Source organism: Physella acuta, unplaced genomic scaffold (genome assembly GCF_028476545.2).
Source record: "Physella acuta isolate Inbredline_101_S28 unplaced genomic scaffold, ASM2847654v3 ptg000604l, whole genome shotgun sequence".
Taxonomy (NCBI): domain Eukaryota; kingdom Metazoa; phylum Mollusca; class Gastropoda; family Physidae; genus Physella; species Physella acuta.
Window position 1 is genome coordinate 177,451 of NW_026732123.1, and position 112,199 is coordinate 289,649.

A 112,199-nucleotide genomic window follows, 5' to 3' on the forward strand; every position below is an offset into this window, starting at 1 on the left:
GGAAACGGTGTTATATAGTGGGTGGGTCTGATTTTTTAGCTGTCTGTAAAAAGCTGGAATAATTTTGACTGGCGCTTAAATCTTGGTATTTGTTTCACCCTTTTTACTTTCTCGTATATACGAAGTATAGAGAAAGTATTGTAATCGTGCACAAAAATCACATGAAATTTTGAGTTTTCACTGCTTTACACCTCAGTCCTTCATCACATCCGGAGTATAGAGAACTTTTTTTAATCGGGCAAAAATTATAAATCCAGATATATCAAAATTTTGGCGTTTTATGCGTAATCGAGTCTGAAAAACTGGGCTTTGTAATTCTGTCTGTATGTCTGTGTGTATGTGTGTGTGTGTGTGTGTGTGTGTGTGTGTGTGTGTGTGTGTGTGTGTGTGTGTGTGTGTGTGTGTGTGTGTGTAAACATGATAACTTGAGTACCGTACAGCTAGGTTGATAAAATTTCACATATAAGTATTTTTTCAAAATCGTAGATCTGTATCAACTTTTGAGCGATTTCCGATAACCGGAAGTGGAACTTTTTCTACTTTGAATTTTTCAAAAGCCTATAACTTGAGTACTATTTCAGATAGATAAATGAAATGTCACATGTGAGTAAAAGATCTAATTCTCTACCTTCTACCAAAATTTGAGTAATTTCCGTTGACCGGAAGTACTAATAATATTGCGCACTATTATGCATATTTTGTTTTGGCGTTCGCTTGGTGCGCAATTCTTTTTTCTACGAGATTCTATTCTATTTTTAAAAGTTTAAGTAATTAAAAATCATGTCTATATTCCGAGTTGCCATCTCACGTAGTGTTATATAAGAATATTCGAGAAAGTTTAGGGTAGATCACTCCCGGTTTATTTATAACGTCGAGGGAAGTTGTCATGAGCTTTACTTAGAGATCCGCCTTGTGATAATGGTGGCCAGTGATATACTCATAGAGAATACAGCACCGAAGTGGCTTTAAAAAAATAGATTCATTGCCCCTTAGAATATGGTATAAAGCATATATTCAAGATTATAAAAAATAGTTTAAAACATGTTATTATTTACATCAATTTTACTGCTTTTTGTTTCAAGTATAATCAGTTTTCCATTTATGACTTAACCGTTTAAAAAAAAAAGCAATGAAACGAAGGCACAGATTGAGCCAATAAAATAACAACAGCGATTTATGTTGTACAGACACTAAGAGTTATATCCCCTAATACATTGTGCTTTTTATTGTGGGTGACGTCATGTACCAGTTTTATCCCTACTAAACAAATAAATCACGGAGCATAAATTAATGATGAACAGGAGTTTATGTAGCACGCATATGTGCGGCGCTCGCAAAACATTGACTAACACAGCAGCAGCTCATTGGGTCTAGTTTAACGGTGCGTAGTCTAATGATGAGGGGGTGGGGGAGGGGGGTTCAGGAGTGGATGGTGTAATGATAAAAGGGCTTCAAGGGTGGATAGTAGTAATGAATGAATGGGGTGTGGGTTCAAGGGTGGATAGTCTAATTACAGGGGGGGTGTATGGGTGATATTCCAGTAAATGAAAGGGTGTTAAAGGGAAAATAATAAGTACGTAAAATACACCGAAATGCTAATAACTAATATTTGATTTCAACTAATTTTATTTATACCCCCCACCTCCACCTCCCCTTACCCAATTTTTTTTACACGTGTAGCCCTAACAGCTTAAGGGTGTCAGAATGTTTACTTAGCTAAACAAAACGAAAATATAATAGCAGATCTGAACATTTTCTAGTTCATATTACCTACCCAGGTTTTTTTTATGTACGTATCCATTATCTATCTTGTGTTTAAATTCATGTTTTAGCCTTGTAAATAGCCCATGCCCAATTTTTCTGTAAATGGGCTGTTGCTTACAGTTTAAAAATTTTCTCATATATATATATATATATATATATATATATATATATATATATATATATATATATATATATATATATATATATATATATATTACGGCCAAATTCCAATGCACGACATCACAGAAAGCAAATAAACTTCTGGTTCAGCAATGTAGGGCAAACATAAAAATTGTAGTCGCTAACTGTATTTCAAGTTTCTTTGAGCGTTAAAGTTATGTAAATTATTTCTTTATTATAAGACATATTTTTTAATAATATTTTTATTTCTAAATCAGGTACATGTGAAAAAATTCAAAGCTTCTGAATGGCTAACAGAAAGAAATGACTGCTTTTGTGAATTTAGGATCCTGTTTTCGTATGCAACAAAATTAATGTATAAAATCCTCGATATTGTACATGTGATTTAGCCTTATATTGCATGTTGTGTTATATTCTAATTAAGGTGAATGTTTACCTGCGTATCATATAGTATGCTGTGTTGTGGTCTAAGACCACTGCGGATTATAGTGCATGTTGTGTTGTTAATATTTATGTGGGTGTGACGAAGAAATAGATACTGTGTGTATATGTGTGTATGTGTGTGTGAGTGGGGGGTGTGTGGATGTATGATCATATACCTGGCTAGGGTCGCCTATTTAGGTTTGTGTGGTCTCATAGGGGTCGGCGTAGCTGGATCGTGGTTTAGGAGGGGTGTGCCTGCCTGGTGCGCGGACCTTTGACCACAGGTGCTTTGACCATAGGGGGTTTGACCATAGGGGGTTTGACCACAGCGGAGCTTTGACCATAGGGGCTTTGACCATAGGGGGTTTGACCACAGCGGGGCTTTGACCATAGCGGTGCTTTGACCATAGGGGGTTTGATCATAGGGGGTTTGACCATAGGGGGTTTGACCACCTGCCTCTACCGTCACGTTATACAAACGTATTTACTCTCTCACTCTCTCTCTCTCTCTCTCTCTTTCTCTTTATATATATATATATATATATATATATATATATATATATATATATATATATATATATATATATATATATATATATATCAGTTGTTCAATATTTACCATAACACAAGTGTGTTCACTCATGCCTCTAGCAAGTTGCAACAAAGTTTTTGCGTGCAATTTTCTTAGGTTTGTAGTTGGTAACCGTGTGTACACACTGTAAAGTGTTAACATGAGATGTTTTTTTTTTTTACTAATTTTTGGTTTCGAATACATTTTTTTATTTGAACGGCTGATACTATTTTAAGCTGAAATTTAGTTTGGGGGGTTATTCACCGTGTTCTTTGCCATTACTACATAAACACTATGGGAGGAAATACATCCATGCTTTAAAATTTAAAAAAAAAAAATTAAATTTAAGTTTTGGTAAACATTCAGGGCATGGGACTTCAGGCAGGTCGTATTTTCCAACAGCCGTTACCCAATATATAGGGTTAACACGGGCTTTTGGTTACTTGAGGACGGGGAACAATAACTGTTTTAAAGGCGTATTTCTTTTATAAGCAAACCCTTTAAACGACAATCTTCAGTTAAAATGTAATGACGTTGTTGAAACCGTTTCTTAAGCCTTCGTTTTATGGGATTTTTTTTCCATTTAATAATTAAAACGGCTTACCTATTAGAGTTGATGAAAACTGTATTTTGTAGGGGTAAGGGAGAGTTGTAGCATAGTAAGAAAGTGCAGGTTGAATGATTCGGGATAATTTTATTGATGGGTTCGAGAGTTTAGTGTTTGTTTTTCTCAAATTATGTAAGTAATGATAAAGCAGTAGGCTCTATAAATATATGTAGAGATAGTAAGTGTAGTGGAAATTGATGACTTTGTAGTGAGCCAATGTCCAGTGGTAAAGTATAGGCTTTAAACCACAGACATGCTCTACCCCACCCCTTCCAACCCTAACCCTTACTTTTCTGTGTTGTGTACTGTATTGTGTACTGTGTTGTGTACTGTGTTGTTTACTGTGTTGTGTAATGTGTTGTGTAATGTGTTGTGTACTGTATTGTGAACTGTATTGTGTACTGTGTTGTGTACTGTATTGCGTACTGTGTTATGCACTTTTTAAAATCGTTTTCCAACACACACAAAACGTGTAAGCAGAGGCGGGGGGTGCGGAACGCACCGGGTGACACCATTTAGGGGGGTGACACCAAGGCAAAAAATAGCAAAATATATAGAGAAAAACTTGAGGGGGGTGCAAATCGAAAGTTTGAGGGGGGTGGGGTGCAAATCGAAAATTTGAAAGTTTGTCCCAGGGAAGGGTCGCTATGCCTTTGGGGGGTGACACCATTAAGTGCCGCACCGGGTGATACCCGACCTCGCTACGCCACTGCGTGTAAGTGTTGTTATGCTATAAGATGACCTGATATTTAGTACTAAAAAACGATGTCGTAACATGCAATAAGATAAGTTCGAATACAGTAAAGCATCTAAGGGAGGGATTGAGCAACATTCGACTGCTCATAACTACAATCAGCTCTAAGTGTCCTGTTGTTAGTTCTACAATACAATCTGAACTACTAGTAAGGAATGGTTTTGTTCGTCACTTTTTGGGACATCTCAAGACGAAAGTAAACACTACACGATTTAACAGTAAACGTGCTAAAGGCATGCTAGCAGTAAGGTTCAAAAGTGTACACTAGGTTTTGTTATTAGTGATGAGCTGACGGAAGTAATATAGTACCATCTATTATTTAGTTTTGTTTATATTTGTCTTGAAGATAAATTATATCAGTTTTTGGTCGACGAATAAAGAGTTCAAATTTCTAATCACGATGGTTGTTGATATTACCCTGTTTAAAATATCCTCAGCTATAGTGCTGCTAAAGTATTTCTGTTCTGTATAGGTTTCCATGTGATTATAAAATAGAATGTGTTAGAGTGAGTGAGTGTGTTTATCTTGTATACATCTAACTTAAAAGCACTTAAAACTTCCAAATTCCATTTTTTTTGTCAATCGAGATAACCCCTGAGATGACCTATTAACACGTTGATTAGAACTCTTACGCTAATTAGTTACAGCGTGAACCTGCATAATTAAATATTATTTACTCGCCCCGCCCGTGACCGTGATCCGGGCATTGGTGTATCCATCTTTAGACTGAGTGGAAGGGGGTGGGGGAGGGGGAGAGTTGTGGCGTTTGTCTCATGGGGACCCTGTTGTTTTATTTTCACTTAAAAAAAACAACTTAATATGGTTGGTGGATTGAAAACTCGAGTCCATGATTTGAAGTACTTATTCGGAGTTGTCCGTAAAAAATCTCTCACAAAAATACAAAATTTTAAGAAAAAGGGCTTTTAACATATTCACAAATCACAAAAAATATCGCAAGATGAAAAATGCACAAAAAAGTAAAAAAGTAGATTTAATTTGGGGTTAAGAAATGTAACGTAGAAAACAGTTGAAAAAAAAAAGAATTATCGTTATGATATTAGGGTGATAGATGGATTTATGACCCGGGTGTGTGTGTGTGGGGGGGGGGGGGTGTTTTGCGTTGTGGGATGTCTGATAGCTGAGAAACAGCTGGTTGTGTGATATCACCTACGTGATCCTTAGATTTGTGACAGTCCCACTTGTCTTAAGGTCATAAGTTGTTTGACGAGAGAAACAGCTGGTTGTGTGAAATCACCTACGTGATCCAAGATGTGACAGTCACACTTGTCATAAGTTGTTTGACGAGAGAAACAGCTGGCTGTGTGTGATATCACCTACGTGATCCTTAGATTTGTGACAGTCACACTTGTCATAAGTTGTTTGACGAGAGAAACAGCTGGCTGTGTGTGCTATCACCTACGTGATCCTAGGATTTGTGACAGTCACACTTGTCTTAAGGTCATAAGTTGTTTGATGAGAGAAACAGCTGGTTGTGTGTGATATCACGTACGTGATCCCAGATGTGACAGTCACAGTTAAGGTCATAAGTTGTTTGACGAGAGAAACAACTGGATGTGTGTGATATCACCTACGTGATCCTTAGATTTGTGACAGTCACACTTAAGGTCATAAGTTGTTTGATGAGAGAAACAGCTGGATGTGTGTGATATCACGTACGTGATCCCAGATGTGACAGTCACACTTAAGGTCATAAGTTGTTTGACGAGAGAAACAGCTGGATGTGTGTGATATCACGTACGTGATCCCAGATGTGACAGTCACAGTTAAGGTCATAAGTTGTTTGACGAGAGAAACAACTGGATGTGTGTGATATCACCTACGTGATCCTTAGATTTGTGACAGTCACACTTAAGGTCATAAGTTGTTTGACGAGAGAAACAGCTGGTTGTGTGTGATATCACGTACGTGATCCCAGATGTGACAGTCACAGTTAAGGTCATAAGTTGTTTGACGAGAGAAACAGCTGGCTGTGTGTGATATCACCTACGTGATCCCAGATGTGACAGTCACACTTGTCATAAGTTGTTTGACGAGAGAAACAGCTGGCTGTGTGTGATATCACCTACGTGATCCTTAGTTTTGTGACAGTCACACTTGTCATAAGTTGTTTGACGAGAGAAACAGCTGGTTGTGTGTGCCCGTCACAGTCGTCTAATAATTAATTAAAACCGACTTGCTGTCTCTCACCGACATGCGCTATAGGTTCATTTGGGATGGAGGGAGTGGGGGTGGGGGTGGGAATAATGTGATGGACGGGGGAGCAGGGGATGATCGTTAAACTGCTAGTAACTTGCTTGCCCATGCAATTGATTTAGTTTCTTATCGGCGTGGATTACCTCGAGTTCACACCTCCAAGGTCTTGTGTTTGTGTTTAGTTTTGTAATGTAAGAAATAAAGTTACCTTCATTTTCTCGTGGTATATTTAAGGTTATTTTAGCGTTAGTAGTTCCACCTCCCACATCCCTGCCATCTCATTTAGGCTAACATGTTTAAATTTCTTGTGAGATCAAATCCTGTGGTGCCCTCGATTTGATCGTGTAGCAGCTAAACTGTTCTTGACTATAGAAAATAATATGCTAAAACATGATAAGAGTGAAACATAATCATTAGAGCTTATTAAAAATAACAAATTTTAATTAAGTTAAGCATCTTGGTTTTTTTTAAAAATAAAATAGGCGTAATGATAGTTCAAACTACTAATGGATTAAAAAATTAAGTGGGTATTATTAAATTAAAGATAATTGCTCAACAAGTTAGATAAGACTAAAGGAATATATATTTGAAGAGAGCAAAAAAAAATTATAAAAAAGAGAAATGTTAAAAAAAATGAAAAGAGATTTCCTTAAAGTAGGTAAAATAATGAAAGTAAAATGTAAGTAAAAAAAAATCTTGAGAGAAAACTTTAACCTATTAAACAAGATATACAACTCCCAGCTGATTTGAACACAATGGAGTATACACAGCAATTACTTGGTTAACTGCTGGTGATAAATCTTACAATACATCCTCAACAGTCGCTCAATAGACCTTATATCAATTATTCCACCCTAGCTGTCATTGAGCTTATCATCACAGGTATAGCAGCCTTTAACAGTTCGTGGTTTACTGGGTTTTTGGACTTTATTCTAGAGATGTATGTACTGTCTTATAACATAGTTATATAATAGTTATGAGACACGTTAAGTGTATAAACTGTCTTAGGTATAGCAGTTATGGATCCACGTAAAGTCATGAGCCGCCTGATGTATAGCAGTTATGGAGCACGTAAGACTTCAGACAATTGATGCTTCAAGATCTGTCTTGAAGGGAACTCTAAAATGCTTTTACTTTTATGACAATTCTGTGAGAATTTCGTTTAAGAATTGTACGTTGGGGGTGGAGTAGGGTGGTGGAGTAGATTTAAACTTGGGACTACACTACCACTTATGGTTACTGTGATCATTGACAGGGCGGGTTGGTTACGCCTCAAACAAAGCTAGCACGATAAGGTACTACTTAGGTATGAGCAGTGTTTCTTCCAGACTTTTTTCTCCGGGGGGTGGGGGGGGGGGGGCACTTGAAATATTTGGGGGGGGGGGGCGGTAGACCTTCTTCGGGGGGGGGGGGGCTCGAAGAGATGCCGTGAATAAACTCTGGGTATGAGCAATACGTTATGGAAGGTTTGCCGAGCTTTCTTACTATAGTAGCTCATGTAGTTAGTTTTGTTTAATGCAACCGTGTGTGTTAGATACTTTAGAAGAGTCACTGCTGTAGTAAATCTGTTTTATTTTTTGTCTTATAATGCAACCTGTCTATCAAGATGAAGAAAAAATATTTTGTCTGATTTTGGGCCCCTAAACAGCCTGGTGTGCCCCCCCCCCCCCCCCCGCCGTATTGTAAAGTAGTTCCGCCCCTGCTGGAAGGGCAGGGTGCACGGGTTACTAGAGCGCTGGGTGGCGTCGCTTTATACACAGATGGGCTAACAGCTATTTTTTGTTGGTTTTCTACGTGTCTGTTTATGTAAATACTTCTTTCTTTATTCATTTTACACCTCTTTCGTTATATATATATATATATATATATATATATATATATATATATATATATATATATATATATATATATATATATATATATATATATATAAAGTATGTGTCTGTGTGCACAATATAACAGATTAAACTTTAACAGTTTACAACGATGCGTTTTTTTCCAGCACGAATGATGTGTCGACTAGAAATTATTGATGAATTAAGCTTTTTCAATCACTTACATATTACATGGGAATTATTCTTTTTATCAGCTGTTAAATTGTTCAGTATGTGCTTAAAACTATCGACGCTTTAGGTAAGTATGTGCGTGTAGAATAGAGGCTAAAGTTTGGGTGAATAAATTTTTGGATGCCAACATTTTACTACCCCATCACGAAATATATTGGGGTATCTTTACGACCTCTTCAACTCATTTCAGTCGCTAAGTTGTGCATAACAATAGACCTGTCGAGTATAGGCAGTAACCGCATTTCATGGTGGTTGGTTGCGTTATTACAGTACTGGTTCTTGTGGTATTTCTTTTGGCTTTGTAGCTTAACTTCTGTGAAACAAAGTAAATAGGTAAGTAACCTATACACCAACCTTCACACCACTTCCATAACGTATTGCTCATCTCTATGGACCAATATTAGAGAAGTGTGAAAATTGCCATCTAGTCGACGATGGGCCAGTGGCGTAGCCAGGATTTTTGGGCCCCTATTTTGGGCCTCAGAGGCGTAGCGACCCTTCCCGGCGACCGGGGACCAACTTTCGATTTGCACCCCCCCCCCCCCAGACTTTCGATTTGCACCCCCCTCAAACTTTCGAAAAAGAGTCCCTATTTGCCCTGGGCCTCTATGCCTTGAGTACGCTAGCTTTACGGTAGCTACGCCACTGTGATGGGCGAGGGTGTTCTAACCCTTACTTAAACATTGGGGGTACGATATATATACATATATATATATATATATATATATATATATATATATATATATATATATATATATAATATGTGTTTGTGTAAAGCGTTCTTGCAATCTAAATATAATACTGTCCAAATTAGCTATGACCAAGAGTTGGATTATTCGTAATCTTTACTTTCATCGTCAACACAAAATCGACTGAGTATTTTTCATTTTTTTTTTCATTTTTTTTTTCACCCCGCAAAATGTATTTTTTTTTTTAATAACATTTTTATTTTACAGGGAATGAAACCACTTGAGCAGATTTTGTTTTTGGTCTGAACATCTACCACGGTTAACATGGCACGTCTATCCTCGCCGCAGGAAGCGTTAGAACTAAAGAAAATTTAAACTTTTGTTGTTGAACTGTTGACAAATCTATTGGAACCCCCGTGTACACACAAACCCCAGTCCCATGAAGAAGAGTAAGTACGAGCTTGGTAGCCCCGAGCAGAAGGTAGAAAATGGCGTCCTGGACCACGTGGAGAAGCCGCCTGAAGATGAACCGGAAATCGAAGAAGGGAAGATGGAGCTCCGCAGAGAGCTAGGACTGTTTGGTGGTATCTCCTTCATCGTCGGCTGTATCGTAGGTACGTGTTAGCAATGAGCAAAACACATGTTTCAATGCTATACTAAAAATACTTACATGTGTTTTTGTCCCTCTTGGCTTATTTTTTTTGAATCCACATCTCAGTAGTGGATGTTTCAACCCTAGGTCTACTCATGAGACAAATGTGTGATTAGAGACTTAACAAATGTACAACCAGTCAGTTTAGCCTTCTTCTCCTTAACCTCACAGCAGTCACCATTACCTAAAGGCTTCTGAAAACTATTTTACAATAGATGGTGCCATAGAACACGGGTAGAAAGCTCGAAATGCCGTGAAAAATAATTCCATATAGATCTATTAGTAATATAATTATTTTCCTTAAATTTCTTCTCTCTCCACAGGCAGGTATAAAAGTAATAAAATCAAAGTTTAGGGTAGAAGCATTGTTTTATATTTGCTTAGCCACAATACCAGTAAACCTATAATTTCAACGGTGTTATGACGATCCACGTTTATTTGAAGCTGTGTTTCGGATATTACACCAACTTTTCTTTCAGCATAAGCCCGTGCCTTCAATCATGGTCTGAATGGTACGATTGATTGTGTTTGGGTTACTGATCACTGTGTTTTTCACCATACTGATCGATGACTTGATGACTAAAAGAGTGCCCTAACTATTCTCAATATTTCTAAACCAATGTTAGGAGAGCTACTGTAATTTTTTATTTTCTGAATTTTAATTTTTGTTTTGTTTCACAGGTTCCGGCATCTTCGTGTCACCTAAAGGAGTTCTGGACGGCACGGGTTCCGTTGGTCTTAGCTTGATCGTCTGGGCGGGCAGTGGTCTCATATCGCTATGTGGTAAGTTCAAGGTCAGTTAGCCTGTGTGGGCAGTGGTCTCATATCGTTATGTGGTAAGCTCAAGGTCAGTTAGCCTGTGTGGGCAGTGGTCTCATATCGTTATGTGGTAAGTTCAAGGTCAGTTAGCCTGTATGGGCAGTGGTCTCATATCGTTATGTGGTTAGTTCAAGGTCAGTTAGCCTGTGTGGGCAGTGGTCTCATATCGTTATGTGGTAGGTTTAAGGTCAGTAAGTCTCGAACAGTGCATAGCACGATTACCAGCCTAAAAGTCTTGAAGAATTCGATTCACGTACTCTTGTTTATTCGTCTGCCCAACTTAAACGGGTACCCAACATAACTTTATTGGTTGAAGGTAAATGCGGTGGTTAAGTAAAGTAAATGTTATGAAGGAGATACAGATAAACTCTATTTATTCTGTCTTTTTAATGAAATGAATTTTACTTTATTAAGTTCTTTATTAGTTAAACCTTACCAATGTTTAATCATCCCCCCTCCCCCACCCCCTCCCGCCAGGCTCGTTGTGTTACTGTGAGCTGGGTACAATGATCCCCAAATCAGGGGCAGAGTACTCTTACCTACGCAGCGCCTTCGGGGACTACGTGGGTTACCTCAACATCTGGGTCGCCACGATACTCACCAGGCCGGCCTCGTTGGCGATCATGTCCTTGACCTTTGGAGCCTACTTCTCCACGCTGTTTGAGAACTGTGGTCAGCCGGAAATACCCACCAAGATTGCTGCAATCGTCTGTCTGGGTCAGTTGTTTGTCTGGGTCAGTTGTTTGTCTGGGTCAGTGGTTTGTCAGGGTCAGTGGTTTGTCAGGGTCAGTGGTTTGTCTGGATCTGGGTCAGTGGTCTGTGTGGGTCAGTGGTTTGTCTGGGTCAGTGGTCTGTGTCAGTGGTCTGTGTCAGTGGTTTGTCTGTCTGATATTTTTCCTTCCTGCGGAGCATATACCACACTTCATAAACGACTTCGGTTTATTGTCGATCCCTAATCCTAGCACCGACACCAACAAGATCAAACCCGTAACGGTATCCCTGACTTTAATTCTCACCCTAACCCAAGCTCTTGTCCTGACTCTAGTCTTGACCTCTGACCCTATCACTGACCCGTTCTGACCCTGTTTTTGTGTGTTTATTAGCCGTTTCAAAATTCTGTGAACATATTATAAATCGCATATTCTCTAGTGTAATGATTAAAAAATTGTAAATAGAAACATCAAAGCTGTCCAAAATCTGGGGCGAATGAATGTTTTCTTAGAAGCTTATTCTTAAACAAGGGGAATGGGGTGGGGGTGGACGTTAAACGTACACAATTATCAACACCATATATTTATTCATGTTAAACATAAGTATGATTTGCATTCGAATTGAAGCTTACTTCTTTTTTAAAATACAAGTTGTTTATCAAAATCCTTTTGAAACGGTGGCGTTGACAGGATTTGTCATGGAGAGTTTTTTAACAATTCGCTACACATTTTATACATTCTGAGAGAAACACAGATGTCCAATGTCGTGGATATTTAGTTTCAGCAGCTGTCCCCCCCCCCCCCCCGTCTTCTCATCTAGATACATTGGTTTTTTAATCTATTACAGTGACCATCATGTTGCTCAACTGCTACAGCACAAAGCTAGCGGCAAGGCTACAGATCATTACAACTGTGGCTAAAGTTGCCGCCCTTTTCGTCATCATCATTGGCGGAATATACAAAATGGCTCTTGGTACGGAGGCAGTCACAATAGGCTTAACTATCTATCTTACCTACTATCTAACCGGGCATGCCTGTATCACTGGGCTTGTTGGTCTAATGGGCTTGTTAATCTCACTGGGCTTGTTGGTCTAATGGGCTTGTTAATCTCACTGGGCTTGTTGGTCTAATGGGCTTGTTAATCTCACTGGGCTTGTTGGTCTAATGGGCTTGTTAATCTCACTGGGCTTGTTGGTCTAATGGGCTTGTTAATTTCACTGGGCTTGTTAATTTCACTTGGCTTGTTGGTTTAATGGGCTTGTTAATTTCACTGGGCTTGTTAATCTCACTGGGCTTGTTGGTCTAATGGGCTTGTTAATCTCACTGGGCTTGTTGGTCTAATGGGCTTGTTAATCTCACTGGGCTTGTTGGTCTAATGGGCTTGTTAATCTCACTGGGCTTATTGTTCTAATGGGCTTGTTAATCTCACTAGGCTTGTTGGTCTAATGGGCTTGTTAATCTCACTGGGCTTATTAATCTTATTGGGCTTGTTAATCTCACTGGGCTTATTGTTCTAATGGGCTTTTTAATCTCACTGGGCTTGTTGGTCTAATGGGCTTGTTAATCTCACTGGGCTTATTAATCTTATTGGGCTTGTTAATCTCATTGGCTTGTTAGTCTAATGGGCTTGTAAAAGCCCACTGGGCTTTCTAGTGAGCTGACAGCTTAATGAGCTTAACTTGACCACTTATAGCTTGCCTCTATCTAGACCGCCTGATGTTTTAACTTTACCAACTGGAGTAGCCGCCGCTGCCATACTTAAACTTTTCTTAACAGATTAAGGTTATGTTTGTCAAATTCACGTGATCATCCATTTTAATTTTGTTATGACCTTTGACCCACAAGCAGAGCTTCTAGTGTGTAAACATTATATTATTTGGTTTGTTCCCAGTGTGGGTCGTATACTTTTTACTTACATAGACTTTAAAAGAGAGACGAAGGTCATGTTTTCTATTTGCTGTCGAATGTGAACGGGTAGAAACTAGAGCGTCTGTCGCTCGTGTGAATCAAGGTGGGGAGGGTGCACGTCTTACCTGAGCATCTCTGTATTGGAGTGGCGTAGCTAGGGTATTTGTTGAGTAGTGGTAACTTATCAGTGGCGTAGCTAGGGTATTTGTTGAGTAGTGGTAACTTATCAGTGGCGTAGCTAGGGTATTTGTTGAGTAGTGGTAACTTATCAGTGGCGTAGCTAGGGTATTTGTTGAGTAGTGGTAACTTATCAGTGGCGTAGCTAGGGTATTTGTTGAGTAGTGGTAACTTATCAGTAGCGTAGCTAGGATATTTGTTGAGTAGTGGTAACTTATCAGCGGCGTAGCTAGGGTATTTGTTGAGTAGTGGTAACTTATCAGTGGCGTAGCTAGGGTATTTGTTGATTCTTAATTGACTGGAGGTAACACATCGGTGGCGTAGCTAGGGTATTTGTTGAATGGCGGTTACATATCAGTGGCGTAGCTAGGGTATTTGTTGAATGGCGGTTACATATCAGTGTCGTAGCTAAGGTATTTGTTAACTGGTGGTAACTCATTTGAAAGAGCCTTAAAAGCACTAACAGCCCAATTTAAAACCAGTATCGAAAACCTGCCCATACGTTTACCATACAACTTATGTAGCCTAATACCCGCACATTAGACTATATAAGTTTACCTTATAACCTTTTGTTGACAGGTAACACAGACGTGCTGGCAACAGGGTTCGACGAGTCCACGACGGAGCCGTCCACTATAGCGCTCTCCTTCTACGACGCTCTCTGGGCTTACGACGGATGGTGGGTCTTGTTTAGCCCAACTTTAGCGTTCAGCGCCGTAGCAATGCTGATTCTTAATTTGGTCGCGTCATCACATTTAAATAACCGGGTAGATGATGCTCAATAGCTGGGGACAGCAACCCATCTAGGAGAGAAAACTCCAAAATCTAACAACTGCTGGTTGGACTAAGGCTACAGAAGCAAATTTAAAAAAAAAAATAGTTTGACACGTAATACTTAATAGTGTTGGATGAAATCCCGCCCTACATTAAGATAAAGAATGAAGAAGAAAAGAACATATAAATAATAATTTATAATTAATTTGAAATAAAATAACTAAGTCCAAAGTCTGATAAACGATTGGATGACTGTGCTTTGGACAGCAGATGGAGACGTTTTAAAAGTTTCCCATTTATCAGGCTGATGAGTTACATATACTTCTGGGCATCAGCAGTGTCGCAGGGGCTGCCGAACGTCTATTGGACTGGTAATGCTATCGTCTAATGAGTCCCACTTCTGTTTGATATTGGAGTTGTCTCTCTTAGATGGGTTGGGTGACCAGCTAACCAGCATCAACGGCACGGGGGTTCGAACTCGGGTTAAGAAGTATAATTTTGTCTCTGTCATATGTTTTAAATACAAAAGTAAAAGGTGGTAATCAGTGAAACTCTCACACCAATCAATTCTAAACAATCCACCGTTTGTATAAATATCGCTTAGATTTGTTTTTAATATGCCAGGACGTTAGCGCACATTATGATGCACTCGACAGAATCTAGTAGAAGTCAGGCACTTTAATGTACACAAATGTCGTTCTGTACATTTTTCTTGATAAAAAAAATAAATTGTGTGGACATATAAAAAAAATAATTTCAGCCCTTTTTGCCTTCTGCTTGGGGCTGCTTGTACCAAAAGAACAACTATATCCACGCTAAGTAAATAAAACGTGCTAGATGAAAATGGATAGAGTTGTCTAAAACGTTTGGGTTTATACATATTTATGTTTCATGATTTGAGCCTAACAAAGACTGTCTAATACCTGTGTTTACCATTTTAATTTTTTTTTTTTTGTTTTTGTTTTAGGAACAATTTAAACTTTGTGACAGAGGAACTAAAGAACCCTGCGGTGTAGGTTGTCTCAAGTTTTTAGTGTACATTTTTTTAGCCTTTCTAACGTAGGCCTAGATCTCTCTATATTAATTCAAACAATTTTTTATTTATAATATGTATAAACGCAGTTGCACATGCACATGTTATTTTCTTACATACTGTTATTTATCAACGGGGCCAATGTTTTTTACCAACTATTTGTAAAGCATATTTTCTTTGATAACTTGCATTTTATTTTAGAGGGGAAACCTTGTTCGAATATATGCTGCCATTGTTATTTATAATGACGCTATTTATAGAAATGTCTTACGATACAATAAGACTGTATTAGACTATGCTATTATATATATATATATATATATATATATATATATATATATATATATATATATATATATATATATATATATATATATATATATATGGGTGTATGTGTGTCGCAGGAACCTGCCCCGTGCCAACATACTCAGCATCATCATCGTCATCATCATCTACTGTATGACCAACGTTTGCTATCTAACGGCCATGACGAAGGCGGAGCTTCTTGCGTCTGATGCCGTTGCTATGGTGAGACGCAACTATTATTTTTAGGGAGATTTCGATGATTTACCTTCTATATGGGAAGTCGTGGTCAAACAGTAGAGCGCCCGAATGATTTCTTGAGTCTCGAGTCCTTAAGACGTTCCTGAGTCCACCCAGCTCTGATGGTACTTGAATCACGTTAGTGAAAGTATAGGCGGCTGGGCATAATGTTGACCACACTGTCCCTTGGTCAGAGAAATAGAAAAATTCTACTTCACCAGCTCTATGGACCACCCGACTATATAGGGCGACGATACTTAATTATTTATTACTGATATTAAAAAACAAATTCAGTACGAACCTGAAGGTTGAGTGTTCAAATTATTTGTAAAATTTAGCATGTAGTGCTTTTCATTTATCTGGGAAATTAAAGAGACTACAGTTATAATGATGTTTGATCTACTTGAATCGCCAGATCATTTTTTTAAACGCTTACCTGAGCGAACAAATAAAGTTTGCTACAGTTTCAATTTAATTTTTTTTGTGTTTAGGAAACCACAAAAACAAACTAAAATATTTAGCAGCGTCAGTAAACTAGAACAAAATAGAGTTATAGATCTAGATCTATGTCCTTTTAAAAAATTCTGCAGTATTTTAAAAACATATTGAAACGAGAGCTCGCTAGACCACTCGAGTTGTGAATTCAGAATATTCACTTTGGTTATCTAAACAGTGTCTCACATTTCTTCCATTTTGTTTAGGATACATTAAAATTATAGGCCTAAAAGAATCTTAGTGTTGAGTGTAGCATTTGAAAAACGTAGTCCTGTATTTGTTTATAGATCTTCAGGCCTTATTGTGTGTTGATATATTATGTATGGCAATCTGTAAATAGTATTGCCTATGTTTATGTATTTTAACTTGTGGATAACGTAGGCCAATGGTTTTGTATTGTATCATATCATGTAAATCACGTAGGCCTACGGTTCTGTATTATAGCCTTGAATAACATAGGTCAAGGGTTATGTATTATGGTTATATATTGTATTATGTGTGTACCGTCGGCCCATGGTTCTGTATATTATCATGTAAGTAATGTCGGCCTCTGGCTATATATTGTATCATGTAAGTAAGGTAGGCTTCTGGTTGTGTATATTATCTTGTAAGTAACGTAGCCTCAGGTTGTGTAATTTATCATGTAAGTAAGGTAGGCCTCTGGTTATATATTATATCATGTAAGTAAGGTAGGCCTCTGGTTGTGTAATGTATCATGTGTGTGTTGTATAATATCATGTAAATCTGGTTGTGTAATATTCCAGCTGTGGGGTGACCGGGTCCTTATGTCCGCCGCCATTATAATGCCGCTCTCGGTCATGATATCAACTCTTGGGTCAACAAACGCCTCGGCTTTCTCTGGAGGAAGGTGAGTAGCCTGGGTAGTCAGGGTAGCCTGGGTAGTCTTGGTAGCCTGAGTAGCCTTAGTAGTCAGGGTAGCCTGGGTAGTCAGGGTAGCCTGGGTAGTCTTGGTAGCCTGAGTAGCCTTAGTAGTCAGGGTAGCCTGGGTAGTCAGGGTAGCCTGGGTAGTCAGGGTAGCCTGGGTAGTCAGGGTAGCCTGGGTAGTCAGGGTAGCCTGGGTAGTCAGGGTAGCCTGGGTAGTCATGGGTAGCCGGGGTAGTCAGGGTAGCCTGGGTAGTCTTGGTAGCCTGAGTAGCCTTAGTAGTCAGGGTAGCCTGGGTAACCAGAGTTGCCTGGGTGACGTAACTAGCCTGAGTAGACTTGGTAGCCATGGTAGCCTGAGTAGCCTGGACAACTAACTAGCCTGTGTAGCCTGGGAAATTAATTAGCCTGAGTAACCTGGGTAGCCAGAGTATCATCGTTAGACTGGGTAGCCTGGGTAACATTGGTAGCCATGGTAGCCTGAGTAGCCTGGACAACTAACTAGCCTGTGTAGCCTGGGAAATTAATTAGCCTGAGTAACCCGGGTAGCCAGAGTATCATCGTTAGACTGGGTAGCCTGGGTAGCATTGGTAGCCAGGGTAGCCTGAGTAGCCTGGACAACTAACTAGCCTGTGTAGCCTGGGAAATTAATTAGCCTGAGTAGCCAGAGTATCATCGTTAGCCTGGGTAGCCTGGGTAGCATTGGTAGCCTGGGTAGCCTGGGTAGCATTGGTAGCCTGGGTAGCCTGAGTATCATCGTTAGCCTGGGTAGCCTGGGTAGCATTGGTAGCCAGGGTAGCCTGAGTATCATCGTTAGCCTGGGTAGCATTGGTAGCCTGGGTAGCCTGGGTAGCATTGGTAGCCTGGGTAGCATTGGTAGCCTGGGTAGCCTGAGTACCCTGTGTAGCCTGGGTAACCTAACTAGCCTGAGTAGCATTGGTAGCCCGAAAAGCCCGTGTAACCGGTGTGTATGCCAGTTCTGAGTAGTTTTTAATAGGATTCTGTCAGTGTCAGTTAATAGCCCATTGCGACGCTAGGGGCCAAATCTAGACGTGCTTGAGAACCACTAGCTCTAACCTAGTTCCTACACCCCACTTACCCTTTCACTTACACCTCTTGTTTATCAATTTAAAATCAAAGCTACAAAGATTGTTAGACACATTGTAAAAATGTTTCAACTTTTTGATATTCTTTGCTGTTAAATATTTAAAATTGAAATTTATTTTTAAATTTTAGTCAAATGAATTTTAACGGTTTTGTCAATTTTACACGAATATTATAATGAACTTCATTTTTTAATAAAATAATTGTTAATAACAACTTTAAAATATTTCCTCCCAAGGTCCACTTTTGCAGCAGCCAGGGACGAGAACTTGCCTGAAGTTTTGTGCTTTATCCACGTCAGACAGTTAACTCCCCTTACTTCTATGGTTTTCACGGTAAGCATGTCTTATTATTTACGGCTTATACAAACAGAATAATTACGCTTTATTTTTTTAAAATAAATTTTTCATCAGTGTACTTTAAATGTACGATCAACGCTGTATTGTTGTATGCATGTAATACTGTACACATGTCTCCTGTATGAATGTTCTATTGCATACATTTGTCATACATGCAATTATTTTATATTCGATTACCTAACTCTTAGGTCTCAAAGATACTGACCTCAGATATGTTCAAAGCTGGTAGTGACTGCATTATGTTCTTAAATGTAATAACGTCACCCTATGAACGTGGACGTAGTGACGCCACTATCCAATAGTGACACTACTCCTAATGACGTCACCATCCAGTAATGACATCACCATCCAGAGGCGTAGCGACCCTTCCCGGCGCCCGGGGACATACTTTCAATTTGGCGCCCCCCTCGCGAGCAAATATTGAATTTTCGGACCCCCCCCCTCCTCAAACTTTCGATTTGCATGCACCCTCCTCAATTTTTCGATTTGCACCCCCCTCAAACTTTCAATCTCCACCCCCGCACCCCCCCCCCCCTCTCAAACTGCAAAATTGCAGCTAAAATGACATTTTAATTTGTTTTACAACCCATTTTGGCGCCCCTAAGGTCGGCGCCCTGGGACATATGTCCCCCCTGCCCCACCATCGCTACGCCTCTGTCACCATCCAATAGTGACACTACTCCTCTCGTCATCAGCTGCTCATCGCCATCATCTTCGTCCTGGTGGGCGACATCTCCAGTCTCATCGACTTCTTCAGCTTCTCGGCCTGGGTCTTCTACGGTCTCACCTTCTCCACAGTCCTCTACTTCCGCTGGAAAAAACCAAACGACCCCAGGCCGTATAGGGTGAGTCAACTCTAAAAGCAATTTTAGCCTATTATTTCAAAGTAGCATTTGGATCCTCAGGCTAAAACTTTAATTATTTATGTCGATTTATTTTCTAAAGCTAATTAATTAATTCGGTATAACATTATATTTAAAAATATATAGGGACTATATATAACAATAAATGACCTATTTTGGCCGCTACAGGTACTTACACTGTGGTATTAAACACAGTGTTCTCTTACATTCAGTATAAAAATGTGGTTTTGATTGGCCTAAGTGCCTCATAACTTATACAGATCCAGTTTCAAATTTTTCTTATTTTCCTATAACTCAGTACAGTTGTTTTTTTTTTTTTTGCTATACCCGAAGCTGCTGAAGTATTTAATACTTTATTGTCAGACTCAACATTTAACTGGAACAACTTGCTCTTGTTTGAAATCTATCCACGTCTGTATGTTCGATAACTCCCCAGGTGCCTCTCGTCATACCCATCGTCATGATTCTCATCTCCATTTACCTGGTTATCGCCCCTATCGTGCAAGACCCGAGGATAGAGTTCCTCTACGCTACCATTTTCATCTTCGGTGGCACAATATTCTACATTCCATTCGTGCATTTTAAGAAGAAGGCGCCATTTTTCGGTAAGTGATTGCCAGGTTTCATGAATTCAGTGAAGTAGGCAGGGTTTTAATAAAGAGGGTGGGTTTTAAATTTTGTGTGAACATCTATACATGTATATATATATATATATATATATATATATATATATATATATATATATATATATATATATATATATATATATAATGTAATATATTCTCCGTGGTTTTTAATTACAGATCATGTGACCACATTACTCCAGCTTATTTTTGAAGTTGTTCCACCCAGTAAATACGTTGATTGAGTCTCATCACTTACTTGCTCCATTGGGATTTGAACCCTAAGCTACCGGAAATTAGGCTGTATTTACAGTCCAGGCTACTAGCTGACTGTTCTTTTATATTCCCTAAAAGATATAGAGCTGCGACCCACAACTTATGGAATGCTGGCTCGATATGGGCCATAGATCTGTGTTTTGGAAAGTGATCCATGCTGCTAGAGTCTACATTAATTATTTTATTCATCAATTTGACATACTACCATATAATTCTAGAACAACTAAAAATACTGTATCAAAATAAAGCCTGGTTTTTATTTTATAATAAATGTTTTTTATAGATCACATGACCATAAGACCTCCCAAAATCCCATTAAAGTCACAGCTTTGGTTTAAATCTGGCTAAATTTTACTTTTGCTCAATTGTAATAGTGTAAGAATTGTCTATTAAATCTCATGTCACATTGCAATGTCGCTTAAATGTCAGTGACAAGTGTCTATACATATGTCACCATCATACAACTATGTCACCATCATACAAATATGTCACCATCATACAAATATGTCACCATCATACAAATATGTCACCATCATACAAATATATCACAATCTTATATTCAGGTAGATTCACAACAATATATAATTTTCAAAGTATAATCAAATTTATTTTAATATCACAATGAACAATGCAAAATTAAATAATATATATAGACCAATTTCAAAATAATTACTTTTTTTTAATTACAATTATTTCTATAAATAATGTTTGAATTAATTGTTTTTATCTTTGTCTGAATGTATCTTTATAAAAAAAATAAAACCCTTGAATTTGAATACATAAATGTAACCATGTTTAGCTTTAATATTCTAAGCAGTACTGAGCGTCAGAGATGAAGGGTATCTCTGCAATTGTGTAGAGTTATCATTTTAAAATCTTGTTTTAACAAACAATAATGTTCTTACCATGGAAGTATAAATATCATCTTGTTTTTTTTAAGAAAAAATACCAAGTAACAATATTAAATCTTTCCAAAAACTAACAGTGTTCATAACTTAGAATAAATGTTTTGTATATATGTAAAAATATGTGTGCAAGTACTGCCTATAGTAATACAATAGTTATATCATGGACAACAAAATACAAGACATTTTCAGCTTAAAAACTTTCAGTTAATCTCCATTAAAGGTTGGTACATACAATCTAAATTATAACAAAAGCATTAAAATTGGATGATACAATTATTTAAAAAAAATATATAAACTAGTATTTACATTTTAGAAAAAATGCCAAATGGAAATACATGCGCCAGATTGGTTGTTGGTTTTTCTGGTAATTGGTTTCAGAAGTAATTACATAAATTATTTGTTATAAACACATTTATATTCATTTTAGTGTCCGATTTTTATACTTAAAAAATATGAAATAACTTTCTTTGGTATTTTTTAAAAAATTTTTTAACAAAATTAATAAATGTTTTGAGTCAAAACATTTAAAATAAAATGATTAAAATACAGTGTTATTTCTTCCCAACTCTCAAGATGTTCCCATTCTGTAAGCGTTCAAAGATGGCCGCCTGGTCCAGTGGGTTGACATCTTTCAGGCCATCTTTTGTTGTATTAAATGCCCAGGCCAGGTAGTCCAGAACTTTCTCATTGGTTATCTCAGGGTCAGTGATGGAGATGGCTCGCCTTAAGTCATCTAGCGACACGGGGCTGGAGAAATAAAGTCAAGTTGGGAGTAAAGTCATATGAGACAGCTGAATTTAATGATCTTATGGTGATCTTAGCTAAGTGATGTAGAGTTTATGAGACCACTACATTAGGTCATTGATTGTCTCCATTATCAGACTTTCAAATATTTTAATTTTGTAGGAGCTTGTATATATCAAAGCAGTAAGTGTGTTTTTGGTGCTTGAATGTTTGTATTTTTTCTGTTAATGATATGGTAAACAAACTCTGTTTTTTTTGTTTTGTGTGTGCTTAGGTCAACTAATTGGTGGTATTTTAAAATAATTATTTATCAAAGCAATATGTCTGCTGTGTTGTGTGTTTATGGGTTACATGGCAAGTATGTTTGGTAATTATCAACTTGTCAATGCATGTATGTTAATGTTGGATATGGTCAAAACGAAAAGTTTGATTACTCTGTGTTCCCCAGCTGTTCCTTGATATCATTGAGATACTCATCTTTCCTAGCCTGCTGGAACTTCTTCACTTCCTCTAAAAATGGACCTGTCTTTCCTTCATCATCCTGTAATTACACAACAAATTGGTAGGAGCTCAGCTTGGCAACAACAACAAGTAGTAAAACATAGCAGAATGCCAGTCTATGCTTGACCAGTTGAATTTGAATACATAATAGTAAAATGGATTGCCTTTTTTTTATTCTAAGAAGCACTGATGCCACAAAAGAAAGGCTTTTAAACTTTATGTTGATTCAATAATGATTTGCTAGCAGTTTCCCCAACACAAAACAGACACTTTAAATTTTTTTAAAACTTTTTATAGAAGAAATTGCTTGATGGTTTCTTTATGGTATTGACAAATGCTATCCTAGTTAGATCTAATACTACAAGGATAGTGCAGATGCTTGGCCTGCATGAACAAGTTCTTGTACTTTAAAGGAATCTCATCACTGATACCACTAACATCAAAAGCCTTAATTTCACTGATCTCAAGGCTTTTAATGTTAGTAATATCAAACAAGTCAAAGTCAAGTACCCTTTCCAACCTGATGGTCCATGAGGTAGGTGAGGTAGAATTCTCATGTTTCAGTGACCCCGACATATGAAGAGATAGTGTGGTCAGCACTATGTCCAGCCACCTTTACTTTCCCTAATATGAACCAGGTATCCACTTATGGACATTCTATGAACAAGCAGCCTTATGCTTTACCATCCAAGCACATACTAAAATATCTGTGTGAATCCTTGGCCTACCTCCATGAACAAACTCTTGTACTCTATAGGAACTTCATCACTAATCTCCAGCTCAATTGTCGCTGCCTTAAACATGTCAGTCAAGCTCTGCTCGTCCCCAGACAGCTGGAAGAATTCTGCCAGACATTTCTTAAAGTCGTCTGGACTCAGCGTGCCCACATTCCCCTGGGACACGTCAAACTTGAGCATGTGGGTCTGTAGCCCGTACAGGGAGGACACCTGACTGTGGTAGATCTCTTCATCTGCCTGCAAATTAAAGTTCAATTTAGGTAAAAACTTTTGCTGTGACAGCTGGTTCTCTGAAAGACAGGTGCAGCAGAGTTAATCTATAAAAATAAAGTTTAAATTTTTTTTAAAGTACAAACTGATATCTAACATCATTGACATAAATAGATCTTGGGGTGATAAAATGTGTCTAAAACTGATGAAAGTTTTATAAGTTCTTTCTTATTTTAAGTTAATAGACTTCATTTTATTGATATGTATATATACTGGGAGATTTGGCCCCACCCATCCTCTCCCGTCACTAGTAGCTTGAGCCACCTGTGGCTTGGATATTGAGTAGCCAACATTGGTTTGATGTCACCATAGTTTTAATAGTGGGAGATATACTAAAGACAACATTGTACAGATAAACTCAACATGAGCAGTTTATACAAGATGTGGAAGAGATAATTTACAAACTGCAAATATGTAAAATAGTAAGATTATAAATACAGCCTTTAGATTGTAAATAGGTACATCTCATCACAAAAAATATAGATACAATAATATAACATAGGAAAATGATCAAAAGAATAAAAACAGTTATAAAAATACCACAATAGCTAATGATTAGGGAAAGGTAGCTTGCACCAATAAATATCTATTGTGAATTAAGAAGCTAATTTTATACTCAATACTTTAAAATTTAACTGTGAATTTGTTATCTAATCATATCCACTACACCAATATATTAAGAAGTAAAGTATGTACCATAATTTCTATCACCAACCTTTTCAGTGAGGATCCTCCCAAACAAACCAATGACATCATCATGAGCGTACCTCAGGCAAGCGTCGTCCATGTTGTAACCCCACTCAATGACCAGCTGCTCTATAGGGAAGCGAGCTTTCAGGTACTCATAGAAAAACTCTCCCATGTTTTGTCTCTTGCCATCTGTTCTCTGTAAAATTCAACAAAATGTGCAAGTTAAAAAACATTAACAGGAAAGCATGTTGAGCATACGTTTTTTTAAATTAAAGATCTTATATAATAATTTTAAGTTGAACATAAGGTTCAACTTAAATTGATAAAAAATAATTTGAATAAAATTTCAGGGAAAGTATAACAAATTTTTCCTCATTTCTATGATACTATCATTTCATAAGGCCATTTTCTAAGTTATTTTAATTTTTTTTTTACTGATCGAGTATTTTTAGAAGTGACACTGTTATTGACATAGCATAGCTCAGGCTAATTGACCTGGCATTCCTCATTGACCTTGCATACATAATAGACCTAACACACCTCAGCCTAATTGATCTGACGAATTAATCTGGCACACCTCGGCCAAACTGACCTGCCATACACCATTAATCTGGCATACCTCAGCATCCTTAGCAGATTTAGACTTCCAGACATCCCTGATGAGCAGGACGGCATCCCTCTTGCTGAGCCTCCTGTTCCTAACTGGTTCAGTCGTCCTCAGGTAAATGGGGACCTCTGGCCCTGTACCCTGTGGGGCAACACAACAGTTTAAAAACTGAACTGCATTATAAACCCTAATCTTAACCCAAGTGGACAAAGAGTTTTTGTTATCATTACATACATAAATCTTATCTTCAAGTAAAACCATAACCCTAAGCCAAGAAGTCATTTCTGTCCCATAACCCTGTTAACAAACAAGTCCACTAAGTACTGATAAAAGCAATGATGGATTTAAGAAAACCACTTCAAATAAAGTATTTAAAAAGTTGATAAAAAATTGAATGAGAAAGTACCAGCGGATCAAAGTAATCCGTGCCCACTGTATCCCCTGTGCCACCAGACTGGATCTCCTGCAGTAGAACATCCACAAGCTCGTTGCTTCTCTTGCCCTCAGACAGCTGCTGCCATCTAGTGGCTCCACCCTGAACGTAGTCGGAACATTTCTCCCAGTTGGGTCTGTCAAACACAGGAAGGTCATCATACGAAACCATAGCTGCTTTAAGAGACAGCTAATGCAAAAACTTCTACATCAATTTAAACTATACAAACAATACAGATTTATATTATTCTGGGAAATTGTAAGAAAAGTATATACTTATATACAAACTGACCACAACCTTTACTTTCTGTGTAAATATCACTGATTACTAGTTACCTTGGCGTGGAACTTCTCTTGAGAGTCTCCAGCTCAATGTAAAACTCATCCCTCTTCTGTACCACTTGTTTCTGTATGTCCAGGAGTGCACTGGGGGGGGGGGGGGAGATATGGTGTTGGCATCAGAGGAGATTTGATGGTAAAGTTAGGGGAGATATGATGCTAATGATGGGGGAAATATGATGGTAGTGTTAGGGGAGATTTTATGCTAATGTTAAGGAAAACATTGTGATGTTTAAAAATTTGGGAATATATAATGATAATGCTAGAAGAGATCTCATTATGATGTCCATTTAAGGGAAGGTATGTAATTAATATAAGAGGAGATTTGTCTGTTGCTGAGAAGTTAATGCAATAAAAACATTTTTACTTGTGTTCAGCCTGGAGTTTGCGGAAATCTTGCAGTGATGTTTCATATTTGTCTTCAAGCTCCTGTAAATTAGTACGTAGAAATTTATGTATTAATAGATTTAGAGGCCTTTTTAGTAATTGATGTTTATAAAAACTGTATATGAGAAGAAAATATAAGAGTGTCATTGGCTAAATGATTTATAGACATGGCAAGAGAATGTGGCATTCAATTAGGTATAATGTATAAAATATTGCACACAGATGAAACTTTTACAAGCATTAAATGCCACATTGAAATTAAAATACAAAACATTACAAAACATCACTAAGAGCTTAAAACCATTTGACATGTGTAAAGTATACATTAAATAACACATTGAGCTTACCTTAAACTTCCCTTGCAGCTGCTCAAAGTCCCTCCTGGGTATGACATCACCATAGTTTGCCACCATCTCATTTAACCTCTGGGTGGCTGACTTCTCAGCTTCTCGAGACTTTCTACACAGGTAACAAAAAAGTTATTAGCTGAGTTTGAGCAATTGTAATTGAAACAATAATAGTAAAATATCCTGAGAAACTGTTTCAGTGGGAGGGGGGGGGGGGTGAATGTATCAAGACACTTAAGGGCCATGTGATGTGACTTGTAATTAAAGTACGGAATACATCAGAGGTAAAACAAATTGAATAGAATGAGATTGAATAGACTGGTACCAATAGGAAGTATTACATTGTTCTACTCAGAGTGTAGTGGTAATATAATAATAAACTGGAGCCAATAGGATGAAATACAAGTTAAAATAGTTCAGAATGTAGTGGTAGACCTACAACAAGAAACCATATAATAAAGATGTTTAGTTGTTATCTCTGGTGGAATATCTTCAAGGCTAGAGTTTGTTATAGCTGCTGGGGACTAGAGGTCACTAGTTTTGGTCATTACTGTAGGTCATCCTATAAACAAAGTGTCATCGTCCCCCATTCCCCCCCCCCACCTCCCAATTTCTAAACCTGATGATTCTTAGTTCTCTCCCTTTCTTTGTGATAGCTGGCAACATATATATTTCTTTACAAAACATACTTTACAAGTGTCCAAACTATTCCATGTTTGTAAAGAGAAAAAGTGAAGTACTTTCCAGATGCTAAGTACTTTCCCCAACTTAAATGAAGTACCAATTAGTGCTGGCTAGACTCAATGATGTTATACTGACTCAAGCCCTGGGATCAAACTCAATACTTTTAGCTAACCAGTTCCCTGCTGTACCCCTCAACCATGTTATCCCATTCATCATTAGTGTCTTGTGTCAACTCCACAAACACTACTGATCCAACCAACAATAGTCTGTATAGCTGAGTTCTACATTTGTATTCAACTCCTCGAGTTACAGGAAGTTGAACCCACCAGACAGCAGTACACCCAGTACAAAAACTGGCCCTAAACTTACTGTAGGGCTATTTTTAGAATCACAGGATCCTCCTCCGTGTCCTGGTTCAAGATGGCGGCGTTCTTGGAGGCAAGGTAGTCTTCCTGTTGGTACCTGAGGTCGTTGATGTCTGCCACGAGCAGCTTTCTGGCATCGCACTCCTCCCTGTACTTGTGGTACTCCTCTTCTAGCTTGGTCTAAACACGGGGGGGGGGGGAATGGGATTCAAAACTATGTCACAGAGTCATAATGGTAGCCTATATAGTATATACATCTGTATCTACATAATTATACACAGACACCACACAGACATAGACAGTCACACACATGTATAATTCATTTATATAATAAGTATTTTTCTTTCTTTCTTTTTTTTTATTTAATATTCACCTAAAAATTAATTATACTGAGTGTCATGCATGGTACCATTAAATAAATAGTTTCATATTAATTAACACTCTTTTATACGTTATTGTTCTCATTCCATAATGTATTTTATTACAAAATACGGACAAAACGCCCTACTTGGTGCGTTGGGATCTGTTACTATAAACCTCTAACACGTAGGCCTATACAGGTGAAGGAAATGGTTATAAAGGGGTTGATCTAACGAATCGCGTATTTGCTTAAGAGCAAATAGAGTGCAATTCACAACAACATTAGTCAGCTTCTCTCCCTTCTATTGACAGTAAGCGGTTATTTCCCTTTAATGTCGGCGAACGAGGTAATGACAGCGAATGCTTGGGCATGTTTATTATTATTATATACGGTATTTTTATATCAGTTTTAATGTGATCACAGAAGACGTTAATAAATTGGCTGTGGCGAAGGACAAAATAAAAAATAATAACATCCATAATTAATTTCTCTCCCAGGTCGCAATAGTCGTTTTAAAAAAAAAACCAGTCGTGGTGTCATATGCCGAGCCTGGTGTACCCTAGCGCACAGGTTGAGAAGTGGGGCAGACACCTTTAGTCGTGCCCAGGTACCAGGAGGCAGTGTAAGTTAGCCTAACCCAGATCATACTCGAGGCTGCTCATGTTGAGATATGTTAATTTAAAACACCGCCGGGCCAATCGCTGAATGAATCGTGGGAAGTGGAAGTTGGTACCGGAACTCTGACCTACAACTTGGACTCCACTGGTCTGCAACCTTAACCTCAGTGAACTTTGACATGGAGACTAATGACCTGCAACCTTAACCCCACTGAACTGTGACATGGAGACTAACGACCTGCAACATCGACACCACTGATATGTAATCTTGACTCACACTGATCACATAGGCTTCAACCTTGACCCCATTGACCTGTAAAACTGACCCCATTGACCTGTGATACCGGACCCCCCCCCCCATGACCTGTGACACTGACCCCCATCGGCTTTCAACCTTGACCTCATTGACCTATAACATCGACCACACTGGCCTGTAACTTTGACCTCCCTGACTTACAGCCTTGACCCCACTGGTCTGCAGCCTTGACCCCACTGGCATGCAACCTTGACCCCACTGACCTGTAACCTTGACACTTGCTCCTTCAGGTCCTCCTGTTGATTGAGCAGGCCGGAGATCCTCGAGTGTAGCTCTCTGTTGACCTTCTTCAGACTGGTCATCTCTGAGAGAGTAAGTCATGGTTCAACTGGTCAGTTCACGTTGGCCACCAAAAAACAAACGGTACCAAGTGTGTCTGTCTGTACGTGTACTGCGTGTGTGCTATGTTGGAGTCTAGGCTAATGCGACTTTTGTTAAGTTAAGCTTGGCTAATTTAATAATCAATCGTGGGTAATTTAAAAACGTGAAAAATCAACAAGAACAAGACCATTGGGATCAGATATATCATGTTGTTGAATGTAGTTTGATGATGGGGCAGACTGTATGCTGGGATGGGAGTGGAGAGACTTGCCTAGTGTTCTACTGTAAGGAAGGAAAAGTTCTTTTTATGCCGCTTAAGGCCAGGTTGGGACAAGCAGTAACCCTGAGTCCTGGAGGAAAACAACATCTCTCATGTATTCATAAGACTCGTCTTTCCACCGTAATGTGACAGACATAGCAAACACTGGCGACTATCCTAAACTGACATTCAGGAACTACCACCTCGATGAATACAAGAACCTCCCTGTGATAATGTATACCCCCAGACTTAAATAATAAACCTAACAGTTTCTTTTCCAACCAGTTGAGGTGGCAATCTAATTTATAGAGGAGTGGTCTATGTAAATGTTAGCTTGTGCAATATCATACAAAACCTATTCAAACTTTGTGGTTAAAACATTGATGCATATCCTTGTTTGTTTTGTACGGGGCATTCCCGTCAAAGTAAGTCTATAATTTCAAGCTTTAAATTAAAAACTGTGAACAATTATAACAATCATATAACATCCGGGTAAGAATGAAGCGCAAAGATTGTTGGGCGGTGTTTTTTCTAGATTACACAGCTAACCTTACACAGACGGATATGTAAGACTTCATTATATTAAGCCAACAATTAGATGTTATTACTAATTCTTTTCTTCAGACTGGATTATTGAGTGGTTGTCGCCATGTCGTTCATACACCGGGTGGGGTTGGGGCTTGACTTGTGGGTTGGGGGGGGGGGGGGGTTGCCTTTCATGACTATGATGTATATGGTTCCGAAAATCTTGAGTTCGAATCCGGATTCAGGTCATTAGAACGCATTTGAATCCACACTGCCAACACTATCCTTTCACACTTGATCTGCTTCATGTGTCTTGTGCATGAACGGAAAAAGATGATCAGAGAAGTTAATCTTACATGGAGAAGTTCTACTTAGTGACAATATGCTACTTTAGTCTAACATTTATGGGGACGAAATTTATTGTGCTACTTTCAAGATTTTAATAAGTTAATTTCCGTAACGATAGTGGGTTTTTTTTTTCATGAGAAAAGGGGTAAGGCTATCTTTTTGTCATCATATTTAGGTGATGTGTCAAAATTTTGTGACTTCTAAGAACAGCAGCATCCACGTCGGCTAACATTACATGCAGCCAGTCACTCGCGGACAACTCCTTCATAAAATCAGCCAACTTTCAAGTCTTAAACTTCCATATCCTTCTACAGGATAGTTTCAAAATTTAGATATCTTTGACAAGGAACAAATTGTTGACAGGCTATATGCGACTAGTACACCATAACGGATTAACGGAAATGTACCCCCCCCCCGGGATATACAGGCTATCTAACACTGAGACTTACCTTCCCTTTCCTCCTCTCTCAGTGCCATGATCTTGTGCTCACACTGTTCTGAGACCGTCACAAGCATTTGCTGGGGAGAAGGGAGACCATTATAGTTGAATTTCAGTGTCTATTGGATGGTGGTTTATCTGTAGTTGGGTGTTAGATCATAGGCGTAGCAAAAAGAAGGGTGGGTACATAATTCCCTGGGCGCCGAACCTAGGGGCGCCAAAATGGGTTGGACAAAAAAAAAATTAAAAGCTCATTTTAGCTGCAGTTTTTAATCATACACATTAAAATTATATGGGGGGGAGGGGGCAAATTGAAAGTCCCCGGGCACCGGGAGGGGTCGCTACGCTTCTGTGTTAGATCAATAACGATATTATGCATGTTGAGTAATAGTTTGGTGTTAGTGACATTTAGATGTCAGTAAAATGGGGTGTTAGGGCAATGACAGTTGTTAGCAGTTAAATGACAGCTGGTGTGTTATTTAAATAACAGATGTCATGTCCATGTTCATTGGATGCCAGACTAATGTTGTTTAATAAATGTTGTACTGTTTTCATGCGACTACCCCGGAACTAGACTGTTTTAACTCCATATTTTAAAATGTTCACAACTAGCTTTGATGTAGTTTTTTAAAATCATGTCTATATTAAGCAATTAATGAAATGTTGCATGGGTTTTGTTCTAACCATAATGCCTAAGTAGAACTGTCAGCAAATAGTACGTCAGCTCCTACACCAATACGACGGCCGCAACTTTACTTTCTGCCGCAAATACTCCCAGAATAATCACATGATGGGATTTACAATCAGTCATTGATTTGACCAACTCTGGACAAAGTTCACAGCGTCGTTGGCCATGATCACTACAAGTGACTTGTGTTATGATAATTTCTTTTAAAAAGATAAAAAAAATATTTTGGGAACATGTGCATGATGGGATGAGTGAACTACGTAATAGTCTACATTTAAAACAAGCTTCGATCAGTCAATGGAAAGTTCAATTCTAAATAAGAACGTCAACATTTCTAAACATTTTCTGAATTGGTCTGTGCCGACAAGGCAAAGAACGCTGATAGGTTGAGATAGTAAACATATCAAATAAGTCACGTGACTGTAGTTAGGAAACCCCGGCACATAAGACCCTGAGAACCACGTATGTTGGTAAGACTTGTATGATTGTTATACCAAGATCTACTGACCACGCTTCTCTTAATTATACCAAATGTCAGAGACATTTTATTTCCTTGTCGAAATGGGACAAATCTTTTTATACTACATTTTTTTTAAATCAAAATCGTATATACTTTTTGTATTTTTTTTTTCATATGTGTGTTTAATTTATCATTTCTACATTTTAAAAAAATGAAACTTTAGATGCGAACTGAGGAAATGACATATTTGTACTAGAAAAAAAATGCTGTTCTCAAAACAAAATTTATATATTAGATTTAGAGTTGTACTAAAAAATTGCTATTCTTCAAACAAAGTTCACGTATTAGAGTTGTACCCAGAAAAAAATGCTATTCTTAAAACCAAGTTCACGTATTTGAGTTCTGACCAAACTAACCGATTGACTCCCATTAGCTTTGTGATTCATAAGTATCATCTAACAGAGAAACCTGTGTGTTCAGGATTTCAAAAGAAAATAACCTTTGGTCTTCCCTTCTATGTTCTAAAAAAACGAAACCCCGTTATAAATTAGGTCAATACCAACGCCTTTCAGTTCCAAATTTAATTTTATTAACCTTTGACAGCCATCATACGGTAGTAAAACGGGTGAATTTAAAAAAGTGTTACACGTTATTGTATATTTCGGTGATTTCGTTATTTGTTTAGTACTTAGTGTGTCCTTTTTCTAGCGTAGAAAAAAAAACCGACTTGAGTGCGCAGTTGCCATGAATGAAGAGGAGCGGTGTAGGTATAGGGGCGGGGTGCGAGGGAGGGGGGTGTATACGTTCGCACAGAAATTAATCCCCATATAAAAGATGAAAAAATGTAACAAGCAAGCTCTAACTGAGCGGGGGCTATAAGAAGGCGTGTGGTATTCTCAGGCCGCAACCACCTAGATCCCGACCACACAGACAAAATGGTAAGTCCCAGTTTAATCACTAATTAGAAGGCTTCACGTGTATTAATTAATTTATAATATAAAAGCTAATAGGTTTTTTTTGTTTTTTATTTATGGCCGTATGGCAAACCTGTCGGTTTCACTCAAAGCCCTCGACGAGGGCTAAAAAGTGACCGCGAGTGAAATTCTCTTTATATGAGCTCTATTACAAAAACAAATTTCCTCCGACGACCCCCCTTGATATTTTGTGAGGTGGTAGGAGAACGCCTTGGGGTGTCACAAAAAACTCGCCGTGTCCGGGAAAAATCGGGAAATGGGTCAAAACTGACCAGTCGTATTTCCCTATATAATCTTTGTATTTTATGGGAAAAACAGGGAAATTTCAACACAATTTTTAGGTTACTTAACGTCTGTACATCATGCTAAGTTTTTGCATACACTACTATAGATGACTAGGCTGTATGGAAAAACTGTTGGTCAGACTCAAAGCCCTCGACGAGGGCTAATAGATGACCGTGAGTGAAATTCTCCTTATATGATATGATATATATATATATATATATATATATATATATATATATATATATATATATATATATATATATATATATATATATATAAATTGACGAACGATCCCCTTAATTTTATGTGACGTCGTAGACCGACCCTGGAGGGTAACAAACAACTTTATTGCCGTCGGAAACAGCCATTATAGTCGTTAAATATGTTCATATACCGTAATTTCTTATATAAGCATAGCAACTGTTTGTTAAAAAAAGTAAACAAAGACATACGTTCATTTTTCAAGGGACTAACGTTTTTAAAATTATTATTTTTCAAATAATTGTATGCTATTTGAAACAGAAAATGACGAAGTATAGCATTTGTTTTAATAAAAAATTAAGTTGTTAAAAGGCAATGTAATATAAATTATGAGATATACTGTTCATGGAACCTGTGTAGTTCTAATTCCATTTTAGTTATACATTGCGTACTTTCCGATATTTCTTTGAGAACGGAATTTAAACAACAAACAACAACATTTTCCCTAAAGTTAGCATTACTGTTTAAATTTAAGCACTTCACACCTCATCCATCGCTAAATATTTAAATATTCAAATTCTCAAATGTTTTTGAAAACCTAAGCGAAGCTAGGCAGTATGCCTAGTAAGATTATATAGTATACATCACATATATACTCATAGAGTGTACAACAAACATATGTTATAGAATGAACATCACACACATGGTTGTACAGTGTATATTACACATAAGTTTATAGAGTGTACATCACACATAAGGTTATAGAGTGTCGTTATACCATGGTTATGGAATGTATACACATACGTTTAAAGTGTGTACATTACACAAATGTTTATAGAGTGTTCATAACACACATTATTAAAGAGTGCACATTAAACCGAAGTTTAAAGAGTGTACATTACACAAGTTTATAGAGTGTACATAACACACGTGTTTATAGATTATACATGAAACACATGGTTATACATTGTACATTACACGTACATTTAAAGAGTGTACATTACACATATATTTATAGAGTGTACATAACACATATGGTTATAGAGTGTACATCACTCAAGGTAATAGAGTGTATACCACGCATAATGGTATAGAGTGTACATTCTTTATGCTTTGATTTGGATTCAGTTAAGGTTCGTGTCAGGTGCCATTCATTTCACGGGTTGTAAACACTGATCCTTTTGTCGCCACTTATTAAAGGTAACTATTGTTTTATATTCTATTGCGCCAGACGTATGCTGCATACCTCACTGATTCATTATAAGCCAATTAGATCTGTTTTACACATGGATAACTAGCACTGATAAAGACTTCCCTTGATGTTGTATAGAGTGTAAGTTACACATACCTTTAATGAGTGTACATTACACATAAGTTTATAGAGTGTACATAACACACATATTTATAGAGTGTATATCAAACACATGGTTATACATTGTACATTACACCTACGTTTAAAGAGTGTACATTACACATGTTTATAGAGTGTACATAACACATATGGATAAAGAGTGTACATCACTCATGGTTATAGAGTGTACATCAAACATGGTTATAGAGTGTATATTACACATATGGTTATAGAGTTTATATCACACATGGATATACAGTGTACATCACACTAGCTTGAGTAGTTACGACTATCTGAGTCCACTCAGCTCTAATGGGTGCCTGACTCTAGTCAGAGAAAGTAAAAAACGGCTAGAGATATTATAGTGCTGACCACACCATTCGTCTGTATTACAACGTCAGAGAACAGTTCATCTAGTCTGATCGGGAATTTAATTAATTATTTTTTACAAAAGCCGCGCTAATTAAAAGCATAAAGTCTACAGTTGCGTCTTCAAGCATGTACATGTGACTCGGTTTGTCAATCTTCTGTGGCCAGTTAACCGTTACACACCTGTATGTGTGGGGGTGTGAAGTGTGGGGAAGACACTTGAGAGCATGATCCTTGTTGAAGGAAAAAAATGAGAAGAAAACACAGAGAGAGACTGGATGGGAGAGTTGAAGTGATCATTAAGTCACTCGCATTCAGCTATATGGGGCATATGTCTGTGTAATATGTAAATCTGATTTTTTGGTTGTCTGGCACATTATATATATATATATATATATATATATATATATATATATATATATATATATATATATATATATATATATACACATATATATCTCAAGCAAGTCATAAACATATCGCAGTATAAACACATTCTTTGTCATCACAAAATCAAGCCTGGGCAATAGAAAACAACAGCCTTTTTTGTGAAAAAGCAGAAAGTTATGAGATTTTTTTGTAGAAAGGTTATTGGCCTTATACAGCGAAATGATTATAGCTCTTTTTTAGTGGATTAGGTTATGGGCCTTTTAAGATTTGCTTAGTTTTGCAGTTTAAAAAAAATGGCCTTATTGGACTCTTTATCTCATATATTTTCAAATAATGGATACCGTTTATTTTCCTGGTACTAAACACACAGAATCGTGTTTCCAGAGAAAAAGAAAATCTATTTTTATCCATGACGTCTTCACCGTTTACATTCTCCCAGAAATTCCCAACCACGCCATGGAATCTGTCAGCATTCAGGAACAAGTGTATACTATTGTATGACACGTACTGTAAACATGATCTGTTCGTTAACCCGAGCTGTGCCTACAGATCCAATAACTAAATACGTGGGGTTTTTAAATCCTGTATATCAAGTTTAGCTTCATGCAGAGGCGTAGCGATCCTTCCCGGCGCCCGGGGACAAACTTTCGATTTGCACCCCATCCCCCTCAAACTTTCAATTTGCACCCCCCCCCCCCTTAAATTTTCGATTTGCAACCCCCCTCAAACTTTCGATTACTTTTTCCAACCCATTTTGGCGCCTGCCCCCCCAATCGCTACGCCTCTGGCTTCATGGGTCACCACTGTACGTGTTATTCGATTCCCAGACAGCTATTTTTAGAATCAGAGCGTGCTGCTCAAATCTGACTATATCAAGACATGTTTTTGGTTTTTAATTTTTTTTTTTTTACATCTGAGGGCTCTTACAAAACAATGCGCTGAAAGTTAGATCTAGTTATCAAGCAACATGCTGACAGCTGGTGACAGTCATAGAACGTAACATTTTGATATATTATGATTGTTACAAACTATACTGACATAGTCACAGAACGGACAACAACATTTGTAAAAACAACAACAAAACCCACCTCTAAATACACTTAAGCTAATGTGGGCAATTTATTATGATTCAATAAGCTTTACTAATTACGTCATTTAGGAGGGATGTGTATTATTTAAGAAAGTGTCTTCACTTATCCCATACACCCCCCCCCCCTCTTGAGACACTTTTCAAATGACAAGGGAGGTAAATGAGACAACAGTGATAAAACAAAATGTTTAATTAGCAGTTGTCAATGAAAAGTGCATCGCCCACGCTGCCGATATAAGTCCCATCAAACTGTTGACTATTGTATAAGCCGCTATGCTATGAATTATCCCGCTTCTTCTATATCTCGTACGGACATTTATTGACTTAATCCTTTCAGATATCAGAACTCCATTTATCTACATATTGACATACACTCGGCCCACTAGTCGTGGACCTTACTGGTCTCTGACACTGTCACAAGCTGCGTTACGTTTTCTTTCATAACATTTGTTGATTCTATATTTTAAACACCTTGCTATACTAAAGACCCGAATAGCAAGAAACGAACTTTAGTTTTGTATTTATCCAGCAGTTTTTTTTTTCACAACATTTGTTGATTCTATATTTTAAACACCTTGCTATACTAAAGACCCGTATATCGAGAAACGCACTTTTGTTAAATATTTATCCATCATTTTTTTTTCTTTCACAACATTTGTTGATTCTATATTTTAAACACCTCGCTATACTAAAGACCCGTACAGCGAAAAACGCACTTTAGTTTCGAATTAATCCAGCTGTTTTTGCTCTCTATTTCCAGACAGCTCGCCAAGCAGCACTGCCGGTTTTGTTTGCCATCCTCGGTCTCGCCCACGGCTACGACACCACTTTCTGTGCGGACAAAGCCACGGGGCTGTACGCTGACCCTAAGGACTGCACCAAGTACTACAACTGCTACAGCGGCGTCACCTACTCCATCCCCTGCCCGCCCACGCTCAGGTTCAACCCGATCTACTCCGTCTGCGACTGGCCCGCTAACGTCTTGTGTGAGGAGGTCGTCACTCCCGCTCCGGAAACTCCCGAACAGCAATCGACACTGCGCACAACGCAATCGCCAGCTGTCGGTACTTCCGGATCCGGTTATGTCTCGCCAACTTCCCCACAAGCTGCCAAGACGACTGCCAAAGACGTCGGCGTGGTCCGACCGTCGCCGATCTTCTGCCGCGAGAGGGCGGACGGTCTGTACGCGGACCCAGCCGACTGTAATGGGTTTTACCAGTGCCACCGCGGCTACACGTATCGCCTGTCGTGTGGCAGCGGCCTCCAGTTCAACCAAGACCGCCAGTACTGCGACTGGGAGTATAACGTCAAGTGCGTCTCTGTCAAAAACGCCGACCCCGTTAGAGGGCAAGGAACCACCACATCGTCAAATCTACCGCAGACAAATCCCACGGCGTCAAACCTACCAACCACATCAAGGGTACCTCAGTCCACACAGAGAAATCCCAATTCATCCGAGCCGAGCACCGGACAAGGGTGTGGCCGAGTCGTCTGTTATTTCCCCAACTGGGCTAGTTATAGATTTGGTGGCGCCAGTTTCAACGTCCGCGACATTGACCCCTTTTTGTGCACCCACATCATCTACGCCTTCGCCACTCTGAGAGGAAACAGGTTAGTCGCCCTTGAGAGTCGAGACGAGCCGTACGGCGATGACATCGGAAATTACGCAAGGGTCACGAACCTGAAGAACATCAACCCGCGCCTGAAGGTTTTGCTAGCAGTGGGAGGCTGGTCCATGGGAACAGCGGCTTTTACCCTAATGGCGTCGACAGAACAGTCTAGACAGGAATTCTTAAACTCGACGATTGAGTTCTTAAGAAAGAGAAACTTTGATGGTTTAGACTTCGACTGGGAGTACCCGGCGATAGGGAGCAGCCCCCCACAAGACCGGGGACTCCATGCCTTGTTATGCCAACAGCTCCGCGCGGCGTTCGACGCCGAGGCAGTAGGTGAGAAAAGACTGTTGCTCACCGCAGCCGTGGCTGCCGGCAAAGGCATCATCGACGTGGCCTACGACGTGCCTCGTTTGTCCGCCGCGGTGGATTTCTTCAACGTGATGGCGTACGACCTCCACGGGGCCTGGGATCGCAGGACGGGCCACCACAGCCCCTTGAGCCGCGGGTCGTGGGAGACAGGGGCGGAGGAGTACCTAAACGTCGAGTGGGTGGCCAACTACTGGGTCAGCCTAGGCGCACCCAAATCTAAACTCGTCATTGGCATGCCGTTGTACGGGCGATCGTTTACGCTCGAAAAAGATACACCATTCATAGGAGTCGGCGCCCCGATCTTGGGGGCCGGCCAACCCGGGCCGTACACCTCGGAGGCTGGAATCCTGGCCTACTACGAGGTGTGTGTTTTGCGAGCGGGCGCTGATCAAGTATACATAGAGAGCCAGAATGTGCCGTACTTAGTGAAGAACGACCAGTGGGTGGGGTATGAGGACCAGGTCAGCTTGAGGGCAAAGGTCACGTTTACAAAACAGAACGGCTTTGGGGGTGTCATGGTGTGGGACATGTCACACGACGACTTTAACGGAGAATTCTGCGGTGAAGGGAACTATCCTTTGGTCAAGGCCATCAATAATGCATGTGCAGTGTAAAGTTGAGCTGTCAAAAATCAAACGGTACTTTTATAATGATAGACACAAGCCACCAGGAACCATTACTCTTAGCTGATCTTAACTAAAATATTATCTCCCTTCGTTTTGACCAATATTTTGGTTCATATCTTTAAAATCAACACCCGTTTTTAGTTATTAGAAAATGAATAAAACTACTTGACAATTTTAAGAATTAAAATTAAATTTAACGGATATTTGAAGCATAAAAGATTGATATATAACAACAGTAAAATTAAAAGCAATTTAAAAGTACAAAGTTTTATAACATTGTTTCTGTACATAGATTTAGTAGGTTTAAATAAATGAATGCTACATTGTGTTTAATGCCACCCCCCCCCCCCACTACCCGGTGATAGAGTATTTGATTATTTTAATACAAGAAGGACTAGTGAAGTTTATTTTTATTTATACAAAGATTGTGTAGGGAAAGAACAACACATTAAGTGTGGTTTACACCTATAAGTTTGCTGATAAAATAATCAGAAAAATATTTCTGTATGTAAATAATTTGATTGATAGGAGTAGTTTTCATTAAAAAATATTTACCCTTTTTTTCAACTATGACGTATTATTTCATTGCTTTTTTCCCTTTAAAATGAATGTTTGAGAAATAATTTACAGATAACTATCACATTCAGGATTTTAATATAATAAATGTAGCAATTATGTTTTTAAAAATCTACATATGAAACAAAAGTTAACAATTTAACACACAAATATTTACATTAAATTAAAGAAGATACAAATTTAATATAAACATCATAATAAGCTTTGTTTGATCATGATCGTATGATGAGTGTTTAGATCATGAGGTAAGATATCCATAGCTAGAAGATTAAAGCACTAACATCCTGCAGAAACTATGCAGCAGTGTTGAATAAAGAGACAGTAAACCACATACACTGGCCTTAAAGTCCACAGCAAGACAAATTTACAAAGGCAGCCGTATTTAATAAAACTTATATTTGTACAAATTCGGACATTATAACAAAATGTTTTGAGAGTTTAAAACAGAAGCCAATACAAAGTTTATAGCACATGTTTACCTTTAGAGGCTCCAGTTGTCGAATCTGCTGTCTTTGGTATCCTAACATCATCTCATATTCATTTTTTATTGCAGACAACAAAGGCTTGTAGGTCTTAAAATCTTCTATCAAATATTCAAATACTTCTCTATGTGCCTGCACAAAGTAAATTGGAAAAACCATCAAAGAAAGGAAATGAAATAATAGTATAAAAGTAATACTGGAACATTAGCCAATTATTGCTTGTATTTTTAAAGTTTTTTTTAATAATTTGAAAATTTAAAAAAAAATTAATAAGAAATGCTACAACAGCTTTCTAAAGAGCAGTGTTGTTACTAGCTTGAAGATCCCAAGTTAAATGCATGTTCTCAAGTATGCAGGGTGCCCCTGAATCCACCATACTCTGATGAGTAGCTTACATAAGTCATGGGAAAAAGAGGCATCTGCGCATAGTGCTGAAAACACTATCCCTTCATATACCAGATTCAGATCAAAGAGATGAACTCTACTTTATCTATCCCATTTATCCGAAAGGTTCCTTTAATTTTAAAGAGTTGCCATAAAACTTATGTAATACACTTTATATTTCTTCAAATAAGCTATTAAAGTATGTTAAATAGAGCTTGCTTTATCAGTGATAAAAATCATTGAAGAATCTGACCTAAAGTCCCTAATTAGTAATTAGTTTAAGGTAACTGTTTAAAATATGATTCTGTACAATTTTGAAATATTAAATTGGTATCTTTGTACCGACAATTAGGTTTTGCTACTTTAAAAAAAATTGAAATCTTTTAAGCTAGCTTTTTAAAAACTTCTACCACAAGTAAGTGCACATGTGTAAACTGTAAAATTAAGTTTTATAAACTTAAGAAATAAATAAATTTTCAAAATTTATATTCTGGACCCCTCCTAATATTTCTTATTCTAGCTCAGAATTGGAGCCCAAAACCTTGTTTCATCATGTTGGGTAATATTTATGTTTATATTTATATACAACACACTACACTCACTGTTATTTTTTAAAACAAAACAGAAAATGACCAATTACCTGAAGTCTAAGGTCACTGGGCTGGACATCAACAACGCCTAAAGCTCGCAGTTCCTTTTTAAGGAAATTTTCCAGCTGCTCCAAAAATCTTGGCTTGGGCACAATCTGAGCCTTCCCCATGTCTTCGTCTTTAACGAGGACCAAACTTTTATTTTTGGTCAGGACAGCAGATGCTGCTGTCACAGACTGGCTGCTTGCATGAGCTGGCCAGGTGTCCAGCTCGCCAGCTTTTATGTCAACATAAGGCTGAAAAAAAAAACACAACGAAAATTTGGTATGTTTCATATTATTCTAAAAGGAGGTCACCCACACCGTGTTAGTCACCCAAAAATTGAAAAAAATAAAAGGATTTAACTAACATTGTAGAAAAGACTAAAAATATGATGGCATTAAAGTTGACGGTGATAAAAAACTAAATGCCATTAAGTTAATTTTGTTGTAGCCAGTGATAATTTAGATTGGAAATATCATTTTTAAAAAGTAATAATTAATAGAGACCTAATTTCATTATGATAAAGGTATACAAACAATCATAATCAGCTCATAATCTTCTAATTAAATGCCATTAAGTTAATTTTGTTGTAGCCAGTGATATATTAGATTGGAAATATCATTTTTAAAAAGTAATAATTAATAGAGACCTAATTTCATTATGATAAAGGTATACAAACAATCATAATCAGCTCATAATCTTCTAATTCACACTTTATCAAAGTCTTAAATCAAGAAATATTTCAGAATTAGGCAGTAACATTAATTTATAATATCAATATAATTTGAACAGGAGGGAGATATATGTAAATGTAATGGTGTTCCTTTGTTTCATAATATTTAGCAAAAAGCTATAAATATAATATAGTGAGTCAACCTGTGGGATCTGGACAAACACCGAATTTAATGTACGTTTTTTAGAAGCAGCTTCAATGTAATTAAGTCCTTTAAGGCAACACATTTTGAGTACACCGATAACATATTAAATGCTTTTAAAAGAAATATTTTTTATTGTTGTTATAACTTACTTTCAAAGCATTTGGTGGTGGAAGAGGATGTTCCTTGCCATTAAGTCTATATGATGGTCCATCAAAGCTATTAAATCTGTTACCACTGTGAGTAAAATAGTAATAATTTTACAACTTAAAAATGTTAAACTTGTCTTTTTAATAATAAAACTTATCAAGATCTGGATGCCATGGCTTCTGCACTTTTTTGGGGAATACCCCTTTATCACTGTAGTAATTCTAGCATGATAAGGCCTGTTCTAACTATTAACCAAACCCTGATAATTCCCAACAGCTTAACACAGTACCGGGTGACCAGAAAAATGTGCTATGGAAAATTGTGCAACTGAAAACTGGAGAAAAAATATGCCCAAGCAAATTTTCATTTTAAATTAATCATATATATATATATATATATATATATATATATATATATATATATATATATATATATATATATATATATATATATATATATATATATATATATTAGCAAAGAATGACCAAATATAGTCTACATACTAGCAAAATAAAACATTTTTCCATGAAATATATAACAACATGAAAGTGTATTAATTATAATTATAATTTGATTGTATCTGTGTTTTTTCTGTTTTTGCAGATTTTTGTAGAGCATTATTCCAATTTGCAAATTTTTCTAGGAACCACTCTTCTGTCCAACAGTAAACATTAAATTTAAAGCGTTAAAAGCATATTTTTAAATTTCTTTTTAAGCTAAGTCTGCACTTAGAATCAGAGCAGTTGACTTATTTTACGTATTTTTGTAATTTGAAAGATAGTGCTAGGCACTGCTAGTGTAAGAGTTGAAGGTTCACAGTAAGATTACGACTAACTCATTACTCAACTAATGACAACTAAATATTAGATCTTTACTAAATTTGTAAGGCTAGTTCTACCAAGTATAAAAAAAAGAGTACTTTAGTAGTTATGATAGTCATTAATACTACACTATATTACATTACATTAGTAAAATAGTCATTTAAGTGCTTTGCAAATTAAATCAATTTAATTTTAAATATTTAGCTTCATTTTAATCAATTTTAATGTAAATTCAGATTGTAAAATGTAAACGTTGAGAAAACCAAGCTCACCCTGAAAGTGGTGGAAGCTTTGCAAGAGCCATAACCAGAGTAACTCTTTATTTTTAAATTGTTGCAAAGCGATAAAATTAATTTTTATGAATTAGAAATTCATCTTGTTGAATATTAAGATCTATATCTAAAATCTATATAGCCTAGTATAAATTTTTAATCAAGAGTTGTGAGTTGAACTTAATTCTTGTGCGCCATGTTGTGTTTACTATGGCAACATTATTAGAAAAAGCTTTCGCAAAATTAAATTGTATGATTATTATTAATCCATATTGAATACCACAATCAAAATAATGAACAAAACTAAAATAAAAGGAAACAAAAACTGTAGGTGAGTGTACGTGTATTACATTAGCGATGCTAATAGTATTAATTGATTTAGTATGCGTCGATTTGAATTTGATAGGGATAGGACTCGTTTCGAATCGTAAGTCTGTTGGGGTATGAGTGTTGCAGTTTAATTATTTTTTTAAACATCGATTTCCTTCTAAAATATTGATGAACTAGATGAACAGAGTATAATAATCAATTTCAATAAAATGTTTTCTAAAACGCAAAATAATGGCTAAAATTCAGTTTCTAACATTACTTTTTAAATGCAAAATTGGTACATGACACAAAACAAGAGTGGTAAAGGTCAACTGTCAGGGAAGCAGAAGCGGCCGAAATGTTGCGGTTGCGTCTCCATACTTCTATGCTCAACAAGAGGTCCACGTTAATGATAATGATGACGTCACAATATATGAACATCCCCACCCTCCGTTCTTCAAACATCATCATAAAATTAATCAGTGTTTCTTTCAGACTTTTTTCTCCGGGGGCACTTCAAATTGTCGGGGGGGGGGGGGGGGGGGGGGCGGACACTGTTAAATGTATATATTTTCTATATAAATTCCATTTCGTTTGGGGAGCGGTAGACTTTCTTCCCCCCCCCCCCCCCCCCCCCCCCGAAGAGATGCCTGGAAGAAACTCTGACTATCTCTTTTAAAAGGGAATAGATGAATTTTTAGTGAGTGAAGTGTGATTTGGGCGATTTTACTTTTTTTAGTCATTTTAGGTGGGTGGGAAGGTTTGACAGTTAGTGACTGTTTGACGTTGTGATTGGGAGGGGCGTTTAAAATCATCCAAAACATGATTATGGACGCACCCAACCGCAGTCGTAAAGTTACTACACTGATTTAATTAAGAATAAAAGATGAGGCTAAAATATTTTTGAATCGCTGCCATGGTCATCAATCATAAAAGATATTAAAAGAGCTAAAATAATTGCGTTAGAGAATAATTTTAAAACAGTGTTTAAATCTAAATTCAAGTGCACTTGATTTTCTTTCATAATCGTAATTTTTTTAATTTATTAAATATTAGGTCTATATCTAGATCTAGATCTAGATTAATGAAATAAAAATGAGATTTAGGCCTAAAAAAAAAGACGCAATTTTTTACTAATACCGGAAGCATATTCGTTTAAAACGAAACAAACAAACGCTAGGAGCCACGCTACGAGTAGGCATACTGTTGTTGTTTAGAAAAAAAAATAGAATTAGATTTGGCACTATAGATCTAGAATCTAGAGGTCTAGGACAGGTGGACCCATCGAGATTTATGTTCAAGAACATAGATCTAGATTCCTTTTTTTTTCTAGATTCTTATACATTATTATACTCTATTAGAAATTTCGGGGTAATCTATCGTTTTGGGTACGTAAAATCGCCCGCGGCTATTTAGATCTATGTACGAAAACGTTGCCTCATTGTCAAGGCTTTAATAGAAGTATATTGTCATACTTTTGTGTCAAATATTATAGATAAATGAATAATAAACCTAAATCAATGGCTATATATATCGATATAGGCCAGAAATTAACTTTAAACAGCATTGTCTGAGAGCAAGATTTGCTATATAGTATATAAACAGCAGCCATTTGTAAAATAGAGTGGCTTCCCCCTGAATCTGGCGCTAAAAGCTTATAAAAATAAAACTTAGACAAGAAGGCTGCTATAGTAAATGAGCATGGTTGCATCTGTTGGAAACATCGCTAGTCTTCATTTATTACGGAAAAGTTTTAATTCAATTGTTTAAAAACAGGTACATAAATGAATCAAGGAAACATTTTTGAATTTTTTAAAACATTAATCCTCCTCAAAATGTGAAATATTTATTAAAATTTAAGGAGTCACCTGTTTTTCACATTACAAATCGCGGGCGATTTTACGTACCCAAAACGATAGATTACCAATTTCGGTAATCTATCGTTTTAGGTACGTAAAATCGCGGTGAACGGAAAAAAAGTCACAGGAAAAAAAAACACAGAAAAAAAGTCACAGTTTTTGCTAGGAAAAAAAATCACAGAAAAAAAGTCACAGTGGAGAAATTTTATCGGAAAAAAAGTCACAGAAAAAAAGTCACACAAATCTTTTTAGAAATAGGGCCTATTTTTTTAATAATTTGTTAAGAATTGTAAAATTTTGTATGTTTATTGACTTATTGTTGTTGGTTGTAGACTCTATTTTTTGATAGCATAAATTATTTATAGACGTTAAAAGCATTATGATTTATAACAATTTTAAGTAAAAATACTCTAAGATAATTAACACAACAATGTCAACTTTTGTTACGTATTTAGTTAAATACGCGGTAGAAAAGTTAATTATAAAAGAAATTTAGGCACATTTTGCCATAGGCTATTTTCTGGTCGGCCTCTCCTCAGTAGGCATTGTCCGAACATATTTTGTGTTGTTGACGTTATGCGTCAATGACAGCCTTTGAACCTTGTCGGCTTACTGTTTTGATCCTAAGTTTTGTTATGTAATGAGCGTGATAAATGTGGGCAGTAAAGGAGGTTGAACTAAACATAACTATTGTTGCCATGAGTTGAGGGCAGCAAGTCAGATGAACTTACCATTTCACGGTAATTTAATTTTGGTATTTAAAAAAAAAAAAACTATGAAAAATGTAGACTTTGGAGCATTCTATTAAATGCTATTAATCTTAAGTTTAAAATAATTACAATCTACATTATTGTACATACTTTATAATAAATATTTTTAGATGAATTATAAAAATTCCTATGTGTATACAGTCTACACACATTACATTACATTTAATAAATCCTAAGTTAATTTGCACTCTCTAAATATTTAATACATAAAAGTATTAACAAATATCATGCAAATATATATTTGTGACTTTTTTTCCTGTGACTTTTTTTCCTGTGACTTTTTTTCTGTTTTTTTTTCCTGTGACTTTTTTTCCTACAATCAAAATCGCCCGCGAGTTGTAATGTGAAAACAGGTGACTCCTTAAATTTTAATAATTATTTTACATTTTGAGGAGGATTTGTTTTTTAAAATACAAACGTTTCCTTGTTTCATTTATGTACCTATTTTTAAACAATTGAATTAAAACTTTTCCGTAATAAATGAAGAGTAGACTAGCGATGTTTCCAACAGATGCAACCATGCTCATTTACTATAGCAGCCATCTTGTTTAAGTTTTATTTTTATAAGCTTATAGAGCGAGATTCAGGGGGAAGCCACTCTATTTTACAAATGGCTGCTGTGATAGATTACCGAAATTTCAAATTACTGAATTAGTTAAAAATTTGTAAAAATTAGTTTTAAATTAGAGCCTAATACTAATAATTATAATAGCGATTGCGGTTTTTTGTGTGTATTCAATTTAACATTCATTCACCCCTAAGTTTTGAGTAGGCCTAATAATTTCATATTAGGCCCCTAAAGGAAAAAATTGTGAAATATTTATTAGTGCCTAATTAAAATTCTATGAAGAATGACATGACGAAGTAATTAGGCCTAATGTCAGTAGGCGAGATAGCAAGAATTAGAATATTCTAAATCATAAAATTAGGCCTAGATCTAAATCTTATTTTCTTTTTTATTTAGTTAGGAGGCCCTATTGATTTTTATTGCCTGGTCCAAAAATAACAGCTGAGGCTATATAGTATATATATAGTATATACTATATAGTATACTAGGCCTATAAGGATCCGGGTCCTAATATATATTTTATTAATATATTATATAGCTGCCGTGGTTATTTGGACCCCCTTTAAGCTACTTACCTTTAACAATGTTTTTTAATGAAAATATTAGGCCTAAATATCTAGGCCTTAACTGAAAAAAAAACAGCGGAAAATTACATTCTAATATAAAATTTATAAAATTATATTTAGTTGATTTAGGCTTATGAACATTTGAAGAGAAAAATATTAGGCCTATTGGTCGTTTTTACATTTAGTAAGAACTGATAGTATTTCAATGTTCAACACAAGTCTTAGTCTACTGTCTAGCATCGGAAAGAATTTTGGATGTGGATTTTTGGAAGGGTTTTAAACAAGGTAGTGTTAAAAGTTGATAACATAATCACATAGGAATAAGCTGTTAAATCGCAGCCACATTTTTTGTGTACTAACTAAAATGTGCGGAACAACATATTCATTGAACCTATCATTTGCTGTAATGCTGCTACTTAGTACTTATAACTATACAAACTGGAATGTGTTTTTACATCAAAATTCTTTGGCACATTGAATTGGAACTTGGGTACAGTATAATTTTTGGAGAAATCATCACATTTTACCTCACACCAATCTACCAAAAATATAAGATGATGGTATACATTTTCAACCGTCCCTAGAGGATTTCATAGTGTCAGTGGCCAACCCATCAAACACCACTTTTACAGCATTTTAGATTGCAAATGTCACTTGAAAGAAGGTTTTCACACCTTTCTTGTATTTTACAGCCTTGCTGTTTCACTTCTCGCTTTTTACCACTCTAATAACTGTAGAATCTAGATTCTAGATAGATAAATTATAAATAAAATTTCCCATTCATAAGCCTATTAAGAGTATTTTAGTATGCTTAGATTTTGGTAATCCTATTGGTACTACGATCAATTACTGCTATTTGAAATAATGCTAAAACTTTCTGTTTTGTATAGTGTTTGCAAGATGGCAACAAAAACAAAAATCCTACTAGTTGTAGTCTTTATCTCAAACTGACTCAGACAAATTGATTTTTCTAGATTCTTAAATCACAAAAAAACATGGGGAAAAAGTGGAAAAAAAGAAATGCTATCAAAAACCAGGGAGGTAAGGAAAAGGTAAGCAAACATTTTGTATCCATTCTCTATTTTATCTTGTCAAAGTTTTATTATAAAGAAGTTCTTGTAATTATTTTACTTAACTTTGTATACACTTTTGCTACATGCGTCTCTATAACACAAGCGGCTCATCTGTGTCTATTCATGGTCTTGTTCACAGTGAGACCTAGCTTGTGACCATGCAAGCTCAGTCGTTCAGGATGTCTCAATTCAACTTAAATGATTTTTTACAGTTATTTTTATTTAATTAAAAAAAACCTTCCTTGTCTTAGGTTTGACACATTTAGAAGCATGTTTAACAACATGAAACAGAGTTTTTTAATGATTAGTGTAGTGCAAGATTAACAAAATCATGAGACTGCAATTTATCGGGGCTGATTAGTTTTAAATTTTCTTTTCATTAATTCTAGGAGTATGTGGGAAAAATCTTCTTTTTCTTATACCATTTCATCTTATTTTTATTTTTATTCAGAATTTCAACAGAGGAGGCAAAGTGGGTGAAGCTTATGACTTAGGCAAGAGGGACAATGAGCTGTTTGTCAAATATTATAAGGTATGCTTTCAAGGTTGATTAAGATTGTAGTGTGTATTAGTATTTTGTAATTATTGATATTTACTTTCTATGTTTATTATTTAAAGGGTCAAGGCATTGTACCTGAGGAGGAGTGGGATGAATTTTATTCCATTTTAAAAACAACACTGCCAGTCACATTTCGAATTACTGGATACAAAAGGTTGTGCTTTATTGTGAATTTTTATTGCAAAAACTTTAATTATTTATATGATAAGTCAGCCATTGTTGATTTGACTTTTATCTTTGTAGTGTTTCTGGTTTTTTTAGTTTTGAAATAGGAAAGTATGTAGCTGGTGTTTCTTTAAAATAATATATTTCATTATGAGAACTGAATTTGTATTTTACAGCCAATGTGAGGAGATGTTAAAGAACATAAAAGGGAAATTTTTCAGCAGCCTTCTGAATGTCAAAGTAGATGGGGAAGACATTCAACCTCCTAAACAGTTAGTGTGGTAAGCAAATAGCTGTTTAATTTACAAGATTTTATGAATATCTGTAGCATGTTTTAACTCAAGCCACTGATAGATTTTGCTTTTATAATGAGTAAAATGATAGTTCTAAAATTTAATTTAGCTTTCAAATCTTCAAAGTGAAATAAATTCTCACTTTATGGTATCATTCGTTACAAAAAAGAATTATAATGAAAATAAATAGTGATGATGAAAATGTTAAAATATATTTCTCTTGGATAGTTATGAAAATGTTAGTGAGTTCATAGAGACTTCATTGGTTGAAAATTTATAATTTACATAATTTTAAAATTGATTTATTTAAACATCTAGGTCTTCATGATTATTTTCTTGGGATTTATGTTCTAATTTTAGTAATCAACAGCTTGAATCTTCTTCTTATACTTTCCTTACTAAGTCTTGATGCAATATTTACATGTTGTTTTTCTCTCAGGTACCCCAATGAGCTTGGCTGGCAGCTTGACCTTTCCCGTAAGGCAGTCAGAAGTAGTGAACACTTTTCACGTCTGCATGATTTTCTAGTGGCAGAAACAGAATGTGTAAGAAGCCAAAGTTATATTTTTATTATTGCTATTCATTATTTTGCTCAAATTTAATATCAAAAGTGTTGAGTGTGTTTTGCCTTTTCCATGCTAGTTTTAGCTTGAGATTTTATTCTCTCTACTTTCATCAGGGCTCCATCAGTAGACAAGAAGCAGTCAGCATGATTCCACCACTAGTTCTAGATATCCAGTCACACCATAAGGTTAGTGGATCAATAAATTTCATCTATTTATGGATATCTAGTTCATATAACTGGGCTTGATACATATGATTTGACTGGAGTATGAGTTGATTCCTTTTAAGCATTGTTTCATGGTGACAATTTCAGATTTTGGATATGTGTGCTGCACCTGGATCAAAAACAGCCCAGTTAATAGAATACCTGCACAGTACAAGTCCTCCAGGTGTGTGTTACTGTAGCTGGATTGTCTTTAAAAAACTGGATCTGATACATCTAGTTCTTTTTTTAAACTGTAAATGTAAAAAGAGTATACATTTTTGATACTGTGATATTGTGGATATACTTTATTATAGTTGTAATTTTGTCTTGTTTAAAAAGCCCCTGGTTATTATCTGTAAATCAACAATTTTATTAACATAGCATTGGTATGCCAAGATTTTTAAAAATGATATACCATATTTGCTCTAAAGTACTTTTCTGTGTCAAAAAATTTGTCTTAACCATGTGGTGTGAACTATGTGCCTGAGTGATAAGGGGCGAGGAGTAATCCTGTAGACAATTGTTTATTGTATTTTATGCTATATTTTTTTGTTTATTAAAATCTGCTGTGGAATAGGTGAGCTACCAACCGGCTATGTGATAGCCAACGACACAGACAACAAGCGTTGCTACCTGATGGTTCACCAGGTGAAACGTCTACAGAGCCCCTGTTGTATCATTGTTAATCATGATGGGACTTTTTTTCCCAAGATAAGGACCAACACAGATGTAGGTATTGCTCTCAAGAGCAGGAAATTATTTGTAGCTTATTAAAATCAGTAGCATAGGTTACGTAAGGAGTACACACTCAACATTTTGGATCAGGCAACCCTCTAAATTGTATCCTGATAACTGATTGAGGAGAATGACACACATTAGCTCTACTGCCTAAAATAAAGGTCATTGAACTATAAGTTAAACGGAGTACAGATTTTTGCATTCTTTTTATCGTCTCTGAAACATTAAAATCTATTGTGTCAAGTTTATTTACTTATATTTGGAAAATATCAGAAATTTTACTTTTAAATTGTTTCAAAGGTTGGTTTTTAAATTCAACATTTATTTTATTTTTTTTAAAGGATGCCAAACCTGAATTTCAGCTGTTTGATCGCATATTATGTGATGTTCCTTGCAGGTAATCATCGTGGCTAACTTTACCTCTGTTATATTAAGTTTTTATATGGTTATAACTTCCTAGAAAGGGTTGTACCAGCCTTTTTTTATCATAGGTATCAAAAAGTATATTTGAAAAATTAATATTTATTGATTAAAGTGCAAGACAATTATTAGAATTATTGAGTGTGAGTTTTGGAATTTAATTCACTGAAGTAAATTTTTTTAATACTATACTTTTTGTTTTGTTTTAGTGGTGATGGAACAATGCGCAAGAATTTTGATGTGTGGAACAAATGGCACCCACTACAAGGTGCAAACCTGCATGGGTAAGACTGCGTGCTGCTTGAGCCTAGGCTGGCATGGTCTGCAGTCCAATAATGACTGAAGGTCCTCAACATTGTGTACTGAGGCACCTTTATGGCCATGTCGTCAAGCTGAGAAGCTGGCTCAGGATGTTAGAATTATTCATGTGTCCATGTGCTGTGGTTTTATTTACATTTTAAGTTATAAACTTACTCTCTGTAGCTTATCAGGTGTTCATATCTCTATTTGACCCCAGGTCTCTATACAGTCTTACCACACTACTGTCAGATGCTGCTTTGTTAAAATTTGACCAGATTTAATGAATACTTATCTCAAAGAATTTATAAATCATATAGTAGAAATTTTTTTTTTTTTGCTAAGCCACTTCCTTTAAATGAACCACACACCTCTTATTTATAAGTACTATTCTGTATTCTGACAATGATCCTTGGTTGTGTTCAGACTCCAGTGTAAGATACTGAAGCGTGGCTGTCAGCTTCTAGCAGTGGGTGGCAGGCTAGTCTACTCCACCTGCTCCCTGAACCCACAGGAGGACGAGGCAGTTATTGCAGACCTGCTGAGGACATCTGAGGGCGCCATGGAGCTTGTTGACATACACAACCTGCTGCCAGGGTTAAAGTACTCCAAAGGCTTGTCAACATGGAAGGTAGGCTAGTTGGTTGCTTCTTACTTCTAGTCAGCTAGTATTAAGTAGAAAGGTCATGAACGCTACACGATGGTTCAGGCTAGTTAGATGTTTGTTATCTGCCTTGTTCTAGATCTTAGGTTCTTATAAGTAACAGTAGGCTAGGTAGGATGGTTTTTTCTTTTGCCATTCTCAAAACCTGCAATTTTTAAAGACATGACTTGTGAGTTGAAAGTATTGTTTTGGTTGTGATTTAACAATCTCAAATAGTGTTCAAAATGAGTATTTCATTATTTAGCCATCTGTTGTCATTTGATATTGCTGCCTTTGTTTTGTCAGTTTAAATTAAAGAAATAAACATATAGAGTAGCCTACATATTTAATAATCGGATATTAACTCCTACATTTACAGGTAATGACCAAAACGGGTGAATGGATTTCCTCCCCTGCTGAGATCCCAGCACCAATGCAGACCCAGTTCAAGCACACCATCTTCCCTCCCACACCAGAGGAGGCAGAGAAATTTCATCTAGACAGATGGTAAGATTTTTCTCTTTAATGTGTTCAATCATCTCTCCTTTTACTTCTGGCAGAGTAGGCAGGTTTTCTGTGTCATAAGTCATGTATAATATTAATTTGTTATATTGTGCAGATTATTTAGTTAATAGTAGTAGCAGTTACTGTTTCTGACCTGGAGGTCAATAGGGTAGATGAAGTAGAGTTCACCTGTTTCTATAACCTCAACATATTAAGGGATATTGTAGCCCAGCAGCCTAGAGTTGTGTGGCCTCAAAAGCGCAGGGTTCAAACCTTGTGACTCTCAGGTTATCAGTGCTGCACTTTACCATCTGACTTAACCATCCCATGTTCTTTTTTTCAGTATGCGTATCCTCCCCCATCATCAAGACACTGGTGGATTTTTTGTTGCCGCTCTCCAGAAAGTGAGCCATTTACCTGGCTCCAGGGAGATCAGACTAGCTCAAGCAGAAAGTCAGTTTCCTTTGTTCATTTGTATGATGGCTTTATTATTTTAAGATACCTCTAAGTTGCATTACTTTTATATTCATTTTGTGACTGAAACGTTCAGGTGCTCAAGCAGGAAATGGTGCCAGTAATGAGACAGCTCCACCTGCTGAAACAGTGACACCTGCTGAAACAGTGACACCTGCTGGTGATTCAACTGACAAAGTGTTGGAAGAGGCTGGAGCTCCTGAGGCTGTCAAGCCACCTGTTGGTGACAAGAGGAAGGGGCCTGCAAGTGGAGAGGAGTGAGACTTCATTTTTTTTTCCTACCCCCACATCACTACTTTTTAATATAACTTCGTCATGGATTCTACTTAAAACAATGCTTATTCCTAATATTTGATTTGTAGCTACTAAAAATACATTTCCTGATACATTACTTCATAAGAAATGTTTTTTAACAGGCCCAGAGCAAAGAAAAAGAAATTACATGGTTACAAGGAAGATCCTTTTCTGTTTATGGAGGAGACAGATCCAGCATGGAAGCCAATTAGGTAAGTGGCTCTTTTATCTTTTTTAGCGCAATTTCCATTCTGGAGAATTGCGTTTATTAACCCGTCATTTCTGGATGGATGGATGAATGAATTAATGGATGTGTGTCCGCAGCTTTAAGTCGTATCTCCTCCTCAACGAAGCAATATCGAGGACTAGTTCCAAAAGCAATTATGTTAAGCAAGTTACGAGGATGAACATAGGCCATAAAAATTCCGGGTTTCTTTCATGGATTTCCCGGAAAAGCCAAAAAACCTCAAAAAAATGCAGTTTTTGGCCCATATCTCGGCAACCATACCACTTAGCGACTTGAAACATTTGCCAATCGATTCCTGCCATAATTTAGAACAATATTGCCGAAGAAAGTTTTCAAAAATATCCTTTCGTTCGGTCACAAAAAATTTTTTGAATTAAAATTTGGACCGAATTAGTAGGCATGTTTATCCAACCACACCACACGCGTCATCACGTTCAATAGCTGCGCCATCACGTTCAATGGCTGCGCCATCACGTTCGGTAGCTAGGCGCGCAATGGTTTTTAGTCATGTAACTCTATTGTAAATAAAACATGTAAAATACTGAAAAAAAATTAATAAAAAACGTTTTAATAACTAACCAATGGTTTTACTAACCCTGCTCTTGATTTACGCTACGACAGAGCTATTTTTAGATAACATAAGGAAATTGCGCTAAAATTGTCACTAGACTTTTTAATTACCTTGTTTCCTTAGTGTGATCTGGTCGCTCATGGTTCTTGTAAGGTATTTTTCTTTGGTATAGTTCTTTTTGTCATAGAAATAAAGGTTTGAGCCTGTTTGTAGCTATGTCTGATTTTTAATTTGTCAGTCTAAAAACAATTTTTTATCTCTGGTTTGCAATTCGTGAAAATCCAAGAAGTTTCAATGTTAGCTCTATCTGAATTGTGACTGAGAAATTTTGAACTAAATATCTAGCATCTTTATTATAATAGGTTGGTATAAATACTTTAAAGAAAGCTTTTTAAAATCTTCTATCAGTAATGGGAGCACAGAAATAAATAATCAGAAACAGCTAAAATCCCAAAATCACCATAGACCCTTTCTCATACTTTTGCTTGTAGGTCAAACAAGTTGGGTATGTGCAAAGTGTGTAAGTTCGATGTTGAAGGTCACATGTTAATTTTGAAGTACTTTACTTAATATTATTTTATTCCACCAGTATAAAAATTTCATTTGTCTTTTACTTTAGTTACGGCTGAGCTGTGATGAAATTAAGATACAACCATAATGGCTGTTTTTAGTGTGGGTAAATTGAAATGTAAATTTGCCATGTTGGGTTTGTTGTTACCAAGGATTAAATTCTCTACATTAGACTACCTTTGGCATTGAAATAACATTTGTGTCATTATATATGTTTTATATAATCCATATTCTACTTAAATTTTTTTTTAGTACTTTAGAGTGTAACTTTGGTTAAAACCTTTTGTTGTTTAGAGATTTCTTTGGGTTGGGCAAAGACTGTCCTGTGGACCAAATTTTGTTCAGATCTCAACAAGGAAAGAGAACTCTATATTTTGTTTCCAAGGCTGTAAGGGAAATAACAAGATGTAATGAGGACAAAATCAGGGTATGTTTATTTATTGCATTGTAACTAGGTTTTAAATTTAATGAGAGCACATTTAAAAATTTTTTTTTTAAATTCTAAATCCTGTTTATAATTGTATATTCTATTGCAGTTCATTAACATGGGAGTCAAAGCATTCAGTCGCAGTCCATCACCCATTGTCCCGCAATGTGACTTCAGAATTACTCAAGAGGTAAACAAATTGATCTTCCTTCTTGACTATTCTACTGCAACTAATTTTTTGATTGAATCATACTTATAATTGTTAGTCTGAAGTTCCTTTAATTTTATTTTGTTTTTAATATTTACTTTACATGAATTTGACTTGTATAAGCCTTGATTCTTTGTGGATGTAAAAAGGAAAACATTTGAAACTGTTTTTCAGTGTCTTGGCACTTTGTTGTCAAACATCAGCCACAGGAAAGTAACAGTCACCAAAGAGGATGCCATCATCACCATCAGCCAGGAGAATCCATTCATCAGTAAACTTAGTGAAGGCACACAGGCCCAGTTACATGCTCTTTGTAAGTCACTTCTACACACCCGTGTTTCTTAAAACAACTAATTTTGTAAAGTGAGACCAGTTTTAATTATTCTGAAACTAACATTTTAAAATCTTTTTCAGCACCTGGAAGTACTGTGTTTATATTTAGTCCAAGTGAAAAGTAAGTGACAATTTTATTGAATTTAAACAATTTTTTTTTTAAAGAAATCATTCTGATGAATTGGATATTTGTAATGTTACAGAGAGCCATCTAGTGATCTAATCAAAATTTAATATTAATCGTAATCTTACAGAGAGCCATCTATTTAATATTTATTGTAATGTTGCAGAGAGCCATCTAATATTAATATTAATTGTAATGTCACAGAGAGCCATCTATTTAATATTTATTGTAATGTTGCAGAGAGCCATCTAATATTAATATTAATTGTAATGTCACAGAGAGCCATCTATTTAATATTTATTGTAATGTCACAGAGAGCCATCTATTTAATATTTATTGTAATGTTGCAGAGAGCCATCTAATATTAATATTAATTGTAATGTCACAGAGAGCCATCTATTTAATATTTATTGTAATGTCACAGAGAGCCATATATTTAATATTAATTGTAATGTCACAGAGAGCCATATATTTAATATTTATTGTAATGTTGCAGAGAGCCATCCCCTAGCTGTGATGTAGTTTTCTGTGGCTGGAGAGGAAAAAATTCTGTCCGCTGCTTTGGTGCTCGTAGTGACCGAGCTCATGCTCTCATGTTGTTGGGAGAAGACTTGAAGGAGATCAGTGAGTCAATTCATTACATGTTTCAAATTGAATGAGTTAATTCATTACATGTTTCAAATTGAATGAGTTAATTCTTTCAAATTGAATAGTTTGACTATTTCACTCAAGTAGCCTCATGAGGCATTGCATGTGGCACATAATGTGGAGTTCATGTTCTAAATAAAAAAGAAATGTAGTCACTACAATGCTCAACTCTTAACTTGGGATTGTGTAGTCGTTACAAAAGCAGGCTGTGTAAGATCTGCCTTTTTTAAAAAAAATAAATTTGTTTTCTTAACAAATTACAAGTCACTCATTTTAATTGTATTCTAAATTCATTTTATGTTATATGACTGCTCTTAACTCACTGTACAATAACTGTTTTAGACAAAAGAGTTGAAGCAGAGAAAAAAGCCAAACAAAAAGCAAAAGATGAGATAAAAGAAACACCAGATGATGATGATGCTCCAAAAGAAGAGGTTGATGATGAGTTACCAGTTGCTGAAGAGGAGGAAAAAGATAACACAGACGACATAAGTGATGATGTAGAGACAAAAGAATTGACAGAGGACACAAAACAGTGACAGAAGATCAAATTCAAATTTATAGTTCAACAATAAATATAATTAAAAGTTTAGACTGGCTTATTTCTTACATTTATTTCTACATTTTAATAAAATTAACTTTTAAATTATAAAATAACAGTGGTGGAAGTCTGTCGCTGCCCATTATAAATGAATGTGTTGTTAATTGGTAGAAACTGCCCAGTCACCACCTTGATAACTTCTTGTGCAGCAACACCACCCATGAATGCAGATATTGTGTGTAACTCTGAAGCTCCATATCTACATCTGTCAGAGAAAAAAATGGATGATCAATCTCTAGGAGAAACACTGTTAAGATTACACAAATAGGCTACAATAAATAAAAAGTGCTTACATTTCATGGACATAATCATCCTTAATAGTTGAATTCAGTCCCCAGTCATGAATAAGCTTGTTTAAACATGTCTGCAAAAAGTTAATACTTGTAAAGAAAAATTAAATTTGAAAGTTTAAAAAAAAAACATTTTTTAAATTATTAGTTTGAAAAATGTGTTGGACCTTAAGCTTGGGAATATCAGCGTCAACTGTGTTGTCAAAATAGCCTGGGTATCTGTTGTACTCTGCAAAGAATTTATCAGCTGCTCGCAGTAAAATATAGAGCACAGTATCATCTCCTTCATCACTAGGATCTTCCTCTTCTGCCATCATGTGACGTCCTAAAAAATTAACATAAGTATCAGTATAGGGTAACCAAAATGTGTAGGCCTAGTATTTTTCTTCTTAATATTGCATCTAGAATTTATACTATCATAGGAGAAATGTTGAGATAAAGAGACACCCACCTCACACAATAAACAAAAATTTAAACAGTAGACTGATTTTTAATTTAATTATTCGATCTTTAATTTTTTCTAGAAAAGTTGCATGATTTCCACAAATATGAATATAATCACCAAGCTGAATTGATGTATGAGTGTAAGAAAACAATTACCCAGCTCCTCAATGTTAGCAGTAGCAATCTCATATTCATTCTGTAGACTGCGACATCTGAGAATCCTCAGAAATGCAGCATTGCGACCTAAAACACACCAGCAGACCTTCATTGTTTTCACAGTACAAAACTAGGCAACTCACAATATTTGTCGTATGAGTAGTTGAACTTTATAATTTTAAGAGATATTGTAAAAAAAGTAGGCCTATAAACTGACAAAAATTCTTTAAATAATCAACTTAATAAAAAAATATTTATTTTTTAATACACAGTGCTACTTACAAAATGTCTTTATTTCAGAATCTGTTATAGTTCCAGGCTGTTCAGAAAGAAATCATGAAAGTAAGAAATAGATGCAGACATTCTTACTAGCCAACTAAATTGTATTATGCTGTGTGTCAGACCCTAGTTTCTTGTTAGGTTTATGGTTATGCAAAAAAAATCACCTCAACATTTTACTAGTAATTATTTAATATGTTTACTTAAGAAAATTAGTGCAAAACTCAATTTTGCCAGTAAAAATGTATTATAATTTGAAGTCAGTACAAAAATAAATGACAGGTCATGAAAAGGTTAAACAAAAGGATAGGAAACACTAACACCCCCACGAGGAAATAAATAAAATATAAACATGCATAATTAGCATATCTCCTGAAACATTGTTATGACACTAGAAATTCTAGTAGGAGATGTGTTTTACATTTTATGCAGCAAGAGTTTTAGGAAAAACAAACATTGAAGCAAATGTTTGTTTTTTAATAAAAATCTGTTAGTTTTTAAAGAGTGTTATGCCTGTTTCATTAATGTCTATTATTCTCCATTTAAAATAATATTTACAGATGATAAACCACGGTGAAGCATGCAAGGAGGAGTAAGACAAAGCATTTTTTTTTAAATTATAAATCTTTCAATTTTTAAGCAAATAGTTATCAGGACCTCTTAATTAAACACTTGATAAAATCTGAAATCCTCCTAACCATTGCAGTAAAGATGATTACACCATCCTTCATAACAGATGGTTTCCAAACATTTGGCTAAAACACTTTTCAGCTTTTTAAAATCAAAATTATTTTCATCAAACAAAAATATATCGCTACTTATGGCGCAAACAATGAATCCTGTTAAGGTACCGGTACCAGCTAAGATGATGCATTATTTTGTGTCAATATTTAATATGGTGTTAAGAAACATGTCTGATGAATAATAATGTGCTAATGAGTTATTCTACACATTCAGTACTTAAAACAAGCAAAATTGCAAACAGTTCAAAAGATAGGTCGTATCAGAAAATCAGAGCTTAAATCAGAATTCAGCACCACAAGAGTATCAATTATTTTCAAAGATTTTTTTTCCTGGTGATATACAAAGCAATTCTTACTTTTACAGGTAAATTTCCAAACACAACACAAAATATTCACTGTTCCAATGTTAATTAAAAAACAATTACTTGTTTTATAAGTAGGCTATTTTATGCTAATTTTTATCTGCAATAAAATGACTTTTAGAAAAATCTTATAAAATATTGCACAACTGCAGTTTTTAAAAATTACATTTAAAAAGTCCATAGATTTCTATTCCTTTTATTATAATGATATATTCACCTTTAAATTATCTAATTCCATTGCATTTCAATTATCTTTTTTTTTAAATTTGAGATGTGTATATATTTTTAATCAGTTGCAATTTGGTAATTTTTTTTATCCATTCAATTTAAAAGTAAAGGAAACTTGGATTCCGTAACTTGACAAAGTAATTACCTCTTTATCAACTTTATGTATTGTTATTTATAAGCAGTACACACAATAAAATAAAACAAATATTAATCAACAGAATGTGCTAAAGCAACAACAAGTCCCCTTACAGTGGGATGATTAATTAGGGAAAGAGTAATGAACCATAATGCAACGGGGTTAAACAGTGCTGTACCTTTCGAGTTGGATCAGGGTCCAGAGGTTCCTCCTACAAGAGAAATGTAATCCAGTTGTAACCAGTTGTTTAATTTTACTTTCATCAAAAGAAAAACCAAAACTGGTCAACAACACAGTTTAGTTGTTTTATTAAAATTTAAAATGAACTTTAGTTTAACTTTATGGAATACATTATTGTAATGTCTTAAAACTTTTAATTTAAAAAATTAGATAGAGTATTAATGCAAAATGCATGATCATGAAATTGGTTTTTTTTTAAAAAATGAAATACAACTCATTCTGATGATAACAAATTAAAAATAACATTATATAAAACTCAATCCGATCTGAAAAAACATACAAGATGATTTAGAAGCTACTTGTATAAATGTTTAAATGATCATATTTATTAAAGTGCTATAAATTGCCATGTCAAAAAATTCCCTTTTTACACTTTAACTTTAAAAAATTTGGTGTAACTTCTAAGGAACCTTTAGACCTGCATCCTCTTCCTGAAACATCTGTTATTTTAAGACATGAAGTTGAAACAAAATAAAATGACTTATATGTAGATTTCTGGTAGCCGAAAAAAAAAATGTGAATGAATTGTTTATACATGCTGGCCTCAATCAAAATACTGGACACACCCGACAGGTGAAAACAGGTCAAGCTTGGGGAAAAAGGTAAATTGGGACAAGTCAAGCCATAACCTTTTGTGGGAATAAATTATGCAGAACTACTTTTTAAAGGTTAGCTGAATTGTTCATCCAAAACACAAAACAATGAGAAAAGACATATATTGTGACAAGTAACTATCTGAATATAAACAAAAATAAAATTAAAATTATGCAAAATGTTAAAAGCTTTTTAACACTCCAGGAGCCTCTCTTTACTAATCCAGACTTAATTGTGATTGCATGTTTGAAAGTCATTTTCTAATACAGTAACCAACAGGAGAGAAACATTAACACATAACAAAGCCACTAAAGTCACAGGAAAGGGAATGACTAGAAAGTTCTAGTACCAAATTTATTATTGCAGAAATCTGGAAGAAGTACTGTCACTACAAATTTCTTAAATAACATCAAAAAGATACAATACAGAAATGACAAGGTTCATGCATTCTGAAACAGCAACAATAATATGCTACTAAAAAATCAAGCTGTTTATTTTTTGTTACTGCCAACTGTATAAGATTTTTAAAAAAAACCTCCTAGATTAAAAAAATAGAAAAGAAAATATTTTGCCCAAAAGCTGTTTGTCAAATGACCTCAGTTTCTTTTGTATTTAGCTGATGGGGTTATAATTCTGCTTACAAATCAGATTTGAAGCCATTCCTTTTTACGAAACCCAGAAATGAGAACAAAGGCAAGTTCAATACAAGGATGTAATTTAATTTGCATTAAACATGCATGACAGATTACTTTCCCATTGAATAAAATAAATATTTAAAAAAAAAACAGTTTACTGATTCTAGCAGGGCAGAAAACTAGCAAATCTGTCAGCAATTAACAAATCATTTTCATTGTTAACTTAATTTAGTATATACAAATGTTTACTCCATAACAAACATTAAGCATATGGGAGTGAATAATATTTCTAGCCCTCACTTCCTTGAGCGGAAATTTGATTATATTAGCAGAGATCAGCGATTACCAATTAAAAATTAATTAATGAGTTGCAGAAGCTGGATAAAACAAACAAACAAAGAATAAGCATTTTATAAAAAAATTAGGCTTTACAGCTAGAACTGGCTAATTAATACTGACACACAGCATATTGTTGTTCTAAATTATTGTAAGCAGCGAGGGATTAAAGCTACCTCTCTTACCCGACCGATGCTGTGTAGCAGGGAGTGAACATGCCTGGTGACAGCTGCAGCATCAACTTCTGCTTGGTCCCTGTACGCAGTCTGTAGCTGAATATAGCGCTCAGAGTCAGAAGTCATGTCAGGGATGGAACCACGCAGGGGCAGGGAACCTACAAGTAAAATATTGTATTAGATGAAGAATGACAGGTTACCAATAAGTAAAAAAAAAACTGTATTAGATGAAGAATGACAGAATAATTTAACCAAAGATTAAGGTGTAAACTGATAGAGCCAAAATAATTAAATTAAAAAAATATAAAGTGTTATCAGTTAGCCTGAAGTTACTATATGAAGGTGTAAACTTCAAGAGTTAAAATATCTGTTAGACAGAAAAAAATAATCATATATGTGAAATTAAAAATATATTTCCCATTGTGTTATTTTCACACAAAAGTCCAATACCTTAAAGATAGAATATTGTACTTAATATTATTTTTGTTCTTATTGAATACTATAAATAATAAACTAGCGATGAACTAAAATTTGTAAAATATATTTACCATTCCCTTCATTCTCTGTGAATTCTTTTAATGCGCGAACCAAAATCCAGAAATTTTTACTCTGAAACAGTTTTAAAAATATAAAAGAATTAATAGTGCGGGGGGAGGAAAATAATTTAAGACTAAACAAGACAATATTCAGAAGGGAAAAAATAAATCATTACCCTAGTAAGGATAGAAAACAACTATAACCAATAGATAAATCTGCTTTAAAATTTAATGTAGATACTTCCAATTTGTCCTATCAATTAATTACTAAAATTAATTAATTACTAAAATCAATTAATTACTACAAACCTCTGAATTGAGATTGAGACAAGCAGGATCATTAAATAGAGCTTGAATCTCAGAAGGTATCTGAATTTTAAAAAAAAAACAATTTTAAATCAGGCAATAAAAAAAAAAAATCTGGCAACACTAATCATTGAAAAAATGTAACAACTTCATTGTTCATGGAAAGAAAATATACATATATCAGGTAGGGGATGGCGTGGTCTCATGGTAAAGCTATCAACTTCTAACCCATAAGTCTCAAATTTGGACCCTGGACTTGAGTCTGTAGGACGTTCCTGAGTCCATCCAGCTCTGATGGGTACCTGACTCATGTTAGGGAAACTAAGTCAGCTAGGCAGAATGCTGACCACACTTTGCCCCTGTATGCCAAGGTCTCTGAAACAGATGAACTCTACTTCATTTGCACCATGTGTCTTGGGCACAAATGGGAAAAGATGATAATGAATTATATACGGTAAAACTGATTGAGCTGCAGGTAATGTTAGTATTTTCTACCAGCATATTTTATAACACTCACTGAAGTTGCATGGAGACTTGAATTGACACTCTTTATTGCTTCATCAAAATTTTCTTCATCTTCCGGGATACCCTCCTCATTGCATCTCATGCCTAGAAAAACAAAATAGCAATAAGCTAAGAATACCTACAACCTAAAAAAATCAGTTAATATTTGCAATATTCCTTTTTCTACTACACAAAGAAAATATTTTTTTACCTCCTTTTAAAAGTTCTTTTAATGAATTTTTCTCGGAATAGTTGCAGGGTAGTTTTCCATTATTCTAGAAATTAAAAAAAAAAACATTAACACCAAATGATTTCAAATAAAAAAAAAACATTTATTTTTGCAATGAGTATTTAATACAGATAATACATTAACGGTCAAACTTTGAAACATCAATTTAAGGTGTTAAATACTACAGATGACTAAAAATTTAAGTGCTTACCTTTTCTTTCCAGATTTCTAGAAATTTGTACAACAAAACCAGCCATGGTGTATGACTGTGCTCCTGAAAAATACAGAAACAGAAGTTCTGTTATGAAGTTCATGTCAGTAGCCGACTATAAATATAGAACATCACAATATATAAAATAACCTCTGGCATCTTACAATATCCATATTTCAAAATGCTAGACAATGGATTGAAACAAAAGTTTGTATTTCATGAAAGTACAGGTTCTGGATACATATATAAAATACAATTCAGACCTTTTTAGTCATAGCTGTGAGGTCTAGAGAGTCACAATAATTCTTCAGTCCTGCAAAAGGCCTGTCTAGTCTAAGATCTTCATGGGTGTTATCAGGATGCGACTCTATCACTGGGTAAAATAATTTTATACTGCTAATAAAACGTTTTTTAATAAAGTTATATTAGTATAAGGTAAGTTCTCCATTTAAAACTGGTATGATAAAAATATTTCAAATTAACTTTTCAAAATATTTGAAATAAAGTTTAATTATTTGAAAATGAACTTTGAATGAAGAACATGGACGGTATAACATTATTTTATAACAATGTTAAGCTTGTATGAAACAATAAATATGTAGCTGTAATTTAGATTGTATTATTCCTTACCAGTGTGCTCTTTGATGACAATTCTTAAGTACCCAATAAAACCATAGCAGCGACAGATAATTAGAGGTATGTTTCTTTCCCACAAAACTCTACCAAGCTCTAGCAAAGTTCTGAAAGAAAAAGTTTTATCAGCCTTAGATTTATTAGTTTAGATAGACAAAATGTAATTTGACAAAGCTTAGGCATGAAACATTCAGATGTATATTTTTTATTTGTTTGTTTTAGGAAAAAGTCTAGTGTGCAAAATGATAAGGAAGAAATCTTGAGAAGCAAACATTTAGACGTTTTTTTACAACTCAATAAGCATGGACATCTTAAAATGGGATTTTTGTTAGTTAACTATCAATTTTTTCTGTGGAGTTTTCCCTAAGTTTATAAATCTTACTTTTCAGAAAGCTGGGTTGCAATCACAGCAGTGAATGATGAAAAAAATGAGGGATTTTTCTCAATGAGGTCATCCACATTCTGTAAAAAAAAAATTATATACGCCATAAATAACTTTTTACAAAAACAGTGTATTTCAGTCTGAGCTGATAAATACTATAAGCTGTAAGATAATTTATACTAGCATATGAGAGCTTTAGTCACCAGGGTATTAAAAAGAAGCACACAAACTTTGGGAATCAGCTTATTTCACCCATTAATATTTTACTGTAATTCTTAAACTCAATGTGTGTGCTTTTGGGTTCAAGTTTCACTATCATCCAACTACATCTACAAGATTCTAATAGATAAATAATGACCTTACTTCTTCCAAGACACTACATCTACTAGAGCCTTATATATAAATAATGATATTACTTCTGCCTGGACAAGATCCTAATAATGACCTTTCTTCTTCTAAGACACTACAACTAAAATTCCTAATGAATAAATAATGACCTGCATTCTTCCAAGAACTACATCTCCTACTACTTATTATATAAATAATGACCTTACTTCTTCTAAGAAATCTCCTGAAACATCCTCATTGAGTTCACTGAGTAACTCTGTGGCAGTCTGAGCCCGTGACTGCATGGATACAAGTTTTAAAAAATCTAAATTTTAATCAAACTTTATGACATCAAGTTATAATCAAGTTAAAAAAAATAGTATTTCATAAGAGAAACAGTGTTTAATGTAAAATATAAAATGCAAAGGTATATACAAATTTAGTATTTCTTTTGTATCATGTAAATACCCGGGCACTTGGTATATGGTTTAGTACTAAGGAGAGATTTAGTAAAAGTGTAGGATTTGATTTCTAGATATGTATATTAAATATCACCTATGTGTAATTGTGGTGTAACAAAAACATTTATAATTTTTACTCACTTTACCAATTGAATCAACAGTTAAGAAGAAACTGAAAATTTAAAAATAAATAATTAAATTTTATGAGTATTCAATAGCAATATAAACATTATGAATAAATGTTTTTAAAAAATATGGCTAAAATATTTCTTTAATGAAATAAGAGAATAACAGAAATAAAGTATATGAGAAGTTTGGCTAACCATTTTATTAAAGAATTGTCATTTTGTTTTTAAGTTAAAATCAAATACAACTCACTTGTTTCCAACATCTTCCCCTTGAACTTTGTTTCCATCAACTATTGTGAAAGAGCCAATACCTAAAAAATAAAAAAAGCTTTTTAAATTAATTACTGTGAGGCCAAACAGAGTATTTCATATTGTGTCCAGCTTATTCTAAAAAATTATATCAGCCTACCTGGCAGAACCAGATTTTTCATAATTTCTGTGCCAGTTGCAGATGCATTAATTAGGCAGACTCTAGATGTCTCCAAAGATGCTTGTCCATGGTCTCCCCAGAGTCTGAAACAATTGTTCTAATCTCTGTTACAATATTAATTACAACAATAAAATAAAAAATTAGAGCAAGCATTTAAAAAACAAAAAAATGCACTCAAGGCTTTCATATAATATGCCCCATGTCGTGCTGGATGATAGTGTAGGTAAACCAGTGACCCAATAAATATGATCCAAGCCCAGGCATTGTTTACATTTAAAAAACTCAGTTTTTGAAAGTGAGGTCAGGAGTCTGAGACAATATAATAGATAAAACACTGATGAAACCCTCCTAATATATTTTGTCAGACTTCAATTGTCTATTTCATCCCATCACCATGGAGCTTTGGGAAGTTGTTGAGAATACACCTGGGGAGATTTCTGTGAAAGAAAAATTTCAATTTTGCAAGGGCGTGCCCCAGCAGGGTGCAATTTTGCACCCCATACCCATGAGCGCTATGGCGCCTAGTTTTAAACAGTGCGATAGACTTTGAATAATAAGCTGAATTAAGCGCATTCGCCGACTCCCCTGGGCTATCCATTGAGCTATGGATAAGAAGTAGTATTATAGTGACAGTCGTTCATGTGAGTTAGGTACCCATCAGATTTGGGTGGACTCAAGGACGGTCTATTGACTAGAACCCGGATTCAAACTCGAGACTTACAGGTTAGCAGTCAAGCTCTCTACCGCTAGGTAGAGACATTTACGATCCCACAGACATTTACAATCAAGTATCATTTTGATTTTACTCTAGAATCTAGAATTTTAGAATCTTGATCTTTATTGATCTAGAACAGGGGTCTCCAAACTTTTTAATCCGAGGGTCGCATTAACTATTAAATTTCAGTTTGGGTGCAAGTTTCTTCCAGGCATGTCTTTGATTTTATTGGGCAAAGTTCCTCAGCCATCACCATCAAACGGTTTTTCCGTGGACAAAAAGATCTCTGCAGGCCGAATGAGATGACATCGCGGGCCGCCTTCGGCCCTAGTTTGGAGACCCCTGATCTAGACCGTCTTCTAGGCTGATCTAATAAATAAATTCTAAAATCTCATCGCTATATTATAGGGAGGCTCACTAACTTAAAAGCGTCCTTGGTTGCTAACCAGAACATGGCGTAAGGATCGGACCATGACTTCCGGCGAGTTTTTCGACTTAGTTCCAGAGACCTTCTTAGAATTACTTTTAAAAATGTTTATCACGAGTAAAATGGCGGGTTTTCACGTTATAAAAACATGCTATAGGTGGCAAGGCTAAATATGCCAGAAAAGCATTTTCAGAAATTGCTTTGGGGAATGTAGGCTAAATTTAAAGTCGGTGTCATTCAAAATAATATAACTTTTTAAATATAGATCTCCCTATCCCTAGTAAAGCATTATTAGTTTTATCATTCTATGAAAAAATAAATCAAATATCTTCAACCCTTTTTTTAATAAGAGTGGCCAAAAAATGACAACCAAATTTTTTTTATTTTTTTGACCACGTGACCGCTATTTGATGATCACTAGTGGGGAACTCTGGGTACATGGCCACTTAAAAAGTCTAACCGCATTTGTGGTTCTCTTTAGCTTCAAGTGCCTTCAGGGGTAAGAAGAGTTGTCATGGAGAGATGTGTTGTCCATGGCAGTGAGTGTCAATAAATATTAAATTAAGTAATTTAGTTTAAAACGAACTAAAAACTTCAAAATTAGTCCCTAATGGATTAAATATGGATGTCTATCATTCAGTAGTCATGTTTAATTTGAAATTTGGGTAAATTCTAGATTTAGTAAGAAAAGCTACTATATTATTCTAGATCTAAATCTATTAACTAAATTGTAAAATCAAAGTCTAGAATTAGATTATTAGAATCATTCAGTTTTTAGACCTAGGATTCTAGTTTTTAGATCTCAGATCTAGATTTAATATTTATTTAATTTAGGAATTTTAGGCCTAAGATTACTGCCGAGAAAACTTCAAAACTAGTTTAGAATAACTAGAATCTATAGGCCTATAGGGTAAAACTCCATTTCAGCGTATTTTATTCACCGTTGCTTGTTTACCTCCAGTTGAGCGTATTTTATTATAACAACCGAAACACACCAAAACATTAGGAAAACACGATTTATTTTTTGTATTGTATTTTTGTTTTAGCAAATGAATAAAAATGAATATTTAAAAAGCACGACTTGTTTATTTGTATTGTATTTAAAAAAAAGGCATTTGTCTCATGGTGAAACCGATACACTGTTAATCATTCTGTTTTATATTTTTGTATTTATGCAATAAATGTACAAACTCTGTGTTTTTTAATTTGACAGTTTTGCTAAAACTGAAAAAAATATTTTACTATAGAGTTGTATGTTATTTAAATTCATAGTAAATCTACCATCCATCCCTTTTTTGTATGAGTAAATTTCTGACTTTTAAAAAAAATTGATGTGGGGTCGTCCATAAATGACGTCACACTCGTAAGGGAGAGGGGGGTCAGCAATTTTGTGACGGTGTGTAATGAGGGGGAGGGGGTGGGGTTTCAGATGGTGTGACGTCCCTTTTTTGCATTATAAAAAAGCAATGTTAGAAAAACAAGTTTTAGCCGTTATTTCACGTTTTAGAAAACGGTTTTTAATAAATTGTAATATGAATTGATCAAAATACTCAAAGTTTACAGAGTTCTGACAAGATTTTGGAAAAATTATCGATGTTTTAGGAAAATTCAACAGAAATTTTGAGGGGGGGGGGGGGTTGTAGGCTGAGGTGTGACGTCATTTTAGGGGGGGGGGTCTGACTTTTTGTGACGACGTGTAACGGAGGGGAGGGGGGAGGTAAAAATCGTAAAAAAAGCGTGTCGTCACAAAAAGCAAGACCCCCCCAAAATGACGTAGCACCATCTGAACCCCCCCCCCCCCCCCCCCCTCATCACACACCGTCACAAAATTACCCCCCCCCCCTCCCCCTACGAGTGTGACGTCATTTATGGACGACCTCTAACATTATTTTTGTTTTAAATGACAACGTGAGTTGTCACACTTTCTCTAACACTCCAAGCCATCCCTCACCAAATTCCACCCCCCCCCCCCCTTCGGCAGCATCATTGTGCCTTTTAATACTTTATTCAGTTTAGTTGAAATTGGAACACTTAATTGTACAAAGTGTGCATCTCTATTTTTGTAACCAACAAACAAAGCACTTCAGTCAGTCTCTTTGTTGTTTTTTATTCATTTGTTAAAACAAAAATACAATACAAATAAATAAGTCGTGTTTTTTAAACATTCATTTTATTCATTTGTGAAAAAAGAAATACAATACAAAAAATAAATCGTGTTTTTCTAATGTTTTGGTGTGTTTCGGTTATTATAATAAAATACGCTCAACTGGAGGTAAACAAGCAACGGAGAATAAAATACGCTGAAATGGAGTTTTACCGGCCTATAGGCCCTACTTACTAGAAGAGTAAGTAGGAGTAGTCTAGCTCTAGATTAAGAATCTAGATCTATAATTTAGCCTAGATTTCTACTTGAATTTAGATCTCTAGATTCTAGATCTACTTCAGCTTCTATTCTAAAAAAAAATGCTTCTTTCTGTTCTTTCTTAGGTCTTAGACTTTAGACTTAGTGAAACTTTGTCACAGTCTTAGTGGGGGGGGGGGGGGGGGCTAGATTTTTTTAATCAAGAATTTGAAATTGATAGGACATTTTTTAAAGGGTAGAATCTAATTATTCATGAATTATTGATGGGGACAAATATAATCTATTTGAATAACTATGTAGCTCTAGATCTAGGCTTGTTTTAATATACCTCAACTGTCGGTCATATTTATTGTTTTTGTCTAGCCCGGTAAGTTTCGTCGCCATTTTCTTTGGGGATTCTATTATTAGAATCGGAATTTCGCTGTTTGTTTAAACAGAGTAGCTTCCCTGCAAAAATAAAAAAAAAATGCAATAAAATTAATAAACCGGGAGTGATCTCCCCTAAACTTTCTCGAATATTCTAATATAACACTACGGGGGATGGCAACTAGGGATATAGACTTCTAGACATGATTTTTAATCCATTTTAAATACTCAAACTTTTAAAAATAGAATATAATCTCGTAGAAAAAAGAAATGCACACCAAGTGAACGCTATATAAAGATGTGCATAATAGTGCGCAATATTATTAGTACTTTATAAATTTACATGCGTTTTTTTGAGAAATCAGAAATAGCGTAAATAAGTACTTCCGGTAAACGGAAATTACTCAAAATTTGACAGAAGGTAGAGAATTAGATCTTTTACTTACATATCAAATTTCATTTATCTATCTGAAATAGTACCCAAGTTATAGGCTTTTGAAAAATTCAAAGTATAAAAAGTACCACTTCCGGTTATCGGAAATCGCTCAAAAGTTGATACGGATTTACGATTTTGATAAAATACTTATATATGAAATTTCATCAACCTAGCTGTAACGGTACTCAAGTTATCGTGTTTACACACGGACACACACACACACACACACAGACATACGGACAAGATTGCAAAATTATGTTTTTCCGTATCAGTGAGATGTAAAACGTCGAGATGTGCAAAAATCTCGATTTTTTTTTGCACGATTACAAGACTTTCTCTATACTTCGTATATACGAGAAAGTAAAAATCTTAAAATGCAGTAAAATATTAATAAACATTATTTTTAGATACATATACTAGATCATGGTCTACACCAATTTGGTTAAATTTAAGCATTGATCGCGCCAGTAATCCTTAAAATACATTTTGCTTCTAACGCTTGGTATAAAGATCGTTACATTAATTAAAAAAAATAAATCTCATAGGCCTACATGTAGACCTTCATATAGACATTTTAAGGCATTACGGCATTAAAAGATATATATATATATATATATATATATATATATATATATATATATATATATATATATATATATATATATATATATATATATATATATATATATATATATATATAGCCGTCCCGGTCAGGCCCTGCTCTGGCTTCTGTGAAAAACCTTTCTGTTAAAGACCATCCATTACCTGTGTGTTTAGTAATCATCATAAACCCGGCATTGCCCACCCAAACCACAACCAACCAAAACCAAAACAACAAAACGCAAACATAACGCTAACACAATTACAAATACAAACGAAAACAAAAACCTAACAAACACCAATACCAACACAAAGAAAAAACAAACAAAAAAGCAAACGAAAACAAACCAAATCCAAACGCAAAACCAACCAAAAACACAAATACAAACCCAAAGAAAAAAAAACACAAACAAAAACGAAAAAAGAAAGAACAAAAACGAACCAAATCAAAACGCAACCACTAACGCAAACCCACCTAAACACAAAGAAAACACTAAAGCGAACATAAACGCCCGGGGCGGAATCACCTGTTTTAGCTTAATGAACGACTATTGTACCCCAACTTATTCATAGTCTTTTGCACTCACTTAAACGAACGCGCCTGTTTCAATTTAATGAACAATTATAATACTCCAAGCTTATCCGTAAAATACCTACAACATTTGCACTTGATCAATCCCCGCTAATTATGTAATTATTTTTTTTCCCAACACCAAAACAAAGTAATAAAAAGTAAATTCTTTTCCACTAATGCAATTTCATATTCTATGTTTGTTACAACCTCCTGAAAATGAAAATTAATACGTTTTGATCTAATATCGATTCGAATTTGCTGTTTTAAAATTAATTATTAATTATATGGCGATAACGATTATTTTAGGTTAATTAAGCCAATCTGTAGCTATTAAAGTAGCTATTATACATTTTTAAGGGAAAAAAACTCTACGTACATTCAACAGCATCAACCTAGATTGGTTATATCCCCTTTAAGAAAGAGGAAATATAATGTTCCTAACTTATAGAGGTGCACCGTAAAAATGTCCGTTGACAAAACGGCCCCCGACAAAATGAACCAATCAAAATAGCCCCGACAAAAGAGCCCAGACATATTGGCTCACGATATTTATTAAAATTCTCACCTTGTTTCTTAGGACAATATCTCTCAGGCCCTCATCGTTTATAAAGGTTTAATTAAGTTGTAATAAAAAAAGTCTCTCTTGGAGAAAAAAAAATAGGAAAGAGACACACAAGGGAGGCAAAGTGTATTATAGCTAATATATATATATATATATATATATATATATATATATATATATATATATATATATATATATATATATATATATATATATATATATATATATATTAAATGTAGACCTACTTTAATCAGAGTTTCCTCCAGGCATCCCAAACGAAATGGAATTTATAAAGAAAAATATATACTTTTAACAGTGTCCGCCCCCTCGTAGATGTTAGTCCACCCCCCCCCCCCCAAAAAAATGTAAAAAAAATTCGGAGAAAAAAGTCTGGAAGAAACACTGACTATAATTTAGTACAATAATAATAAATATGTCTTCAGAAACACATACAAACGTTGTAATTAGTTGTGATTTAAAGTTAAGATAGCGCTTAAACTTAAAAATGAATTGTATAGGCCTATGCCTAATCGAAAAAATAATAAAATTTGTCATTATAGAAATAAAAAAAAAAGTAGGACTTACAGACTAGCCTAGTTGAAAGAACTCAAGTCTAATTCACTACCATTTGTAGTAGGCGTAGATCTATATGGCCTAACTAATCAATCATTAATTCTTTATTGTGAAATATTTAACAACCCTCCCCCACCCCTAATCAGAACTACGCTAGCCATTTAAAATTGTTACTATCGTAAATGAACACATTCGTGGGAATAATGCAATAACAGCAAAGTGACGTTTTAACTCTCCATTATATTTATTCATTCTTTTTTAGTAAACAAAATTAGACCCACTCGTGTGAATTCATTGAAAAGTAATGTTTTTCCAGTTAAAAAGGCATAGGCATAGATCTAGTCTATATCCGGAACTTACGTTTGCCTCGTTTTCGTGTGTCACACGCCGCAAAACAATAACAACAACAAAACCTACGGTGTCAGTTACAGCTGACACTTATGAAGTGCTTCATCTGAAATATCGTTATAGAACATAATTACTTGAATAATAGCTAATAGGCCAAGGCCTTATATAAGTTTGGTCTGAGATATAATTTCTAATAGCTATCATGAAGTTCAAATTCAAGGAAGAATACACGTTCGGTAAAATATTTTTTTTGTGATTTGTGGTTTTAATTTTTTTTTATTCATTTCTTCTGTTTTAGTTTTAATTTATGGGCCTTTTATTTTATGATTCAGTAGTTGGCTATAAATTATAAATTAAATAAGACCCAAGTATCTAGATCTAGATTATTTTAGTATGATAATTTCATTTTTCTAGTCTAGAAATCTTAGAAGTGGGGGGGGGGGGGGGGTGTTGAAGTGATGCCTGAAAGAAACTATGATCTTGGCTTACCCATGTTTAACTCTTTTTAAATTTTAAAAAAGTAGGCCTAACAACTCATAATTCTATATTACCTGAAATTATGTATGAATTTAGCTGTTAGTACTATTTTAATGTTGAAAATCTCCAGCAATAACTTTTGTTGGTTAAGTCTAAGAGTCTAAGTCTAAGTGATTGATGCTCACATTATTTGTTGTAGCTTTAGGTTCCGAATGCAGGTTGAACATTGACTAACAGACATAGTTATTAATAAAAATAATTCCATTTTTTGTATGTGTTAATTGGAAAATGTTCTATTTTGTTTAAGAGCACAGAATGCTTGAATCAGGAAAGATAAGAACCAAATATCCAGAGCGCATTCCTGTAAGTAAAGGTTCTTGAGAATAAATTCAATTTTATTTTTAAGTTCAGAGGTTTATCCTTTGATTATTTAAATATTTGTGTTTGTTGTATGATTTTAGGAAAGTTAATCATCAGTCACAACAATATCCCAAATTTTAAATTAACAATTTTCATGTTATTAGAAATAATTTCTTTACATTATTCTCCAGGTAATTGTTGAGAAAGATCCAAAGTCTCATATAACGTACATTGACAAAAGGAAGTTTCTTGTCCCTAATGACATCTCTGTTGCCCAGTTTATGTGGATTATTCGCAAACGTATTCAACTGCCATCTGAAAAAGCCATTTTTCTTTTTGTTGGAAAAGTATTACCCCAGTCAAGGTAAAGATAATTTTCCTGACAAATATTTCATTTATAAATTCATATAAATAACAGAGACACATTTAAACTCATTGTGATAGTTAAAGTGCTGAAAATTAATGTACGATAGTGTAGAGAGTGATTGCAAAAGATTTGATTCCAGGGTCTTGATTTTGAACCTCACATGGATCTCAGTACCTCTTTGTGCACACCTGGAATATCATCCTCAAATAATCCTCCATTTCTAATATCTGTTACTGTAATTATTATAAATTGAAATCACATTTTCTCAAGCCAGCATACAAATTCCCACTATTTTTTAACTTCCCAGTTTCTGTTGTTGTTAGTTGACACCACAGGTTGCTCTATTGTATAACCCAATCCTTCTCATGTGGTAAAAATAAAAAATTACCATATTTTTTTTTCGGTTGAAATTCCCAGTGCAAGTATGGGTCAGATCTATGAGGACCATAAAGATGAGGATGGGTTTCTGTACATTGCATACAGCGGTGAGAACACGTTTGGGGACACTGAAGAGCTACAGTTATTATAGCAGCCTGCACTACCATCAGGACTCACCTTTGGGACACAGAATTTTTGTAGCAGTGTGTGCTACCATTCAGACAAATCTTAAAGCCAAAAACAGGGATTTTATTTGCATAAACATTTTTAAAATACATTAGTGCTTGACGTTATTATCAATACATTGAAGACCAAAAGTAGCTTGTAATATAAAAAAAACATTCATATTATTTCTTAGTATTAATTTAAAACTCATTTAGTGATGTCATATTTTAAATTGCGAGATTAACATTCCAGATTATTAGAAGTAAAATTAAATAATTTCTTTCTGTCACATTTTTCAGTGCAGTAGTGATTTATTCACTTTTAACTGTTGCCATATTATGTACCCGCTAAGTTGTTGCTGATATTTATGAAACTCAAAACTATCACATATAAGTTTGTTGTTAACATTTTTTCTTTAAAATTAATTGAATTATTTTTCACAATGGTCCCTGGGAAAAAAAAAAGTTAAGGGAGTCTTTTTGCAACTTTAACATTAGTTAGTTATTTTTAAAATGCCTTTCTTCACTTAATTTTTAAGTAAAACAAAAAGCAATGCAACTTTCATTGAAGAGGTTGTGTCAGAAAGTCTTTGAATAGATTCAGTTTGATATCATGTGCCATCGTTTTTATTTGGGTTTAGATATTCTGTAATTTCACACAGAAATTACAATTTTTGTAAAGACAAGAAGTTTGTAAAGTAATTCACATAGAAGTGCCATTCCTTAAAAAACTAAACCTCATCTAATTTGAAGCCAGTTACCGACTCACAATAATTTAATCATTCTATTGAGTAATTTGTTTAACCACATGTGTAAAATAAATGCTTTAGAATACTTAATTTGTTAACAGTTTTAAACAATTCATTTAAAATAATAAAAGCTATTTTTAAAAATGCAAACTTGACTAGAATAACTGTTTGTTTTTTATTTATTCTATTGACTAGTTTATTTTTGTTTTTTAGTTTTAATTATAATTATCTTGTATTTCTTTTTCAAGTATGCGTTTATAATTTTGAGGTGTTTATATGTTTTTTTTTAGTTAAATGATTATACAAACTTTGATCATTACAAATTTCTGTTTTACTCATTATTATGTACTATATTAAATGATTTTATGATTTTATCAATGGTGATGTGATATTAATAGTTATCGAAATCAACATTTGTGGTCAATTTATTTTTGCCCTTCTGCTTGAATAACGTCCTGGTATTGTCCTGTTATTGACACAAGATGTTTTACACACCATTGGTATTTTTCACTCTTGGATAAATTTAGCTAACATGAACAGGGTACACAAGCCTTTCAAACTTTTCTCTCTACATTTTAATCAAATGAAGAAATGCTCATTTTATCTGCAACAAAATCAGCTGTAGATCCAAGTTTTTCTTCTTTGCTAAAAAATATTTTATTCAATAACTAGCTTGCTGTGACTGATTTACACTGGTTACAGACTTTAAAATTCTTTTTTTGAATATATTTTTGTAATTTAATTAATGAGATGCTATGTTTAGTAAATATCATTTAAATTAAAATTGCTATAACTAACTAAAATATTTTTTAGATTCTAAAAGTTTTAAACAAATTCATTTAGCATAGTTTTTCCATATTGATAAACAGTATCTGGATAAACTATTGTACAGTTTGTTAATTTTTTTCTGTTAAAATATTCAAAGTGAAAGCAAAATACGTCTTGGATTAAATCAATTTGTAAAATCTTTTTTTTTTTGCATTTACAGTGCCATGCATTGTATCCAAACGTAAATTTTTATTACAAAATCTGTAAAATTAAAATTTGTTCATATTATGATTCAAATATTATAATATGATGGAAAAAATGTACAATGTCTAATAAAGTATATGTGCATAAAATTTCATATTTTTTTACTAAATAATTTATATATTTGTTGCTTGTTTTTTTTTTTTAAATTCGGCTTGGTTATAATTTTTTGTAACCCTTTATTTTCTGCCTTAGTATATTATAATCAACCCAATTAAATCTTTTCCCCCCTATCTTCGTGACATACTGTCTTAGTGATAAATCTATGACGAAGTGTATACAATCTATTTATTATATCATTGCCATGAAAAAGTGTATATTTTTCTGCTTTGAATGTGTTGAAGTGTATTTTGTGTGTGCTGATGCTGTGCGATTCTGTTTGCTTGTTCACCACAAGGAATGCATCTTTTGTATGTGTGTAGTGTGTAGGATAGTTTTGCTTTTGTTGCTGAACTTGTTAATAAAAAATTGACAACAAATACAACCAACTACACTGCAAATTGTCAAGTTTTATTTGTATTGCTAGTACCAATACCCTAGTTAATAAAAGGGGAAGTAATTTAGATTTTCATGTTAGGCCTAACATAAGTTTAATGGCTATCAAATATGTTGTTGATGGGGAACTAGCGATCAAAGGGGAGATAATCCTAGCAAGGAGAGGTACACAAGGTCAAGGCTGCAAATGAACATGTCCTCAGATAATGATGGAAGATGCCATATGGGACGGGCAATAATTAACACCTCGGTAAAGGGAAGTAAGAGTGATACATTGAATTCAGTCAACAAGGGGAACTACTATAAATATTTTCGATGCACTTTTAAAATAAAAAGTTAGGATTAAAAATAAACAACAATTTTGATTTGTCTATTATTAGTGGTTAATACGTTCTAGGTAATTATTTAAAATTTAAACATTACTCGACACAATATCAGGGTTTCTTTTATAAAACTTTCTCCTGGAGGGGTGGGGGGATGCCCTTGAAACTTTGGGAACGGATACAAGTAGGACTATAGATTTTCTACATAACTTTTTTTCTGTCAGGGAGGGGTGGAGTGTGTGTGTTTCATGTGTCGTGTCTCGAATCTCGAGCTTTTAACGTAGAACGTCCAACCAGCTCCTTGGGTACCTAACTCGCGCTAGGGAAAGTAAAATCAGATGGACACAGTGTTGACCATACTAACCCTTCATATGCCGAGGTCACTGAAACAGGTGAACGCTACTTAACCTGCCCTATGTACAGTGAGGTTCTAAAAGGTAGCCTACTTTACTTTTTTTTTTAATTACTATTTCTATGGCTTGTGATGGCTAGTTGAAAGAAAATCAGAAGATGGAAATATTTTCAGTGATTTCTGCATCAGCAGCGACAAGGATATCGTTCCGTGGTGTGACACAGCTCGTGTTGAAGGTGACTTCATGTGGGATGGGTGAGGGGGGTATAATCAATTCTATTTTACACAGCAAGCTTTCGATAGATTAAGATGACCGTGTGACCAGCTAATTTTAAACCAGGCCATGAATGTCACTGTGCCATTGGCAGTTGACCAGTGGACATGGCCTACAAACATGCTTTAACATTCAGGTCAGCTCAAAAACCTGTACCAATCAGCTGTCTTTTAAATTATTGTATGATAAGCTGTTTATTTTAATCTTTAATCAGTTGTTAGTAGCTTACATTAAAAAAAAAAGAACAATTTACAAATTGTAATCACACCTGCTACTAATATCTAGTACAACATCTTGACAAATTATTCCTATCTTTTAATATAATTTAACGCGAAGCAACTCTCCCCGTTAGCAGCGACTACTGCGTTTCATCTTATTAATTAGCCTAATTAGATAATATTTTAATGATTTTGTCGAGAAGATAAACACACCAAGGCACCACGGCGTATTATATATGATTAAAGCGAATGTTCAGCTGTTTATTTTCATTAACTGGCTCGACCTTGCCTGTGCTATGTTAATTATCTTATTTTATGCCGTTTATATGCCTTGAAATAGAATCGGGAAATTCTAAAACACAGTATATTTTACCTACCTATGTAACGACATGTTTAAAATATATTAATCAACATAGCAGGAAGTATAGACTTGAAAGAAAGGCCCATTTTAAAAACAGGCCTACTCTAAAGAAAGTTTTATACATAGTTAGATGAACTTTAAACGTTGATTTCTGTTGTGTCGCGAGGTAGGAACGGGTGTGAGTGTTGGGGGGGGGGGGGGGGGGTGACACCAATTTTTAAAAATCGTAGCATTTTTTAAATGACTCTCAAGAGTGTTTCAATAAGTTTAAAAAATTCGTAAGGGTTTAAGAGCATAGGGATGAAAGTTAATTAAAAATGCAAATAGACGCAGCAACACAATCAGCACCAACCCTAGCTACGTCACCAACCCCACCCCGAGCTACACCATCAGCACCAACCCTAGTTACACCACCAGCATCAACCGTAGCTACACAATCAGCACCAAACATAGTTACGCCATTAGCACCAACCCTAACTACGCCATCAGCACCAAACATAGTTACGCCATCAGCACCAACCCTAACTACGCCATCAGCACCAACCCTAACTACGCCATCAGCACCAGCCCTAACTACGCCATCAGCACCAACCCTAACTACGCCATCAGCACCAACCCTAACTACACCATCAGCACCAACCCTAACTACGCCATCAGCACCAACCCTAACTACGCCATCAGCACCAACCCTAATTACGCCATCAGCACCAACACTAGCAACGCAATCCGCACTAACCCCACTTACCCAACTGGATAAGAGTTATGAAGTAACATGATGAGGTTTATTTCTAGGCAACAAGATATAAATAATGCTGAAGGGCTGAGATAAAATATAGAATAAAAAATTATGGACTAGGGCAATTCATCCAATCCAGATATTAAAATTGAAAGCTTTGAAACAATTGGACTTGATAAAACACACAAAAATGAGTAACATAAAAACGTTTAAGTAGGTTGAGTATCTTAAAAATATAAAGGGGACACCCGGGTTTGAACCGGGGACCTCTCGATCTGCAGTCGAATGCTCTACCACTGAGCTATATCCCCTACAACACATACAGCATATTTTATGTTTACGAAACAAATATTCCAACACATTCTCCCCATCTGTTGCAGGATAAACGACGTTATTAGCGCGAGTTATTTATATCCACCTGGACCTGTCTCACTACATACGTACAGCGCATAGCTCCGGTTGTTTGACATTGATTTTATTATACGTGTGTGTTGGCTGGCTTTTCCCCTAAAGCCCGGGGAATTCACAGCGTCATATAGGCTTATTTTAGGCCTCTGATTAAAGAACCACCAATGCGTTAAATGAAGCTTTGTTTATGTTGAAGAGGGGGGGGGGTGTTAGTATCAGGTTGTTAGTAGTCAGAGTTTCTTCCAGGCATCTCCGCCCCCTCGAACGAAATGAAATTTATATAATTTATATAGAAAATATATACTTTTAACAGTGTCCGCCCCCCCCCCCCCGAAGAAAGTCTACCGCCCCCCCCCCCCACCCGAAAATTTCAAGTGCCCCCCCGGAGAAAAAAGTCTGGAAGAAACACTGTTAGTAGTATTGTATTGCAGTATCAATTTTAATCCTAATCTATGTTTCTTTCAGGTATTTTTTCTCCGGGGGTGGGGGGGTGGAAGGAGGAGCCTTTACTTGAAACTTCCGGCTACATAATATTATCTATTCTATATCTATCTGTCAAAATCAGCATGACCTATACTAAATAGGCCTTCAATATTTAGACCGGTATCTGCGTTTTAGTTACAAAAGTATTGTGACTCAACAAGGTGAAAGAGTTTAATTTTCTTAACACTTCACATGGTCATGAGATCATTATATGTGACACAGAGCGCCATTTTGTTATGTAGTCGTTCATTCAAGACGTCACACAAATTGAACCCCTTCGTTACATGTAACATTAAACCAGACCCCATCCCCTCAACCACTGCTAAAATAACAGCACTAAGTTTCACAATTACCTAATATGAAGCCATAATTCCAATGAAAATGAACACGTTCACTCCGAATTTTTGGGTGGTGGACGTAAAAGAGATGCCTGAAAGAAACTCTGATCGGAACTTAAAAGACTTGACGCCATTAAAAAAAAGACCACCTAGGCCAAGATACTGGATATTTAACTCACTTCAACACACTTTGGGGGTGTTCTTTATAACTATAAGTTACACATATGACTGAGGCTGAGGTAACACTTGTTAAACTATTATGTTTTTAAAGGCTATAGGAAAACAATTGACAATATGAGTGAAAAATAATCAAAACACTCTTTACAAAAACAAAAAAAAAAAAAAGAAAAAATCCTCAAACACATGTGGCCGTGATATGTAAGTGTAAACTCACTGTAGCAGTTTTATTCGCTTTTTGATTACAGTTTATTTTCTGAAGGCTATCAATAGAGTCACCGGGGGATATATAGCTCAGTGGTAGAGCATTCGACTGCAGATCGAGAGGTCCCTAGTTCGAACCCGGGTGTCCCCTAATTTTATTTTATCTTTTACAAAATTTGAATAATTTATTTACTTTCTTGTTTTGGTTAAATCCTATATTTTAATAAAATGTATAACTAGTTTAATCCTTCGAAATTCCAATACCGTCTCAACATTGATAAGCAAAGATTAAAAACTCAATTTACTCTATAACACCATTTAAAGTAATCATTGACCAGTAGATTCGACAACGCATTATTGACTATTTAATGTGAGCATTACAAGAGCGATGAGGCTCTATTTCTGGCCATACAAGATTACATTAAATCGGTGACCTCTACCGGTTGACCCATGACGGGGCGATATTTACTCGACGAACATGTCTCTTAAGTGCGATATCTGGATATTTAGATAATAGAACACGAGCAACACACCGGGGACATACAGATATCACCGACAATTATCGCATTCGGAAAACAAATCCATACATTGCATACATAATTTTACAAATATTACATGCAAAAATCACATAAATATACCACATACAGAAATAACATACGGAAATCATATTCGGAAATCACATGCGGAAATCAAATACGGAAATGACATAGAAACATCACAGCCAGAACTAGGATACATAAATCACAAAAAGAAATTATATACAGTTATCACTTACCAAAAGTGGCTAACAAATACCATATTTTAAAATGTAGTTATATGGTCAGTGGCCTTTAAGTAGCCTTCGTGTAAGATGCCATTAATGGACAACCACCTAAGCAAACGGGGTAGGTTATATTATGGGGATATAGCTGTGGTGGAGCAATTGACTGCAGTTCGAGAGGTTCAAATCTTATGAAGTATTACAGTCCTTTTATTTATAGGATACAATGATGTCCAACTAGTCTACACTAGGTAATATCTTATTACTCCGTTTTGAACTATTGAAAAGGTTGATTATTTAAAATTTTAAATAAATATATAATAGGATATACAATTACTCAAAGGAAAATGAATGCGATGATCGCTTTATATTTTAAAAATTTAAAAATTCTGGTTTCACCTACATATTTTTGGTTCATTTAAATGTTTGCTTGAAGGACTTTTTTTAATGGTAAAAATAAAGTTCCTCTTCCAAACCTGACGGTCTATGGGGCAAGTGAATTAGAGTTCACCTGTTTCTGTATATAAAGGGATAATGTGGTCAGCACTATGCCCAGCCGCCTTTATTTTCCCTAACGTGAATTAGGTACCCATCAGAGCTGGGTGGACTCAAGGACTCAAGGACGGCCTACTGATTTGAACCGCTAGGTCTCCCCCCCCCCCCCCCCACTTTAAAAAAAAACCAAAATTGTTTTATTTTTAGCTGACTTAATTATTCTGTACGAGATTTCTGCCCTTGTTTCTGTGGTATATCTCCGAAGACCATAGGCAACAAAAAAACAATGACCGTGACAAATGGTAAATCACGGTTGTGACAGATATGTGGGGTGACATACACTTTGTGCTGTGCCCAATATGTCACTGACATGATGGCATATAATCTATGCTGCACACTATAACCAGCTTGCTTAACTTAATTCAATTTCAGATCTTCGCCTTTCACCATTGTATTATAGTTTTTAATCTAAAGTATTTTTGTATTACAATAAATACGAATTCTTTTAGTAATTCTGTATATTCACACCTTTAAAATGTTGTTAAATTAACTAAAAAAATATTTTCTTTTCTCAGTAAAGTAGGCAATTTTGTATTCGCTTTATATTGTGACACCTCGTGTCACCCCCCCCCCCCCCCCTACCCCGGACGTTGCTGTATCAGGACCATCGTTTTCACGCTGTCCAGAAAATTATGTTATCTTCCCATGCATGCTTCTGATACCATCTTTCAAATTACTGGGTATACATCTACTCCACCTGTAAACAAAGAAGGTAGTATAAAAATAGTACTAGATCTAAGTGTTGTTGTTCAACTTCACGATGTAAATGCAGAGTTTCATCCGGAGTTACATTACAAGTTTAAATGTCGAGTCTTTCAATTAGGAAAACAATGAATAGAATGGGTTTAACGTGTTTTCATAGTACATAACATCACGTGATACAGTTAGGGTAGGTGAGTTGACGTCCTATGTTTTATGGCGTAGATTTAAAGATCATAGTTGGAATTTAGTGCAAACATTCTCATAGGAATGTGAGGTGTGATTTTCAAAATGTTCTTTTTATTTTAATAGAGCTGGGATTTTAGGAAATTTTTTTTATAACATTGATAAGTGTTTTATTTATAGGTTGGTAAACTGTATAAGCTATGTATCCGTACCTCGATTGAAAGTTCGAATGTGTTGATTTTAATTATAAGTTTTACAGACCAGACCGAGCTAGACCCAATCAAACTAGACCAGACCCAACCAGACCCAGATCAGACGATGAAGCTTAGTATTCCGTGTTAAGCTATGATAATCATTTTCTATGAATATTGAGTTTAAATATTTCAAATATTCATAGCAGACTCGCTGGTATCCGTTCTAAAACAATACACATTTTCTTTTCAAGCTGCATTGGACCAAGCTTGATCACTTACCACAATGGCAGGTTCAAGGACGGGTTACACTACCGACCGGCGTGGGTCAAGGTCACCAAGAAACCAGGACCCCAACCGCCAGCAGCAGAGGCGTGCCAGCAACCTGTCTGACGTGTACAGGAGCCCGCAGGTTTACGCCGGGCTCCTGCAGAGCTGCAACGTCACGCCCTGGTCCTCGACCCGGAAATGCCTACTCTTGACCCCGGCTTTTGCCGTCCAGTATCTCTCAACGTTCGTCGCCCTCTTCTGTATCCCTAACCTTGACCTCATGAACTTGCCTGGGATGTTGAAGGCCGTTCCTCTCGCGTGTGGTGGGGTGGTCAGCATAGTCATGACTACCGCGGGGAAGGTGGTGGTGACAAGATGGTACGGGGAACGGAAGTTGAAAGCGAGGCTGATACTCGGATGTATGACGTATTTCATGGTGGGGGCGGTACTGGTGGTTTTGGCGAACTTAGAGCGTGTCATTCACGTGAGGTCAGCTGACCTGAATCAAACAACTTCCCAGAATTCCACATCTCATCCAAAATTGGGCAAAGATCCTGTTTTAGTCTGTGCTGACCGTATCACCTATAACCAAAACATTTCGACCCTAAAGGCTTCAAGCAATGAGACTTACACGGTCCCGGTATTGACCAAGGCTATGGTATCTGTAGGCTACGTCATTATGTCTTCATCACTGACCAGTGGTCACTACATGTTGAGCAGTATCGCGATGTCCGTCACACCAGCGGGGGGCGAGGGCAACATTGACTTGATAACTACTGTGACGGCAGCTTTAGGGGGCTGTAGTGTCAGCTTTTTGGGTGAGTATCTTTACCTCTTTACTACGGAGTGGTCTAGCGGTAGAGAGCTGGACTGCTAACCCGTAAGTCTTGAGTTCGAATCCGGGTTCAAATCAGTGTACCGTCCTTGAGTCCACCCAACTCTGATGGGTACCTAACTCAAGTTAGGGAAAGTAGAGGCGGCTGGGCATAGTGCTGACCACACTATCCCTTCACATGCTGAGGTCACAGAAACAAGTGAACTCTACTTCACTTGCCCCATAGACCGTCAGGTTTGAGAGGGAAACTTTTTACTTTACTTATCTTTACCTCAAGTAACTGTATTTTTGCCTCTCAATATCTGTCATTTATTTATAAAGCATTGCTCATTTAAGGACTATGGGAATATAGATAAGCGAAAGAGCTTACAAACATTTTAAGAGTCTAACTTTCACAAAATAGGTTCAAACAATATCAAGTTGAGCTTTGGAAAATTGCTATCATTATTGTGTAGGTCAATGAATGCATCATAAAAAGATGTACTTGTTGATCCAGAAAGTGTTTGTTGATCCGGAAAGTGTTTGTTGATACGGAAAGTGTTTGTTGATCCGGCAAGTGTTTGTGAATCCGGCACCGTAAATAGCTTTCAGTCCGCGTTTTGTTTATACCTCATACCTTTTTGGTTTCTAAAGATATAATAAAGCTACTGAAATCAATTGCAGGCGTCTTGGACTTGGCGTCAGGTCCAGTCACACCCCACGACTCCGCACACCGCTTGCCCACACAAATCTTCATGGTCTGCAGTCTCGGCATCGCTTTCCTCATCGCCTCAACGGTTTGCTCGGTGTTGGCGTGCTACAGTGACGTCATCTCCCGGAAATGCTCCTCTCGTCAAGATGACGTATCAGACGACGCTCCGCCCCCAGGTGACAGACGACCAACGAGAACGGCGCAGGAGATTTTCGACGAGTGCGCACCTCTTCTGGGCATACCGCAGGCCGGGTCTCCGTACTACACCAACGCCGCTTCCGGAAACGCGCTGACCTACAATCCAAACGAGGCTGAAGAGTTCGGGACAGTCAGCGAGTCCAACGTGCTGGATGACCCGTACATGCCGAAACCTGACCTCATCAAGCACCAGAGTTTCACATCCCCCACTACAGCCCTTGCAGCCAAATCACAATCCTGCATCCACTTCCTCAAAACACATCGCCATTTTTTCTTCGCCATGGTGCTGGTGTTCTGGTTGAACAGCGCATGCGTGACCTTTGAGTTTACGTCATCCTGGCTTATGGCTCATGTGGTGTATGAAGCTGACGTCGACGGGTTGAATGCATGGAAAGGTACCCGAGTGGCCAGCGCTGGGCTGTTGATCATGTACTCAGCCTTGATTTGCGTCCATCTTCTTCACGTGAAACTTAATACTCACATTAGTAAGTATAACCCTTCTTTGTTCACCAGGCTTGTAGAAAGTGGGAGAGGGGCTTGCAGTCGGTACATCCGGATTCAGCAGTTTATTGTACTGGACAGGCAATGGTTCCGAAACCGCATGAACTCTACTTTACATTCCCTAATAACTGGTACAGACGGGTAATTTATTTCACCATGCAGGTTATATTAGTTCATTAATCATGGTTTGAGCATTTAATTATGTAGTGCACTATATTTATTATGCATTTTTAAATAGTGTTTTTGTTTTTGGCATGGCAAATCACATTTTAATCAAATTGTAAATGCTCTTTGTTGACGTCTTTAAGCTTCACAATCATCATCAGCATATTTTCCCGTTGGGGCCCTAGATGTGGCTGATGCAGTTCTTCTGGTTCACTGACCACGGCATACATGAGGGATAGTGTGGCCAGCACTATGCCCAGCCACATTGGTTGTCCTAGCGTGATTCAGGCAGTGTTTCATTCATACATCCCCCAACACCCCCACCCCAAGAGATTCCTAAAAAAAAAAACAACTCTGGAGTCAGGCACCTGTCAGAGCTGGTTGGACTCAGTGACGTCCTATAGACTTTCGGGCTAGCAGTGTTGAGCCCTACCACTCGACCACGGCGTACCAGCTACTAAATAATGTACCCTAAAATAATATTTGAACCTTTAGAGGCTTTCATAAGTTCAACGGCCGCAGTACGCGTGTTCCTCAGTAAATCCTTATCAAGTTTGTTTTCTGGCGGTTATGGTTAAAACACAGGGTCAAGAGAAGTAAAATTCAGATTTTGGCTTAGAACGAGTGTTTGACCTTATGATAAGGTTAGGGAGTTATTGAAAAGACCCCACTTCTCCCCCCCCTCCCCCTGAAACATTTCTAAAAAAAAATAACCTTCAAGTCGGCCTGCCTTGTGCTTGAAAACTTTTATTTATCAATGCCCCCCCCCCCCCCTCCCTCCCTCCAAGAATGAAATCAAGCAATTTTAGCTGACTTGACCTCCCCCCCCCCAACTCACAAAAAAGTAGAAAATCAACACTCACTTAAATGACTCGTCAAAGTTTCACTCCTCGCTTCAAATATACACCATTTTAAACGAAAACAGAACAGGTTTAGCACTAGATCTATTTCTATTTTATAAATGCAAAATTTCAGCTGTCATATTCTTGCCCTCATACCTCTTTTCCGCCCCCAACCTGTAAGATGGCGTCTTCTAAGGCTGACCCCTAATTAGAAAAAAAAAATGAGTAGGGACGAAAATGTAATTTTTTTTTGTATATTCCTACCAGACTGGAAGAAGCTTGCGTTAGGGGCGAGCACTCTACTGACTGTTGTGTTACTTCCCCTGGCCATCACCCACAACCTTATTGTTTACTTGGTGGCCTCGTGCGTCCTGGGGGGTTTTAAGGCGTTCATTGCAGACATGCCACGTCTGCTCACAGCTCATGTCGTCCGTTCTCAGGTAGGCCATCTTCGTTACTGTTGATGTTCCATCTTCGTTACTGTTGATGTTCCATCTTCGTTACTGTTGATGTTCCATCTTCGTTACTGTTGATGTTCCATCTTCGTTACTGTTGATGTTCCATCTTCGTTACTGTTGATGTTCCATCTTCGTTACTGTTGATGTTCCATCTTCGTTACTGTTGATGTTCCATCTTCGTTACTGTTGATGTTCCATCTTCGTTACTGTTGATGTTTCATCTTCGTTACTGTTGATGTTCCATCTTCGTTACTGTTGATGTTCCAGCTTCGTTACTGTTGATGTTCCATCTTCGTTACTGTTGATGTTTCATCTTCGTTACTGTTGATGTTCCATCTTCGTTACTGTTGATGTTCCATCTTCGTTACTGTTGATGTTCCATCTTCGTTACTGTTGATGTTTCAGCTTCGTTACTGTTGATGTTCCATCGTCTGGTTGCCTAGCATCAGCGCTCTACTTGTAATCTTCCGGCCATTTAATGTCTGTGTTGACGATCTTATTTTAGGCATATTCATGTAGGCCTACATGTTTGAAGACACAACAAAAAATACTGAATCAAATATTCTTTAACACTATAATCATTCACATCTACTCTCTCTCTCTCTCTCTCTCTCTCTCTCTCTCTCTCTCTCTCTCTCTCTCTCTCACACACACACACACACACACACAAACACACACACACACACACACACACACAAACACACACACACACACACACACACACACACACACACACACACACACACACACACACACACACACACACACACACACACACACACACACACACACACACACACACACACACACACACACACACACACACACACACACACACACACACACACACACACACACACACACACACACACACACACACACACACACACACACACACACACACACACACACACACACACACATATATATATATACATGGATTTCATAGAGATTTTGAAAATGAAAAATAAATGTTGTATTGTTCTTTGGTTACACCATTGTGCGTAATCATTGTTACTAGTATAATATTGTTTGACTGGTCTAAGGGAAGCAACCAGATGATTAAATTACAATAACTGCCATTATTATCGTTCTTAAAATGATAACTGGTGATCAAACCTTGTCACTTTGACGTGGGCTCTTACATCTTTTTAAACACTATACTATAAGTACAAGATTTTAATATAAATATTATGTGTAATAGGATAATCAAATAAGATTCTTCATAACTAATAAATATAGTATTTCCTAAACGAAAAAGAAAGTGGAAAACACTGTTGTTATTTTGGATATATGCATCCTTGAAAATTAGCAATGAATCTTACATACCTGCTCGGAGGAGGTTAGTTGTTTGGCATTGTCTTAAAGTTTAACACTGTATTTTGGCGTAGTACAGGGGTCGACAGCCCTTAAAGACGGAAGAGCCAAAAACTATAATTTCCAAAATCTCCCAGTCCTTTAAAGAGCCACTAAACAATTCATTTTAATATTTAGTATATGAGTAGGATTATGCAAATACATTTAAAATAAATGGGTTTAAGTATGAAACATAATAACGTATTTTAGCTAGCTCTGCTATGATAATAAAATCAAATTATGTAACTATAGCACTATCCTTACTCAATTTAGAAGCTAATAACTAAAACAGATATGTCTCTCAAGTCAGATTAATGCACACTGACACATTTAAAAAAATGCCTTCTGAATAAAATAACAATTACTATTTAAAATATTCGAAAAATAATGTGCACTACTGTAGTGGAAAGTTATGGAACCATTGCCACGGGGCTGGCCACAGCACAGTTGTGGAGCTGGGCCTAGTACAGGGGTCGGCAACCTGCGGCTCGCGAGCCGCATGCGGCTCTTTTGATATCAAGATGCGGCTCTCCAGCTCCTTGCACAAATACTAATAATCTTAATAAAAAAATAAAATATTTGAAATAAAAAAAATGTTAGTGTCTCTTTAAAACCAGGGAAATTTTGAAAATTATAACTTTTGGCTCTTCCGCTTCAAAAGGTTGCCGACCCCTGGCCTAGTACCAAAGCAGCTGTCAGCTGTCTTTATACACTCTACTCCACCAATTATTAATGTTTTTATCTTGTTTAAAGTTGTGTTTTTTTAAAGTAAAATATTTTTATGAGTTATCAAAATAAAATAATATAATTATCATGGAACTGGCGAGCCGCATCTTTACATCAAAAGAGCCGCATGCGGCTCGCGAGCCGCAGGTTGCCGACCCCTGGTGTAGTACTTTAATAAAATGTTTGAGAAAGGTCGTTTCCTGCTATTTTACGTGGACTCGAAGGAATGTACATGAGGGAGAATGTTGATAATCTACTAAACAAAAATATCCCTTTTCTATACGCTCATGTAATCATCTGGTAATTTTGAAATACAGCTCTGAGCAATTTCTCTCTCCTTGACAGATTGGTTTTCATACAAGCACAGTCACCCAGCTGCTGATAGAAACACCCACCACCATCTTGTACTGCGTCCCCGCCCTCAGTCTGATCGTCTCCTCCCTGCTCGTGCCGCCCCTGACCAGCGCCACCAAAGACGACGCCCTGTCTGTGTATTACTCTGTGGCCAATACAATTTTGGCCTGCTTGGGGCTGATGATAATTTTATAAACTAGCCAGCTATACGAGTAAAAAGTAAGGATACAGGGTACTGTCTCGTTAGGACATAGTCCTGTCCCACTAGGACATAAACCTGTCCCACTAGGACATAGACCTGTCCCGCTAGGAAATAGACCTGTCCCACTAGGACATAGACCTGTCCCACTAGGACATAGACCTGTCCCACTAGGACATAGACCTGTCCCACTAGGACATAGACCTGTCCCACTAGGACATAGACCTGTCCCACTAGGACATAGACCTGTCCCACTAGGACATAGACCTGTCTCACTAGGACATAGACCTGTCCCACTAGGACATGTTGTCCCACTAGGACATAGACCTGTCCTACTAGGACATAGACCTGTCCCACTAGGACATAGACCTGTCCCACTAGGACATAGACCTGTCTCACTAGGATATAGACCTGTCCTACTAGGACATAGGACGATGTCCCAATAGGACATGTTGTCCCACTAGGACATAGACCTGTCCCACTAGGACATAGACCTGTCCCACTAGGACATAGACCTGTCCCACTAGGACATAGACCTGTCCCACTAGGACATAGACCTGTCTCACTAGGACATAGACCTGTCCCACTAGGACATAGGACGATGTCCCAATAGGACATGTTGTCCCACTAGGACATAGACCTGTCCCATTAGGACATAGACCTGTCCCACTAGGACATAGACCTGTCCCACAAGGACATAGACCTGTCCTACTAGGACATAGGACGATGTCCTACTAGGACATAGACCTGTCCCACTAGGACATAGACCTGTCCCACTAGGATATAGACGTGTCCCACTAGGACATAGACCTGTCCCACTAGGACATAGACCTGTCCCACTAGGATATAGACGTGTCCCACTAGGACATAGACCTGTCCCACTAGGACATGTTGTCCCACTAGGACATAGACCTGTCCCACTAGGACATAGACCTGTCCCACTAGGACATAGACCTGTCCCACTAGGACATAGACCTGTCTCACTAGGACATAGACCTGTCCCACTAGAACATAGACCTGTCCCACTAGGACATAGACCTGTCCCACTAGGACATAGACCCCACTAGGACATAGACCTGTGCCACTAGGACATAGACCCCACTAGGACATAGACCTGTCCCACTAGGACATAGACCTGTCCCACTAGGACATAGACCTGTCCCACTAGGACATAGACGTGTCCCACTAGGACATAGAATTGTCCCACTAGGACATAGACTTGTCCCACTAGGACATAGACCTGTCCCACTAGGACATAGACGTGTCCTACTAGGACATAGACCTCTGATAAAGGCAACTCAGCCCTCGGCAGGTATCTCCACCCATCACTACTTCTCCAAGTTTATCTAAGCCAGTATCTTTGCTTATTAAGACCTGGGTATTTTTTAAATAAAGAACCCTTCTGATCGTTGGATTCTTAAATTGTGGGCTCCACAGTTAGTTTATACAGTTTTTTTTTGTATGAGGTCCATAATACATTTTGTTATTAAAAAACACCACAACTAATTTGTCTTGTATTTAGCGTGTTTAATATAACCAATCTGAATTAGAAAGTACACGTTTATTTTAATAAGACTTAGAATTTAAAAGTTGCCAAAAAATTCAAATTTTCTCCAAACCGTGACGTTTAAATCGCGTGATGCAATTAATAACTTCGCTTATTTCTTCAAACAAATTTTTGAAAAATCTACATCTAAGTGGTATTGTGTGTGTGTGTTTGTGTGTGTGTGTGTGTGTATGAGGGGGGGGGGGGGGTTCGGAAAGCTTTTCATCTTTTAAAAAAATTTTCCCCAACTAATCATTGCACGGGAGGTAACTCCGTATATAAAGGAATTACAGTTTATTTCTAGGGTTGTGTCTCTTTCATTAGTCGACAAACTTCGCCATCTTTTGATAACACTAATTATAATCAGGGCTTAAAAAATCGTTTTTGTAATCTAAAAATTTATTTCGACTAGGGGTTAGGGCTAGTGTTATGGTCAAGGTTTGGGTTAGGGTTAGAGCTAGGTCTATGGTTAGTGTTAGGGCTAGATATAGGGTTAGAATTAGGGTTAGGGTTATGGTCAGGGCTATGGTCAGGGTTAGGGTTAGTTTCAAGGCAAGGATTAGGGTTAGTGTTATGGTCAAGGTTAGGCTTAAACCAATGCCTAGATTGGGTTTTGGTTTTGTGTTAAATTTTAGGCTTTGGTGAATGCTTAGCTTTTGTTCTTTTTCTTTAGGTTACGACTAATGTAATATATATAGTTTTAGTGGGGAGGGGGGAATTGACGGGGGAGGGGGGGGGGGGGGTTATTGCCAGGGGGTAATTGCTCCGGGTGATAAATACGGAGGTGGGGTAATTGACGGGAGGGGGTAATGTACTGCGTAGAGTCACCTGAAAGAAAGTCTAAATGCCACTTTGTTTGAGCTTAGGTGCAACGTTAAGGGGTATGCCATCGACTATGTTTGGTATCAATGTGCAATAACTACGTGCAGATCAAGCTTAAATGTGGTTAAAATGCCGATTCTGGATAAAAAATCAATTTTCAATGACATTTTTTGTTTCCGGTGATTTTGGTTTTGGTTTCGGTTTAGAGAAAAAGACAACACTATAAACCTAGCGCGCGTTGTATGCAATTTTCCATCTAAGGGGGAAAAGCTAGTGTGCAAAATGTATTTTCTGTGCGCGCTGTTATAGTCTTATACAAGGATATATTTATTTTTACAAAATTACTGCGCGGCAGCTCAAAATTACTGCGCGGCCGCGTAACCGCGCAGCTTTGAAGGAACATTTGTTGTATGTCTCCCTCAACAGGCCATTTATCTAGTGTTTAATAATTTTTATTTTAGCACACACCCACAACACAATCTACTCCCGTGAGTCTACACCGCTTTATACAACATCAACATCCGCACCACACTAAGGCCATCAACATCAACAGCACAATCTACTCTCGTGAGTCCACACCGACTTATACAACATCAACATCCGCACCACACTAAGGCCATCAACATCAACAGCACAATCTACTCTCGTGAGTCCACACCGCTTTATACAACATCAACATCCGCACCACACTAAGGCCATCAACATCAACAGCACAATCTACTCTCGTGAGTCCACACCGCTTTATACAACATCAACATCCGCACCACACTAAGGCCATCAACATCAACAGCACAATCTACTCTCGTGAGTCCACACCGCTTTATACAACATCAACATCCGCACCACACTAAGGCCATCAACATCAACAGCACAATCTACTCTCGTGAGTCCACACCGCTTTATACAACATCAACATCCGCACCACACTAAGGCCATCAACATCAACAGCACAATCTACTCTCGTGAGTCCACACCGCTTTATACAACATCAACATCCGCACCACACTAAGGCCATCAACATCAACAGCACAATCTACTCTCGTGAGTCCACACCGCTTTATACAACATCAACATCCGCACCACACTAAGGCCATCAACATCAACAGCACAATCTACTCTCGTGAGTCCACACCGCTTTATACAACATCAACATCCGCACCACAGGCCATCCACATGAACAGCACAGGACAAGCCACACATATCTACACCACACTGCGCGTCATCCACTTTATGCACATCCACATCTACACCACAGCCACCTGTTACACATGAACTCTATGGATCTCAACATTGTCATTGTCCAAAATATTTTAAAACAATCTGGCGTAGTTTATTCGTTCTTTGAAATTTACAAATGTCACACTGCATTAGTTATCAAACGATTAGCATTATATAAACCAGTAAACCATAGAAAAACATAACCCAACCTTACTTTAAACTTAGCTACTGTTGTAATGAAGCCTGATGTAAACCAGTTAACCTGTGACCATCAAAGGCGAGTATTTGAATCGATCTCACCTTTATGTACACACATCCTTCCGATGACAAAAGCGTGTGCTCAGTGTACACTCAGCTCTAAAGTGTACCTGGCTCTCGTTAGGAAAAGTAAAGGCGATTGGCTTTAGTGTTGACCACACTTTCTCTTCAAATGCCTAGGTCACTGAAAAAGGTTAACTCTATTCCACCTGCCCGATGGATTGTCAGGTTTCAAACTGTACCGTGTACCTATCGTTATTTATTTTTCATGCTTCCTAGTCATACATCTGGTATTCAAGTACATAACTAGCTGCCATTTTGTCTTATTTAAAAAAAAAATCACTCAACGATATGGGGTACAAAGGCAGGGTTAGCAGTGTGCCCCAATAGAGGGCAGATATTTCTGTTGATCAGGATAGAAATAGAGAATCAGCAGTATTCCCAATTTAATTAAAACTAAGTTAAAAGTTCGTTTCGAACCTGAAGGTCCATGTTCGTTTCGAACCTGAAGGTTCCATGGGGCAAATGAAGTAGAGTTCACCTGTTTCTGTGACCTCGACATATAAAAGGACACTGTTGACAGCACTAAGCCCAGCCGCATTTATTTCACGAACGTGAAATAGGGCTGGACGGATTCGGATTTGAAATCGAAACGTTCTGGTTAGCTTCCGTATGCTCTACCATTCGACCACGCCATCTGCTCAATATCGGGGTTCAAAGGCAGTGTGAGCAGTAAGTTTATTTTCTCTTAACGACTCAGGTCTAGAACCCATCAGAGCGAAGAGACACGATGCTATCTGACTGTCTAGACTCTAGAACCAAGGGCACAGCTCAAGACTTAAGGGATAGCAGTCTAGTCAGCAGCCTCTCTTCTTCTCAATTTTAATGCTAGAAAAGATTCCCTCCAACACAATTAATTATTACGAGTCAACTTGTTATGCGCCATGTAGGCCTAGGTCTCTAACTTCAGCCTGATTCAATGTTTCCATAGCTTCTTCTAGATGAGTTGCTATCCCAGCTATCGAGTTGTCTCTCCTAGATGAGTTGCTGTCCCCAGCTATCGAGTTGTCTCTCCTAGATGAGTTGCTGTCCCCAGCTATCGAGTTGTCTCTCCTAGATGAGTTGCTGTCCCCAGCTATCGAGTTGTCTCTCCTAGATGAGTTGCTGTCCCCAGCTATCGAGTTGTCTCTCCTAGATGAGTTGCTGTCCCCAGCTATCGAGTTGTCTCTCCTAGATGAGTTGCTGTCCCCAGCTATCGAGTTGTCTCTCCTAGATGAGTTGCTGTCCCCAGCTATCGAGTTGTCTCTCCTAGATGAGTTGCTGTCCCCAGCTATCGAGTTGTCTCTCCTAGATGAGTTGCTGTCCCCAGCTATCGAGTTGTCTCTCCTAGATGAGTTGCTGTCCCCAGCTATCGAGTTGTCTCTCCTAGATGAGTTGCTGTCCCCAGCTATCGAGTTGTCTCTCCTAGATGAGTTGCTGTCCCCAGCTATCGAGTTGTCTCTCCTAGATGAGTTGCTGTCCCCAGCTATCGAGTTGTCTCTCCTAGATGAGTTGCTGTCCCCAGCTATCGAGTTGTCTCTCCTAGATGAGTTGCTGTCCCCAGCTATCGAGTTGTCTCTCCTAGACAAGTTGCTATCCCAGCTGTCGAGTCTCATCTCCACAGAAGCATTCATTCAATAACAATTTCATGTACATAAACACTGAATATAATTCAAAGCGTGGGAACTATATCATATAACACTCAGTGCAATATAAAGCGTGATAACTATATCATATAACCCTCAGTACAATATAAAGCGTGAGAACTATATTATATAACACTGTACAATATAAAGTGTGAAAACTATATTATATAACACTGTACAATATAAAGTGTGAAAACTATATCATATATATATAAGCCTGCTAGTGACTGAAAAAAATCGCAAATATATGTTTAAGATGACAAAACTTTATTACTAACTTAAATACCACAGTATGAGAGCTAACTATTAAAAAAAGAAATTGTCAGATTTACATTAAAAGAAACGTATATACCACAAAACAGTAAAATGTCAGTTTAAAAAAAAAACACGGAAAAATATATTTTTTTCTAAGTATATTTTTATTTGAATAAATAGACGGAGTGCCAATCTGGCTAAAGTTACCCTGATGTACTCTAGTCCCGGGGTGAGACCACAGGGTGTGGGGATTCCCGCAAGCGCAACCAGCAGAGTACCGCCACCGTGGTAGGGCGCGCTCGATGTGTGGGATTGTGGGTGCGCGTTATCGCGGGAATTCCCGCTGCGCAGGATATGTCGTATTAGCGCGCACACGGCAACGGGGTCGGGAGCTGGGCTTGTAAGGATCCTAGTTAACCCTCATTAAGAACAGCTCGGGGGTGGGGCAGAGGGGATAAGAGATAAGCTTGCTGGGCTTAACGCGATAAGTATTTCGGTGTGAGGTCTTCATATTCACCACACACTAACATACACACACAGGAACACACAAATACTTGTAGGTTATATAATTATATCACTAGGTAAATAAATACACACACAAGTATGTATATATATATATATATATATATATATATATATATATATATATATATATATATATATATATATATATTTATATATATATACACACACACACATATATATATATATATATATATACACATATATATATATATATATATATATATATATATATATATATATATATATATATATATATATATATATAAATGAAAATATTTATAGATTTAAGTACATCAATATCGGCTATATTTATATACACATATATAAATATATATATGGCTATATATATTGATATTTATATATTTTTGCCCACACCTTAATATTAAAATCGAACACTTTTTAAAAATTTTGTACGACAAAGAGCTAATATTTAAAGATCGTAGATTGGCAGACCTGCTAAAAATTCTCTCCATTCAGGTCATCGTGACACGATGCCGATTCTGATGCCCCACGTATTATTTGATAGTGTTAATTATAATTTAAAAAAATAAACAAAACAACCATCCGTCGTGAAAACTTAAACTAAACAGACCCGGATGAAACAAAGGGGAAAAAAAAAGAATGCAACGAGAAAGTTATTGGAAGGTTTAGGGTTTCATCGGCCTTCCGATGGTGCAATTAATTGAAGATCTGCCCCGCGCATGTGCCTCGTTCTGACCACGTCGAACCCATCAGAGAAACGCGATCTCGGGTCTTGCCGGGCTGGAGGCGTGGAGTTTTTGGGTCTAAGTAAGCAACAAGCTCGCTAATCGATGCCAGACCACGGCAGGCGAGTCCCCAGAGCTGCCAATCAACTTCATTAGTGCCGAGTTATCGCCCTTGCCGCTCCAGGTTTTTGTTATTCTAATGCGGCAATTAAAATACGTTCAAGATGGCCGACCGCATCAATGCTTCTCTCACCCTCCCCCTACTCTTCCGGATATGGGACTTGTTATTGCCCTTATTTTTTTCGCCGCCGGAAATCGTTGGTTGAGATAGGAGGCGGGGAGGGGGGGGGGGTCTTGTTTGTAAACATTTAGCTTGGCCTGTTCAAAGTGTAGTATGAGGTTCATAACGCGCGTTAAATTTTACAGCACTGTTGGGGGGGGGGGGCGATGTCTAGCTTTGATGTATGCTGCAGTTACAAATTAAAATCAAACTCAGATCTAGAAACCAAAAACAATATTGGAATAAACGTTATGAGCATATGATGTTTAGACAACAGGTCTTCGTCAACTGGAACATTTGAATAATACATATCAGGTGCATCGATATACTTTTTTCCTACCAATAATTCTGTTCAATTCGAGTCTACATACGTTTTAAAACTAACATAAAACTCCTTTTAATTTTAAACAAAATTTAATCTAGAACAATTACAATCCTAAGCTTTAGTGCCGTGTTAATCTTCCTTAAATCTAACTCAACCTACGTTACTGTTATTTCCCAAATCATTTCCGTCTAGAACTACTCAATAACAGCCGTCAATATACCTTGTTTTCACAGAACTCGTCTATTAACACTAACCCAGGCGTACTTGATCACGTGCTAATCCGCCTTTAATCCCACTCCCAACCCCTCCCCTGTCTCTAAGCACCTGCTTGAGGTCTCCATTTTTTTTCACCGGACGGCCGTTAATTGTGATGGGGGTTGAAAGGCTTGCAGGGTGTCGGGTTGCCGGGGTTGGCACTTGGGGCGGGCTCGGGTTTCCTCTGTGGGGATCGGATCCTCCGCCCAGCTCAGGCGTTGTGAGGTGGGGAGGGGGGGGGGGGACCGTGGGACATATGATGAATGGGAATCTGGATCAAATTTTGCCTGTCTCTTTTTTTTTTATTAAACATCGTGTTGTCTTGACAATATTCTCGGCAGCCTTCACCATCGTTCACTGATGTGCGTGTGTGTGTAAGTATATGTGTGTGTATAGGTTTGCGAACGTGTGTGTCTGTGTGAGGGTGTATGTGATGAGGTGTGTTTCTGTTCTTTTCTCTTGATCGTTTTAACATGATGGATTTTGGAGTTTGCTTAATTAGAATTAGGAACAGAAATTGCATTATTTGAATGTAGATCTGACTTATAGCATCAGTTGACTGTGAATCTGACTTAGCATCAATGGAGTGTGAATCTGATTTAGCATAGGTGGATTATTTATCTGACTTAGCATCAGTGGGTAATAGATAAGATTTAACAGCAATAGATTATGATCTGACTTATAGCATCAGTTGAGTGTGAATCTGACTTATTGCATCAGTTGACTGTGAATCTGACTTAGCATCAATGGAGTGTGAATCTGATGTAGCATACGTGGATTATTTATCTGACTTAGCATCAGTGGGTAATAGATAAGATTTAACAGCAATAGATTGTGATCTGACTTTGCATTGATGGAGCGTGGGTGTAAGCCTGTAACAGAACATGTAGTGTACCAGTAGTGCCAGAACTGTTGTCCACTGGAACTGTTGACCACAGGAACCAGTAGCGTAGCGAGGGGGGGGGGGGGGGGCGGGGGGTCATATGTCCCCGGGCGCCGACCTTAGGGGGCGCCAAAATGGGTTGGAAAAATAAATTGAAAGGTTGAGGAGGGTGCAAATCGAAAGTTTGAGGGGGGGTGCAAATCGAAATCTCGAGGGGGGGGGGGTGCAAATCGAAAAGTTTGTCCCCGGGCGCCGGGTAGGGTCGCTACGCCTCTAACAGGAACTGTTGACTAAACAGTTGTTTAACAGATTCTATTATGGCAAGTCTAACGATAATTATGTTCCTAGAATGTTAAGAGCTTCTTTAGACCGTAACATTATTCGCCCCCCCCCCCCTTCCGTACGCCTTAGCTCTCCTCATTACATCCAATCCACCAAGATATACATATCCATCTCTTGATCATCTGATAACCCACAATGCCACAGTGATTCACCGAATACACTGGATAACATCCAATCCACCAAGATATACACAGCCATCTCTTGACCATCTGATAACCCACAATGCCCCAGTGATTCACCGAATACACTGGATAACATCCAATCCACCAAGATATACACAGCCATCTCTTGACCATCTGATAACCCACAATGCCACAGTGATTCACCGAATACACTGGATAACATCCAATCCACCTAGATATACACAGCCCTCTCTTGACCATCTGATAACCGACAATGCCACAGTGATTCACCGAATACACTGGATAAACTCATACAAAAACGCAACAGATCAGACATTTTCCCAAGCTTAACAAGCCAATCTATTAACTAATTTGAACGCATACTTTTCTCTCAAATTCTAATTGAAGCGATGTTAGCGAGGAGAAAAAAAAAAAGATTTAAAAAATGCATTGTTTTATGTCGAGCCGCGAGTTTCAAAAAGATAAAAGACAACTCGGGTAAAGTTACTGCATCGGGGGGAAAAACATTCTTAAAAGAAATTCTCCCCCTTTACGATGTCAATTATCTCCCGTTTCTTCCATCATTCCACCCATCCTCACCCCCCATCCTTCGCATCACCTGTTTAAATTTTTAAAAAAGATGTGTTAGAATAATTTATTTAAAAAAAAAGAATCTACCCCAGCTGTGAAGTATAATACACGCATAACGAAGGCAAACAGCTGCGAAAGTGTACTGCAAAGGGGGATAAGAAATGACAAGACGGAGAGGATTACTGCTTTGTTTTATTCCTTAACACTAGTTCTAGTCTCAGCGCTTCATCTGTTATGATGAGGATATAGATTTATCTAGCCGCGGGAATAAAATACGTATTTCATTTTTTTTAAAAAGCGAACGTGTTGATTTTAATTTTTTTTGTTTTTTGTACAAACATGTAATAGCCTCCCCTTTTACTAAAAAACTTGAGCGAAAGCAACATTAATGCGTCATTTACTTGGAGTAAAATTAAGAGAATTTTCACATTACGTTTTTAATTAGTTATAGCTAAAGCACTGCAAGCATTTGTGTTTAGTCAAAAGTTCCAATAGTCGACAGTTCCTGTTGTCAACAGTTCCAGTGGTCTAGAGGTCAACAGTTCCAGAGGTCAACAGTTCCAGTGGTCAACAGTTCCAGTGGTCAACAGTTCCAGTGGTCTAGAGGTCAACAGTTCCAGAGGTCAACAGTTCCAGAGGTCAACAGTTCCAGTGGTAAACAGTTCCTGTTGTCAACAGTTCCAGTGGTCTAGAGGTCAACAGTTCCAGAGGTCAACAGTTCCAGTGGTCAACAGTTCCAGAGGTCAACAGTTCCAGTGGTAAACAGTTCCTGTTGTCAACAGTTCCTGTGGTCAACAGTTCCAGTGGTCTAGAGGTCAACAGTTCCAGAGGTCAACAGTTCCAGTGGTCTAGAGGTCAACAGTTCCAGTGGTCTAGAGGTCAACAGTTCCAGAGGGCAACAATTCCAGTGGTAAACAGTTCCTGTTGTCAACAGTTCCTGTGGTCAACAGTTCCAGTGGTCTAGAGGTCAACAGTTCCAGAGGGCAACAATTCCAGTGGTAAACAGTTCCTGTTGTCAACAGTTCCAGTGGTCAACAGTTCCAGAGGTCTAGAGGTCAACAGTTCCAGAGGTCAACAGTTCCAGTGGTCAACAGTTCCAGTGGTCTAGAGGTCAACAGTTCCAGTGGTCTAGAGGTCAACAGTTCCAGTGGTCAACAGTTCCAGTGGTCTAGAGGTCAACAGTTCCAGTGGTCTAGAGGTCAACAGTTCCAGTGGTCAACAGTTCCAGTGGTCTAGAGGTCAACAGTTCCAGTGGTCTAGAGGTCAACAGTTCCAGTAGTCAACATTTCCAATGGATGATTTCGTTACGTTTGCCGACAAGTCGACCCATGCTAGAGTTGTGGTAGAAGGAAGATCTTTCTGTTTCGAAGAAAGATTGATCTTTGGCGGCCATGTTGTAGATCAGGTGAAGGGGGAAGAGGGGGTGGGGGAGGGGGAGGGGGAGGGGGGAGTCTACATACTTGGGTGTTCCGTTGGACTGCCAGTACTGCCGATACGTCGATACCTTAATGATAGAGGAAAAAATGTTGACCGCATATTTTGATCTACCCAAGCTAGTAATAACTTGTTACCCCAACCACCAACACCCTGTCAAGATTAAGACTATTTACACATCACGGTAAAATTAAGACTAGTTACTCCATCAAGGTCAAAGTTTAGACTAGTTACTCCATCAAGTTCAAGGTTAAGACTAGTTACCCAATCATCCAACACAGGATAATTAAAGCATCACCCCATTACCCCAACCTTTGTCAAGATTTAAACTAGTTACCTCCCCTCACCCTCTATCAAGATTAAGGCTAGTAACAATATCTCCCAGATTTACTCAAAAAATGAACCAAGTCACCCCATTCTCACTCACTCAGCGTCAAGTCTGGCTTACCCCTCTCAACCCATCATCCCTCTCGACTCACATCCCGACAATCATCGACCTTTTAAACTCGGGCCCTCTAGATTTATCAACCCGATAAAGCAATTATAAACAGATCATATCTCCCACATAACTATGAGCGGCCACAACTCTCTCCTACAAGGGGAGAGCACTACCAGAAAAAAAATACCCCATCAACGACGCGTCAAGTTTCGAGTGTCGAAAATATAAGCGAGATTACACGGATGAATCAATCTTTTCTTTCAGATGTAGGGAGGTTGTGAATAGTCACGGAGGTGGTCTTGGGGTGGCCGAGGAGGGTGAATGGAGGGTCTATTAAAAATAAGAGTAATCGGATTAGTGATATAATAATCTCATTTGGAATTTTTAAAAAAGAACAAGGCAAAAAAAGTCTTTTCAACAAAAATGCGAAGAATGGCTCAACTTGTTGGGTGGTATATCAGAACAATCTCGCAACACTTTTTTTGGTAAAAAAATATTAAAATGTAGTATTTGTCATTATTTTAAACAAGTTCCTTTTGTTTAATGAACATGCCGACAATTATTACTATAATTTGAAAAATGAAAATTATTTCCCAACACTTTCAATAGTAATTTTTTAACTCATAAATTTAGACAAATGCGCACGATAATTGTCTAACACTTAAATCCATCCAAGACCAACGACAAACATATGCGTTACATACAGAACTGAGCTTTATATATTAGATATACATATATATACATATATATACATATATATACATATATATACATATATATATATATATATATATATATATATATATATATATATATATATATATATATATATATATATATATATATATATATATATATATATAAAGTTCTCTTGTACTTGTGTGTATCAAAATACCAATGTGTCACCTAAAACTTAAAATGTGTTTTCAGTAAATTGTATCAATTTGTCTGGAGAAAATTCCCACTGAAAACATGCCAAATAGGAAGCTGTATCAGCCCCCACATCCGTATGAGCGTGGGCGTGTGTGTGTGTGTGTGTGTGTGTGTGAGCAGATGAAGCCCTCACGTGGGAGGCGTCCATCAGAGGAAGTGATTCCCCCGCCTGACATGCTCGCTCACGCTGTTACTGCAGGTGTCCAGCCCTCCTCCCCCCACACCTCACCTGCCCAGGCCGTAGGTGTGCTGCTGACACGCATGGCGAACACACCGTGCATGTGGGTGAGTGACAGGAGGTACCAAAACATTTACCTTCGCCCCACGAGGGGACGGCCGGGCCGGGTCTAACACCAGGCCCCGGGAAGATGGTTACAAGACAGGACGACGGCAACACGAGAACCAAACAACTGCTGCTGTTGTTACAAAACAGGACGACGGCAACACGAGAAGCAAACAACCGCTGCTGTTGTTACAAAACAGGACGACGGCAACACGGGAACCAAACAACCGCTGCTGTTGTTACAAAACAGGACGACGGCAACACGAGAACCAAACAACCGCTGCTGTTGTTACAAAACAGGACGACGGCAACACGGGAACCAAACAACCGCTGCTGTTGTTACATCTGATCCAATAACGTCGGTGTATGATGCTTTCATTTGTCCCATCTCAGTTCTTTAAAAAAACAGTTCAATTTTATAACTTGCCTTTATTAGATTTATCAGTGTAGGCCTATATATTTAAGGAGAACAGAATTCGTGACGTTGCCAATTTTAAAAAACATTGTTCTTTGTATCTTATTTTTATACACAACTTCTATGGCCCAGTACACACTTGAAGAACGCTAGAAACTTTTCTAGACAAACATCTTACGCTAATCAATCAACCAATTAATCCATAATCTCTTAACTTATTTAGGTCGTAGGGGCAGGCACCATTGTTTGTTTTCTCATAATATTCTGCCATCTCTTTCGGTTCTTCTGCTGCTATGAATGGATTAGCTAGTCACATTTGCTTTCTGAAACTCTGTCTTTAATGCCACCCACCCCTCCAAAAACACCAGTTTTCCGCTTTCTTTTAAAAAAGAAATGGTCGAAATTGTGTGCTTGTACTATGAACGATGATAATTTATTTGTGGAGTTTAAAAATTAAAGTTTGGTTTAAAAAACAAACAGCGACTACTTTTACGTGTGCTTGAGAGAGTTCTAAAATAATTTCTTGTTTCGCAAAAACTAGGGACACTCAATTCTCTTCCCTCGGTAACAACACCCTCTGCCGTCCCCTCCGTAACAACACTCTCTGTCCTCACCTCCGTAACAACACCCTCTGTCCTCCCCTACGTTACAACACTCTCTGTCCTCCCCTCCGTAACAACACCCTCTGTCCTCCCCTACGTTACAACACTCTCTGTCCTCCCCTCCGTAACAACACTCTCTGTCCTCCCCTCCGTAACAACACCCTCTGTCCTCCCCTCCGTAACAACACTCTCTGTCCTCCCCTCCGTAACAACACCCTCTGTCCTCCCCTCCGTAACAACACCCTCTGTCCTCCCCTCCGTAACAACACTCTCTGTCCTCCCCTCCGTAACAACACCCTCTGTCCTCCCCTCCGTAACAACACTCTCTGTCCTCCCCTCCGTAACAACACCCTCTGTCCTCCCCTCCGTAACAACACCCTCTGTCCTCCCCTCCGTAACAACACCCTCTGTCCTCCCCTACGTTACAACACCCTCTGTCCTCCCCTCCGTAACAACACTCTCTGTCCTCCCCTCCGTAACAACACCCTCTACCCTCCCCTCTAAAACAACACTCCATTACCATGCTCTCCCTTCCGTCACAATTCTACCCCTCTGCGTCTAACCCCCCCCCCTTCCGCCACACCCCCACAATAAACCCCATTAACAAGAAACGACAGGAAGAAATGTGTATGTAAAAACAAGAGCAATGAAGATGTTAGTGGCATGACGTGCGTTGACGGAGTGCTGTAAACGGAGCCTTATCTCCACCATCAGATACAGGGGCGTGAAGCCTGGCTCGCGCGCTGAGAGACACAGGGTGGAGAGCTTTGTCTTAACAAGATTATAGGCTAATCCCCCACATTTCACACACAAGCGGAGGCAACAGCTACATGACTAGTTCACGCTTATCCTGCCCTTTGACACGTCCGAATTTTATTTTATCAACGATTTTTTTTTGTTCCAATTTAATTATTTTTTAATATTTTTTTTTCTTTAAATTATTTTTTATATAGAAATTTTGTTTATAATGAGGATATGTAGACTATATAGTTAAATGGAATGAACAAACTGGATCTATCATTACTGGCTCAGTTGATTCTATAAAGTACGGTTAAATGGTTGTTCGCAGTAGTATTAAGATAAATAATTTTAAAAAATGAAAAATATTTGTTCAAATAAATTGCAATAGTTTTAATAGAATTTTTAACAGCTACGCCGATAAAAAAGTAAAACTATTGTCTGTAATTTGGATCATTCTTTCACCAACTAGATTCACAACTTTCCCCAAACTTCCTCAGCGTAATTTCTTATATTTCTACTTTCTAATTCTATCATCAGAATGCCCTTTACGTTTACGCATAAAAAACCCCACACCAGCTAAGAGAAAAGAAATACCGAAACAAAAAGAACTTTATACAAAAATAAAAAAGACACCGCCGTAAAAAAAAAAAAAAAAGGAAATGGATGTAAAGTAGACGCTTGGGGTGGCGTCGTAGCCCATATGAGACCCAGGCTGGCTACCCGCGGAAATTCCCTCAGAAAATGTCATCGCGGTTCCGTAGCGGATTCCGCATGTGGTCCCAGTTAGCCCAAGACCTTCTCCAGGCGCTGTTTCACATTAGCGGGCCGGCAAAGCGAGGCACGGCTAGCAGACGTCTTGGGGCTCTGACAGCTGACGATGGCGCTAGTTTACCTAGCGGCTCTCTGATTTAGTCAGTAAATAAAAAAAAAAAAACGAAACTGACAGCCGGGGGCTCGTCGAACGTCACTGTTATTGAATGATGGTAAAAAAAAAATTGTAACGGTGACTAACTACCTTGACCGAGGAAACATGTATTCTATGCGCGGAGTCGCTCAACACGTGCAGAACTCACCCTGGAAACTCGCCCATTGAGACAATGCCATTAAAACAATATACACGCCAGGTTGTGGGGGGATATAAAAAAATGGCATGCCCTGTCTATCAAAGCGTTTCCGGTGTCTGGAATAGGTGGCGCTCTGACGTTGCTGCAAGGTGGGTTGTGTGAGGGGCGGTATGGGATGTGTGAGGGGCGGAATGGGAAGTGTGAGGGGCGGAATGGGAAGAGTGAGGGGCGGAATGGGAAGTGTGAGGGGCGGAATGGGAAGTGTGAGGGGCGGAATGGGAAGTGTGAGGGGCGGAATGGGAAGTGTGAGCGGGGGGGAATGGGAAGTGTGAGGGGCGGAATGGGTTGTGTGAGGGGGGGAATGGGAAGTGTGAGGGGCGGAATGGGAAGTGTGAGGGGCGGAATGGGAAGTGTGAGGGGCGGAATGGGAAGTGTGAGGGGCGGAATGGGAAGTGTGAGGGGCGGAATGGGAAGTGTGAGGGGCGGAATGGGAAGTGTGAGGGGCGGAATGGGAAGTGTGAGGGGCGGAATGGGAAGTGTGAGGGGTGGAATGGGAAGTGTGAGGGGCGGAATGGGAAGTGTGAGGGGGGGAATGGGAAGTGTGAGGGGCGGAATGGGATGTGTGAGGGGCGGAATGGGAAGTGTGAGGGGGGGGGGGAATGGGAAGTGTGAGGGGCGGAATGGGTTGTGTGAGGGGGGAATGGGTTGTGTGAGGGGGGGAATGGGAAGTGTGAGGGGCGGAATGGGAAGTGTGAGGGGCGGAATGGGAAGTGTGAGGGGCGGAATGGGAAGTGTGAGGGGTGGAATGGGAAGTGTGAGGGGCGGAATGGGAAGTGTGAGGGGGGGAATGGGAAGTGTGAGGGGCGGAATGGGATGTGTGAGGGGGGGGGGGAATGGGAAGTGTGAGGGGCGGAATGGGAAGTGTGAGGGGCGGAATGGGAAGTGTGAGGGGCGGAATGGGAAGTGTGAGGGGCGGAATGGGAAGTGTGAGGGGCGGAATGGGAAGTGTGAGGGGCGGAATGGGAAGTGTGAGGGGCGGAATGGGAAGTGTGAGGGGCGGAATGGGAAGTGTGAGGGGCGGAATGGGAAGTGTGAGGGGCGGAATGGGAAGTGTGAGGGGGGGGGGGAATGGGAAGTGTGAGGGGCGGAATGGGATGTGTGAGGGGCGGAATGGGAAGTGTGAGGGGCGGAATGGGAAGTGTGAGGGGCGGAATGGGAAGTGTGAGGGGCAGAATGGGAAGTGTGAGGGGCGGAATGGGAAGTGTGAGGGGCGGAATGGGAAGTGTGAGGGGGGCGGAATGGGAAGTGTGAGGGGCGGAATGGGAAGTGTGAGGGGCGGAATGGGAAGTGTGAGGGGCGGAATGGGAAGTGTGAGGGGCGGAATGGGAAGTGTGAGGGGCGGAATGGGAAGTGTGAGGGGCGGAATGGGAAGTGTGAGGGGCGGAATGGGAAGTGTGAGGGGTGGAATGGGAAGTGTGAGGGGCGGAATGGGAAGTGTGAGGGGGGGAATGGGAAGTGTGAGGGGCGGAATGGGATGTGTGAGGGGCGGAATGGGAAGTGTGAGGGGGGGGGAATGGGAAGTGTGAGGGGCGGAATGGGTTGTGTGAGGGGGGAATGGGTTGTGTGAGGGGGGGAATGGGAAGTGTGAGGGGCGGAATGGGAAGTGTGAGGGGCGGAATGGGAAGTGTGAGGGGCGGAATGGGAAGTGTGAGGGGTGGAATGGGAAGTGTGAGGGGCGGAATGGGAAGTGTGAGGGGGGGAATGGGAAGTGTGAGGGGCGGAATGGGATGTGTGAGGGGGGGGGGAATGGGAAGTGTGAGGGGCGGAATGGGAAGTGTGAGGGGCGGAATGGGAAGTGTGAGGGGCGGAATGGGAAGTGTGAGGGGCGGAATGGGAAGTGTGAGGGGCGGAATGGGAAGTGTGAGGGGCGGAATGGGAAGTGTGAGGGGCGGAATGGGAAGTGTGAGGGGCGGAATGGGAAGTGTGAGGGGCGGAATGGGAAGTGTGAGGGGCGGAATGGGAAGTGTGAGGGGGGGGGGGAATGGGAAGTGTGAGGGGCGGAATGGGATGTGTGAGGGGCGGAATGGGAAGTGTGAGGGGCGGAATGGGAAGTGTGAGGGGCGGAATGGGAAGTGTGAGGGGCAGAATGGGAAGTGTGAGGGGCGGAATGGGAAGTGTGAGGGGCGGAATGGGAAGTGTGAGGGGGGCGGAATGGGAAGTGTGAGGGGCGGAATGGGAAGTGTGAGGGGCGGAATGGGAAGTGTGAGGGGCGGAATGGGAAGTGTGAGGGGCGGAATGGGAAGTGTGAGGGGGGGAATGGGAAGTGTGAGGGGCGGAATGGGAAGTGTGAGGGGCGGAATGGGAAGTGTGAGGGGGGGGAATGGGAAGTGTGAGGGGCGGAATGGGAAGTGTGAGGGGCGGAATGGGAAGTGTGAGGGGGGGGGAATGGGAAGTGTGAGGGGCGGAATGGGAAGTGTGAGGGGCGGAATGGGAAGTGTGAGGGGCGGAATGGGAAGTGTGAGGGGCGGAATGGGAAGTGTGAGGGGGGGGGGAATGGGAAGTGTGAGGGGCGGAATGGGAAGTGTGAGGGGCGGAATGGGAAGTGTGAGGGGCGGAATGAGAAGTGTGAGGGGCGGAATGGGAAGTGTGAGGGGCGGAATGGGAAGTGTGAGGGGGGGGAATGGGAAGTGTGAGGGGCGGAATGGGAAGTGTGAGGGGCGGAATGGGAAGTGTGAGGGGCGGAATGGGAAGTGTGAGGGGCGGAATGGGAAGTGTGAGGGGCGGAATGGGAAGTGTGAGGGGCGGAATGGGAAGTGTGAGGGGCGGAATGGGAAGTGTGAGGGGGGGGGGGAATGGGAAGTGTGAGGGGCGGAATGGGAAGTGTGAGGGGGGGAATGGGAAGTGTGAGGGGGGGGGGAATGGGAAGTGTGAGGGGCGGAATGGGAAGTGTGAGGGGCGGAATGGGAAGTGTGAGGGGGGGGAATGGGAAGTGTGAGGGGCGGAATGGGAAGTGTGAGGGGCGGAATGGGAAGTGTGAGGGGGGGGGAATGGGAAGTGTGAGGGGCGGAATGGGAAGTGTGAGGGGGGGAATGGGAAGTGTGAGGGGCGGAATGGGAAGTGTGAGGGGCGGAATGGGAAGTGTGAGGGGCGGAATGGGAAGTGTGAGGGGGGGGGAATGGGAAGTGTGAGGGGCGGAATGGGAAGTGTGAGGGGGGGAATGGGAAGTGTGAGGGGCGGAACGGGAAGTGTGAGGGGGGGAATGGGAAGTGTGAGGGGCGGAATGGGAAGTGTGAGGGGGGGGAATGGGAAGTGTGAGGGGGGGAATGGGAAGTGTGAGGGGCGGAATGGGAAGTGTGAGGGGGGGGGGAATGGGAAGTGTGAGGGGCGAAATGGGAAGTGGCGGAATGGGAAGTGTGAGGGGCGGAATGGGAAGTGTGAGAGGGGGGGGGGAATGGGAAGTGTGAGGGGCGGAATGGGAAGTGTGAGGGGCGGAATGGGAAGTGTGAGGGGCGGAATGGGATGTGTGAGGGGGGGGGGGGGAGTGGGAAGTGTGAGGGGCGGAATGGGAAGTGTGAGGGGCGGAATGGGATGTGTGAGGGGCGGAATGGGAAGTGTGAGGGGCGGAATGGGATGTGTGAGGGGCGGAATGGGAAGTGTGAGGGGCGGAATGGGAAGTGTGAGGGGGGGAATGGGAAGTGTGAGGGGCGGAATGGGAAGTGTGAGGGGCGGAATGGGAAGTGTGAGGGGCGGAATGGGAAGTGTGAGGGGGGGGGAATGGGAAGTGTGAGGGGCGGAATGGTAAGTGTGAGGGGCGGAATGGGAAGTGTGAGGGGCGGAATGGGAAGTGTGAGGGGCGGAATGGGAAGTGTGAGGGGCGGAATGGGAAGTGTGAGGGGCGGAATGGGAAGTGTGAGGGGCGGAATGGGAAGTGTGAGGGGCGGAATGGGAAGTGTGAGGGGGGGGATGGGAAGTGTGAGAGGGGGGGAATGGGAAGTGTGAGGGGCGGAATGGGAAGTGTGAGGGGGGGGGGATGGGAAGTGTGAGAGGGGGGAATGGGAAGTGTGAGGGGCGGAATGGGAAGTGTGAGGGGGGGGGGGGAATGGGAAGTGTGAGGGGCGGAATGGGAAGTGTGAGGGGGGGAATGGGAAGTGTGAGGGGCGGAATGGGATGTGTGAGGGGCGGAATGGGAAGTGTGAGGGGCGGAATGGGAAGTGTGAGGGGCGGAATGGGAAGTGTGAGGGGCGGAATGGGAAGTGGCGGAATGGGAAGTGTGAGGGGCGGAATGGGAAGTGGCGGAATGGGAAGTGTGAGTGGCGGAATGGGAAGTGTGAGGGGCGGAATGGGAAGTGTGAGGGGGGGGAATGGGAAGTGTGAGGGGCGGAATGGGAAGTGTGAGGGGGGGGAATGGGAAGTGTGAGGGGCGGAATGGGAAGTGTGAGGGGGGGAATGGGAAGTGTGAGGGGCGGAATGGGATGTGTGAGGGGGGGGGGAATGGGAAGTGGCGGAATGGGAAGTGGCGGAATGGGAAGTGTGAGGGGGGGGGGGGGGAATGGGAAGTGTGAGGGGCGGAATGGGAAGTGTGAGGGGCGGAATGGGAAGTGTGAGGGGGGGAATGGGAAGTGTGAGGGGCGGAATGGGAAGTGTGAGGGGGGGGGGGGAATGGGATGTGTGAGGGGCGGAATGGGAAGTGTGAGGGGGGGAATGGGAAGTGTGAGGGGCGGAATGGGGTGTGTGAGGGGCGGAATGGGAAGTGTGAGGGGCGGAATGGGAAGTGTGAGGGGCGGAATGGGAAGTGTGAGGGGCGGAATGGGAAGTGGCGGAATGGGAAGTGTGAGGGGCGGAATGGGAAGTGTGAGGGGGGGGGGAATGGGAAGTGTGAGGGGCGGAATGGGAAGTGTGAGGGGGGGGGGAATGGGAAGTGTGAGGGGCGGAATGGGAAGTGTGAGGGGCGGAATGGGAAGTGTGAGGGGCGGAATGGGAAGTGGCGGAATGGGAAGTGTGAGGGGCGGAATGGGAAGTGGCGGAATGGGAAGTGTGAGTGGCGGAATGGGAAGTGTGAGGGGCGGAATGGGAAGTGTGAGGGGGGGGAATGGGAAGTGTGAGGGGCGGAATGGGAAGTGTGAGGGGGGGGAATGGGAAGTGTGAGGGGCGGAATGGGAAGTGTGAGGGGGGGAATGGGAAGTGTGAGGGGCGGAATGGGATGTGTGAGGGGGGGGGGAATGGGAAGTGGCGGAATGGGAAGTGGCGGAATGGGAAGTGTGAGGGGGGGGGGGAATGGGAAGTGTGAGGGGCGGAATGGGAAGTGTGAGGGGCGGAATGGGAAGTGTGAGGGGGGGAATGGGAAGTGTGAGGGGCGGAATGGGAAGTGTGAGGGGGGGGGGGGGGAATGGGAAGTGTGAGGGGCGGAATGGGAAGTGTGAGGGGGGGAATGGGAAGTGTGAGGGGCGGAATGGGATGTGTGAGGGGCGGAATGGGAAGTGTGAGGGGCGGAATGGGAAGTGTGAGGGGCGGAATGGGAAGTGTGAGGGGCGGAATGGGAAGTGGCGGAATGGGAAGTGTGAGTGGCGGAATGGGAAGTGTGAGGGGCGGAATGGGAAGTGTGAGGGGGGGGGAATGGGAAGTGTGAGGGGCGGAATGGGAAGTGTGAGGGGGGGGAATGGGAAGTGTGAGGGGCGGAATGGGAAGTGTGAGGGGGGGAATGGGAAGTGTGAGGGGCGGAATGGGATGTGTGAGGGGGGGGGGGGGGGAATGGGAAGTGGCGGAATGGGAAGTGGCGGAATGGAAAGTGTGAGGGGGGGGGGGGGAATGGGAAGTGTGAGGGGCGGAATGGGAAGTGTGAGGGGCGGAATGGGAAGTGTGAGGGGGGGAATGGGAAGTGTGAGGGGCGGAATGGGAAGTGTGAGGGGCGGAATGGGAAGTGGCGGAATGGGAAGTGTGAGGGGCGGAATGGGAAGTGTGAGGGGCGGAATGGGATGTGTGAGGCGGAATGGGAAGTGTGAGGGGCGGAATGAGAAGTGTGAGGGGCGGAATGGGAAGTGGCGGAATGGGAAGTGTGAGGGGCGGAATGGGAAGTGTGAGGGGGGGGGAATGGGAAGTGTGAGGGGCGGAATGGGAAGTGTGAGGGGGGGGAATGGGAAGTGGCGGAATGGGAAGTGGCGGAATGGGAAGTGTGAGGGGGGGAATGGGAAGTGTGAGGGGCGGAATGGGATGTGTGAGGGGCGGAATGGGAAGTGTGAGGGGCGGAATGGGAAGTGTGAGGGGCGGAATGGGAAGTGGCGGAATGGGAAGTGTGAGGGGCGGAATGGGAAGTGTGAGGGGCGGAATGGGAAGTGTGAGGGGGGGGGGGGAATGGGAAGTGTGAGGGGCGGAATGGGAAGTGTGAGGGGGGGAATGGGAAGTGTGAGGGGCGGAATGGGAAGTGTGAGGGGGGGGGAATGGGAAGTGTGAGGGGCGGAATGGGAAGTGTGAGGGGCGGAATGGGAAGTGTGAGGGGGGGGGGAATGGGAAGTGTGAGGGGCGGAATGGGAAGTGTGAGGGGGGGAATGGGAAGTGTGAGGGGCGGAATGGGATGTGTGAGGGGC

The 112,199-nt window shown here is 38.3% G+C and overlaps 7 protein-coding genes and 2 non-coding genes across 20 annotated transcripts; 6 read left to right on the forward strand and 3 right to left on the reverse strand.

The window, feature by feature from the left end:
- Nucleotides 1–3,542: 3,542 nt before the first annotated feature.
- LOC131947683 (b(0,+)-type amino acid transporter 1-like) lies at nucleotides 3,543–21,436 on the forward strand. 4 transcript variants are annotated; one of them, XM_059308954.1, is made up of 13 exons: nucleotides 3,543–3,638; nucleotides 9,497–9,843; nucleotides 10,563–10,664; nucleotides 11,178–11,417; nucleotides 12,258–12,383; nucleotides 14,075–14,174; nucleotides 15,237–15,281; nucleotides 15,707–15,830; nucleotides 17,105–17,208; nucleotides 18,565–18,661; nucleotides 19,381–19,530; nucleotides 19,985–20,153; nucleotides 20,352–21,436. In XM_059308954.1, exons 2-13 carry the CDS (start codon nucleotides 9,669–9,671, stop codon nucleotides 20,414–20,416), a joined length of 1,497 nt encoding a protein of 498 aa, XP_059164937.1. In that variant the 5' UTR covers nucleotides 3,543–3,638; nucleotides 9,497–9,668; the 3' UTR covers nucleotides 20,417–21,436. The 4 variants fall into 4 exon arrangements, with proteins under 4 accessions (XP_059164937.1, XP_059164938.1, XP_059164939.1 ...); XM_059308955.1 differs by lacking the exon at nucleotides 3,543–3,638 and adding an exon at nucleotides 6,571–6,637; XM_059308956.1 differs by lacking the exon at nucleotides 3,543–3,638 and adding an exon at nucleotides 6,617–6,665.
- Nucleotides 21,437–21,770: 334 nt separating this feature from the next.
- Nucleotides 21,771–43,459, reverse strand: LOC131947680 (translin-associated factor X-interacting protein 1). The gene is made up of 16 exons (XM_059308946.1): nucleotides 43,256–43,459; nucleotides 42,165–42,249; nucleotides 41,146–41,391; nucleotides 40,119–40,253; nucleotides 30,655–30,724; nucleotides 28,956–29,056; nucleotides 27,463–27,638; nucleotides 26,410–26,521; nucleotides 26,043–26,104; nucleotides 25,673–25,762; nucleotides 25,311–25,473; nucleotides 24,917–25,045; nucleotides 24,323–24,493; nucleotides 23,329–23,574; nucleotides 22,534–22,640; nucleotides 21,771–22,102 (listed from the first exon to the last, which is right to left on the reverse strand). Exons 1-16 carry the CDS (start codon nucleotides 43,285–43,287, stop codon nucleotides 21,907–21,909), a joined length of 2,121 nt encoding a protein of 706 aa, XP_059164929.1. The 5' UTR covers nucleotides 43,288–43,459; the 3' UTR covers nucleotides 21,771–21,906.
- Nucleotides 32,603–39,597, forward strand: LOC131947681 (chitotriosidase-1-like). Its single transcript, XM_059308947.1, has 2 exons — nucleotides 32,603–32,730; nucleotides 37,213–39,597. The coding sequence occupies exons 1-2, from the start codon at nucleotides 32,728–32,730 to the stop codon at nucleotides 39,049–39,051; spliced, it is 1,842 nt and encodes a 613-aa protein (XP_059164930.1). The 5' UTR covers nucleotides 32,603–32,727; the 3' UTR covers nucleotides 39,052–39,597.
- A 1,255-nt stretch (nucleotides 43,460–44,714) lies between the features above and the next one.
- On the forward strand, nucleotides 44,715–57,274 carry LOC131947679 (RNA cytosine-C(5)-methyltransferase NSUN2). 4 transcript variants are annotated; one of them, XM_059308942.1, is made up of 22 exons: nucleotides 44,715–44,758; nucleotides 48,302–48,379; nucleotides 48,852–48,932; nucleotides 49,019–49,113; nucleotides 49,301–49,405; nucleotides 49,857–49,962; nucleotides 50,097–50,168; nucleotides 50,295–50,370; nucleotides 50,764–50,915; nucleotides 51,266–51,321; nucleotides 51,554–51,628; nucleotides 52,068–52,272; nucleotides 52,664–52,791; nucleotides 53,132–53,241; nucleotides 53,339–53,519; nucleotides 53,679–53,768; nucleotides 55,239–55,371; nucleotides 55,481–55,561; nucleotides 55,754–55,892; nucleotides 55,994–56,033; nucleotides 56,533–56,660; nucleotides 57,027–57,273. In XM_059308942.1, exons 2-22 carry the CDS (start codon nucleotides 48,323–48,325, stop codon nucleotides 57,221–57,223), a joined length of 2,307 nt encoding a protein of 768 aa, XP_059164925.1. In that variant the 5' UTR covers nucleotides 44,715–44,758; nucleotides 48,302–48,322; the 3' UTR covers nucleotides 57,224–57,273. The 4 variants fall into 4 exon arrangements, with proteins under 4 accessions (XP_059164925.1, XP_059164926.1, XP_059164927.1 ...); XM_059308943.1 differs by lacking the exon at nucleotides 44,715–44,758 and adding an exon at nucleotides 44,766–44,839; XM_059308944.1 differs by lacking the exon at nucleotides 44,715–44,758 and adding an exon at nucleotides 44,809–44,828.
- Nucleotides 57,275–57,281: 7 nt separating this feature from the next.
- LOC131947682 (NEDD8-activating enzyme E1 regulatory subunit) lies at nucleotides 57,282–73,044 on the reverse strand. 5 transcript variants are annotated; one of them, XM_059308949.1, is made up of 21 exons: nucleotides 73,027–73,044; nucleotides 69,884–70,002; nucleotides 66,031–66,134; nucleotides 65,872–65,932; nucleotides 65,635–65,665; nucleotides 65,260–65,331; nucleotides 64,706–64,785; nucleotides 64,321–64,430; nucleotides 63,954–64,063; nucleotides 63,691–63,753; nucleotides 63,462–63,525; nucleotides 63,264–63,355; nucleotides 62,750–62,809; nucleotides 62,453–62,513; nucleotides 61,914–62,062; nucleotides 60,102–60,134; nucleotides 58,458–58,494; nucleotides 58,176–58,262; nucleotides 57,743–57,900; nucleotides 57,579–57,649; nucleotides 57,282–57,490 (listed from the first exon to the last, which is right to left on the reverse strand). In XM_059308949.1, the coding sequence occupies exons 2-21, from the start codon at nucleotides 69,937–69,939 to the stop codon at nucleotides 57,331–57,333; spliced, it is 1,659 nt and encodes a 552-aa protein (XP_059164932.1). In that variant the 5' UTR covers nucleotides 69,940–70,002; nucleotides 73,027–73,044; the 3' UTR covers nucleotides 57,282–57,330. The 5 variants fall into 5 exon arrangements, with proteins under 5 accessions (XP_059164932.1, XP_059164931.1, XP_059164933.1 ...); XM_059308948.1 differs by lacking the exon at nucleotides 73,027–73,044 and adding an exon at nucleotides 72,679–73,003; XM_059308950.1 differs by lacking the exon at nucleotides 73,027–73,044 and adding an exon at nucleotides 72,097–72,114.
- LOC131947685 (gamma-aminobutyric acid receptor-associated protein-like 2) lies at nucleotides 73,029–75,659 on the forward strand. Its single transcript, XM_059308957.1, has 4 exons — nucleotides 73,029–73,250; nucleotides 73,799–73,854; nucleotides 74,043–74,215; nucleotides 74,636–75,659. The coding sequence occupies exons 1-4, from the start codon at nucleotides 73,217–73,219 to the stop codon at nucleotides 74,745–74,747; spliced, it is 375 nt and encodes a 124-aa protein (XP_059164940.1). The 5' UTR covers nucleotides 73,029–73,216; the 3' UTR covers nucleotides 74,748–75,659.
- A 3,877-nt stretch (nucleotides 75,660–79,536) lies between these two features.
- Nucleotides 79,537–79,608, reverse strand: Trnac-gca (transfer RNA cysteine (anticodon GCA)). The gene has a single exon. It is a non-coding gene; the product is annotated as a tRNA-Cys (tRNA).
- Nucleotides 79,609–80,984: 1,376 nt separating this feature from the next.
- On the forward strand, nucleotides 80,985–81,058 carry Trnac-gca (transfer RNA cysteine (anticodon GCA)). The gene has a single exon. It is a non-coding gene; the product is annotated as a tRNA-Cys (tRNA).
- Nucleotides 81,059–82,987: 1,929 nt separating this feature from the next.
- Nucleotides 82,988–90,190, forward strand: LOC131947643 (uncharacterized). Of its 2 annotated transcripts, none has more exons than XM_059308882.1 (5): nucleotides 82,988–83,115; nucleotides 83,553–84,386; nucleotides 85,067–85,777; nucleotides 87,068–87,240; nucleotides 89,686–90,190. In XM_059308882.1, the coding sequence occupies exons 2-5, from the start codon at nucleotides 83,585–83,587 to the stop codon at nucleotides 89,887–89,889; spliced, it is 1,890 nt and encodes a 629-aa protein (XP_059164865.1). In that variant the 5' UTR covers nucleotides 82,988–83,115; nucleotides 83,553–83,584; the 3' UTR covers nucleotides 89,890–90,190. The 2 variants fall into 2 exon arrangements, with proteins under 2 accessions (XP_059164865.1, XP_059164866.1); XM_059308883.1 differs by having other exon boundaries at nucleotides 82,988–83,111.
- Nucleotides 90,191–112,199: the final 22,009 nt, after the last annotated feature.

What these genes read in the sequence shown, in the direction of transcription:
- LOC131947685 (XM_059308957.1), top strand. Translation starts at nt 73,217, where the DNA reads ATGAAGTTCAAATTCAAGGAAGAATACACGTTCG. An exon ending in CAAGGAAGAATACACGTTCG is followed by an intron (nt 73,251 to 73,798) that starts GTAAAATATTTT and finishes ATTTTGTTTAAG; the next exon opens with AGCACAGAATGCTTGAATCA. An exon ending in AAAGTATTACCCCAGTCAAG is followed by an intron (nt 74,216 to 74,635) that starts GTAAAGATAATT and finishes TGAAATTCCCAG; the next exon opens with TGCAAGTATGGGTCAGATCT.
- LOC131947679 (XM_059308941.1), top strand. Translation starts at nt 47,583, where the DNA reads ATGTGGATTTTTGGAAGGGTTTTAAACAAG. An exon ending in ACCAGGGAGGTAAGGAAAAG is followed by an intron (nt 48,380 to 48,851) that starts GTAAGCAAACAT and finishes ATTTTTATTCAG; the next exon opens with AATTTCAACAGAGGAGGCAA. An exon ending in AAGGCTTGTCAACATGGAAG is followed by an intron (nt 52,273 to 52,663) that starts GTAGGCTAGTTG and finishes CTACATTTACAG; the next exon opens with GTAATGACCAAAACGGGTGA.
- LOC131947680 (XM_059308946.1), bottom strand. Translation starts at nt 43,287, where the DNA reads ATGGCTCTTGCAAAGCTTCCACCACTTTCAGG. An exon ending in CACCACCAAATGCTTTGAAA is followed by an intron (nt 41,392 to 42,164) that starts GTAAGTTATAAC and finishes TTTTTTTTTCAG; the next exon opens with CCTTATGTTGACATAAAAGC. An exon ending in AATCTGCTAAGGATGCTGAG is followed by an intron (nt 24,494 to 24,916) that starts GTATGCCAGATT and finishes TGAATTTTACAG; the next exon opens with AGAACAGATGGCAAGAGACA.
- LOC131947643 (XM_059308882.1), top strand. Translation starts at nt 83,585, where the DNA reads ATGGCAGGTTCAAGGACGGGTTACACTACCGACCGGCGTGGGTCAAGG. An exon ending in GAAACTTAATACTCACATTA is followed by an intron (nt 85,778 to 87,067) that starts GTAAGTATAACC and finishes TATTCCTACCAG; the next exon opens with ACTGGAAGAAGCTTGCGTTA. An exon ending in CTCATGTCGTCCGTTCTCAG is followed by an intron (nt 87,241 to 89,685) that starts GTAGGCCATCTT and finishes TCTCCTTGACAG; the next exon opens with ATTGGTTTTCATACAAGCAC.
- LOC131947683 (XM_059308954.1), top strand. Translation starts at nt 9,669, where the DNA reads ATGAAGAAGAGTAAGTACGAGCTTGGTAGCCCCGAGCAGAAGGTAGAA. An exon ending in TGGTCTCATATCGCTATGTG is followed by an intron (nt 10,665 to 11,177) that starts GTAAGTTCAAGG and finishes CCCTCCCGCCAG; the next exon opens with GCTCGTTGTGTTACTGTGAG. An exon ending in TTACTTCTATGGTTTTCACG is followed by an intron (nt 18,662 to 19,380) that starts GTAAGCATGTCT and finishes TCTCGTCATCAG; the next exon opens with CTGCTCATCGCCATCATCTT.
- LOC131947682 (XM_059308949.1), bottom strand. Translation starts at nt 69,939, where the DNA reads ATGGCGACGAAACTTACCGGGCTAGACAAAAACAATAAATATGACCGA. An exon ending in AAAAGAACTTTTAAAAGGAG is followed by an intron (nt 63,356 to 63,461) that starts GTAAAAAAATAT and finishes TTGTTTTTCTAG; the next exon opens with GCATGAGATGCAATGAGGAG. An exon ending in CTGATATTCCCAAGCTTAAG is followed by an intron (nt 57,650 to 57,742) that starts GTCCAACACATT and finishes AACTTTTTGCAG; the next exon opens with ACATGTTTAAACAAGCTTAT.